General features: G+C 40.3%; 3 protein-coding genes across 5 annotated transcripts; 1 reads left to right on the top strand and 2 right to left on the bottom strand.

Moving 5' to 3' along the window:
• Positions 1 to 2751: 2751 nt before the first annotated feature.
• On the bottom strand, positions 2752 to 25689 carry SRPX2 (sushi repeat containing protein X-linked 2). Its single transcript, XM_014829972.2, has 11 exons — positions 25383 to 25689; positions 23489 to 23705; positions 18964 to 19044; positions 11343 to 11534; positions 9087 to 9263; positions 8660 to 8786; positions 8379 to 8500; positions 6879 to 7058; positions 6415 to 6548; positions 4398 to 4519; positions 2752 to 3278 (listed from the first exon to the last, which is right to left on the bottom strand). The coding sequence occupies exons 2-11, from the start codon at positions 23568 to 23570 to the stop codon at positions 3098 to 3100; spliced, it is 1398 nt and encodes a 465-aa protein (XP_014685458.1). The 5' UTR covers positions 23571 to 23705; positions 25383 to 25689; the 3' UTR covers positions 2752 to 3097.
• A 6784-nt stretch (positions 25690 to 32473) lies between these two features.
• On the top strand, positions 32474 to 39443 carry TSPAN6 (tetraspanin 6). 2 transcript variants are annotated; one of them, XM_014829975.3, is made up of 8 exons: positions 32474 to 32963; positions 33933 to 34121; positions 34408 to 34482; positions 35355 to 35453; positions 35952 to 36086; positions 36491 to 36574; positions 37824 to 37929; positions 38594 to 39443. In XM_014829975.3, exons 1-7 carry the CDS (start codon positions 32877 to 32879, stop codon positions 37890 to 37892), a joined length of 738 nt encoding a protein of 245 aa, XP_014685461.1. In that variant the 5' UTR covers positions 32474 to 32876; the 3' UTR covers positions 37893 to 37929; positions 38594 to 39443. The 2 variants fall into 2 exon arrangements, with proteins under 2 accessions (XP_014685461.1, XP_044618987.1); XM_044763052.2 differs by having other exon boundaries at positions 32800 to 33387.
• A 21988-nt stretch (positions 39444 to 61431) lies between these two features.
• Positions 61432 to 76374, bottom strand: TNMD (tenomodulin). Of its 2 annotated transcripts, XM_014829978.3 has the most exons (7): positions 76144 to 76374; positions 75848 to 75979; positions 67235 to 67375; positions 66922 to 67023; positions 63673 to 63826; positions 62121 to 62287; positions 61432 to 61813 (listed from the first exon to the last, which is right to left on the bottom strand). In XM_014829978.3, the coding sequence occupies exons 1-7, from the start codon at positions 76189 to 76191 to the stop codon at positions 61604 to 61606; spliced, it is 954 nt and encodes a 317-aa protein (XP_014685464.1). In that variant the 5' UTR covers positions 76192 to 76374; the 3' UTR covers positions 61432 to 61603. The 2 variants fall into 2 exon arrangements, with proteins under 2 accessions (XP_014685464.1, XP_070358405.1); XM_070502304.1 differs by lacking the exons at positions 75848 to 75979; positions 76144 to 76374 and adding an exon at positions 68409 to 68533.
• Positions 76375 to 106735: the final 30361 nt, after the last annotated feature.

Genomic DNA, 106735 nt, shown 5'->3' with positions numbered 1-106735 from the left:
CAGCGTTTCTTTCTGGATCCTTCAGTTTTTCTAGGAGGTAGGGCCTTTTTCCTTTACTCCTACTACCATTATTTAGTTTTGAGAGATATATAACACATATGCTAAGTGACCCGTCTCAGAAATAAGGCTCTGGGTTTCTAGATAGAGTCCAAGAGATTCTTGACTTCTTGTTCAAAAGGGCATTAATATATGTTGAATGCCTTTTGTGTATAAGGCTTTATGCTAGGCGTGTTATATATTATTTCCTTAATTTCTCCAGGCACCTTATGAACTAGGAAAATTTCCCTTTTCACAGGTGAGGAAAGTCAAGCCCACTGTCATGCAGCAGAGTTGGGATTTGAATCCAGGTGTGGCTCTACTGTACCATGCTGCCTCCTACGTGGGTGATGTGTGTGTTATGGGCAAAGATTTAAAGGAAGGGATGACTCCTCTTTTCTAAAATATCTCAAAGAAATAAGCTTAGTTTACAAAGTAGGACAATCAGAATGTTTTGGCTTGTGTGTGTATATGAGGGAGAGGGAGAGAGATGGGGGGCAGAAAGAGGAAAACAGAAACGGGGGTCTATAGAGGGGCTGCATCGGGCTGGCCCCTTTGGCTCTGGCTGTGGGCCTGATTCTGCTGCTGTCTCCTTCCCCTGCTTTAGGAGTTGGGATCTTTTGAATCATAATCCAGAGGAGGTTACAGAAGAACTTTACCTAAAGAACGCAAGATCGACTTGCCTTGACTACTCAAAAAAATGAAACAGAACAAGAGCTCCTCAATTATTTTAAGCTAGAGGAGCATTTATATGCGAGAGTCAGGCCCAGGTGGGAGCTCTGTTCAGGAGGCAGTGGGCCTCCTCATGTTATCATTTGGGCCTTTGACCTTCTAGCGTGCCCTGGCGTGCTGCTTGAAGTGTTGGTGATACAGACAAGGAAGGGCATTCATCTTGTCTGATGTGCAATCTTTTGCCTCTGGAACCACAGACCCTGTCAGACCGGAGATTTCCCACATTAACTCATTGTATTTTGCCTTCTACCCATAACTTGCCTCCTGCCTTTCCCCACTCCTGTATTTTCCTGGAGGGAAGAAGGAGACGGGATTTTGCTTCAAGTTTGATCATTCCTCCTTGTCCCATTCTCCTCAGCAACTGCCTGACTTTTTATTTTGCAGTTTAAAATTGAGATATCCACTAACCCTCCAGTGGAAACAGCTTCTCTCTGACTCCCTACTACCCCTGTATGTTCTGGGCTCATAATTTATGTCCCATCACTGTGGTTTGGAGAGTGAATTTTCTTGCATTGAGAGTCTTTCATTCCCCTCTTTCCTCCTGGGCCCACTCTGAGTCTTGTGTCTGAGGAGGATTGTATATGAAAGGTGAAACCTTTCTCCTTTCTTGGAGTTGCCAGCTGGCTTTAAATGAAAAGTAGAAAGAGGAGTAGAGGCAGGGTAGCATAATGTTAAAGAACATCGACTCTGGAGCCAGATTGCTGGTGTTTAATCCCGACTCTGCCACTTACTAGGTGTCTGATCTTAGGCAAGTTGTCTATTCTCTCATCTGTGAAATGAGACTAATAACAGTACCTACGTTTTAGGGTTCTCGTGAAGATTTGAGAGTCAATCAATAGAATATTTAGAGTGGCACCTGGCACATAGTGAGTGCTCAAGCATTCTTAGCTCTACCTCTCCACCCAGCCTGCTTCCTTCTCTCCTCTCATTTTCCACTGATGACTCCCTGGATAAAGCTGAAGGAGAAAGGCTGCTGAGTCTTCACTGGGACGCTGGGTTCCATGAGTGTAGAAAAGAAGGTTCTCAGAGCATGGGGAAGTATGCTTTCCTTCCAAACACTGACGCACTGTTGAGGGTGGCTGAAGCTAGGGCATGGGTCTGAGCGTGGCTCCACTTCACAGTGGCCTGGCCTCCAATTTACTTTCAGGCCTGGCTCTTAAGACTTGACTTTGTGCTGCTGTAGCTCCCACTGGCTCTGTGCTCATCTCTTAAAAGTGATTTCTGGGGCTGGCCTGGTGGCACAGCGGTTAAGTGTGCACGTTCCGCTTTGGCGGCCCAGGGTTCGCCCGTTGGGATCCCGGGTGCAGACATGGCACCGCTTGGCAAGCCATGCTGTGATAGGCGTCCCACATAGAAAGCAGAGGAAGATGGGCATGGATGTTAGCTCAGGGCCAGTCTTCCTCAGCAAAAAGAGGAGGATTGGCAGCAGATGTTAGCTCAAGGCTAATCTTCTTCTTCTTCTTCTTCAAAAAAAGTGATTTCTGAGTAAGTTAATTCATGAGGCTGAAACTGTCTTTTTTTCCCTTCTCTATTATTTAGTTTTACAGAGGCGTCCAGTGGTAGTTTTGAGCTTTCCCAGATCACGAGCTGGGGGCTGCTCTGAGGAAGGGACATCATTGGCTACCTTTTGCAATTGAACTGGAGGCTCAGTAAAAAGAGATTGTTGCCCATGAGCCAGCTGGAGGGGTCAGGAGAAAACATTCTGCTCTGGCCTGATTTTTCTTTCCAAGCTCCCTCCCACTGCAGCATTTTCCTAACTCTTAGATGAAGCCGTGGTTAACATAACATTTGTAGCCCAATGCCCTAAAAGGGAAAATGATAAACAAATTCAAGGAGGTTTTGAAGTTCCCTCCACCTCCAATGATGCAGTTAACCTGTAAGGAGAATCCAGCTACACTTGCTCAAGTGTCCTGGTTGTCTGTTGTGATGGTGCTGCCCTCTGCTGTCACTTCAGGGTAGAGGAACCATTTGAAACACGGCTGGTTAGTGAGTGAATTTAGGATTTACTTATCTGGAATACTTTGGAGAGCTGGGCAGAGGCCCAGGTTAGGCAAGGAAGACGTTTACCCCCAACCCACTGCCCAGGGCCTGTCCTCAGTCCCTCCTTAGCCTCTTAGGCTCCTCCAGTGCTATCTAAAGCAGAGACTTGCTTAGGGAAGCTATTACACAGCCCTAAAAAGGTGCCTGGAAACGTCCCAGGACTGGTGAAGCTCATCCACCTCAGAGTCCTGTCCCTAGATCCATGGGGAACCATTTCCTCCTTTTAGGCTCCAGTTCCAGCTCAGTAGGGGAGCTTTTCCCTTGACCTCAACCAAGCCCTGGCTTAAGTTCACTCGCACATGTCCCTTTGCTCCCGGCGCTGGATCAGCTCCTGGTTGCTCAGTAGATAGTCATCAATGAACGTGAAGATTTCCTCCGGGGTGACAGGTTCCATGTAGCGTTCCCGATCAATTCCCTGCTTGTCAATCAACACCATGTTGAAGTAGGAGCGAGTGAGGTGCTGAAATTGCCTAGAGAGAGGAGCCGGGGAGGTGTGAGACCTTGTCTGGGCTCCATCCCATCATGCTCTACTACCCTCTGACCTTTCACAGCTCCACTGATAGACTAATTCCTTCCCTACTTGATCTCTTGTTCCCATCCCCTCCACTACCTCTCTCAAACTCCTTTATTTTTCTCTGCTCAGACTGTAGTCTTGCTGCCCCTACGTGTCTAGCTCTGCTAGGCTGTCCCTTCCTCACCCCAGATGGAGCAGCTTTGTTATTACCAGGCCGTACTTCCCTCATAGGCCCCCTTAAGCAGGGCTTTCACATATAGCTATGCAGGCTGCACGGAATAACTCCAGGGAGCACCAGTCGCATGCACTATGAGGTGACTAGTGTTTTCTAGAGTTGGGGCTGGGCATAGCCTGCACAGCCACACGTGGCAGCCCTGAAGTTGATCAGTATCACCTGGTCAGCTCTTCTACCTCTAGCTGCAAGTCTGCAGTCTCCTTCTTCTGAGTGGTTCCCAGTCTCTCCCTTACCTGGGACTGAATCTTTCTGTCCCTACTGAGACTGAACCCTGGAGGCAGGTATTGTTTATACAACAGAGAGCAGTGAAGGCTATATTGGCTCTGAGTATATGTGGAGGCATTGGAAGGGTGATAATAGGTAGATAATGAGAAAAGTCAACTTCTACCACCTGTCACCTATAGTCTTCTCTCCCCCAGGGGCAGATGGGTATGATTCAGTTCTCAGTGCCTACAGATGCCTTTTGCTCCTTTGGAGACTGAAGGCAAAGAGGTGAGGCCATGAGGCAGCAGGATCAGAGGCTTATCTGAGTCATGTTTGGGTCTAGCTGTGTCTCAGCTCTGGCTGTGCTTCAGAGTCACCTAAGGTGCCTTATAAAAGCACAGTCCTGAGGTGATTTTGGGTGGGGCCTGGTCACCTGTATTTTAAGCCACCCCCGACCCTGCCACTTGATTCTGATGTCCTGCCACTCTCTGGTCTTACCTAATGCATCTGTAAGAGTTCACTCACAAGGAGTGCTCCGAGAGAGTAGTGTGTGCCATTTCTCCCACACCTCTCCTGTTGCCCGTGTCCTGCCTAGGATTTCTGCCCACCCCTTCCACGCAGGCTCCCAGCCTGGACCTGAGCTCCTCGATGATGTTGGCTGACAGCTGTTGTTCCCGGATGCGCCCCACCTCCTGAGGTGGCTGCCCCACCAGCTCAATGATGGTCACATGCCGTAGATCCAGTCCGCAGGTGGATTGCTGGAAGGGGAGAAGTTTCTGAAATAGGCTCTGAAACTCAAGCCTAAGGCTACTTAGTAGATTCCCCCTAGGACCACGTTGAGGCAGTATGGGAAAGGAGGGGCTTCTTCCCCAACCATCGCACAGCAGGGTCTACAGCCTCTTCCCTCTTCATTCCTGAAGCACTTGCCCTGACAGTGTTCCCTTGATTCTAATAAAGTGTAGAAACAGATTACACCATGTGGGGTAGAAAAGAGAAATGGATTGATAAATTGCAGAAACACAGTCTCTCCTGGCTTAGTTTTGCATAAGTTTTAAACTACATAGTTTCTTAACAGATGGCTATTGTGATATGATAATAATGGCTCTTGTTTATTTAACACACATACCTAGTGGGTTGTAGGAATAATCTAATTTAATCCTCACAACACCCCTAACAAGATAGGTGGTATCATTCTTATTCTGTAGAGGAGAAAGTAACTTGCCCCAATTTGCATGACAGTGAGATGCTGAGCCAAGATTCAGACTGAGGGCAGATGCTGCCTGCCCCAGTGTATGCTCTCTACCACTAGGCTACATGGCCAGGGCCTTCTCTCTGTCTCCAGGATTTCTGTAAAACAGTGCCCAGTGCTCTTTTCATTACCTTTTGTGCCTTCCTTGCACTGGGCAGGACGCCCAGTAACCCTACACTGGCTCTTTGTTTTGCCAGGTCCTGCAGGGTCACCTCTTTGCCAGTTGCCTGGGACAAGGTTTGAAGCAGCAGCGAACACTCCCTGGTACCCCAGCCCTTGTTTAAATCTTTGGGCTACTCCTAGTCCCAACTCTCAGAGTCGCTCTCCTCCCTGACTGATTCCTGTTCTTGTTCCTGCTTCCTGTTGCAGCTGAGGTGTTGGCTTTGTCCGCTTTTTTTGGATCCCTGGAGGAACTAGGTTCTTTTTGGTTTAGACACCCAGGATCATCCTTTTGATAAAGCTGCTTCCATCATGGGCCTCTGAATATTGACTTGGCAACTTCTAAGATTCAACCTTTAGAAACCCCTTAAATAGCTTCTTTTCTCACCCGGGTATCCAGCCCTTTGCAGCTCTTCAGAGCTGGTTCTCTTGGTCTTGTCAGCACACCCTGAGTTCTCTTCAAGAACCTAGTCTATTGTTTTTATACGTCCCAAAGGTCACATCTATTTTGCCCTATCCACCTCTCCCTCCCCCTGCAAGTGGCTTTGGCTAGATAACTTAGTGTGTTAGAAATCGTCATGCAACTCTCTCCTTCTACTTTGAAATATCACACCACTTTTCCTTCTGCTACTGGTTCTGGTTAAGAGCACAGATCTTGGAGTCAGACTGCCTGGGTTCAATCCCCGCTTGGCCACTTACTAGCTAGTAATCTTGGGCAAATCACTTAAACTCTCTATGCCTCAGTTTCCCCACCTATAAAATGGGGATAGTAATATCACCTACCTGAGCAGGGTTGTTGTGAGAATTGAATGACAATGTCTAAAGTGCATACTTGTATACCTGGTACTTATATAGCACTTACAGTCTAAGTGTTTGTTAGTGCTATTATTCCTTGAAAATATAAATATAATTAATTCCCAACATTTACTTTTGGTCCGACCTGTCTTACAAGTCTCTCCAGAGGGCTTTGCCACCCTCCCTTCCCATCCTTCACCAAGCCCCCTGCAAGTAACACCTGCCATTCCAATGGCCTCACTGCCTTTTCAGTAAAAGCATAGCAATTTTTAAAATGTGCTAAATTTGTGTATAGTGAAACTGATCAAATGTTGTCCACAAAAAGTTTGAGGAAGTAGGGTTTGTGCTACGGAAAGAGCAACTCTTTGATTTGGAGGCGGTAAGGGAGTAATGGGGTGGGGATGGGGGTGTGTAAAGGAGCTAAGCCCTGATTAGGGGAGTGGTTCTCACCTGCAGCATAGAGATCTGCATTTTATAATATCGGTTGGAGGGATCCGGAGCTGAGACAATGAGGAGTCGCCGTTTCTCATAGAACTGATCCAGAAGGCCAGCAGCCGAGTTGACATTGACATTGATCTTCATAGCTAGGGCAGAAGCAGATGGCCAGTCAGGGTATGGCCTTCTCTTTCATCCTAGCTTACATAACAACACTTTGAGGAGCTCCAGTCTTTCTGGTTAACCCTTTGTTGTTGTTTCTCCCTTCCCTTGGGGGAAATCCTGAAAGAACACTTGGAGATTTTTAAGCCTTCTTCTTGGAGTAGGAGCACATTGGCTCTTAAACACACCTCAGAACCTCACCCCCATTTCCACATCATACACATTGCTCTTGGACCACTGTGCCACACACATGGGGATATGCTCCAAAGTAGCCCTAATCACTGTGTCCACTCTCCCCATTCCCTGGTTTCACTTACGAGCACAGACGGGTGGTGATCCTGACCACTGGCGGCTGGACTGGCAGACCCGGGAGGGGGTCCCTTGGCGCTCATAACCTCCGTCACAGTGGTATTCACAGGTGGCACCATAGTTGTCCCCTGCTGAGGTGCAGGTGAGGTAGCCATGCTGCGGTGGTTTCAGAGTTGGGCAGCGTCTCACTGTCAGGGAGGAGTTCCAGTTAGAGACTGTGGTATCTCTGTTAGGAAAAAAAGGCTAAGAGGGTGCCCATGCTAGGTTTTCTAGATCAGGAGACTTAGGATGATCAGAATGAGTGATGTCTGTGTGTCTCTAATGGCCAGGGATAGAGCCAGAATTTCCCTTTCTAAGGGATTAAATCTGAAATGTAGACAAAGGTGTTCATAAAATCTGGAAGCACAGGTGAGTATACATATTGTCATCAAAAAACTATCAATCTGTAAAAAAAAATTGCCATTTTTATTTTCAGACTTTGTGGACAAACCCTGTATAATGATGACCACCTTACAAAATTACTTTTAGGGGGCCAGCCCCATGGCCTAGTGGTTAAGTTCGGCATGCTCCACTTCGGTGGCCCGGGTTTGGTTCCTGGGTGGGGACCTACACCACCACTTGTTGGTGGCCATGCTGTAGTGGCGACCCACATACAAAATAGAGGAAGATTGGCAACAGATGTTAGCTCAGGGTGAATATTCCTCAGCAAAAAAAAAGAAAATTACTTTTAATATCAAAAATAAATCAGAGGAGACTTAAATATCCACCAATGGGAAAAATGTTAAGCAAATTATGATATAGTCTTAGAAGCAGTTTTTATGCTGTCATTAAAAATATTTCTGAAGAATTTTTAAAGAACATAGGAAAACTACTTGTGTTATGATGAAAAGTGAAAAAAGCTGATCTAAGACTGGATATACAGTATGATATCAACTATATATATATTTTAAAGTATGTGTAGATAAAAGCCTGGAATGAAAATACCAAAAGATTAACAACAATTGCCTCTGGACAGTGGAGTAATCGATTTTTTTCCCTTTGTATATTTCTTTATTTCCCAAATGTTCAACAATGAGCATGAATCATTTTTATAATGAAAAAAGCAAAACAAAACAATACAACACAAAACAAAGATGAAGAATCAGGCAGCCAACACCACCAATTTCAGCAGAGGTGAAAGACTTAGAACAAAGGCTGATTAGATTTGACAATTAGAAGGCCAAGAAAAGAAATAGAGATGGAGTATCTTTGTGAATTTTATCTAGATTTAGGAGAATGAGAAAGTCTTGTTGAGGAGTCAGGGTTTCTGAAACATGTGTACGCAACGCACATGTGACGCAGGCTTCCTGAATGACCCTGTTTGGTGAACTTGTTTTTTCCCTCTCCCAATATAAGTGAGGTGTCTGTTTCAGACCTATCTAGATAGGGGAGGCTTGTGGTGGGCATCTAGAGGGTCAGGGTAGAGCAGGAATAATGAGCAATGTGGAAATGGAAGACTTCTTTCTGACCTTGCACTTTCACAATGAACTTGCAGCTGGCCCGGTTGTAGGCTCGGTCGTAGGCAGTGTAACGAATCACATGCTCTCCTTCGGGAAAGTGAGAGCCAGGCTCAGGGCCCCGAAGTGTCACTCTGCATGGGACAGGGTGAAAGAGCCACTGAGGAAAGAGACTCTTAGAATCAGGGTCTGGGACACATCATTGCTCTTGCCTTAGCCTGTGCAGTTCAGTGTGGGCAGCCTGAGAGCCTGGGAGAAGGTGCTGGGAGGCAAAAGGGGCAGCCGTTACTCACCTGGTGATGGTACCATCGGCAGAATCTTTCACCAAGGGTGGGTCCCAGTATACTCGAGCAGTCAGTTTCTCTGGCTCTGCCATCTTCTCACGTGAATGGGGACAACGGATCTTGGGGGGATCTATGTCTGCCAAGGTCAGAAATCAGGTGCTGACCCATGAGCCCCTGCTTACCCTGAAGGGAACCCATAGAAGCAATAGCACACCACTGGGTAGGTAAAAGACGCACTCTCAGTTCAAGATGCTCAATGCAACTAGGGAAGGAAGCCCCACTGCAGGGGAAGCGATCACTTTGTTAAGCATGTGCCCAGGGTGCCACCCTCATAGTGAGCAGGAATGCCGTCTGTGGTCAAAACTCCACATCCTTTGTGGACATAATGCCAGGGTGGCTCTTTGCAGCAGGACAACTGGGAGCAACCAGCATTTACCTACACACACAGGCTCGCCTCCACTCCATCGCCCATCTTCCATGCAGATTCGGCTGCGGTCACCTTCTAGGTAGTAGCCACTGGAACAGCTGTAGTCACAGCGGGAGTCAAGAAGCACCCCATTTGTACAGGTATAGGTGCCACTCGTGATGAATGGCAATGCGTGGCATCTCACCTCTAAGAGAGAACCAAGTGGCAAGCTCAGTGGCCTGTGGGACTATCTGGAGGTGATGCCTGGACATCTACACAAGGAGAACCATATCAGAGACAGCAGAAAATACACAAAACTCTACCCAAAACTGCCCTTACATTTTTATGCCTACTTGACTCTTCTTTCCTAATTGCCTTCTTTTTTTATATTATAAAGTATAAGTAGTACTCTGGGCGGGGTCAGGGCGGTGCGGCTCAAAGAAATAAATTACTTGTCCAAGTGCATGGACTAGAGAATCACACCTGAGTTTGGATCCCAGCTCCACCTCTAGCTCTGTGACTTGAGCAAATTCCCTCATCTCTCTGCTTTCATCACTAAAATGTACATACTTCATAGGATTATTGTGCAGATTAAAAAAGACAATACATATAAACCTCTGGGCTCATTTAGGACCTCAGCAGCGCTTAGGTTTTGTCTTTTGTTCCTCAAATGCTAGATGCCCTTCAAGAAATTCAAGGCTCCTTTTTGAGTATAATTTTGGTGTTACCACAAGCCCTCCTCAGCTGCGGCTCACTTAGTTGTGGAAGTAGGCTGGCCCTCTGTCCAGGTGAGAATACAAGTCAGGCCAGTGCCTGGAGGGCCAGCTTTGGCGGTATTTGACTAAAGAGGAATCCATGTGCTTTAGACACTACATGTGCCAGAAGCGGGGACTGCTACCACGAAATGATTATGAGCCTGTGCTTGCCAAAGTCTAGTTTGAGATGCCTGAGACTTGAAAGAGGTAGGCAAGCCATACATTCCTCTAGGTTGTCTAAGTTCTAACCCTGCATAAGTTCAATTATTGGCGCTTTGAATAAAGATGCTGTAAGCTATGTCCATTTTACTTCTTGGTCAAACCAGAATTGAAGATTATTGCCTTTTATGTTTTCCACTATCCTTTATGTAAAGACCTAAAATGACCTCCTTGAAATCAGGGCCAAGAAAAAAGATTTGTCTTTTCAGAAGAATTTGTTTTCTTAGTATTATATAACAGTGAAAATGATAGATCCAAAGTGTCCACCCTTTTGTCTCGTATGAGGAAGGGCAAAGCCAGATTCAGTGTTCAAATATAGTAATTAATTCATTCTGGTCACCTGGAAATATATACATCTCCATTCTTTTAACTGATGTTATGTTCGTTTATAGACATTTTAATTTTGTAGGGCTAATTGAAATTCATTTTGGAAATGATGGGGTCTAAATCCTAAAACAAATTAATTACAGTCCCTTAGAGGGGCGTGATGGCTTACCGTTCTCTGGCTATCAAGCTTCTCCTCTTCTCCATAGCCGTCTTCTCTGACCAACCCCATTTCTCTGTGAGTGCTGAGCTCTCTGTGTCCACTTACACTGCATTCATGTGCACACATTTGTGTTTGTATCCCATTCGTCTATAAGCAGCCTGGGAGTAACTGAGGAGTTGAGTATGCTCCTGAAGTGACCAATACAGGGCCCCACACATATGGGTGTCCTACAAATGGCATTCAGCAATGGACACACAAAGCTCAGTTGCTAAAAGGGGGTAAGCTGCAGAGCTTGAATAAAAGGTAGGGATTTGGGAGCTGAGGGGTGCACGATTTGGAATGTGTGTGTATTAGCATCCCCACATTCTAGCCTTAGGGATTCTTCTTGACTTGCAGAAGAAAATGAAGAATAGCACATGTCTCATAGCTTCACTGCCAAGGCCTTCTAAGGCCTTAGGCCAGGAAGTACAGCAGTTTACCACAAGTGGAAAGAGTCTGAGACCACACATTCCTCGAGAGCTCCAGAGGAAGGCCCAGGTCCACATCGAGCCCCAGGCCCCAGCCTTACATGTACTCCTGGGCCTTCTGAGCCCAAAGGGCTGGTTGCCACTTAAATGCCCATATTGCTTGGGCAATAACCACAGGGAGAGAAAATGAGCTAGAATGTTAGGATGGGAAAAGGCCCTGTTGAGCGCCTGTGGAAAATTCTCAATTTGTACTAGATAGAGGGCATAATAACACCTCCAGGCATATACCCTCAGTGGCTGGCTGGCTAGCTGGATTCTCTTACATACACATGTCAACATTTACGCACACACCACTTACGCCTGCAGTAGGCAGTTCCAGACCAACGGCGGCTTGGCAGGCATTGCACCGACCTACGTCCGATCAGTCGAAAGCCTCGGTCACAGGAGAGCTCACAACGAGTGCCCAGGCTGCTGTGATAAGTTCCTCCTCTTGGTGAGTAGCATGTAGCTTCTCCATCCTGGATATTTAATGTATAACACCATCGGGGGGCTGTAGCAATAGAAGAAAAGTAAGCTAAGAGTACAGTAATGAAGACAGTGTGGTATTGGTGAAATGATAGACGCTTGGATCAATGGAACAGAATAGAGAGCCCAGAAATAAACCCACACAAGTATGCTGAAATGATTTTTGACAAAGGTGCAAAAGCAGTTCAATGGAGGAAAGATAGCCTTTTCAATAAATGGTGCTGGAGCAATTGAACTTCCATAGACACACAAAAAAAGAACCTCGGTCTAAGTCTCACACCCTGCACAAAAATTAACTCAAGATGGATCATGGACTTAAATGTAAAAAGTAAAATCATAAAACTTTTAGAAAGAAGCATAGGAGAAAATCTCTGGGATCCGGGGCTAGGCAAAGAGGTCTTAGACATGACATCAAAAGCACAATTCATAAAAGAAAAAAATCAATAAATTGAACCTTGTCAACATTACAAACTTTTGTTCTGTGGAAAGCACTATTAATAGTCAAAAAGACAAACCACAAACTGGGAGAAAGTATTTGCAAACCACATATCCGACAGAGGACTAGTATCTAGAATATATAAAGAAGTCTCAAAACTCAACAGTAAACAAGCAAACAATCTAGTGAGAACCTGGGCAAAAGACATGAGCAGACATGTCACTGAAGAGGATACACTGATGGCAAATAAGCACATGAAAAGATGTTCAGCGTAATTAGTCATTAGAGAAATACAAATTAAAACCACAACAAGATACCATTATACACCCATTAGGGTGTCTAAAGTTAAAAAAATATGGCAATACCAAATGTTGGTGAGGATAGAGAGAACTAGAACTCTCATACATTGCTGAGGGAAATACAAAATGGTACAGCCACTTTGGAAAATATTTTGGTAGTTTCTTATAAAGGTAAATATACACTTGCCATGCAACTCTGCAATCCCACTTTGGGTATTTACCCAAGTGAAATGAAAACCTGTGTTCATAAAAAATCCTGTACACAAATGTTTGAAGTATCTCTCTTCAGAATTGCCGAAAGCTGGAAACAGCTCAAATGTCCTTCTATGGGTGAATGGTTAAACTAACTATGGTTTATCCCTACAAAAGCATGAAGTCCTAATACTTGCAGCAACATGGATGAATCTCCAATGCCGTTTGTGAAGTGAAAGAAGCTGGACTCAAAATGCTGCATACTGTAGGATTCCATTTATACGACATTCTGGATAAGGCAAAAATCTGGGGACAGGTCAGTGGTTGCCAGAGATCAGGGGTAGAGGTCAAGGATAACCTCAAGGGGCAGCCCTGTGGGAGTTTTTGAGGCAATGAAACGGTTTGGTACTGTGGTGGTGGTTACCTGACTATGCATTTGTCAAAACTCGTAGAACTGCACACCCAAAAGAGTGAATTTTATGGTATGTAAATTTAAAATAATTGAAAAGAAATAACACCAAGACGTAAGCTAGAGAGAGGAAGGGAATCCGATATCAAAGAAGGCTGCTTAGGCATGAAAGCTTGATCCCTGTTCAGTACTGAGCACAAAAGGTTATAGGGCCATTAAATTATAACGGCGTCATAAACACGCCTCATTGGCTACACAAAATAAATGACTCTTGAGTGGGTTCCAATTTTAAAGGGACAGATACAAACAGGCAGAAGGCCACGTGCCCAAGGAGGCACACACAGGATGGCACAGATCTGTTAGCCTGGGGTTGGGTAGGCTAAAGCCCCCTATGAGCTCATTGGCTCCCACATCCTAAGGGACAAGAAAAGGGGGCTTTGAAAAGAAGCACATTAGGAGCTAAAGGAACAAAGAAAGGCTAGGGCCTCTGCTTGAGGGCAGCTGGAGAATGAAGACAGATGACGGACGGTGAGAAAACTATCCTTGAAGCAACAACACGTTTGTGGCTTCCAGCGTTAGTTTTGAGCCTGTGGCTGTGACACACGGCTGCCATCTGGAGACACCATCTCCAAATTACAGCAAGTCTCTGAAGCACGACAGTTGCAGGGCTGCTGATTATACAGTCCCAACACATATCACCAACATTTTACACGGGAGGCTGGGACCTCAACGATCACCCCTGTCCTATTTCTCGCCCATATTCTGTCAAGGAAAATACACATCAGATTGGAATGAATAGGACAAGCAAGCATAGTAAAGGGAAATATGAAGCTCAGGGTAAATGCCGAGACAGGAAGAGAGGGTCTAACTATCCTAAGTAAGTGCAAATTTGCTACCCCAGAAGAATCCTGGCATAAAGGAAGCAGGTTGGAAGGCTGGGAAAGAGCAAAAGCACTATCCCAATTTTTTCCCCAGCTTTATTGAAGTAAAATCGACAAATCAAATTGTATATATTTAAGGTGTACAATGTGATGTTTTGACATACATTGTGAAATGATTACTGCAATCAAGTTAATTAACACATCCATCACTTTACATAGCGACCATTTTTTTTTTCTGGAGAGAATACATAAGATGAGAGAATACGTAAGATGCTCTCTCCTAGCAAATTTCAAGTATGCAACATAGTCTTATTAACTATAGTCACCATGCTGTGCATTAGATCCCCGGAAGGAAGAAGAAGGCAGCTTCTGGGAACTATAGCCTGGTGAGACTGACACCACTGATAGCAAAGTGTTCTAGAATATTTAAACACAGGCTTATGATCAGTTAGAAAGCGAAGTGGTGATCTCCAGGTACACTCAAGAACAAGTAATTCCAGAGTGACCTCATTTCCTTTTTGGGCACGGTCACCAGACGGGTAGAGCAGGGGAAATTGTGGGTACACTACGTGGACGTAAGTGAGGCATGTGCCAATGCCTTTCATGCCATTGATGTGGGTGAGATGAAGAAATACAGGAGAGGTGACAGTACAGTCATGGAGACTCATAACTGGCTGAACAACTGTACCCAAAGAATGCTGATGGGAAACTGAAACTAAGAATCTGACTCAATACTGCACTGTGAAAATGTCTCGTAGGAAATATGCTACTCATTACTGAGCAGCTATCGTGTGCTAGGCACCATGCTTTGTATTTTCATTTTCACATCCATCATCTCATATAGCTCTCCCCACAGCCCTGTGAGGTAGGTGGGTGTTTATCCCTATTTCGCAGATGAGGAAGTAACTTGCCCAGGGTCCCTCAGCAAGTATGGGGCAGAGCTAGGATTTGAACCCAAGCTGTGTCTGGCTCTAAACCCATATTTTTTTCTAACCACGATATCTGCCACTGCAGCATGTTAGGCTGCTATTTTGAAGTACACATTTACATTTTTGAATAGGTAATATAGCCACGTGGTTCAAACCCCCAAAAGTATAAAAAGTTACACGGTAAGAGGTCTCACTCCCACCCCTGCTCTGATGCCTACCTTCACTTAGTCCCCCGCAAAGAACCACTGGTAATAGTTTCTTTATGCATATAAAGCAAATCTTGCTATAGATTCTTATTTTCCCCTCCTTTTTAACACACAGAGTAGCATATTATGCCCACTGTTCCCACCAATGCTTTTAAAAATAATCTTAATGTGTTTGAGATCTTCCCATATCACTACATAGCAACCATGCAATTTATTTAAACAAAATAACATTTATAAAATACACAGCACAGTGACTGGCACATAACATGAGCTTGCTTGTCCAGGGTCAAAGAGCTGGAAGGTGGAGGAGCTGGACTCGAACTCAGGCCCATGGCCTCTGCTCTGTGAAGCTATTCACCGATGTCTTTTTAGGGATTATAAAGAAAACAAAGTTCTAACAACAGGATTGAAAAGGCCTTTTCTGTGATTATCTTCAGATAACCCAGGCAGAATACCAGCTTGCCCGGGGCTGAAGCCCTCTGCAGGAAAAGCGACGGCCCAGAGGAATGAGGGCATAGCTCAGAGAAGGGTTTCTGATCAAGCTAGGAGTCAGGATAAGGGAGTGAAAGTTCAAGATTAGTGAAAATGGCACCAGACTACATGGGCAGTTTGCTCTACAGTAATGATCTGGTTTTTACTGGTTAACTCTTCTTCTTTTCTTTTACCTGTTTTTTTTAAAAAATGGGGTACATTTTTGAGGCAAGAGATGGAATGAGCATGCTTTTGGAGTCAGACAGACCTGGGTTTAAATTCCCGCTCTGCCAGCTGCGAGCTCTGTGACTCTCTAAATTTACCTTCCCTGAGCTTAGTCTCCTGATCTGTAAAATGGGGATAATAAACCAGTTTCATAGGGCCGTTTTGAGAATCAAATGAAATGGCATGTGTAACAAGTATATCTAGCCCTGGGAATGAAATTCCCTAAAGCAGTGTCTGGGTTTGAGCTGCTGGCTCATCCGACTTCAAGCAGCAACTCGCTGCTGCCCCCTGGAGACGTCATCCCTAAATTACAGAAAGTCCCAGGCACTACACTGCCAGAGCTGTTGATTATGAGGTCACAAAGACCTTACAAGGGAGGCTGCGACCTCAGGTTGTACTGTCCTGTCCACCCCTACCCCCTCAACACTGACAACCTCACTCAATTAGTTTTATGCCCTGAGACTAAGTCCCAAAGAGAGCCGTGAGACACTTGACTCCAAGGCCACAGGCTGCCATGTGGCTTATATTTTCCTAAAGGGCTTTATGCACATTTAAAAATAACCAGCGAGGCAGGTTAATACTAATCCCTAGGGCTGCCAGACCCCTTGAAAGTACCTTCTGCATCTGTTGCTTTTTCCTATCCACTTCTCCCATTTACAGTCTCGTACAATCTGGTTTCTGCTCCCAGGATGCCAACCAGCCAGGAAACATTTCTTGAGCATCTACTTTTTACATAGCTCTGTGGGAGTGTCATACATGGCTCCTTCTGTTAAATCGGTAACTATTTTGTTGAGGGTAATAAAAAGTAAACCCAAGAGGCAGTACCTAATGAATGCAAATGAGTTGTCCAAATAATAAGCAGCTATTTCAGAAGAGGTACATAGCAGGTACTCAATAAATATTCATTGAATAAATGAATGAAAGAACGAATGGATGAGGGAAAGCTCAGTTTGGACTAAAGCAGTCAGGGAACAGAATAGAGTTCTACTAATCTGGCTGAAGCATAGATTTCATGGGGAGTAGGGGTAATGAGTTGGCAGCTAGACTGAGGCCTAATTCTGTTAGAACTGGTCACAGTGGGCCACTAGGTTTGGGGAAGGGACACACATGAGTCAGAGAATGCAGGAGGCAATTGCCATTATCCATGTGTGAGGTAATAAAAGTTTTAATCCCATGGGTTTATAAAGAAATGACAGTTCGTGGTGAATGACTGGTGAGAGGTGATGAGGAAAAGGGGGGCCATTAAAGGTGATGGGGGCTATTAGAGGTGCCATTGAGGCATTTTTAAGAGAATGATGGTGCCATTATCTAAAGTAGGGTGGTCAACTGTAGAGCCCCTTTCAGGGAAGATGAAAGAATTTAGTGTTAGATATCTCCAAATGGAAGTGTCCAGCAGCAGCTGGAGATGTGGTCCAGGAGCCCAGGAGACAGGTCAGGGTTACCCAAAGTTCAGATTTATGCCTCATTCTCTCTCTTGTCACCACTAGAAAGCCCATCTCCTTTCTTGGCTTCAGCTATGACCAGAATAGTGAAATGTCATGGAGCACCATGGAAGGCGGGCTGAGAAGAGAGAGATGTGCTCCCTGCTGCTGAGAACCTGGGGAGATTGAAGCTGAAGAAAGGGCCATATGATTCAGGCATTGGGAGAGAATTGTGATCTTCAAGGGATGTCGTTTCAGCATGGAGATTTGTGGGTGAGTGGGAATCAGACTGTATGGAGTTTAGGAGTTTGTGGGTGCTGAGACAGAGAGGCAGTGGGTGTGGACCATTTGGCAGTGAAAAGATAGGTAGAAGGTAATAGAAAGGAGCACAAAGGAACCCAAAGCTCTGATCATTTCTCTAGTGAAACTTTCCTCAAAGGTAACCATTTACCTTCTTCTTGCCGAATGTAATGTTTGCAATCCACTCAATTTGTCTCTTTGCAACATTTGACACAGTAGATCTCTTAGCCCTTCCCCTTCCTTAAAACTCTCTTCTCCTGTGGCTTCTGTAATATGATAGATACTACCCTGATCTCCTCCTACATGGCTGACCACTAACTATCTCTTTTTCCCTTGCTGGCTCTTCTTCTGCTACTCACATCTGTGGATGTCTTCTAAGGCTCTGACTTTGGCCCTCGTCTCTCTCACACAGCTCATCCATCTAAGCTGATGACTCACAAAACTCCATCTTTCTACTTCCCACTGCCTATACGGCACCTTCACCAAACCAATTTCCTTTTCTAACCTTGTCTTTCTGAGAGGGTTCTTACAGTTCTCCCAAGTATTCAGACTGGATGCTTTTAGATATCTGTTTGTTTCTTAGCCTCTTGGTACATCAAATTTGTACCAAGTCTTGCCATCTCGTTCTTTGAAACATTTCTTACGTGAAACGTACTCTCCATTTCTTTGCCACTACCCTCAATCATCTCTAATCAACATTACTGAATCCTGGAGAGTCTCCTTGACCCAGGCTCTACCTCTCCTGAACTCTTACTTTCTGTACACAATAACGAGGTTAATATTCTGAAATTACCATTTACCATGTCACTTCCCTGTGCAAAAACATAGGATGACTCCTTATAACTCCTAGCACAACAACTAAACTCTTCCACATGGCTGGCAAAGCATGGAAACAAGGACTCTTAGGAATGGAGGGGATATTAGATGTCACCTGGTCTGACTTTCCTTCTAAGGCAGGAATTGCTATTCAGCATTCTTCACAGAGAGTCCTCCTGCCTCTCCTTAGAAAAGTCCCTGGATCATGGAGCCTTTCTTAATTTGGTCTCATTCTTTATAGTCAACTTATTTTCTACTACTCCCTCCACATCCCATCTCCTCCAGTCAGGCTGGTTTTTTCCTAGCTCCTTCCTCTAACAGGTTTGTTCTTACCTCTATATCTGGCCATCTGCTTTACTGAATGCCCTCCCCTCCCCTTTCCAGTTCTCAAAGTCCACCCATCATTCAAGGCCTAGTCTAAATGTCATCTTTCATGGCTCCTTCCCTGACCTCTTTTTCTTACCTCCTATTGCATTTACTGCCACCACACAGTTTCACACTTACTTGTCCTATGTGTGCTAATTTTATTGCCCCTTCAGCCGTCCCCCCCAGCAGAATGTAAGCTCTTTGAGGGGGAGAGAAACCCTGTCTTAGATTTTGTATCACCCACAGGCTTACCTTGCACAGGATTAGGCATACAGTAGGTACTCAGTCAATACTTAATGATTAGTAATAGATGAGCAACCTTAGCGCTAGAGAGGTGAGGCCACCCCTCTAGTAACCAAGTTCATGATTGAAAATCACAGCCCCTGATTCCCTGAGCTGCAGTTTTAGCACATATAGTCAAGCTGGATGAGGATGCTTCAGGGAGGGCCTAGGTCTTAGGCCAGAAAATACCCTTCCTGAGCCTGAGAAGCAGTGAGGATTACCTCGGTAGTCTAGGGCAGGGCCCTGTGGGACCTCTTCAGCATATACTTCATTGTAGCTTTCATCTGGGTAGTAGCCTGACCCTAGAATGAAGAAGACAATATCAAGATGGCGTATTGATTTCTCATTCAAGTCCTTCCCAACCTTTCCCCTATCCAACTTGGTCCCTTCTTCAGGACATGGCACTCCATGGGTAGGGAGCCAGGGGGATATTTAGTGGGGAAAACTCTGTCTTGTAAAGCAGCAGAACTATTGTGGGCAGACCTCAACACCTCAGATGCGTAGAGAGCGAGCTCATGTTGTGGGCGAGGGCTTACAGGTAGCACTAGAAGCCTCCATTTAAAAGAAAAAAAAATCAGGGGCCGGCCCCGTGGCTGAGTGATTAAATTTGTGCGCTCTGCTTTGGCGGCCCAGGGTTTCCCTGTTTCGAGATCCTGGGCGCGGACATGGCACCGTTCGTCAGGCCACGCTGAGGCGGCGTCCCACATGCCACGAGAAAGACCCACAACTAAAATATACAGCTATGTACTGGGGGGATTTGGGGAGAAAAAGCAGAAAAAAAAAGAAGATTGGCAATAGTTGTTAGCTCAGTTGCCAATCTTTAAAAAAGAAAAAAAAATCAAACTTCTGGATCATCCATTAATCCCACCAATCTTGACTGTAAATGGCCCATTTCCTTGATGCAACACGCAAGTCTTGGTGAGACACTGATGACCAAGCTCTGAGGGTGGACTTTTGTCCCAGGTAGGAGGAAAAAACAGAGGCTGAGTAAGGGTCTTCCCACTAATGACAGTCCTGCTCACAGTCCTCGGAGGGAAACGATTCCCCAAGCTCCCATTAGCCTACAGGCCACCAGCCTTCTGGCCCCTGGTTGCCCTTGTTAGGAGTGGCATACCCAGGCAAAGAGGGAGGGCTCAAAAGGCAAGGGGGAAAGAGAATAGTTTCATGTCCCGAGCAGTTTGTCCTGGTTTGGAGAAAAAAGAAGGCAGGTTCCTTAGAGAAGTTTCTGGTTCCTCTAATCAGCAGGAGCTTTAGCAGGCATCTGCTGAACTAGAGGACATTCCCAGTCCACCCCCACTCCGTTAAGTGGCCCCGTCACTGGTGGAGGCAGGTCTGCGGCTGTCTGGGAGACTAAACAGTGTGTTCCACCAGACGGCAGGAAATTGGTCATGAATACAAACTAATTGGAATACAACTTGGTCCTTTCCGGAGCGAAGTTTCCGGAAGCCCTCCTTTCAGCCTCCCTGAGCCCTAATGCACGCACAGGAATAGAGCAGCCAGCCGTGCTGGAGTCAGAAGACAATTCCTCATTTCCAGGAGAGGGTGTGCTTCCAGGACAGGGCAGGGTTTTGGTGCTGGAGCCCTTTGGCCTGTGTAAACACTCAGACCACAAGCTTGCCTGCCTCCTCTCTGGGAAGAGGCACAGGGCCCCCTGCACTAAAGGGTGGAGCAGAGGGCTAGATGATGAATCTCCATTCCCCACAGAGCCAGACTGAAGGTGGGGGGTGTTGAGAAACCAGTCCAACTTGATGAACAAGGGAATGAATTAAATTGAAAGTTTGCCTTATGAAATCATGTCCTTTTTGGTTTGCCCTCATTCCAAAGGAAAGAGTTCATTTTTTCTATTTCCCTTTATTTTTTTCTGTTTTCCCATTTCGGTTTTTCTTCTGGCTTCCGTTTATTTCTCCTTAGGCCTCTTCTTCCTTACTTGCTCTTTTCCAACATGGGAGGTTTCTTGGGGTGGGGGGCGGGAACGGGCACAGAATTCTTGTCAGCTGTTTCAGTTTAGTATTAGCCTCAAAGCCTTACAGCTCCTATAAACAAGAGGCCAGATGTGTGTGATTCCCTAAAGGATTCAGTCCCCTCACTCTTGTTCCAGAGCTCGCTTGTGAAGAAATACCCAGCAGGGAACAAGCCTCTGTTTACCAGAAGGGCAAACAGGGGTGTCAGAGGCCTCTGGCTGGATAACAACAGAAACAACTTGACTGCTAACATCACTCAGCACGTACTCTGCGTTCAGCCCATTACATATGTTCTCTCCTTATGTCACCCTAACGTCTCAGTGAGGTAGACACCCTTATTACTCTCTAACGCACAAATGAGGAAGCAGGCTCAGAGGAACTGAGCGAGTAGCCCAAGGCCTCCTGGCCAGTGAGGAGCAGAGTGGGCATTCCAGCCCAGGGCTATTTGACCCTCTATACCAAACTCAGACACTCCACTAAAGATGCTAGTAGGGGAGAGCTTTCGACAATGTCCAGCAGGGATAAAAATCCGAAATTGTTCTTGCAATCCAGCTTTTTCAGTCTGTGTGTGTGGGATTGAAGGCCACCAAGCATTTTACATCATTCCAGAATTGCAGGAGATGTGGGAAAGTTGAGGCGAAGATTCAATCCGATAATTACAGTCTCCACCAGGGTGCAGAGGTAGCTGGACCACTGCTAAGTTTGCTTTGTGGTGGGAATGCACTTGAGCCGCCTTCCCATTTTAAGCCTTTCCATGTTCCCTCCTTGCCCGTCTTTGGGTATTTTTTGCGAATATTAGGATACTGAGATGAGACATAAGAAACTAAAGGGGCATCCTCCCCATATTGTTCTGTCTGCTTGCTCCTCTTCAGCCCTGGGGGGGTGGTTTGGGCAGCATTCCTCAGCTCCTTTAGATCAGCCAGTGGTTACTGTGTGGTCTGTTACCGGGTTCCTCCAGCTTCCTTAGTACAGTCAGACCCTCTAAGCACTGCCCTTCACAAAGGTATGGCTGGAAATGTAACCGATAGTTGAAGACTATTTTAAGATCCACACTAATGCTTGGCTTCTGATAACAAATACGGTCTGACTTCCTCAACTGCACAGATATGCCAATACACACTCCCAACTCACTGTTTTCTTTATTTATATTCTTAACCCTTCCCAACCCCTGCTGATTATTCCTGGACCCTTTTTCTGACTAGCCCTGGATTCACACTTGGCTGCTTTCCTTGTGCCATTCTCATCTGAGGACAAGACTATGGCCATGAACAAAACAGAGCTGGATGCATAGAGAGTGGTCAATAAATATTTGTCAAAGGAATGAAAGAACGGAGCAAGCTCAGGCAGCTGAACTAGCAATGTAAGGGAGGATTATTCAAAAATTCCCCAATTTCTCTCATCATGTAGCCTTCAGAGACTAGAAATGGGCAGAATGAGTGGGTTTGCCGGGCTGTCAGAGACCTCACCAGCCTGGGCTCCTCAGAAGGAGTGGTGACCCTGGTGATTCTTGTGGAAGGGGAGTGCCACCTTTGCAAACAGCACATTGAGAGCTTCAACAGAATCTAAGTTTTGAAAGAACTTCCCTGTCCTCAAGACTCCACCAGCTCGGGCTTCCAGCCTGGGTAAAGACCTTTGAACTCCATGAGGGTTCTTACAGGTGTTCAAAACTGGGGTTTGAGCCATCTAATCTCCACACCCTAGTCCGGTGGTCTTTGGTCTTGTGCACTTGAACTGGAGCTGGGAGGATGTTGGGGAGGACAGCTGCACATATTATCTCCTGGAGACTTGGGGCTCCTTTAACCCCAAACAGTGTGTACTCTGCCAAGGGCTTGACTTGAATTTCTTCATCTCAATGTCAGCCCTTGTTCTTCACCCCCTACAAAGCCAGGTTAAGCCAAAAAGGGGAAGAAGTTTGCATATTTGTTTGAAAGCTTAATGCAGCTGTTCCAGACAAACAGAGCTACTGCCAAAGGCCTCCACCAGGAGCTAAGGGCATGTGGAAAATTTTAGCTGCAATGACTGTGGCTGTGATGGAAGCAGTTTGTTATTTACTCATTGCTGGATATTTTCCTAACTCCATTGGTTGGGCCTGTCTCTTTCCCCTACTCCCCCGAGCCCCCATGAGGGCAGACACTGTAGGCCACAGAATATTCTTAGCACTTGGAATGCCAGCTGGGCCCCATCAAAAAACCTCTGTCTGCCACCTCATTATCCATCCTTCATTCCTCCCCCTCCCCTTTTCCCTCTCCTCACTGAGTCTGTTCTCTTCAACTCTCTATGTCTCCAAGGGCAAAGGATGAAACATTCAGGAATCCAGAAATCCCCATCCTTTCTGAAATAAGGAACAAGCCAGAAGAAACTGGGGAATTCCTGTTTAAGAGAATGTGATCTGTATTGTCATTAACATCCGTGGCAGAAAGAGGCTATAAAAATCTCATCCTATAAATAAGGTCTAGGGGAGAGAGAAAGAGAGAGGGAGGGAGGGATGGTGTGGGGGCAGGGAGGAAGCTAAGTGCATAAGCAGGTGAGACAATGGCCTCAAAAGCCATGTTGTCCAACCTTCTCATTTTTATGCTGGCGCAGCCTATTTTCAAATATCTCTTGTTAGTTTGCCTCAAAAGCCTCCTTTGGTAGCCTGTTGCTATGTTTAACCATCTTTGTTGTCAAGAAGAGTTCTTCTCTGTATCTAACTTAAGTGTTTCTTATTGAAGTCTAACTCTTTCATTCTCCAAGGCTTGGTCCAGGCCCTGCCTGGAAATAATGGGCAACAGCTTCTAAAACATACCTGCATACCATGTTGGTGTCACTGCTGGGGTGAGGAAGAGCAGCAGAGAGAGAGCTCCACTTTGAGTTAGTTGACTGGCCATCCTTGAAAGGGGGGTGGCAGTTAGGGAGATAAGAATAGAGGTATGTGGCCAGAAGTACCAGGGCAAGGGAAAATAACTTTCAGCAATCAGCCATCAATGAACTTCCAAAAGTGAGAGGAAGCAGAAATGCGGAATCTGCGAGGAAGAAGAGACATTTTTAAGTTAATGATTACCTGTTATATCATTCCCCTTGTAAGATCTTCCACTTTATAGAATAACAAGACTCTATTTGTTATTTATGGTCTCTTCTCCTCCCAGGAGGAGGAGGACATAAAACAATCAATTCTCAGTTGACTCTGGTGAGATCAGATGCAAATGTTCCATGGTCCAAGTTATAGAGGAACATTTAGGTCCCATGATCAGGAAAGGGCCAACATAAAGTCGTATAGAACCAAGAGGGAATCTTGTGATCTAAAGACTGCCAGTTGGTAATTTCATCCATTTAACTAGCATTTCCTAACCACTAATCTGGGAAAGCATTAGTGTGTATGGAACTAAGAACTTGAACCCTGGAGTTAGACAGATCTGGATGTGTATCCAATTCTGTCCCTATTAGATATGGGGCCTTAGGCAAATTCCTTAACTTCTCTGAGCCTCAGTTTCCTCATCTATAAAATGGGAATAATAATAGTATCTGCCTTATAGAACAGATTATTGCCTGGCACATAGGGAAGCAATCAGTATATATTAGATATTATTATTATCAACTTCGTATTGGACAGAACGAGATGTCTCCTTTCTCTAGTCTCTCAGGCAGTAACTATACCCTGGCTCTGTTCTTAGCTTTGGGTTTTGAGGCTTAGTGGTTTGTTAGTGGCTTCTGGCTTTCCAGTGCAGCTTAACCTTCTAGTTTTACCCTGCTGAGCCAGCAGGAAGTCAGTGAGGTTGGGGAGAACCTACTGAGGTACGTGAGGAGAGGGTGAGCAAGCTCCAATTGCCCTCTCACTTCCTGTCCTGTCCTCACTCTAATGAGATGAGAGTTTTGTGGTTCCCAGTAGGCAAATACTTCATAAATGACAGTATTAAAACTTGCAGCCCACTGGGATAAACCGGCCACTGGACTTTTCAGCAAGCACCCATTCACCCACATGCTTTCAATGAAATGCCATGCACAGGGGAGGAGTCAGTCCTAGAAATGGAGAAACAACAAGATGGCAGATCATAGGCAGAGTCCTTAAGTGACAGGAGAAGTCCAAGAATGCAAAAATTCATTTTCTAATTCATTGCTATTTGGCTTCAGGTTTTGTCTAGAGAGTGGCAAGGAAGCAGGATAGAGAAAAAGTGAGAGTAAGTGAGGGAGGCAAGGAAAGTGGAAAGATGTGGGAAGGAAGCTAGAAAGAAAAGAAAATTTGCCCAAGCTGAAGGAAAGAGATAAAAGCAGAAAAAGGGAACAAAAGGATAAGAAAGAGGAGATTAAAGAGAGATCCAGGAAAATGAACAGCTAGATAAACTAATCACTGGCCCCTCTGCCACATGCAGCCTCAGTCCAGTTCCTTGGTTCTGGAGCAGGGGCTTTCCTTTTCAGACCTGGTGCTCTGAGTCTGTGATGGCTTCCCTGCCCACCTCCTTCCCAATCTCAGACTGAAAACTTGACTCACCGGAGTCAGCCATCCCTCTGCTGCAGGCTGGGACGGTAGTGGGAACCTGTGCCTGCAGCCGGGTCACAGCTCAAATGGAAAGCAGCGTATGATCCAGTTTCATAAAAGAACGTCTCCTGGCCGCCCCCATGTTGCCCAAGTCCTGGGTCTCCTTACCCCCCACAGTTGTGAAATTGGGTCATATAGTGTGAAGGGGTTAAGCAGCAGATCTTACCTGTTGTATGGGTTTTTGTGCTCTTTCTCTCTCCTTCTTTATTTTTCTCCTTCCTCTCTGTTCCTCTCATCAGTTGGAAAAACTTCTACTTTAACATTCCTAGAACGAGTGGCTCCTGGTCTGTCCGGGGCCTCCGGGATTCTGTTAACACTGCCCAGATGTTAGGATATCCGCATCTGCCAAAAGTTTCCTTAAAGCTATATGACCCCCAAAACTATAGCTGTTCCTCCCTCAGAGAAGGGTTTTAGAGCCGTGGGGGAAGAAGGAGCACAAGGACTGGAGGAACTCAGTCCGTCTGCTGCAGAACAGGGGAAAGTGTGAATGGCGCTGGCCCCAAGCCCGTGAGTATAGTAATGACTAACAGAGGCTGGCTAAAGGGCCTCCAGAGATGTGGCGCACTGAAGAACACTGCTTTTTATGACTCAGCATGATGACAGGATTGAATGAAAAGGAATTTCACTAACTCCAAAGAGAGGGGAAGAGTGTAGCTGACTTTGACATTCCCTGGAGACTTCCCGGTAATGCCTTAGTACTCCCCAACTACAAGTTGCCTTGCCATCCATATGTACAGGGTCGGACACACTTTGAAACCCTCTCAGTGATGACCTAACTTCTATGGACTTCAGTTTCTGATAAGATTATGGTGTTTACAAAAAATATTATGTGCTTCTTGCCTGAAGAATCAAGACTAATTTCCTGGAATAAGAGTGGAGGAAGAGCGTGCTTAGAAAGGCTTTAGTGGGAGGCTGTTTAAAGGAATCTAGATGGTGTGTCCATGGCAAGGTTATAGCCATTGCCAAGCTGTTTCCCAGTGACCTCTGATGGAGGGATATGTTTCTCTTCACTAAACAAGCTTTCCTTTTAGTGTCTGGTATTGAGACTACTCTACCATAGTGCAGACCAGCTCCTTACGTTCTCCCTCCCCTTAGAGTTGACATTTCCATCCTTGAAAAGTCAGTGGTTGTAGAAGAAATTTTTCTAGCTGCCATAGAAAGGGTTTCTTCCCTGTGTTAGAAGCAAATTGGTAACGTTTTTTCAGTTATGAAAGGAAGAATTGTGCTTATGATAATAAAAAGTTCAGTAGCAAGCCTGTTTCATTTCCAATCCACCAAAAACAAGTACGTATTGAGTGTCTACCATGTGTTCAGCAGTGAGATAGTGATATAAAGAAGCTGAGGACATGATCTTGGCCTCATTCCTTCAATAAATTTATCAAGCATCTATTGTGTTAAAGATGATGGACACACAAAATCCCTGATATCCTAATTCATAATTAATTCAACAACTATTTATTGAGCACCTATTATGTACCACACACTCTTCTAGGTACTTGAGAGACATCAGTGAATAAAACAGACAGAAATCCTTGCTCTCATGGAGTGCAGGAGGCAGACATTCAGCAAGAATGTTCTTGTTTTTGTATTTATTTTTTATTGGAGTAACATTGGTTTATAACATTATATAAGAGAATGTTCTTGATTACAATTGTATGTGCTTAGAGAACTAGCCTTCTTGGGCATCTATTATAAGCTAAGAACCAGGGGACAGTGATGAGTAAGAACTGTGTGATCTTTGGTCTTATGGAGCTTTACTCTTCAGCTCCCAGAGGGTTTATGTTTAGTAGGGGAGGGAAGGGGGAAACAATCAGAAAACAGTAAAAGACCATATAAACTTCCAAAAGCTATGGTATAGATTGTGTGGACCCTGTGAGCACTGGGTAGGAAGAGGTGGGCCTTGGTCAGCTCTCAGGCAAGGGAAGTGACATAAACAAGTGCTTACTATTATGTCAGAGGGGGATGGGCTAACTGGTTAGAGGGTTCAGGGAAGCAGCAGGAAACAAAGTTGAATAAATAGGGTAGGACCAGATGATGGGGCCTTTGAAATAAGATATAGGAGTTTAGAGTAAACTCCTATGTTAGAAATAGTGAATCTATAAAATGGGTGTGTGTGTGTGTGTGGGAGAGAGCGAAAGAGAGAGAGACAAGAGAGGAGAGAGAGAGACAGAGAGATAGAGGGAGACAGAGAGACAGAGAGAGACATAAATTCTACCAGGGTTGTTTTCTTTCTTAAGACCCTCCTCACTAGCTCCCTCTGGGCAAAGGGTACAGTCTGAGGTCTTAGCAGGTCATCCCATCCCCTTCACAAGCAAACCCCACCTATGTCGTCAGCCTCGTTTTAAACATTCACCCCATGACTCCTCATTCTGGACATACTGAACTTCTTGCTCTTCCTTTCACCCCTTGGTGCCTTTTCACAGACATATTCACTCTACCCGCTATTCCTTTCCCTCATTTCCTGGCCTGTTGAAACCATATCCATCTTTGCTGCTGAGAAGCCTCCCTCAGCCCACCCCAGCCAGAGCTGGTTTACTTCGCCTTCCTTTTCTATCACATTACTTTGTACGTGTCTCAATTATAGGATTTATCACTTTTGCTGTCGTTCACATATGACAATCTCTGTCCCCTCCTATACTAGTCTGTTCATCTCAGGCTCATCTCTGTCCCCTACTAGACTATGTGTGCCTAGAGGGCAAGAACCTTGCCTTAGTCTTCTTCATTTTCCCAGCACCACACACAGAGCCTTGCATGTGCTAGGATGAAGATGCTGCATAAGGCCTCTCGTGCCACTTAGAGCTCGATGGAGCAGGACAGAAGGGTGGCAGAGAGAGGTTAAAGAAGAAAATGAAGCAGGAAAATATGGAAATCAGAGAGAGATCAAAGTAAGGAGATAAATCAGAGAAGAGGGACAGCATTCTTTAAAACACTGGGATGGTAATATGAAGAGCTTACCCAAAATTGTTGGGGTTAATTTAAAAAACCCAACATTTCTTCAGCAACTACTATGTGTGGATAACAGTGTTAGACACTGTGGGGATATACAGTTAAATAAAACACATCTCCATGTGATTTGGTTGGGAAGATAAGACAAGGACACACAAAGAGACTGACAACATTTATTCATACAAACATGTATTATTTAAAGTTCTTAATGTTTAGTAGGATTTCCAACTTCAAGACTCTTAATATGAAGCCCCTCAGCAGTCCATACTTTATTTGTTTTAAGAAATATTAGATGTGGAAACTGATTTGCCTGGCTGAGATCCGAGCAAAGCTTAACAAAGCTAGACTAGAAACCACTTTCTTAGAAAAGGGACTAAGGCAAATTGACATGGAATTGTGAATTTTAATAGCATTCAAGATTGTTTCTCACTTCTTTGTGTCCCAGATTGTATGCTATGAGCTTTTTTGAAGAAGGCAAGATCAGAGTTGGAAAGAGAGGAAAGGATTCATGGAGAATATGAAAGAAGTGGATGGAAAAAATGAAAGAAAAATAGACCCAGGAGAGAATTTCAGAGAAGGAATAATGAGAATACATAAGAGACAAGAAGAATAAAAAGATACTCCTATTCAGAAAACTAATCTTTAAAACTGTACATTTGAATTACCTGTTTAAATGATGTTTATCTGATAGCTGTAATGTAAAATATAAGGTTTTAAGAAAATAAGTAGGAGGTGCTTTTAAATTTTATGATAGGCACTTAGCCAAAGGTAATTGAAGGGATTCTAGAAAAGGTATTAGAAAATGAAAATAGTAAGGTCATTATGTGAATAAGAGATGAGATATATTCTGAGTGAAATGGTTGATATCTTTTTACTGGTTCCTAAGACAGGGAATAGTAATGTCCCAAGACATTATCCAGGGGTTCAACTTAATTTCTCTGTTCTATGACAATGTAATACTGGGATGGCTTAAACATTTAGTTTTTTATTTAATTTAATTAATCAAACCTTGAGTCACTACTAAGTAGTTAGCTTCAGAGACCAGCTATGACCAGCGAGCTCAACAGGGATTGGCTGAGCACCAAATGAGCTCATCAATTGAGCATTGTGTCCTAGGGTATTCAGGAGAGTATAAAAGGGGGTGCAGGAGCCCTGCCAACTAGCTCTTCAGTAGTTTCTGAACATGTAGACAGCAGGACATAGACAGGTAAGTAGAGAAGAAAGCAGGTACCGTAGTAATTGACTAAGGGTCTGAGTTAATGTGACTGGTTAGAGTATGAGCACTGACGTTAGAGAAAGAGGTGTGTGCGTGGTGGGTGCGGGGGGGGGGGAGTGAGGATGCTCTCATTGAGTTGGGGTTGAACTGAACCTTAAGGAGGGGGCAGGAATTTTGAGTGAGGGTGGAGAGTGGGAAGGGAGTAGGGAACAGATCTTGTTTATTGGGAAGATAATCATACTGGCCTATTGTGGAACAGAACATTCATGTTGGAAAAGCAGTAGGAAATAAGTTGGTATCATATTTGCTGGGGGAGGTACAGTTTAAATGCTAAAGAAAAACATTTAAACCTGATCTTGAAGGGTATAGGAAGTTAATAGGGAAGGGACAGAAATCCCTACGAAATAGTGAATGTAGAACAAGCAGTAGTGATACTTAAGGAAAGTATTTTCCTTTTTTTCTGCATTTTCAGCATCGAACGTGTGTTTTCATGCTCAGAAAGAGAGAGAAATTAAGGGGTTGAACCAGACAAAGTATTGAACTCTCTACCTTGCCACTCTGGGATGGGCAAGGTTACTTCCTAGATCTACTTCCTAGACGGAGTGAAGGGAAAAGTAAAACTCAACAAAAACCCCCAAGTACAAGGCAGAACTGGGGAAATTGAGGTTCTTGTGCTTTAGGGGGTCCGAAGAGCTCTTGCTTGTGGCTAACTGTCTGAGTACCCCAGTCTTTGCTCAGGTTATTCCCAGGGGAGAGAGACAGCTGTTTGTACAATGGCAGTCACGTCTCATCACGGAGTGGGCCCCATTTCTGATGAGGGAAACAGAATTTGGCAGGGCTTAGTCCTAAGCAAGTTACTGTGCCTCTCTGAACCTGTTTCCTCGTCTGTAAAATGTGGGTGGTAGTAGTCTCGACCTCACAATAAGGGCTTTTGTGATGTATGCATGAGGTAACATGTCTAGTGCTTAGCAACAGTCGTTGGTAAATAGTCAATACTCAATATTACAGGCATTATTAATACTTTAAAGAATAAATTTATCTTATTACCTAGAGAATTACTTCTTACATTGCTGTAGATGGGATTAGGTGCCCCTTTCGTCTGGGTTTGGACCCAGACCCAGGCCTAAATTTGAACTAAACTGAAGTTCTGGGTTTGGTGGCATGGCAAGGGGGTAAGGGAGGTGGAGCAGGGTGGGAGCAGTGGTGCAAGGTGTTGTGGCCATAGGAATATTAAATTCCATGTCAGCTTCTGGTTTAATTTGGCACTGAATGCTGTTCGAACAAAGCAGCGTTGTGAGTGGCAGAGGAAGGGAGAGGAGGAAAATCAACACATTCTTGGAAATAAGATGTAGCTTTTGCTTTGACTACTTTTTTTCCTTCAGCCACAGAAATATTTATTTGCTCTCAGGCTCACAATGAAAGTCCCTTACAGGGTATGGTAGAAACCCAAGCTTCAGAGGAAACTTCCATTTACAGATGACAAGGAGTTAACAAGACTTCCCTTGATACTTGCTTGTTTTTAATCCTAGAACCCCTAAGATAGTGTTACTGAGCCTAGGGAGAAAGCTTTGCATATACTTAGAGCCCTCCTCAGCCTCATTTTCTGTATCTATGGCATATGTGGTACATGAAAAGTTGATGTCTGCTATATTTCCTGACGGCCTTGCCTCAGTGTTTATAGGTGTATAGATGTCTCATTTACCCATTCGCTCTATGTATTTATGTGTTAGGCTTTTCTAGTTTTAGGATGAAATTTTAGTATAAAGCCTGGCAGTGCAATAATTCATTCCCTAGTAGTTGCTTCTCTTGGACCTCAGACACCTGGCATGATGCTATAGGAGCTGGTCCTAGGTCAATATTTGAAGCACAGGGAAGCTCTGTGTGACCAAGTCAATGGAACTTTCCTGTTTTCTGGTTCTGTGGTATATGTTTAAAGCACGATTTCAAGCAAAAATGTTTGGGCATCCACCTCTCCTTCACTATGCAGGACTTTTTCAACAGCAGTACAGTAAATGCCCCTTTGTGATGTTAAGCTTGTGTCAGTGATGATGTGATGGGTTGGAGGGGGAGCTGATATTGTCCTCTAATCCCATCCCTCTAGAAATAACACACACTCGACACTCAGTGTCTGCCCTCAAAGAACTTACGCTTTAGTTGAGAAACCAGATCTTAATACATACTCTGTGCTGTAACAATATAGACCAAACTGTTCACGATACACAACATGGAAACATGGAGCTACCTACATACATGATTTAATAGGAAAAAATACACTTCCATACTTTAAATGCCATCTATAATTTACTAGGAATGTCCAATTATAAACTTTCCTTAGAAAACACTGTCTTGGGTTCTAGGAGGATATAAGCAGCTGGGAGAATTTCCTGGGGATGGGCAGATACCCCTCACAACCAAATACCATATGCAGCTTGTATAGCAGAGGAGGGGGTTGGAAAGCACAGTAATCTCTAGCTTTGGCTTTGCTATTAGCTGTGAGATCTTAGATTTCAGCCTTTGTGATCAGCTGGTTCTTGATCTGAAGAACCAGGCGGCTGGAATATACAGCGCCTTTCAGTTTTAACATTTAAAAGGGGGTCACATTTGCCTGGCATTCTCCGTAGCACCTTCCCTTTCAAAAAGTTTGTAGCTAACTGAACTTAATTTCAGCCTTTATTATTTTGAAACACTTTTCCTCAACTTTCCAATTACTTAGAGGATAAGGGAGGAGCAGGATGATTGAGGTTTGCAAACTCCTATAGGGAAATTCTAAAATTCATTATCAACCTTTCATACTTGGAATTCTTTCAACAAGTGATTATTTCCCACAATCCATTCATTCTTATACCCCCTCCTCGCCATAGAAAACAATGTTCAAAAACTGAAAATCACAAAACAAGTTGAAAAAAAATCAGCCTAATTCCACCACTCAGGTAAATTTCACTTTTCAGTTTTTGTTTAAAAACATGTAACTGTACGTATCGTTTTGCAATCTGCTTTGTTTCTCTTTGCAAGTATATTTCTTGTGCGTCTTTGCCATGTAATAAAATAGTCTTAGTTCACTTTTAACCTCTTTTCATTCCTTTCCTTCTCTCTAGGGTACCAGGGGCCGGAGTGGCCGAATCTCACAGCGCTGCTGGCGCTGCTGGTGATAGAAACAATATGATAAAGTAATAAGGGAGGGGGAGGGGTGGGGGGGCAGGAAAGATTCTTTGAGAGAAAACATGAAAAAAGCTCCACTTGAAGATCTAAGAAATTTCCGACACTAGAACCTTTGTATATAGTTTTCGGTAACCCTCGGCAGGGGGCGCTCGGAAATTGTCGTCACTTTCCGGACGGCCTCCCAGACTTTACCCTCTAGAAAATTGTCCAGTGTTTCCGGCTCTTCTCAGTTGTATCCGCTCGTAAGTTTTCGGCAGTTTCCGGGGAGACTCGGGGCCTCCACGTCTCGCTCGCTCGGTTCCGATCGCCTGGTGCGGCGGGGCAGGGTCTGGGCTAGTCATGGCGTCCCCGTCTCGGAGGCTGCAGACTAAACCAGTCATCACTTGTTTCAAGAGCGTCCTTTTGATCTACACTTTCATCTTCTGGGTGAGAGATGGAGGCCCCTAGGGGCGGGAAGGGATCCCAGGCTGTAGTGAGGGGGTGTGACCCTGAGCCGGGGGAGCTCAGGTCGGGGTTGGGGAGGGAGGCACAGCTGGGTTTTGGGCGGCCGTCGCTGCTGGGACCCCGGCGCTGGCGACAAGTTGCTGGGGCCCGAGCTCGAGCTCGAGCTCAGGCGTTTCGCGCCGCCGGGGTCCGGGTGTTGTACGACGGCAGCCGATAGGCTGAGCTGGGACCCAGATGTGCCTAGCGTTCGAATTCGATGCGGGAGGCGAGGAAGGGAGTTAACCCCCCTGAGCACGCGGGGTGTCCCCAGACGTTGGAGAGGCGAAGCTTGCCGGCCCCTCTGAGGCCTCGCTTGCATAATAGTCTGTTTCTTTTCACTGCTTCATACGAGAGGAGTATTTCTCAGGTAAGTATGGTAGTGGCTCCACTCCCGCCAATCTGTCCTAGGGCTTGCTTTTGTGTACCATTCCCTTTGTACCCTGTGCTCATTCTCAGAACTGGGGGGGGGGGGGGGGGGGCGAGTTTCTGCAACTCATAGAAATACTTTTTTTCCCCTCCAGGAAGGTTTTCTTCCTAAGGCGCGAGTAAAACAGTTAAGGAAGTTTTGATCCTAGGGCAAATATGCCATGGGCTTGTGTTTACACAAAAAACAGATGCAATTTAAGAACTTTGTTAAGATGCCTTCTCTGGCTGTCCCCGAGTTTTGCCCTGGCTCCCTGGGCTACCTAGTGATCCAGCGTGTGGCCTTATCGAGGCTTGTCCTTGTGTGCGGATCCCCTTCCTACCCTCCTTCTACTGCCCTCCCTTGTCTGCCTATCCCAGCCACAGCTCTGTGGCCACAGACTGTTAAATCAGTTCTCACATCTACTGTTTCTTAAATGCTTAGTGGTTTGTGGTTTGAATGTGCTGCTGTATACAGCGTATAACTTTCTCTTCTGATTTTCCACATAGATCACTGGTGTTATCCTTCTTGCCGTTGGCATTTGGGGCAAGGTGAGCCTGGAGAATTATTTTTCCCTTTTAAATGAGAAGGCCACCAATGTCCCCTTCGTGCTCGTTGGCACTGGCACTGTCATTATTCTTTTGGGCACCTTTGGCTGTTTTGCTACCTGCCGAGCTTCTGCATGGATGCTAAAACTGGTGAGTTATTGTTTTCCTTGGAATTGATTCTTGGTTTTTGAAAAGCCTTATATGTTGTAGGCTTTGTTCTTGGAACCGGCCGTGGCCCTTTACGATTTTTCCTGTGCCATATGAAAACTTACCAAGTAACAGTTCAGCTGCCAATTCCCACTTCTGTTGTGTTTTCCCTGCCCTTTTCAATAAAAACATGCTGAACTGATTGAGCAGACCATTTTTTTCTTTGACTCCCTTTGCAGCTGTGATGTATCTTATTTATGCTGACATGGACTTTCTTTTTATCCCGCAGTATGCAATGTTTCTGACTCTCATTTTTTTGGTTGAACTGGTCGCTGCCATCGTAGGATTTGTTTTCAGACATGAGGTAAGTCTGAGTTTGGGAACTTTGTTAAAATTTAGACTGTAAGAGATAAAAATGGATTAATTTAAGTAACAGAGTTAAAGACAACTTTTACTAGTTTAAAAATCACTTGACAGCTGTGTTTAAGGCTTACTTTTCAACCTGTAGCTGACAATAATGGCTTTCTGCTAAAAATTCTAGCCTACTTTTAATATAAAAGAAAGTTTAGAAAATTGTAAAGACTGACAAGCAACAGAAGAAAATTAAAGGTACCTGTAATTGTATGTATTTCCGGTCTTTTCCTGTGTATAAGTACGTATTAAAGTGGAGATAGTGCAGTGTATAACTTTACTAATAGGAAAATGTTTAAAGCACAAAATTGATACCTTCTCCACTTAATGCCATACATTTTGAAAAGATCGGATATACTTAATGCAAATCATCAAAGCCTTACTATTGAGGAAGAAATGAGGGTTCCATATGGGGTTAGGAAATCAGTAAGTAGTGAAGGCTCCTCAATGAGAGTGTTTTAAAAGTGGAAGTGCAGTCTCCTAAAGTCAGGTTTTGTAGCTTAAAAATTCCAGAGACATCAAATTCGTACTCAGTTTAAAGTGGGGGAATAGCAGTAGACAGCTGCCACTCGAATAAATACATGTTCCCATGACACCCTGAACTTGTAGTGGGTGTCATCTTTTACTGTAATGTTTTGCTTAGTAGTCCCCTCAGCTAAACTACATCCCTCTGAGGACAAGACTGGACCATAGAAGTTAATTACCATACATGTTGCTGCTGTCAAAGATTAGGACCATTGGTTAGAAGTGGGAATTTCTTCTTTGACCTAGAAGCCAAAAGAATCTAGGATCTTTGTTTACCGGCATTGTGTTTCTTTGCTGTAGATAAAGAACAGCTTTAAGAATAATTATGAGAAAGCTTTAAAACAATATAATGCTACGGGAGATTATAGAAGCGATGCAGTAGACAAGATTCAAAATACGGTAAGTGGTCATAGGTGGTGGCTTCTTAAGAGGGGAACACATTCCCTGTCACCTCAGAGAAGAGGATAGGGCCCTGGCTACTAGATGTTGTCCACTTGTATTATATTCTCATTATAATCTTAGATTAGGAGAAAATGGAGATATGTCCCTGGAAGGAAGTGTGGGATGATGCTAGGTGACATATTTCCATTTTCTCGATTAGGATGTACACCTCTTCTCTTCACTCCCCACTTACATCATGGACCAAGTACTGTTAGTACCGACTATAGCAGGAAAGTAAGGCCAGTCCAAAAATGTCACACTTGGTATTGGAAACAAGTGCTAATCTCTTGAATTATAGTGCCAATTGAGGACGGACACTTTAAAATATTAGGATAGAGATCATTGAGTATAATGAGTGTTCTTCTGAGCACAAATTGTAATCTAAGATGGTAAGTTAAATGTTTGACTACAAAGTTGTAATATGAACTATAAATGCTTTTGTTGGTTTTTTTCCAGTTGCACTGTTGTGGTGTCACCAACTTTAGAGATTGGGAGGATACTGGTTATTACTCAGAAAAAGGATTTCCCAAGAGCTGCTGTAAACTCGAAGATTGCTCTCCTCAGAGAGATGCAGATAAAGTCAACAATGAAGTAAGGGGCCTTTGGAATTTATTTGAAAATATTAAATGAATACAGAATGCACTCAATTTTTAATTTTTACTCACAATACACATAATCCTCAATAGGCAGGGCAGGTGTTATTCTCATTGAATAAATGAGGAGACTGAATCTCAGAAACTTTGTGACTTGAGTTCATACAACTAGCGGGTAACACCTTTAAAAGCGTAGTCTGAAAGGTGGAACTTCTGTTCCTCAAACTTCTGTTGAGAGCATCGTGCTTCAGAGGAGACAGGATTTGTTATATGAAAGAGCACATTTTAATAAAATGACAGTCAAAGGCTGTGGTAGCCCAAGCTCGTCTTTCTGCAGAGATGTATGATCAAAGTGTTTATTATTGCTTGTGCTGTGCTTAGATGTTTTTTTCCTCCCATTAGGGTTGTTTTATAAAGGTGATGACCATTATAGAGTCAGAAATGGGAGTCGTTGCAGGAATTTCCTTTGGAGTTGCTTGCTTCCAGGTACGTCCTTGTAGTTAGGAAGTGTTTCATCCCTCCTGTAGGTGTCAGCCAGAAGATTTCCACTTTGAAGGCCTCAGGTTTTTGCCTCAGGGACCTGGATAGCGAGGGCATTTTCAGAGAAGTCACATTTTCACCAAACCCTCAGCTGCTCATCACAGTGTAGAAATAGTTTTGTATATGAAACACATGTAGTCAATCGTTTGTGATTGGGTCTTTATTTAGCTTGCTTTCATTTGGGAGGAGGGGATATTTTGCTATTTTCATTCCAGTTTTTTGACGACTGCGGAGTTTAAATTTTTATTTCCATCATCCCTGCTCTTTTTGCCATGGCCAATAATGCCTTGAAACTACAAAAAGCAGGGCTTAGAATTAACTCCTAGCACTACATGTCTTTTGAAAGCACTTAATGGTGGAAAGGCCTAGTGCCCTCTTAAGTGTGGCACCTTTCCAACGTCATAGTTCATTAATTAAATAAAATGTGAGATAGATGGGAACCTTGTTTTGCTCTACAGTCAGTCAAGATTCCAAAACATTATTAGGATCTTTCTTTCCTGGGCTGCAACTGCCTGATGAGTTGCATGTAAGTTCCAACCTATTAAAATTGAGAGCGTACAACCCCGCAGTCAATATGTGCCTGTTATTTTGGGTAGATGCTGTGTTGTGGGTCACATATTATTTCCTGAGTTGTGCTGCTTCTCACTGTAGCGTGGAAAATTTGTATTGTGGCTCTAAATTTTTTGTAGGGAATGTGGGTTTTTCCTGTATTAAACGTTGTGGAGATAAGACCAAAAGCATCAACATACTTCATTTTGACCTGTGTAATTGATTTTGGAAGTCTAATCTTAATATATTTCTAAAGCAGCAGGCATGGCTATGTCTGAATCTACACTAATAAAATAGCCACTAGCCACCTTTGAAAGGTTCTAATTAGTAAATAAAATAAAAAATTGGGTTACTCTAGCCCCATCTGAAGTTCTCCAAAGCCACATGTGGCTGGTGGCTATTGTGTCGGACAGCACAGGTATTACACAGCATTTCCATTGTGAAATTCAGGGTCACAGTAGCAGTGCAACTTCACTTATATTTTTGGAAGGTGATCCAGGTGCTGCAGAGTATCAGACATAACTGTCTAGAAAAACCTAAGGAAGGAAATTATTAGTGAATTAGAAGTAAAAGGAGATTGTACTTCCATTCTGAGTTCTTTAAGCTCTTGTGTATGTATTTAATTTTGTCTGTATTTTATTTCCAGCTTATTGGAATCTTTCTAGCCTACTGCCTCTCTCGTGCCATAACAAATAACCAGTATGAGATAGTGTAACCATCAGGTCACGGGCTTACTCCTCTCCAACGTTAAGGTACGTTCATTGTGGTCCTCAGGTCTGTCAGTCCTGGTGTTTCCTCCAGCCTGTGTGTGTGAGAGATGGACTGAGTTTGCCAAGAAGGTCTTATCTAGCAGAGCATTCAAATCTTGTTGGTACTGTGTTAGCCCTGCATGGGCAGATCAGGTCTTTAAATACAAGGCATGGCCAAGAAGGACAGAAGAGGTTTTCTGGGTTTACCTACATATCAGCCTAAAGATCCTAACTGGTCCCCTTTCTAACAAATTTGGACCTAGAATGAGGAGAAATGAAGAAGCCCAATAGTGACCTTACTTGTGAGGTTCCCTGGCAAGTATACTCTGCTCTTGACCAATACTGGCATTTTCCCTAGTCTTTTCCCGAGTTCTCATTGACCATAGTCCTCTGGTGGACTGTTCATAGATCCATAAACTCATCTAGCCTAACCAGGAACCAGATTTTGGGGAAACGTGTTTTAATAACTTTAGTATTTGAATGGTCAAACGTGAAAACTGTTGCTGGCTGAATTAATCCCTAGGGCGCCTTTCACGTTTTAATTGAGCCACTGACTGGGAACACATGAAGGTTCTTCATTAGCAGAATAGATTAGAATGTGTGCAAGCGAATGCAGATACTGAAATTTGGGTTACAAGTAAATTAACTTTTTTTTCTTTAATTTTAGGACATTTACATTACCCCCTGTGAACTACAAGATTGCCTGGATGGAAGACTGCCTAACATTACTTACGGATAGATAAAAAAACTACACCAATAGTCTGATTCAATCAAGACATTTGTTCAATATGTTATAAGTCCACCTTCTGTCCCATTCACGTTAGATCATTGAAACCCCTGTATCACTCTCAAACACTGGAAGAGCTAGTAAATTGTAAATTAAGCAATATTGTGTTCCTTTTGACTTTTATTTCTCTCAATGTGGAGCTTTCAAAAGGCGCTGTGAATTTTCTATTTTGATGTAGTGTTATAAAACGGAAAATTGACCCCTCTGAATGTTGATATAGTGTGATAGAAAATTGACCCCAACCAAGATTATCTGGTTTGATTGTATAATTTGCATCAGGAAGTTAAAATGTTTTGATTAGTCTGTTCTCCTGGTAGGCAGAGTCACATTGTGTAGTTTAATTCTAGCCAGGAGTTGGATGGCCTCATCATTGGAGTTGCCAGATGGTGGTGACCGTCTCTGATCTAAGACACTACCAGTGTTCTGTGACACATCGGGTTGCAGCACACTTACATTTCTTTGCCTCCGAATTAAGTTGTTTATACTGATGTTTCTATTTCCTCTATAGTTTGAAAGGTTCTAGTTATTACTTAATGGTGTCGGAATTATTGTATTTTTCTTGGGAATTTAAAGTAACTCATCTTCATTAGCTTTAGCTGGTATTTCCTTACCAGGTTGATATGACTGACTTGTCAATATTATGGTCAACTTTAGTAGTCTTAGTTTTGGTTTGTGTCTGTGATTAATAACTCTAAATCTTTCATACAATAAATATTGTTTTCCTCTAAAATCGTTGTGTTTAAATTAACTTTTAGAACATCTAGTAGGATGGTTGTTTTCCACTGAGAAAACTAAGCCCCACATTTCTACTTGGAGTACAGTTTTAAATATGAAATGTAAAACTGAGGTCTTGACTCTTTGTGTCATAAAAAAAGAAAAGTCCCTGTTTACAACAACTAGTCCCTATGAAAGGATTACGTTCCTAGTTAGGAAATAGCATATTCTTAGCATTCTCCTAGAGGTCAGATTTGTTTGATTGTATAGTTTACATTAAGAAGATACATAGAGAGGTAACTTGTACCTTCTGGGTAATAAGGAAATTAATGATTAGTTGAAATTAGGAAATCCTTTCTCTGGTTTTGGATTTCTTTCCACATCCATCAGAACCTAGTTTCTGATTGCCACATATCCACACAGTCCTTGAATTTGATGGTAAGGGGGAGTCAATCACAGTCATAAAGTGAACAAACACTAGTTAAATAAGGTTAATAATGGCTTCTGGGTACGTGTTTTAAAATGCTTGGAGTTACTACAGAAAGGATATTCTCCGTTAAAACATTTGACGGGCGATTTTTGACATAAGAAGGTAGAGCGAGGAAACAGTTGAAAAACAGTGCCTTTCCAAGTACAGTAAATCAGATTTTTGGCTATTGGAATTAGTGAAGCTGAAGAAGCAAATATTTAAAGGATAGTCGGAGCAATTTTTAAATAGGTACTTTCCCCTAGGATGGCCTAGAAGAGACTTTCAAAGTTTTCCTTAAGTAGTTTCTAAGTTAAAAGTTTTGCCTCATTATTAAAAAGAAAAAAAAACCACCGGAAGATAAGAAAATTAGAAAGAAAAAACACCACACGTCACCCTTAAGGTGAGCTGTTGTATTTATTTTTAAAGTGGGTTTGTTTTAGGTGGCCAGTTACAAAAGGCCCTTATAGCTAAGATGTGTACGTGTGCCTGGACTGCAGACTCCACCTCCACCTTCGATGTGCCAAAGGTGTCCTGTGGGTTGTCTCCCTTCCAGGCACCAGGTTGCATACTGCAAGGAGGCTCAGAACTGCACTTTGAGAAGCAGAGCTCCGTGGGTATATTTTCTGAGAGTGTGGAAAGCTTGGCAGCTTTGGCCTATTCCTGTGGGGGTTGAGTTTGTGTTGTAGGCAACAAACTTTTACAGCAATAAATACTGAATACAAGGTATAAATGCCATTTCTGTTTCTCCTCAGAGCTCACACAGGATTTGAGACTTGATGTTTTTCAACCTCCTGTTAGAATCCAGGTTGGGACATTGCCAGTGATGCAGCCAACCAAACCGATTAAATTATGAGAGGCAAAGCGATGTATGCATTTATTTGTGAAACTGAGGAAACTTTGGTTCCTTCGGACTATTCTGTGTAAACTTTTGTTGGTATTTGTAGAAAAAAATCTCACACAAAGTATAAATACCATTTCTGCTTTTCCTCGCAGCGTACGTAAGATACATTGAGATTTGATTTTTTTAAGTTTGTTGTTCTTTGAGGCTGACGCTTTGCTGTGATGTGGTGACCAAAATTTTAATTCAAAAAGGAAAACACAAGGCTAATATTTCAGAAGAGAATGCATAAACTGAAACAGTTACAGAGAAATGAGACTTTCATTTTGAAGTCATTGGTCTAAAACTCTGCCCAGGTTCCTTGTGAGAGAGAAGCCATTATGATCTAATTATGGCTTTTCTATTAGATACCCATACCCCATGGAGCTTAGAGGAGGTAGGCACTTGTAAGAGCACAGAAAATGCTAATGAATTAAGTGAATGAGTGAGTGAATCTAATTATAACGGTTCTTTAATGTTCTGTGTGAAATAAGTTGATAGAAATATCTCATTCCATATAAGCCACTGTTTATATAATAGCAACCACCTGCCCAGTCAGAAACCAGTTAACCTCAGAAACCACTGCTAACTTCCTCCTGGTTAAATCACGTTCTGCTGCTTCTCTTTTTTGAATTCGTTGCTGTACTTGATGCCCCCGAAGTCTTGTTTTGTTTTCTGTTTTGACTTTGTAATATCCTGCTTTTCTTTCCTTTCACTGCTCTTTCTGGTTTACTTTGCTGCTTTAATTTCCTCCTACTTTTCAAGTGCGGCTGCCCCCAAAGGCTTGCATTTAGCTTTCTGCTCCTAGATTATGCTGACCTCAGAGGGATTAAACGGAGGTGATCATCAGGCCTAACTCCTTGCTCTCTGGTTGGACGCTTGAGTTGTGTGTTGGTCCTAGAAGCTTGCTTATGGCCCCCTCCCCCCTCCAACTCCCAAGAGCTCAGCATTCTGAACAGTTAAAAATTCAAAACTTCTATCATGTAGGCCATGGAGAGTAGGCACTCACTCATTTGATGTTGACTGAACTGGCAGCCTTCACCAGGAATAATGCAGTTTATGGGAATTGGAAGAAATGGACCAGTTGCTCTAAGAGTTCATTATCATTGGCTCTAACACATGCATTTATCAGGTGCACATGAATTCTTTGGGTGAGATTGTCATACTTGGTCTGATGGTGGTCTCATTATCACGCCCTCAAAAGTTTTTATGAAAAAAGGAATTGAAGTGGTGACTTGTAAAGACGACTCTCTTCCAACAAGTTTCTCACCACCTTTGCCAGGAAAACATAAGCCTAGCAGCAAAATCCTCAAAGCAAAGCAAACTGGCATGGTGCTTGTGTGGATATAGACAATCAATTCACAAATGGGTGCATACAGCATCTTAGTAGGTGATAGAACTGTTCAAAATCATCGCTGGAAAGGTAGAGTAGCTACGTTATGTACACAGGGCAACACGCCTGGAGTATAGTACAATAGATTTGGAGAGCTGAGGGACAGCATCCACACATTTTCACTCTGGCGTGTACTTCCTTAGCAGGAAAATGGCATATAAGGGAAGGTAGACCCTTTGCACAAAGAGGTTTTTTTCCTACTCAGTTTCTTCTCCCCCACAGGGGCGGCAAGAGAACTAATGTTTATTGAGCGCTTACTAATTGCCAGACATTGTGTAAGGTGCTCCAATCAACTACTCTGTGCAGGGAGGTGGCTATCCTCGTTTTTCAGAAAAACCACCAAAAAAGCTAAAGATTGCGTTAAATAACTTGCCCAAGGTCACACAGCTAATAAGCAGCAGATCTAGGATTTGAACTTAAATCTGTCTGACTCTGAAGCCCATGCTTCTTTCATTGAATTTTGCTGCATCTTACTAGCAAAAAGGCTCTGGGGATTATGTGACGCTAGTCCACAGCCAGAGAACAAAGTAAGAAAAGAAAAGATTCTCTTCCAAATATCTTTTAATCAGTCTTTATTGAATATGAAATCTTTCCAAAGGAAACCTTCATGAAAAAGAGTATTCTGTTTTCTCACAACATGCTCTTGTAGGGTGTTAGCATACAATAAGTATATATTAAAAACAAACAAACCCGGTTGTTATTCCCCAATGCCACAACATTATTGAACCAAAGAAATGATTACAAAGAGCCCATCACAGTCTAAACATTAACCCCTCCTATTTTCTTTTAACCATTTTATCACACAGTCGAATGCTCCCTAAAGTTTATAAGCTAATACTTCCTATGTTGGTAAAGATACTCCACAACGCTTAGCTGCTTTCATAACGTATTCCCTCATGAGTATCTTTAAACGTTAAGTGGAAAAAACACCCAACAAAAACAAACCTCTGCCGCACAGGCATACACATATGCTAGAGGCAGAATCACTCTCCCCCTGTAGGCACAAATCCAAACGTGTGCTCTCGTTAACTGGGTTTGTTTGCGCACGTGCACACACATGCAGATAATCTACCCCCCTCAGGACAGCAGCAATTTCCAAGTCCCCCAGCCCCCATGGTGCGCCCCAGGACATCGAGGGAGTTCAGAGCTGCGCACCACAGCTCAGTGCAGCCTTGAATCCAGCCCAATCACGGTCTGGCTCAAGCAGGAGAGCAAGCAACACAGGCCCTTCTTTCATCGTCTTCCTCAACCCCCACTCCGACCCCCCTTGGCCTCAACCCCATCCCAGGGTTCTGACACTGGCAGAACGAAATGTAACAGAAAATGTATCATGGTAATAATTTGAGAACTTGGCTCGAAGACGTACCCTGAAGAATTTAGAAAATATCAAAAAGTTTAGGGAAAATTAAAAATGTAAAAATCTGACAAATCAAAGCTAACTGATGTTTTGATTTAAAAATAGATGTTTCTTATCTACAAAATGAATACATGAATTATAAAATGCATTAAAAAATTCAGAGTTCAAAGTGGTATAAAGTAATAAATTCGTCTCCCTCTCCGGCCCACCCTCATTCCCACTTCCCAGAGGGAATTACTGATAAAAGTTCCTTGTGATTCCTTCCACATATTGCCATCTACAAGTACATCTGCAATTTTTTTCTCTTCCACAAGTGGAAGCTGTGGTTAAGATCACAAGTTGTGGAACCAGACTGACTGGGTTTGGTTCCCATCTCTACTAATTACTAGTTGAGTGCTCTTCAGCAAGTTACCTAATCTCTCTGTGCCTCAGTTTCCTAATTTATGAAACAAGGACAGATAATATTACCTACTTCCTAGGGCTGTTATGAGGATTAAATGAGTTGCTACATGCTAAGCATATGGTAGACGCTATGTGCTATATATACGTTAGCTATAACTTAAAAAATAACTGTATTGAGATATATTTTATGTATCATAAAATTCACCCATTGCAAGTGTACAATTCCATGTTTTAATCAGTTTTAGAACATTTTTATCCCCACGATGAGATCTCTCCTGCCCATTTACAGTTAATCCCTGTTCCCACCCCTAACCCTAGGCAACCATTAATCTACTTTCTGTCTCCATAGATTTGCCTTTTCTAGACATTTCATATAAATGGAATCATACAATATGTGGTCTCTTGTGTCTGGCTTCTTTCTTTTCACAAAATATTTTTGAGGTTCATTCATGACATAGCATGTGTCAGTAGTCCATTCCTTTTTATTGCTGAATAGTATTCCATCATATGGATTTACCATAATTGTCTATCCACTTGACAGTTAGTGGACATTTAAATTGTTTCCAATTTTTGGCTATTATGAATAATGCTGCTGTGAATATTTCCATGTGAGTCTTTGTGTGGACATGGGTTTTATCATTTCTTTCAAATAGACCTAGGAGTGGAATTGCTGGATTGTATGGTACTTTTATATATAACGCTTTGACAAACTCCCAAACTGCTGCCAAAGTAGCTGTGCCATTCTACATTCCCATCAGCATCCAATGAGAGTTCCCATTTCTGCATATTCTTGTCAACATTTGGTGTTGTCTGTCTGTCTTACACTCATTTAGTGAGCACAAAATGATATCTCACTGTAGTTTTAATTTACATTTCCCTAATGACTGATGACATTAAGCATCTTTTCATCTGCTTACTAGCCATTTGCCAATCTTCTTTGGTGAAAAGTCTGCTCATGTTTTTTGTCCATTTAAAAAACTGGGTTATTTGTCTTAACTTGTAAGAGTTCTTTACGCATTCTGGATACATGTCCTTTATCGGATATGTGTTTTATAAATATTTTCTCCTAGTTTTTTTGTCTTTTCATTTTCTTAATGGTGTCTTTTGAAGTACAAAAATTTTGAATTTTGATAAGGTCCAATTTGTCTTTTTTTTTTTTTCCTTTTATGGACCATGTTTTTGGTATCATATCCAAGAAAACTTTGCCTAACCTAAGCTCCCATGAATCCTCTTATGCTTTCTTCTAAAAGTGTAAGATGTCTGTAGCTCTTATATTTAAGTCTGAAAGATTTAAAGTCAATTTTTGTGTAAGGTGTGAGGTAAGGGTCTAAGATCATCTTTTCACACGTGCATATGCAGTCTTCCCAGCACCATTTGTTGAACATCCTTTCCTCGAATGAATTGCCTTGAGATCTCTGTCAAAAAATCAGTTGACTTTAAATATTAGGATTTGTTTCTGAACTCTTAATTCTGTTCCATTGGTCATTATGTCTATCCTTATGCCAGTACCACACTATCTTTCTTGATAACTATAGCTTTACGGTAACTTTTGAAATTGGGAAGTGAGGGTCCTCCAACTTTTTTTTTCAAGACTGTTTTAGCTATTCTGGATCCTTGCATTTCCATATAAACTTTGAGATCTCCTCGTCAATTTCTGCAAAAAGGCCTTCTGGAATTTTGTCAGGGATTGCATTGAATCTATAAATCAATTTGGGGAGAATTACTGTCTTAACAATATTGAGTCTTCCAATCCAAGAATATGGAATGGCTGTCCATTTATTTATATCTTCTTTAACTTCCCTGAGTAACGTTTTGTAATTATTAGTGTACAAGTCTTGTGCTTCGTTTACTTCTAAGTATTTTATTCTTTTGATGCTAGTGTAAATGAAATCGCATACTTAGTTTGATTTTTGGACTGTTTGTTGCTTGTATACAGAAATGCAGTTGATTTTCTACATTGATCTAGTGTCCTGTGGCCTTGCTGTACTTCTATTTTTCTGTTGTTTTGTTTTGTGGATTCCTTAGGATTTTCTATACACAAGATTATGTCATATGCAAATAGAAATAGTTGTGCTTCCACCTTTCCAGTCTAGATCTTTTGTCACTTTGTTTCTTTTTCTTGCATAACTTCCCTAGCTAGAACCTCCAGTACAATGTTGAACAAAAGTGATGAGAACAGATATTCTTGTCTGGTTCCTGATGTTAGGGGAAAGCTTTCAGTATTTTACAATTAAATATGATGTTACCTGTGGGGTTTTTTTTGGTAAATGCTCTTTATCAGGTTAAGGAAATTTCCTTCTATTCCTAGTTTGTTGAATATTTTTATCATGAAAGGGTGTTGAGTTCTGTCAAATGCTTTTTCTGTATCTATTGAGGTGATCATGTGGTTTTTGTCTTTTTTTTCAATTGAAATGACATTTGACATTGATTGGTTTTTGCATGTGGAACCAACCTTACATTCCTTGGATAAATCCCACTTGGTCATGGTGTATAAATCTTTTTATACACTGCTGGATTCGGTTTGCTGGTATTTTGTTGAGGATTTTTGTGCTTATATTCATAAAGGATATTGGTCTGTAGTTTTCTTGTAATGTCCTTGTCTGATTTGGGTAATACTGGCCTTGTAGTATTAGTTGTGAGGTGTTCCCTCCTATGAGTTTGTGAAAGATTGGTATTAATTCTTCTTCAAATGTTTAAAGAATTAACCAGTGAAGCCATCTGAACCTGGGCTTTTTCTTTGTGGAAAGTTTATTTGATGACAAATTCAATCTCTTTACTTGTTGTAAATCTATCTAGATTTTCTATTTCTTTTTAAGTCAGTTTTGGTAGTTTGTCTTTCTAGGAATTTGTCTATTTCATGTAGATTACCTAAGTTGATGCCATACAATTATTCATAGTATTCCTTTATAACACTTTTATTTCTCTAAAGCTGGTAGTGATATCCACCCTTTCATTCCCGGTTTTAGTAATTTGAATTGTCTCTCTTTTTTTCTTAGTCAGTCTAATCTTTCTTCTTTTTTTATTATGGTGCTTGAATGTATCAATTTCCCTTTAAGCACTACTTTAGCTGCATCCCATAAATTTTGACATGTGTGCTTTTATTTTAATTTAGATCAAAGTACTTCCTAGTTCCCTTGGAATTTCTTCTTTGACCCATAAAGTTTTTAGAAGCGTATTGCTTAATTTCCAAATACTTGTTGATTTTCCTAATTTCTTTCTTTTGTTTATTTCTAATTTAACTACATTTTGGTTACAGAACAGACTTTGCATGATTTCACTCCTTTTTAATTTGTTAATACTTGTTTTGTGACCTAGCATAAGTCTATCCTGTACAATATTCCATGTGCACTTGAAAAAATATGTTTTCTACTGCTGTTAGGTACAGTGTTCTGTAGATTTCTGTCAGGTTTATTGGTAGATAATGTTATTCATATCTTCTCTATCCTTGTTGGTCTTCTGCCTGTCTTTCTACCCATTATTGAAGGTGTGATAGTAAAGTATTGAACTATTATTGTTGCATTGTCTATTTCTCCCTTCAAGTACGTCAGTTTTAGTTTCATGTATTTTGGCGCTCTTTTGTTAAGTGCATGTAAGTTAAAAATTATTATCTCTTCCTGTTAAGTTGACCTTTTTGTCATAATAAAATATCCCTCTTTGATTCTAATAACAATTTTTGTCTTAAAAACTCTTTTGTCTGCTGTTAATATAGTTATTCCAGTCTTTTTTTGGTTACTGTTTGCATATCTTTTTGCATGTTCGATTTGTATATCTTTTTCTATCTTTTTATGTTTAATCTATTTGGGTCTTTGAATATAAGGTGTGTCTCTTCTACATAGTAGACAGTTTGTTTTTATTCATTCTGTCAATTTCTGTCTTTTAATTGGAGAGTTTATTTCATTTACATTTAATTTAATTACTGATAAGGAAGGACTGACTTGTGCCATTTTGCTATTTGTTGTCTGTATCTCTTTTCATGCATCTGCTTTGTGTCTTTTTAAATAAATAGGTATTTTCTAGTGTATCATTCAAATTACTTTGTTGTTTCTTTTACTATATATCTTTCAAGTTATTTTCTTAGTGGTAGCCCTGAGAATTACAATTACCATCTTAAAACAATCTAGTCCATATTAATACTAACAATTTCAATACTATACAATATCTTTGCTCCAATATAGCTCTATTCCCTTTCTATTCCTTTGAGCTATTATTGTCATAGAAACTAATTCTTTATACATTTCTAGTCCACCAACATAGTTTCATAAGTCTTTCTTTATGCAGTTTTACTTTAAATAAGGTAGAAGAGGACAAAAATTACAAAAAATACATTTATACTCTTTTATATTTACCTACATAGTTACATTTATTGGTGCTCTTTCTTTCTTTGTGTGGATTTGAGTTACTGCCTAATCCTTTCATTTCAGACTGAAAGACTGCCACTAGTCTTTCTTGCATGTCAGGTCCACTAGTAAAAAATTCTTTCAATTTTTGTTCATCTGGAAATTTAACAATTTTTCCTTCATTTTTTTTAAAGATTGGCACCTGAGCTAACATCTGATGCCAATCTTCCTTTTCTTCTTCTTCTTCTTCTTCTTCTCCCCAAAGCCACCCAGCACATAGTTGTACATTCATACATCATAGTTGTAGATCCTTCTGGTTGTGCTATGTGGGATGCTGCCTCAGCATGGCCTGATGAGCAGTGCCACGTCTGCACCCAGGATCTGAACTGGTGAAACCCTGGGCCATGGAAGCGGAGCACACGAACTTAATCACTTGGCCATGGGGTGGACCCTCTTCATTTTCGAGGAGTAGTTTTGTCAAATATAGAATTCTTGGTTGATGATATTTTCCTTTCAATGCTTCAAATATGTCATCCCTCTGCATTCTGGCTTCCACGGTTTCTGATGAGAAATCCACTGTTAATCTTACTGAGGATCACTTGTACATGATGAGTCACTTCCCTCTTGCTGCTTTCAAAAATCTTTGTCTTTGACTTTTCACAGTTTGACTGTGATGTGGCTGGGTGTGTATCTCCTTGGGTTTATCTTTCTTGGAGTTTGTTGAATTTCTTGGATTGGATGTGTAGATTAAAGTTTTTCATGAAATTTAGGGAGTTTTTGGCCATTATTTTTTCAAGTATTCTTTCTGTCCCCTTCTCTACACCCCCTTTCCTTGTTCTGGAACTCCCATTATGTGTATGTTGGTATACTTGATGTTCCTAAGGTCTGTGAGGCTATGTCCATTTTTCTTCATTGCTTTTACTTTCTGTTACTCAGACTGGATAATCTTAATTGACCTATCTTTGGGTTCTCTGATTCTTTCTACTGTCAGCTCAAATCTGCTGTTGAACACTTCTAGTGAATTTTTCATTTCAGTTATTGTACTTTTCAACTCCAAAATTTCTATTTGAATCTTTTTAAAAAATCTCTCTTTTCATTGATATTTGGTGAGGCACAATTGTCATACTTTTTCTTTAATTCTTTAGACATGATTTCATTTAGTTCTTTGAGCATATTTATAAAGGCTTCTTTGAAATCTTTGTCTAGTAAGTCCAATGTCTGAGCTTCCTTAGGGAGAGCTTCTATTGACTGCTTTTTTCCCCTGTATATGGGTCATGTTTTCCTATTTCTTTATGAGTCTTATAATTCTAGTTGAAAACTGGACATTTTTGATAACATAATTTGGCAACTCTAAATCACATCGTCCCCCTCCCCAGAGTTTATTGTTGTTACTACTTTGTTCTTTAGTTTGTTTTTGTTGTTCTTTTGTTTAGTGACTGTGTTGGACTAATTCTATTGTATTACCTGTAGTGTATGGCCTCTCATGTAAGTCTCTATTCAGTTCAGTGGTTAGATATTGTTTTATCAGATATTTCCTTAAACGTCTTGAATCAATAAGGCTTCCATCCTTTGCCTGGGTCGGGGCGCAGTATAGGGATGGGGCTATGTGCTGTTTGGGTCATGCCTTCAACACTTAGGCAGGTATTTTACAACTCTACCTTAGCCTTCACTTCTGGGTTGTGCAGAGCTTTAAGGTCAGCCAGAGATGAGAGATTGATGTCCTCTCAGGTCTTTCCTGGGCATGTACACAGCCCTGCATATACATTCAACCTTCTAGATCTCCAAGAATCTCAGTGTTCTTTCAATGCCACTATAGGATATCTCATTTGCTAGATCTTTCTTTAAGTTTTTGGCTAGACTTTTGCTTGCCCAAACTAGTATAGTCGCCTCAGGCAGCTGTGATGTTAAACCACTGTTGCTGATTGCTTTCAACAAATGCTCTACAGATAAGGCTTTTCTCATGGAGCAAACTCTGAGTTGGGTCAAATAGTGAAAACACCCTATGAATAGAACTTTCCAGGGAGCTATGAGACAGGTTAAATAGTGACAATGTTCTGGGGAATGGGACTTCTTGAGGAGCTCCAAATCCAGTCTTCTCCCTCCGGTGGTTGTAATGCTGCTGCTGCTGTTGCTGTTTTCTTTACAGCTACTATGGCTGTAAGTCTGCCTTTTTTCAAGGCTACTGTGGAACTGGGGAGAGGGAAACGGGAGTAGGCCAAGTTAAAATGCCATAAAATGTCCTCACAGAGTTTAAACAGTTTTTCTTGATTAAGTGCTCCTCAAATTGCTTCAGGCCTTTGGTTAATTCCAATATTTCTGGAAAAAGTTGGTTTTTATAATTTTGCCAGTATTCTTGTTGATTTTATGGAAGAGTGGATCTACAGAAGTCTTCACTCTGCCAGTCCAGAAGTCCCCCTGGTTAGCTATTATTTTATTTTATAAGCTGCTCCTTGGCTTATCTTTTTCCCCATTTAACAATGCCTCTTAGAGGTTTTTTTTTTTGAGGAGGAGGAGGATTAGCCCTGAGCTAACATCTGCTGCCAATCCTCCTCTTTTGCTGAGGAAGACTGGCCCTGAGCTAACATTCCTGCCCATCTTCCTCCACTTTATATGTGGGACGCCTGCCACAGCATGGCTTGACAAGTGGTGCCATGTCCGCACCCGGGATCTGAACTGGCGAATCCCGGGCCGCCGAAGCAGAATGTGCAAACTTAACAGCTGTGCCACCGGGCCGGCCCCTCTTAGAGATTTTTTTTATATCAGGTCATGCAGATCTTCTGTATTGTTCCAGAGTAGGGGTGAGACATAATTTATTTAACCAGGTCCTATCACTGGACCATTTAGTTTTTTTTTCCCTGGCACAATCAATGCAAGAAATACCATTTTGGATAATCTTATATGTATATTGCATGTATATCTTTAGGTTAAATTCCAAAGCAAGAAATAGCTAGTCAAAGAGTATGTGCAGTTCTCATTTTGATTGATAGTCCCAAATTGCCCTCAAAATAGCTACACTAATTATACTGTCTCTACTACTATATCAAAGTGCCTTCTTCACGTATACTTGCCAACACTGAGAATCTTCTTAATTTTTGCTAATTCAATAGTTCAGAAAATGGTGCCTCATTCCATTAATTCATTTATTTAGTTTTTACTTGGTTTTAATGCTGTCAATATGATTAAGAGCCCAGCATAAGGCCGACTAGTTGTTTACCTCACACACACAGTTTAAAAGGTCCTGTAGACCGAGGCTTTGTTATAATAAGCAAGAGGAGAGGAAAAAGCAGTTGCAGACATAGGAGCATCACAGAGCATGCCTTATTACCAAAATGGTTTTTTCAATAGTTTGCGAAAGCAGTTTGGGGATAAAGGCATCCATCAAAACCTGCTGTTGCTATTGTTTCATGGATTTGGATAACTTCACACTATTAAGACTCATGGTGATTGTTGGAAAAATGGAGTCCGACACCCTGGAATTTGGCATGATGACTCAGGATAGTGAGTGCAGCTGCCTCTTGTAAATTGCCCTGGGGCCCTGGTAAGCTCTAACTGGAAGTTTTTGCTAGAATATTTCAGCTGGCTACTAGTGATCTTTTCCTTTCACAGTTGCAATTAGAAAGAATTGGACATGCTTGGGGCTCACAAATTGTTTGTAGAGAGCATGAGAAGAATAGGATTGTGTTCAGGCTGCTTTAAAAGTATTTTATGAGAGGGGCTGGCCCCGTGGCCGAGTGGTTAAGTTCGCGCGCTCCGCTGCAGGCGTCCCAGTGTTTCGTTGGTTCGAATCCTGGGCGCGGACATGGCACTGCTCATCAAACCACGCTGAGGCAGCATCCCACATACCACAACTAGAAGGACCCACAACGAAGAATATACAACTATGTACCGGGGGGCTTTGGGGAGAAAAAGGAAAAAATAAAATCTTTAAAAAAAAAGCATTTTATGAGAGGGGTATAGAGAAGGAAATAGTGGTGTTTAAAGTGAGGTTAAAAAAGACACGGAAAAAAAATCAAAGGTCTGCCACTGAAGACTTGATATACCTAAATGCCAGGTAAAGTTCAGAGAGAGATTTATTATGACAACTATAAAGGAAACATCTTCCTTATCTAGGCTGATGTCTTCAATTACTTTTATTGTCTTTTAGGCACTAGCATGGTTTCCAAAAGCCACGCCAAGTTTGCTTAATACACAGCTTGTCCTTTTACATTCTCCATGCATGGTCATTCCTAGGCTATGGATACTGGGCTACTCAACTCAGGCCAGTATGGAGAGGAACTGAATGGGGAGCACGCTGAAATGGAGGGTGGAGAGGAAGATGAGCACAGTCAACTCCATGGTGATCTTGGAAAACTTGCTTAATGTCTCAGTTTTCAAATCTCTTAAGTGAGGCAATGAATTAGCAGGGAACACAGAAAGCATTATAAAAACATTATGGTGGATATTACTGTGATCATATACTATTCAGGGAAATTGAACTTGATCAAGTAAACCTCTGATAAAGGGCTATATTGTAAATCATTTTTTCTCCTCACAATAATTTTGCACGTTTGTGCTTTAGTGAGTAAAGTAAAAGTCATATAATCATAAAGAAAAAAAAGCTAGTACGTTCCCTTTTAAATGCAGACAGTTAGTATAACATAGTGGTTAAGTGGATGGGCTTTGGAGCCAGACTGCCTGCCTTCATATCCTGGCTCTGTTGCTTACAGGGTATGTAACCTTGGGCAATGTCTGGGTTTTGTCATCTGTAAAATAATAATAATAATAATTCCTACCTCTTCTATAGCATTAATATTAGGATTAAATTAGTTAATATAAGAAAAGCACATAGTACTGGGCAAGGAGAAGCACTCAATAAATGTTAGCTATTGTTGTAAATATTATGAATTAAAAATACTCTCCTTTTCCCAGACACATAACAGGAGCCAGGAAGACAGGTAGAGGCAGAGGGCTGGTGTGTGAGTGCAAGGAAACCAGAGGCTCTCCTCCAGTTCCTCCGGGGAGATCGTAGTTCTGATGATGGTGTTGCTGACAAAGATGTCAGTAATTATTGTGACCATACTATCAGGATGTTTTGTAAAGAATACATCAATGTTATTCAAAACAGAATATGAGCTACTTGCATCAGAATCACCAGGGGAAGGAAGAATTTATAAACTTGGGATTCCAGAGCTTCATCCCAAACCTGCAGAATCAGACTGTACATTTTTAACAGGCACCCCAGGAGCTTCTGATGCAGACTAAAGTTGGAGAACCACTGGATCGAGCTATACTTAGATATGGTTTGGTCAGAACACAGAAAGCAGCTAGTAACACTGACGGTAATGCCAAATGGTCCTCGTATAGGAATTCATATTCAACTTGGCCCAGGAGCTGCTCTGACTTCTGCTCTCAGGCTGATGAAAAATCTTTTCTTGTAATTTTCGAATTCAGGTGGCAAGCTATCCTATTTCTGGGCATAGTAAACAAAATTTTAATTCCTAGTTCTATAAGGCTTTTGTCAAATAAATTTTTGATGCGGGTTGTAGCTCTTGATTTTACCAGTAGGGAGCACAGTCTGTCTATTGATCTCAGGCTTTGTATAACAGAGAAGTCTGAGATGGTCTTTTCTCTATTTTAGTACGGAAATCTTTTCCTGGGGGTTGGATAATAAGAGACAAGGACCACTTCTGTGTAGGGTAAGCATGTGACCCTCAGGGTTTTTCAAAGATGAGACAGAATGGAACTCTTAAATCTAAAACTTTTATATCTGAAAAATATGGTTTCCTAGACATGCCCCTCTATAAAATGAAATAGAGCCCTTCTTTCATGAGCAACATGCATTCCATTTGAGCTCTTTGGGATTGGGTGTGAAATGCAGAGAAACGTGTAAGACAAATTATGAGCTGTTGAATTATTCTATTTTTGGAAACAACGTGCTTTGGCATGTGGAATTAGACACCTGGAGGGAAGTACTTGAATGCTTGATGAAAGATAAATTGGAATTTTCTGTGGTTTGAGAGGTTTTTTTCTCAGCTCCTACAGACCATTTAATTATAATCTAAAAGAAAACTGGAAGGGCAAGTGTTTTGGGGCTTTGGGGAAAAGCTAAAACACAGATCAGCTTTCGCTCCCCTTCTCCCAACCCCCCAAAGTCAAAGTACTTGAGACCATGATAGTAATACCCTCAGATGAAAACCTTTCTCAGTGTTTTCGGTACAACATTTCATAAACTCAAAGGAATGATTAGTTCATTAATAAAATGTAGACACTAGGAAAACAAGTTTTAGAAAAAAAATTGGACTGAATATCAAGACAAGTAGAATTTCTGTGAAGAAATCTCTCTGTACTTGAAGTAGGTTTCATTCTTAAGATGCCTAACTATAATAATACTAGGTCAAAACACTGGGGAATGTTGGTTAATATTTATTGAATGCCCACCACGAATGTGCTGCAGGGAATCAGTCTGTGATGGTTGGCCTGAAGACTGTGAATAAGTCTCAAACTAATAAATTTTTTTCTTTATTTTTTCTCTGGTGGCCTAAATAGTCATCGTAGTTTCTCTGAATATAAAGGCTTATGCTCTTGGGATTGGTCCATAAATTGGTTACAGCCTTTTATATCTCCAAAGTCATATTCATTGGGATGACAAATGGGATCCATCGATGGTGCAAAAAATGAAGATTTAGAAAAATAAGTGTGGATTATCAGCTGCTTGAAAGAAAAGGGAAATTTCCCCGGGTGGCAGTAAACTAGAACTTGTTTTTTTCTGGCCTTAGATTCTCACATCTGCTCTGTGTATGATGTGTCATGAAATTTACTCTGCTCTACTAGACACATTTTGATTCCCCAAAATACGTCTTCTACAGAAGATGAACTTTCTCTAGTCAATTTAAGTCTGTCAAAGCAAAACTTCTTTGATGAATCATATTTATTTCATAATGATCTCACTCCAAAAACTGATGAGGAATTTTAACAGGAAAACCTGTCTCCATACTTTTCTTCATAATGGTGCTCTATTTTGGTTCCAAAATAAGAGTTATAGTTATTTCAAAGTTTTTTTCTTGTCTCCTTTTTCCAACCAGTTCTAAATCTCCTGGTACCACTCTCCCTACCTTTGCTAGTAAAAATGAAAAACAAAAGCCTTGCAAAAGATAATAGTAAATGGAATTATTTGCTTTGTGATATAGAATCTTTGATATGATCTACAGATTATAGAAATTGCATCCCCTTGTATCAACCTAGATGTGTGGAGTTAGTCCTCAGTAAAACTGTGAAGTAAGCAAAATTGATTTCAGCTCTCTCCCCACCCACACCCTTACAACATGTAGTGCCTTGACTTCGCAGCGTCCTGTGGAAGCTTTCCCTTTGCATCCTTTATGTATTTCCCATTAGTGTTTTTGATTTCCTTTACTTATGATCACAGTCTTCACAGAAAAACTTAATCTCTTAAACTGGTTTGTTATCATATGAGAATGGGCCTTTGTTAATGTTTTACCACTTTCCAAGTAATATATTTGCATTTAACAGAGATTTTGAGAGACAGCAACTGAACAGAAAAGGGATGACTTTAATAATAGGGATTCTAGATCTTGTAACAAATTACTAGATGTGGCTGATATTAGCAATCGCCTCCCCCCAGCGTGACTTCTCACTTTCTTCCTCAGTAACAGAATCGTGATTTTGTTTGGTGTGATAATGCGCCTAGAACAAAGACTATTGCCAGCCTCCTTTGAAGCCACGTTTGGCCATGTGGCTAAGTTAAGCCTCATAACATGTAAGTGAAATTCTCCCTAAAACATAGAGGGTGGCCTTTTGTCCTGCCCAGCTTCTTTGTGAGGCCAATGCAGAATGTGAACATGATGGCTAGCACCAGAGCTCGCTCAAATTATGAGATGACCTTGAGGATGGAAACCACATACTGAGATTGGTAGAGCAGAAAGGTAGTTTGCATGGGTCAGTTGACTCGACCACCTGGACTACCTACTTCTACCTAGTTTAAATTCATGTCATTTTGGGATTTTCTGTTATATGCAGCAGAACTTGATTCTAAGGAGACAGAAGACGAATATCTTTGGGAAACCAGGGCTTTGCTGTATCTCTCAGCAAAATTGGTAGGCTAATTCTGAGAAAACTACCACTACTGGCTTTAAGAGAGAAGGTTTTTTTGTTGTTTTTTTTTTGAGGAAGATTAGCCCTGAGCTAATATCTGCTGCCAATCCTCCTCTTTTTGCTGAGGAAGACTGGCCCTGAGCTAACATCTGTGCCCATCTTCCTCTAATTTATAAGTGGAATGCCTGCCACAGCATGGCTTGATGAGCAGTGCATAGGTCCATGCCCTGGATCTGAACTGGTAAACCCCAGGCTGCTGAAGTGGAGTACTCAAACTTAACCACCACGCCACCGGGCCAGTCCCTAAGAGAGAAGTTTTTCATCTCTGAGAATGTATGGAGAATTCTTGCTTTCCTGAATTCTTCTGAAAAAATTCTGTCTCATACTTTCTAAATTGTTTAAAGGGCATAGATCTTATCATGCCAAATATATCATAAATGACTAGACAACAAAGAGGATAACCTATTTTCTATCTGCCATGCCACAGAGTCTAGCAGAGTGGAATGCTGGGTTCTTCATATCTTGTTGATCATATTAGTGTAACAGTTACCCTAGATTGACATGCCCTGGTAGAAAGACACTCTCAAAGAGAGAAGTAGTTTGGATGAACAGGAAATGTAAAAGGTCAACCACAAACCATTCTGACTTGAACATGACATGATTTAGTGTAACCAAAACATCAAAAGCTATTATAGGGAACATGGGGGATTTTCATCACAGGGTGCACTAGACAGATACACATGGCTAAAGGGACATTGCTGTGAAGTGGCAACCTCCACCCCAAGGAATGGATTTCAGCAGACATGGTGAATTTGTGAGTCAGCATGCCACATGGGCCCCTTTGCAAAATAAACAAGCTCAGATCCCTGTGTTATATTTGTAGCTAGTCACATTGCTGTCTTTTTACTCTCTACTTTAGCAACTCAACCATAGCTAGGGACTGTACCCAAAATCCCCTACCTTTGGCAAGTGTCTTGTTCTTGGCTCACTGGTGATTGATATGGGTTTGAGCCTGAATTGTGTTTCAGTAGCCAACATCTCTGTAAGTAAGACCCGCAGAAATACTGCTGTCAGTGGAAAATTCAGAATGCCAAATGATTGCATCAGCAGAGAAGGATAAATATAAACGATATATTCATATCACTGTTAGACAGAGATCAACTCAGCACTATGGAGTTGCTGGGTTTTATTTGTTTGTTTGTTTGTTTTGGTTGGGGGATTTATTGTGGCTCGGTCTGTTTCCCTTCGTTCAATCTGCCTCTCTCTTTCTGAGTCTTTTCAGCAAGGACAATAGGCCTGAGTGTCAAAGACATGAATGGAAGAAAAGATAGGCAAATGGAACCTAAATATCAAAGCAGTAAGTATACAAGTGACTATGCACTCATTAGGCTACAAATGCCGGGATTGACTATTGGCCTAAAGTATCGATGCGGCCCTTGGGTAAGTAGCTTTTGTGCAAATTAATTAAAGATACCAGAGGAGACTTAGGAGCAGGACTCTGCGATGAGCCACGAACAACATCTTTTGTGTATACGTTCATACCTGGTTTTTAATATGGAGCCACTTTTCTTTCTCGTTAGGGAACAGCATGTTGTCAGCAAAATTAAGCCCCAGAATGAAATTTCTTAAAAAATGAAAGCCAAAATGAAATCATTTTTTAAGGGTATAAATAAAATAGATCCACGCATTTCCTGACAGCCTGAATGAGAAGGTCCATATTTATCTCGGTAAGCTTTCAGCGTTAGACTTTAGGAGCCAAAGTGACAGTTTTGGACTCAGCCAGACAGTGAATCTTATATACAAAGACTCAAAATAGATTTCCTTTGCCCCTAGTCCTGCCAAAGAGCCATTTTAGGTGTGCAGGAAGGCGCTGAGCACACTAATGCATAGTGCCCTTATGCTGAGTGGGAGCAACGGATGGCTTCGCCTCACCTGACTTTTCTTGATTGGAATTTAGATCCCCCAAAGAATCTGAAAGGTAATAGGAGAGTTTTTGCGATTTCATTGCAAATGTGCTTTTTGCCTTTTTTATATGTAGAATCATTGAAAATTCAGAAGAAAATGCAAAAAGCCTGCTTTTGTATAATGGGAACAGATAATCAAGCTGCGGGCAATCATCGATGCTTTTGATCAATCTGGGATTAGAGGAATTCTTCATACTTTTAGAAACATACTGTGTTAAAAGATAAGGGATACAAGAATGGATTTAAGTAAGATAAGAACTTTCATCCCAAATTTCGACAGAGCTCAAGGCCAACTTTTTGTAATCATATTCTGAAGAGCCTTGTAGCTGTACTCTTTTACATCCTCCTCTTTTTCTCCTGCTTTCTTCCCTCTCTTCTTTCTCATTGCCTTCGATCAAAAAAAAAAAAACCCATTTAAAGGCCACTTGCGTGCTTTCAATACTATGCAAATTCTGGACAGTGCGAAATGGGAGAGAGTATGGGCCCTCTTTTAGAACTTGCAAATTAAACTCATATGTAAATGGTACGTGCATTGAGTGATATATTAAGTTATACAGGCACAGAATAAGTAGAGAGGATTTAGATTTCATGTTTAGGTAAGAGGAAAATGGGACTTTCTAATCTCTTCAAATTAGCGAGAGAAATTCTGTAAAGGAGATGGGAAGACTGCACGAATAAAGCATGAGGCTAATGCGCCCGAGACAAGCAAAGGGGGTGGGTAGGGTAGTGGGAGGAGACAAGGGATATCACATGGTGGTTAGGGGTGGTTTGAGGAAGGACTATTTGGATGCAAGTTAGGCTTGGTCCTTGGTGTAGTAAGAAGCTATCATAGACTTTCGGGAAAGGAAATGACATTCATAAAATCTGTAAGTGAAAAATAAACTTTGTGTAAAAGCATTTATTCTAGCTTCAGTCTACAGACTGGGAATTTCATGAGGGAGAAGGCTGTAATAGCTGTGCTAAGAAATAACCTGTGGCCTGAATCATAAGCATAACTGAGGCGGCGGGGTTGGGAGGACAAGCTGGAAGTATTTGGAGAGAGATTGGACTGGAGGACAGGGATACAGTAGAATCACTGCAGGGCCTCTGACTCGGGAGTTCAGAGTTACTTTGGTGTCACTCCTTTGTGATGGGGAGGCTGGGCTCAGCGGAGGGTGGTAGAAGGAAGAGAGGCAGCTCTAGCTTCAGTGGGGTTGTTCTGAGGGAAGTACAAGGCACGATGTAAGGAATCTGTACAGGACTCGAATGAGGGGCAAAAATCTACGCCAAGAGAGCAATATCATGCTTTCTTCTTTTCCAACCTGACCTGGGCCTATATGAAGTGACAGAGTAATGTATTCAGGTTTGTTTGTTTGTTTGCTGGTTTTTTCCTAAGCATGAAATGATTTGAATGCTTCTTTAAGCATGTCCTTGTATTTTTTGTGAACTCATATTCTGCCTCATTAAAGGGATCACACTTTCCCAATGCGAAATTATGTGGAGGCTGAGGGATCTCATTTGAACAGGACATGCTTCCAGAATTAAAATAATGTGAGTAGGAACTCTTAGCCCTAAAATGTGACATGGAACCTTCTATACCTCTTGTGTGTGTGTGTGTTCACACATGTATATAGCACGCCATATATAACTGTAGTTGCAGTTGTGTAGTTTCTGCACTTGGGCTCATATGTTTTAGGTGTTTTATTTTTCTTTGGAAATAAGGAATATATTTTCTATTTAATTTGTGTCGCCCACAGAGCATAGTGTATATAGTACCACATAGACTGCATAAAGTTGAATGTCTCAGGGATTTAAAATTATTGGTTGATCTTAAAAATGAATAATTTATTAAAAAACAATGATAGAGAACATCATAAAGTCCATACAACTGCAAGTAAATCTCATATCTTTTACATTTTTCTATTTCAACTGTAAATTAATGCCTGTTATGATAACGGAAGTACTCCAAAATTCTCAGATGTCTTCTAAATCATTAATAAAAAAAACATATTTTCAGTGATGTTGCATTGTTAGATACGTTTTATTGTGCTCTCATTCTGTGGAAATTGGTAATCCAAGTATGGCATGTATGCTAATTATCAATTAATGACTGGTTAATCTCAACTCAGCCTTGGGCAAATCCAGTTCTATTTGCTTCCTCAACTGTTAAATGGGGGAAAATGATTCCTGGCCTACAGGCATCTTGGTGAAGATTTTACTCTTTGAGAATACTTCTCTGATGAAAGTGCCAGACAGATATTTCCATGGCACAATAACTTTGAAGTTGAGCAATGAAGGGGCTACCTTCAAGTGAAACTAGAAGGGGTGATAGATTGGTAGAACAGGACTTTTGAAACTAGAACTGGCTGGGACATCAAAGTTAACATTACCCTCGAACCACTTCTTTTCCTCTTCCCTTTGCCCTTTTTCCCTTTCCCAAGCAAAGTATCAGGTGTTTGAAACTAGTCCTCACCCTTCCTTTAAGAAAGTGGCATACTGCTAGTTCTTTGTGGTTTTCTAGGGAAAAAATATCCCATTTGACTTCTCACTTCAGTGATTTCCTAAGATGCCTGTTTCTGCAAATGATATTTATGGGTCCCCTTGTTCCAGACAATTGCCTTGGAAAGTTATGTAGCCAGACACTGATCTAAAGAGAACTCAGACCTGAAGGTTGTGAAGTGTCGAATTTATCCAAAGTTGAGTTTCTGTTCACAGGAGGAGAGCCTGGGACCCTTTTTGCTAGGTTAGCTTTCTCCTTTGCTGAGTCTGAGCACTTGGAATATTTTAGTGTTGGCCTGCTGTGACTCACTGCCTGTCCAGCAGCTTAATAGATGCTTAAGCAAATCCACAATATGTCTCCCAGATAATTAAACATTGGGGCTATGCACAAAAGGACAAGTTTTTATGCATCCGTTATGGGGACACTTTAGCATCAGCCCCTCATTTCCACTTTCTCAATACAGCACAGTAAAATACGGTATCTGAGAATCCTTATACTTTGCCTTTTCCTACTTCCCAAACCTGATGAAATGCAAGCTTCCATCGTTGTCATCCATGTTAGATGCATGTGCTTCATTTCAGCTGGAGGAAATACTCTCAGCAAACACTTACCCAGTGTGTTCAGCAGCAATCAGGCCATTGAAGATGATGTAGAAGTTTATTAGAACATGAAGAGAGGAATTACCTACAAGTAATTCTGGAGTACTGGCTACCAGGAGCCAAATGCCTTATAGGGAGAAATTCATTGAATAGCATGCATTTATTATATGTTGGCTGCCAGAAGTTTAAGCTCTTGTGCTCGAACTTGCTACTAGACCCTCCCCAACATGCGGGCCACCCACCAGTTGCAAGGCATGATGACACGACAGATAACCCGCCCTCCTTGGTAGCAGTATGGATACGGGTAGTAACCTAGTAAAGGTTCACAGACGCGGCGGCAGTAGCGGTTGCCTCGACGGCAGTAAATACAACAATAACCTCTCTCATCCAGCATGGGGTCAAATTCTATTCCATTTTCAGTCTGAAAGAAGAAGAAGCCAGTGTTGGAGGGGAAGGGTCACTAGGTAGAGGTCCACCGAGCAAGGGAGGACTATAAGAACATATGAGTTGGGGACTGGTGAGAAATTAAGTTCCTTAGCCTGATCATGGAGATACATCAATAAAGATCAGGATGATTTTGAATCAGCCTCCTGGGGATTCCAAATTTCTTAAATATTTTTGTTAAAATAATGACCATTCTTCTTTCAATGACTTTGATCTGAGGGGCTGTGAGTTTTGTGAGGGCTCTTTGTTTTTGCTCTAACGAGAGTAATGTGAACAGAACTCACATAGTCATTAATTGGAAGTTCTTCTTCACTTGCTTGTCTGGCGCGACGGGTCTTCTCCACCTTCACTTGAGGGACCACCCACTGCTCGTTTTGTTCAATGCCTTTTTTGTCGTTGGTAGGGAAGTGAAGATCTTCACCATCCTCCTCAAAGTCTTGTAACTCTGAAACTAAGGCAATAAATACAAAGTTGTGTTGAAACTGCTTTATAAACATTTCTGAAAGATGTGCTTGGGGGAACAGCATTTGGGGATAGATTTTCCTTATGTCTTCTCACTATCATCATCTGGGCATGCATGAACCACTTTTCCAAGCTCCTTCAGCTGACATTTAAGGAGATTTTCCAAAACAAATCTGACTATTTCCGTGTACACAGACCTCTTCTTTGCTCGTTTGGAGTCAAACACTTACTGCTTTGCCCTATTAAAATACTAAATTAAAAACTGAGGACGAGGGACTTTTTTGTCTCCCACAATTTTTTCACCCACGGTAGGTGCTCAATAAATAATTTTTGATTGCCTGATCTGGTTTGGTGCTGTCTGTCCTCTTCCCTTTTCCCTTCTCTTTCCTGTCTTAAGTTTTTTTTTTTAACCTTCTGTTTTGAAATAATCTTAGATTTATGGAAGAACTGCAAAGATAGCACGGAGTTCTTGTATATCCTTCACCCAGTTTCCCCTAAGGTTAGTGTCTTACATAACCATGGTACAACCATCAAAACTAAGAAATAAGCATTGGTACAATACTATTAACTAAGCTACAGACTTTATTTGTATTTCATCGTTATTTCCAGTAATGTCCTTTAGAAAAAGGGTACTGAAGCAGAAGTTCTAGCATCCAATCCAGGGTATCATATTGAATTTAGTTGCCTTTTTGTAAGGTGAAAGATTACCAATAGATGCCTCCATCGGTGGGAACGGTCTCTCTTGGGTAATGTAGTAATCTATGCTGTCCAGAATGAGGGAGGCCAAATTAGATGTTAGCTGGATAGAATAAGACATCCAGGGACCTTTGCTTTCTCTATGGACTAACTGGAAGTTAAGACCTGAAGACTTCTGCTCTGGACCTCTAGCCCTCAATTTTATAGTGATTACTAGAACAGACAAAAGAAATTTGTATTGCAGTGACTGTCCTATCTTCTGGGGAGAATGCCACCATTTGCACAGAGAATCCTTCTTAAGGCAACAGAGTATTGTTTTTGCTCTTCTCTCCTCTGTGCTTGGGTTGGGCACTAGTGGTTTGAGCAATAGTCTGGTATCCTGGCTGCAATGAATATAGATGTGCAAAGAAAGACAGATTAGCCTTTTGCTATCACTAGTCACATTAGGGTGGTGTTACCTTTGCTGGGATATTTAAAAGCCTGTCAGCATTAATTTATCTGATTTATAACTTGGCTGTGAAAAATTCCTTCCTCACTGGCAGTCAGCATATACAGTTTCATCTAAGAAGATATAAGCTGATCATTTGTTTTCCTAGAAATGTACTCTCTGAATGCTGGAAACATTAACCTGTTACTGATTCTGGAAAGAGGAGGAGGAGGCGGAGGAGGAGGCCATACCTGCTATTAGAGTGGGATTGATCCAATACATGGTCACGTTATCACAAATCTCCAGAATTTTGGAATTTTTAAGAAAGTCTCGGTTTTCAATAGGCTTTTCTGCTGGGACCCAAATCACTGACTGTTCAAAGAAAGTTGTGGTAATTTCTTCATTCTGAGAGAAGAAAGTAGTTCAGGGTGGAGACAGGCAGAGAAATTAATACAATGAGATATTAAGCGATGCTGGAAAACACCAACTTTAAAGTCTGAATAACAATTCCAATCCCAGAGGTGCCACTAAACTAGTTCTGTGCCTTGCACACAGTAGGTGCCCTTGGCAGAGTTAACAATTGCTCCCCCTTCTCTGGTCTAACAATGAGGCCGCTCGCTCACTGAAACAGGAGGCTTCTCTGCTACCACTTCCCTTAAAGTCAGGACGGCTCTCCATCATTTTCCGGGCTCCCACTCGGCCAGGCCGGCCAGGCCGTGTATGCTTTAATTTGCGCTTCTGCCACCCTGAGTGATTTACATTTGTTTTCTCTCTTTCAAATGGATGTCGTGAGTGCCTGCCTTGTTTTAGGCTTGCAACTAAGGTGACAAGCAGGATTTGATTTCAAGCTGAAAAAACTCCTATAATCCAAACTGCTGAGATCAATTAAATAGCAACCAGACCTCATATTTTGGTTTTACAAGATTTTCCTGTTAATGGCAGCTAGTTGCAGTAAGATGTCTTTTTTTGTTTTAAAATCAAGTTTCCAGCTTGTGACTTCACTGGCCTTACCACTATTTTACTCCTTTCATTTCAGATGCTTAGCGGTTGTCTCAGAGTGCTTTTTCTTGAGGTAGCCTTTCTTGTATGTATTGTCAAGAACGCCGCCTTCTCTTCAGTTTATAATATTGGAAGTAGTTCTCTTGTTTACCTTGTTCTTACTCACTTGTCTTGCTCTTAAGGGCTTTTCCTTTTCTCTTTTATTTCTTTCTAGCTTTATGATTTCAGTGTTTTTATTTCTTCTCTGAAATATGGCCTTGTACAGTTTTTCCCCTAGTCATTTAAAACTCTCAAGTCTTAGCTCCTTTGCCCTTGAGTCTGTAAAGACCTTGGGATGCATTGAAAGGGATTCTAAAAAATGAGGTCGGTACGCTGACTAGCTTTGTTAGCAAAATCAGGGCTATTTATATATCTGCTCTGTATGTTTAACATGCACAAACAAACCAGAGATACAATGGTGAGGGAAGTACAGAATTAGAGGGGTTTTGTCATTCAGGACCACAAATTTGTCTCATTAAAAAAAAATCTGTAGCCTAAACATAAAAAGTAGGATTTTGTTGAGGATATAGTAATCTATCATGAGATGCATACTTGTGTTATTTAAAATATTCAGCAAAATTATCTGAAGAATAAATTAGGGTTAAAATGAGACATCATGGGCCTTTGCCTTTATCTTTTTCAGAAAAATAAATCCTGTTGTGTCAGTTCAGACTTTCATTGCTGGCTGGCCCTACTCAAAAGCTTACATTATTTTCTGTAAAAAGCAGTATATGATATTGAATATAGTAGCTTTTTATCCTATCGATTCTCCTTTCATCTTATCCTTGCCTCCAATAATAATTCCTAATATCTTGGAAGTTGTTCTACTCCTCAGATGCATCTAACTTATTCTTTTTTTTTTTTAAATCTCCAAAATTTTTCACTATCATAGACTTTGGGAGGAGAGCATTATCTTCAGGGGGATATTCTTGTATTTCTTGGAAATTCTGGTAACAATGGCCAGCTTCTCTGGCTATGAGGAGACCAGTAGCATGTCTGTGGGAGCCAATGACAGCTCTGAGACTTGGGTAAGGGAAAAGAAAAAGTGCTCCTCACTCCACCTCACCACCCGAAAAATGAGAAAAGGGAAAGAAAGAGATAATGGGTAGATGAGAATTAAGATGGAAAGAGTTGGGTAGGAGAAAAGTGAAAAAGAATGGGAGAGAGAGAGGGAGGAAAGAGAAAGAGGTATTTACAGTATACAGAGAGGCCACTGTGCCATTGCTACAATCTTATTTTAGATTTCCCAGCTAAACACTAAAACAAACAAAACAAGCCAAACAAACATTTGTTTCTTCCTGACGACAGTGTCACAATACAGCCTTAGCTAATGCTCCCCTTCTTCCTCCATTGATAGCAACATGTTGTAATTATAGACAAAATATCAGGGAAAAATTAAGAGGAGCCTCAAGGGCTTTATTTTTTTATTTTTTAATAACGTAGCTAAATTTTATCGAGGACTTAAGAAAGAACTTAAAGTGAATTCATTTATTCGAACTTTGAATCTTGACAACCGTGTTATGTGGTTACTATTATTATTCTCATTTTTGCAGATAAAGAAACAGAAATTCAAAGAGGCAATGCAATTTCCTCAAGAAGAAAAAGTTATTAAGTGATAAAGCCAAGTTTCTAGGTCAAGCTACATAGGATGTTAGGGTCCGTGTTCATAACCACTGAGCCGCACTCCTCTTAGTCAATGTAAACTGTGAGTCTATTCTCCAGTGTGATTTCAGTCATTCTCAAGCTGAAGGGCTTTACTTGAGCTTATGTTTTAGAATGGCTGTGTTTTAGGCACTAATCCTCATCTCTCACTAGGCTTTCAGGGGCCATTCAGCCATTGCACCAGGAGGCTAGGTTACCTCACCCTGGCCTAGTAGCGTGTTTTCAGAGAATTTGTATACCTTGTAATTCTCACCTTCTTTGCTTTTGCCTTTCCCAGTGAGGTTAAATGTGAATTATTCCATGAGCAGCCCAGCATAAAGTGGTAAGGTTAACGAACTGAAATCTTTAATAGGTGAATGTCACAGTGTGACACAAGTGGCAAGGATCCCAGGTGGCCTTGGGACTTTTCTTTTTAGGGCTTTATCTTAGGCAGGATTGATTTTGTTCCCCTGGCTCATCCCTCTTCCTAGAATCTTTGGTTTGGGAGCAAATGTCCATAATGCTAATGGTTACCCAGGTATAAACGTATAATGTTGCACCTAAAAACATGAACTTTAGTTTTTTGAAAGGCCTGAGTTCAAGATCCCAATCTGCTCCTCACTAGCTCTGTGAGCTTGAGGAAGTCACATTTTGGTTCTGAGTCTGAGTTTCCTCATCTGAAAATGGGGATAATAATAGTACCTATCTACAGGGCTGTTGTGAGAGTCAAATGAGAGTCAAGCATTTAATACAATCTCTGGCACATAGTTAGCACTCAATAAATGATGGCTTTTACTACCACTATGATTACTCTTACATACCTCATCTATTTCCTCCTCTGGTTCAGAAAATTCAGGAATCACTTTAATCTGAGTTTTGATGAAGCATTTTTGAAGACCTACAAAGTAGATGCCAGTATATCCCTATAAAAGAGAAAAAGAAAAATAACAAACTTCCTGAAATAGCCACAATTAATGAGTTCCATGATCTGTCAGGCCCCAGGCTGGCAAAATTTGAATTTGAAGGGAAAGCTTTGTCTTATAAATTAAATGAAAGCTAAAGGCTATTTTTAACTTGACTCAAATGTTCTAATATTTTAAGTGGGAAGCCTTAGGGGGAAAATATTCAACTTACATTTTTAAAGTCATGTACTTCCAATGTTTCATCAGTGCCATTTCCGCTTCTGAATATTTCAGTTCTGGTCACGGGATCAATTTCCATGTAAATCTTCCTCTTCTCTCCGTTGCTGTAGAAAGTGTGCTCCATGTCATATGTCTGGGAGAACAGAGGAAAACAAGCTCTAAGATATTCAGTGTGTCCTTTCATAAGACACTTTAACTGAGTAATATCTGGGGCACTTTCTCTTTCCAGAACCTTTGTAGTGAAGTGCCATCTCAGCAGCTTGCCATTGGGAATTCTCTGAGACTCGAGATTAAAGGGAGGTGCTTTTTGGCGCTGGAGCTGATATGGGGATCCCTTCAGAGCCAGTATTTTGTATTCAAGCCAAGTTGCTGAACTAATTACTAAGAATTCCAACAGTTTTCTTGGCAGCCTTGACTAAACAGCAAATGATATTTTGCAAACCAGTCTGTAAAGTATTTTCCCCTTGTGTTAAGCAGAGGGATCACCTAAAACCTACACTGCTGCTTTAAGCAAACACTTCCCTTTCCAAGTGCTCAGTGGCCAGCCCCTCACTGCCCAAGAAATCCACCAGGGCTGAGAAAGAGATTTGAACACATTTAGAAAATGCTTAGGTATTGCTGTTTATCTCCTTATCTATCCAGGGCTTTAATATCGCCTCCACAATCTTGGCTGTGTCCTTTTTAGAATCTGAAGACCATTCTCCTTGGGCAATATTACGTAATAGTCTTAACTTGACCTCAATTGCTTTCTTCTGCCCTTTAAACTTCAGGAAACATTTATTGCCTTCCACTAACCTTCTTTTTTATGAACTAACCAACTCCACTCAGCTTATTCCTGAGTTCTGTTTTCCAAACCTGACTCATTTGGCTTCAGGTTCTCCAGACCCTCCTGTATACAGAATTCAAGAACTGGATCAAGTGCCCTGCACTGAGTCACATGGAGTCTCACAAGCAGAGTGCCTTGGAGAGGCTGCTTATCAGGTCATTCCTGAGTGGTTGAAACCAAACCCCAGACTTTCTTTTGCCCTCTAAAAGAGCCAATTCTTCTTCTAAGGACCAAGAGGACCAGTCCCAAAGAGGGTCTCAGTTTAGGAGAAACCCATTACCTATAACCAAGGATATATTTATAGCCAGAAGCAAATAACAAGCTTAAAGGAATTTACTACCTGTCACAAACCAGGCTAGGCCCGATGGTGCCATGTGGAAGTCTATCTTATCTCTGTCGTTTCTTCATACTCATTTTTCCTTACAAAAACAATTTGGTAAATTAAAAAGCCTGAAAAATTAAGTCATCTACACAGCCAACACTACTTTCTAATGACATGGTTCCCAGTGACAGCCTTTAGAGCTTGCACTGGGTTGGACTGTTTTTTTAATGTCTGCTGAAGTCTGTGACTGAATGTTGGTTTAACCTGGTCAAATTTTCCCCACCTCAAGTAGAAAAACAAGTTGGAAGAGTTTGTAGAAACAATGTTACTTCAAGCATGAAAAGTTTATATAGTTGCTGAATAGGAAAACAAGAGACAGGGTTAGTGCTTAAGTATTTGTTGAATAAGTTTTTCCCACCAATGGCAAATTTGCATCTTCCTAAAGGGAGATTTTGAGCACTGGCAAGGTCTTTTAAGAGACCATATTTTAAAAGGGGGAAGGAAAACAGTATTTAGAACCTTCCAGCAACCGCAGAGTTAACTCAGGAAGTCTGGCCTGGTTTGTGACAGGTAGCAAATTCTTATAGGCTTGGTATTTGCTTCTAGTTATAAATATGTCCTTAGTTCCAGCTGTGCAGCCAGCTTGAGAAACTTCTACCTATGGCAACAAATTGAGCTCTCAGTTGGCCTGACCTAAGTAGAGGAGAGAGGCATCTACTTCAGATCCAGTCTTGTCAGATCTCCCAACAGGGGGGAATTTCTTTAGAAATACTATCCATTGTTGAGACAAATGTTGACGCCACTAGTCATTGGGGGTAGGGTGGGATGTTTGTTTCATCAGTAGCACCACTGATGGATTATTGCACGGAAAAATGAGGTTATAGACTAGGGGATGTTGGAACACTGCCTACCTGGGCAAAAGAGAAAATACAGGCTGTATTTTCAATCATTGGTAGAAGACTATGGAACCATACTGGTGACATTTAGAATTTCAGTGTACTTCTGTGGAATGAGTTTTCCTGCACCGTTGGCAATGCACTTCACTTGGACACCTTGCTAGATGAAAACTATTGGAAACTGCCAAGCTCAGCAGATCTTGATTATTTTCAACATTCCTTCAAAGAGTTGTTTTTTTTTTTTTTGTGGGGGAAAAGGGGTCCATTCTGATTGTATTCATTAACCAGCTTGTTGGCTTTTTGTTAGCAATGGTAGTGTGCTAAATAGAATGGGATCAGAATGACTTCATTTATATATGAATCCTTGGTGGGTGTGGGGAGCTATATATTCACTCAGATTGAATTACACTATCAAAGGTGTCCTTTTGGAACAAGCTGTCCTTTGTCTAGGAAGATGATGCTGGTGGCCCACTTTGGACTGTTTAGGGATGGGTCTGAGCAAATCCAGACATACTGTCTCGCCTGGGTCCCTGTGGAGCACATTGCCTGGGTAATGGCTATGCAAGCTTCACTGGCCCATATGAAGACTGAGCTCATGCCTTTGGCCTCAGAAGTACTTTTCTCTCTACTAAGCTCACTGGCTCAGGGGCTGGGGGTCTTTCTGAGATGAAGGAATAAATGGTTTTGTCCTCTCCAGGCCCAAACTAGAACAGAGACAGGATTATTGGCCTGAGAGAGGTGTGAGTGGGTTCCCAGTAGCTCATCTCAGACTGCCCCCAACTCAGCTTTATTCCAGGAAGGAGAGAGCAAGGACATAGTATGACAAGAAGTACACTTGTGCCAAATTGTCAAATAGGGAAAGTTAATCTTTGGTGCTTCTAGCTTCCCTTTTCTGTTCTTTCCACATCCTGTTTACTTTGTACCCTCCTAGCCCTTCCCCCTCTTTCCATCTCCCTCTATCTCCTTGTCTCCTCTCTAGACATCTAGGAATCTCATGTTGCTTCAGGTACCTCATGTCAAAGAAGAAATGAGTCTGACAAATGATTTCACACTAAGTTGTCAGTGATGGGTATTTGTCAAAAAAAAATTGAGTGCAATACTTAACTCAAAGAAATGAATTACTAATGGTGGATTTTAAGCACAATGGCACCAGGAATAAGAGATATTTGGGGGGCAATGGCATCTTTCCATCACCACACAAATGGGTTCCTACTCTACCCACAAATAAAGCTGGTCTTAACTACAAGGACCGGAACACTGGAGTGGGACAGGGAAGCCAGTGGAGGGGAATATGACTCACAAGTGAAATGAGGTAGATACATGGTTAAGCCCAGGAAGTGAGAGATGTAAGAAGACCACACTGACAAAACATGGAGAGAACACAAACTTATTTCTCTTCCCTGCCTAGGAAGTCTTTTCTCAGTCCAGTTAAATCCTCTACTCAGGTAGCAAATGAGCCCTAACATCCCCCTTTCACAGTTTGCCCTGTTTTCTCGCCTCAATTTGCGACAATCTCTGAGATCAGAAAAGAAAGCTTTTTATAAAGAATAAAGCTGCCTCAGACCTCAGCGTGATGGATCTGTTTCAGGTGCAAGTAGCTTTAGCCTGTCCTGGAAGGGATTTGAGGACATTTGGCTTAGGTTTGTTTTTTGAATCCCGTGATTAATCTAGCTGCTCTTCTCTCCACCTTCATCCTTTACTGTCTGTTTGTAAGGTACATTCTCCAAAGGTGAAGTACATGCTCGGAATAGCTGGCTAGCAGGTGTGAGGCTGGAAGGAAGGAAAGGAAATGCACTGTACCATATTATTACCGACCTAGCCTGTGGGAATTAAAGGGCCTCTGGGTAGTTCTTTACCCACACAGAGCAGACAGATTGTTTCTTATGCAAAGTTGGACTTCTGCATCTTCAATCACCAGTTCCCAGCCCTGAAAAAAATTGGCATAAGCAGCACAGACATTCTTCCTTTTCAACAAGAAAAAAACCCATTTCTTTCATCTACAGACTCAAGCTGGCTGGGAAGTTTTCCCTTACCCACTACCCCCACCATCCCTTATTCTTAAATGCAGCTGAAGAATAGTGGAAAGGATCCATAGACCAGGTTCTAGTCCTAGCCTCAACTCTGCCACTTACAAGCTGTATGACTTTGGGCAAGTCACCAAATGTCTCTGGAGGCTCAGTTCCCATCTTTATCTCCTACTGCTTGCCAGATGCAATGTTGAATAGTTGACAAAATCAGTTCTGACTTGACTTGATTTGGGCTGACACCTGTCGGGGTGACCATTGGACTGCTACTACCCGTTGATCACCTGGATGGCTTTCCTCCTACAGCCCCAGTCCCACTCTCAGCCACTGAAGGACTGCTCCCTTTGAAGACCCAGGCTTTTCTTACTAGTGCCACGTAAGTTGCTCAGCAAATGCTGCCTTAGGAGAATGAAGGGACTGAATAAGAATGTGCTCATAGTAGCCAGAGTCCTGCTCTACATATTTGGTGCTGCCCTTGAGTCGCCCAGAGTAAGAGCTGGCCCTGTGAGAGTTGCTGGACAAGGTTGGACTTCACTCCTGCAATGGTTTTGGAGAAAATAAAATGAAAAGAAGTCTTCTTTTTTAAAATGCCGGCGTGGCACCATCTGTTGAAGCTGAGTCTCCCTGCTAACGAGATTCCAGCTATAACTACAACTTTTTCCTTGAGGGTATGAATGCTTCTCCAGACCCACGTTTCATCCACCAAAATGCTGTGTAGGAAAGCCCAGAGAACTTGGGAAGGAGAGTTGTACCCTGTGCGCCCAGTAGAGGAGCGAAGAAAGTTGGTCTCTGACCAATGCTAGCATTAGAGAAATAAGCACAGGAAAGCTGGATCCAGGCTTAGCAGGAAAGTGGTATTTCTGAACAAAGGATTTTTAATCTAGATTGATATTGGGCTCACAATTCTGAGGGAGCCTGCTTTAATGGTCATCTGCAGTTGATGTGCAAGGAGGGGGCAAAAGGACACCCACCTATCCCTCCCACTTCTCATCTCATACTGGTAGCATGTAGAAGTTGAGGGGACATGTCCAGGAATCTGTTGATTGCTGTGTGAGCCTTAGGACTTACAGTTTCTAAACAGCCCTAAAGTCACCAGGCGGTTCCTACATATGGCAGGAAGGGCAGCATTTCATTTATTTATTATTTTTTCTTCTGCCTCATTCTACAAAGGATTGGAGGGGATAGGCTCCAAGCTCTGTGCTACATCTATAAATTGTTGGTTAAGGGCTGGGAATTTTTGGAATTGTTTTCTCTATGTTAGATTAATTAGCTGGGGAATTGGCTCTAATTGTTTCAAGTTAGATGTGTAATACAGGGAGCTTTAAGCAAGAATGTTTCTCTAGGGAATCTGCTTCAAAGATCCCTGGGCAATCACTGCCTGGAAGTGGAGTCTCATTGTGATATTCTCTGAAAATCTCTGGGACTGAATAGGTTCCCTCTGCTTGGTTAAGAAAGCTGCACACAGAGCTTGATGGACTGGCTTTCATTTAGCTCAAGTGCGTCCTGTATGTGGCTGTGGGTTAGGGGGATTGTAGCCTGCAAAGGAGTGCAGAAGGTCACCCAGAGTTAGTTCTCCTTATTTCACTTTATTTTGATTCCTTTCTCTTTCTGAGATGTGTGCATGTGTGTGTATATGTGCGCTCGTGCCTGAGGTGTGTGAGGAGGAATCAAGCCTGACTTGCTTCTTTGGGATCAAGAATCTGGATCTTTTGTGCATACCAAGGTGGGAGGTAATGGAAGGAGTGGGGAGGACTTACCAGCATGGAACTGTCAACACCAGATGTGGGATGTTAAATAAACACTGTTTATTACAAACATGTTGAAAAACAAAATCAAAAAGAGGAGGTGTGGTGGAGGCTAGAGGAGCAAACACTAAGAGCTCGGAGGAAACTGAAGGACAGCACACAAACCCCTGCCATCCACAAGCACAGCGGCCTCAATTATCCTCTCCACCAAGGGACCCCAGTCCCCACAGGTCCCACAGGCTTATAAAGGAAAGTCCGGAAGAGCCCGGGGTTTACTCTGCTAACTGTGGTTTCTTGCTAGGCCATACTCTTAAGGGGAGAGTCTTTAATTTGTGCAAGATGCCTGGATCCTTTTCCTCTGAAAATCTTCCTAGACTAATCTGACTACTCTTCTCTTCCCAGGATTGATAAGTCAGCTCTGAGGCAGGCTTACTGGCAGTCTCAGCCATTGGAAACACAGAGGGTCTCTTGGGCTCTTTGTCTGGGAAGTGAAGGTAGTAGTAGACTGAATGAAGCATCCACATCTCCTGCTGGTTCTTTAGTTTGCAATGGACCCAGCCTGGTCTTGTGGTGAAGGCCAAGACTTAGATATCAAAGACAATAAGTTGCAACTCCCCATTGGAATGGAGAGCAAACAACCTTTGTTCATGGTGGAACAACTTGCCCCAGGAGACAGTATTGTTTTTTACTGGATTACTTCATAATAACTTTGTTCATTTCTGAGAATCCCTTTGCTGAAAATTACATCCCAAGATGGATTACTTCACAAGGGATGTGATTCTTGATAAACTTTATTCGGTAGCATACCCCACCTATTCTGTGCCTGCACTGACTAGGTTTTACTTCTGGTTTGAGACATCACAGGATTGCTCCTTATAATCCATTAAAAAGAGAACTGGAGTGAGAAGCAAAGATGACATAATATGGAAGCAGAGGGGACCATGAGCCCTATTAGTGAGCTTGGCATCTTGCAAGATAAAAGCAAGGCCCCCACCTAGTCATTTATAGTTGCACTGAGGCAAATAGCATTGTAAGTTCAGAAAAACACATAAACCCTTTCAGAATAGTATTTGCTGTACCATTGGCTACAATAAAACAAGACAGGCCATCTGGCCCCATGTTTAAGCAGGCATGTATGAGTGGTCAAAAGGGCTAGCTAACTACCACACTCAGTTAAGTACATTATGGTCATGGAAAACAAAAGGGTTTATTGTACTCGTCTGTAACTGTCAAGAGAATCCAAGATTCAATTTTCAGGTCAGCATACCACCTTGGGAATTAGTTAAGTGGTAGCAGAATCGGATTGGAATGCATTTTGGCGCTCATTTATTTACTGTTTCCTTCCTGATCTCAATTGCTTTGCCCACCTTGCTAGCCCAAATATAAGTGGCTTCTCTAGAAAGACATGTGAATAGTAAGTAGTTCAGAATCCGGGAGCAGTGAGAGAGTTTGAGAGAGAGAGAGAAGGGACTAACTATAGGCATTGGGTGATGCCTTAAATCCTTTCTGGAACAAGATATAAATAAAAAGGCAAACAAAGTCAGCTGGTTTGCTCTTCATTCTCCCTGCTACTTAAGCTTGATAAGGTAGCTTCTGGGACTAAATGAAAGTGCATATGGCAGCAAAGCTTACGAACCCAAGGGTGGCTATGGCTTACTTTTCTGTTTTCTTCTGCACACTTATCCAGTTGATTTTCTATTTTCTCACCCTCTGCCTCTCCTTTCTCATCCATCAGTATTCTTTCCTCTGCACCTATTGCTCCTTTGGCTCCTAATGGCCCACATCAACCCATTTTCTTCTTGTCTCCCATCCTCTCTCCTGGATTTGTGCCTTTCCCTTCCTACATCCGTTATAAAATAGAAATAAGCATTTCATGACAACAAATTAATAAAAATAGTAACAACAACAACATCCCACATGCAGGGAGGAAAATGTGGCAAAGCCAGAAAGCCATCTTCATACCCTGTAACCTGTGCATTTATTAATTCTCTTTCAAATGGCAATTGTTAGCATGAAGAGACTATGATTTTCTTTGGGTCATCTCTAAACTTGCACATTGCGTGTGAGCCCGGGAGTAACAATAACACCAAAGTACACTAATACCAGCTACAATGGCCAAGCAAGCTTCACCAAATCACCCTAATATCAGAAGCTTTCTGATACCTGTGATAATGACTTGGAGTCACTTGTTTCTACCTTGTGGTATTACTATCTCAGTGGAACAGAGACAATTGTGGCTGGTGAAGAGCTAAAAAGCTCTAGTTTTTGTTTTTTTAAGTCATAAATAAATGTGAACTCAGGTATGAGGAGTGCTCTTTCTGAAAAGGAGTTTGCTGCCTGTCCTCACAGCAGATGCATTAAGTCAGAAACATAATCCCCGAAAATCCTTTGCTGCCATTTCTGGTGGTTTCTTCTTATGTGGTGGTATAATTACTTTTCCATCAGTTTCTGCCCAAATAATTGAAAGAAAGACGGAAAGTATTTTTTCTTACAGTAAAAATTTTGCTTCTAGGAGGACTTTTAACTCCTTAAAGCCAAGCATTATAAAAGAATGGGTAATTCTACATCCTATCCTTACCAACCGAAATACAGAAAACACATTTTTTCCCTTTCCAAAATAATTAGGGAAATAAAAAAGAGCAAAATCTTGATTCAGGTTTTCATATCATCAGAAAATAAACACAAAAGGGACTTAATGATTTTCATTTTCAGAGTAATATACAAGTCAATCACTAATTAAATTCAATCAAACTCAAAACAGAAGTATTGGATAATAATGTGCATTTACTTACTTTTTTGGGTGTCTCCGGCCAGAAGTGCTTGCCTCCCCAAAACAGGACAATTAGAGTTAGGGCCAGGATACCAAACACCAATCCACAAATTTTAAGTGATTTACATATCTTCTTGGATTTAAAAGCTTCTGCCTAAGCAAAGAACAGAGAGAATAAAACAATACACAAAAGCCCTTAGAATAGCAAGCCACAATTCAAAGTCACCTTTGATTTTACTTTCTAATGTTCATATTGCAATACGATAAATCTGTGAAACTGCTTCTGCTCAAAAAAGGAAAAAATATGAATCAACTTACATTTAAAATGTGACAGTCCTCACAGTTCTCTGGAGGATTCTTTGCCATGGTCTTTCAGCACACAGTACTCTTTCCCTGCTTTGAGAGGACTGAGAGACCACTGCTGAGGTGGAGTTGCAAGTGAGTCGGCTAACAGATGCCAGAGGAGAAGCTGAATTTATATGGCTCAAATATGTCATACCAGAGCCTGAGGGAGCCCAGGGGGCTCCTGTGCTGCGATTTGTTACATAGATATACCCATATATGTATATAACTTCTGTGCACAGAATTCCATCCAGAATGGCAAAGACAGAAGGTTATAATGAAAACTATTGTCCTGGGGGTTGGTTTGGGAGGGGACCAAGCCTAGGACACATTGAAATGATTTTTCGTTATGAACTTAAAATATCAGTGGCAATACATGCTGCACACTCAAGAAATAAGCAAACAAAACAAAAATGGAATGAAGTCCTAATTTCAATTCCATTTGATTTAACAAATATTTATTGCAGGGATATTAAATGTCAGGTACCGTGTTTTGTGTTGGAGATTCAGAAATGAATAAGGTATTGCTCTTCCACGGTGCCAAAGCTCTTTGAGGATGGAGATCAGTATGTACTCAACTAATTATAATTAAAAACAGGGTTAAAATGGTTAATTATATGTTTTCTCTCTCCCTTCATCTTCTCTCTTTATTTTCGTTTCCTAGGTTCTGTTCCTCAGTCTGTTCTTTAATGTCGATATTCCTTAGATTCTATCCTTGATGATCTTCTCACTCTATATACACTTACATGATTTCATCCACTCATAAAATTAATTAAAATATCACCTACATATCAATGATTTCCAAATCTGGGTCCATAACCCCGATTTATCTCTTGAATTTCAAAGCCATTTGAATATCTCTACCTGGATATACCTCAGGAATCTCAAACTCAACATGTCCACATCAGATTCTTCTTTCAATACCTCCTTCCTCCAACCTACTTTCATTCCCATATTCCTTATCTTGGTTGCTGGTGGCTATACTGGTTTTCTAGAACCTCCATAACAATGTGGCTTAAACAACAGAAATTTATATTCTTACAGCTCTGGATGCTAGAAGTCCAAGGTCAAAGTGTCAGCGGAGTTGGTTTCTTCCGAGGCCTCTTGCCTTACCTTGTAGATGGCCATCTTCATGTTCACCTGGCTTTCTCTCTCTATGCATGTCTATGTCCTAATCTCCTCTTCTCATAAGGACACTGGTCATATTGTATTAGGGCTCATCAAGACAAACCTTGTTTTTCCTTAATTATCTCTTTAAACGCTCCATCTCCAAATACAGTTATATTCTAAGATAATGGGTATTAGGGCTTCAACATATGAATGAGGGGGGCACACTTTAGTCCATAACAGTGGAACCATCACCCATCCAGGCTCCAAAGCCAGAAACCTGAGGTTTGTCATAGGCTCCCCTCTCACATTTACTTTATCCAATCAGTCACCAGATCTTATCGATTCTAAATTCTTACATCTTTCAAAGTTATTCTGTCTTCTCTATGTTGACTGCTAAAGTCTTAGTTTAGGTTGTCATCTTCTCTGACAAGTCTCAAATCCATATCTCTAACCCAGGCTACTCTCTTAGGGTTCCAGACCCATGTATCCATCTAACCTGCCAGACGCCTTCACTTGGATATCCCACAGGCACCTCAGATGCCGTGTGTTCTAAACTGAATGAATTATCTCGCCTTCCAAACATACCCTTCTTTCTGTATTATCTCTCTCACTAAATGACACAATGATCAGTTTCTAGAATAGGAGTCTCCCAATGATCCTTAATTTCTTCCTCTCTTGTTCACCTCTATGCCTAATCAATGATTGAGTCTAGTTAATTTTGCCTGTGAATTATCTCCCCAATTCTGTTCTCTCCATCTTCACTTGTCACTGCCTTAGTTGAGGTTCTCATAGATACTTTTACTGTTGCAGTAGAATTCTAACTCGTTTCCTCCAATCCATTGCCTTCAAGGTGATCTTTCTAAGACTCAGATCTGAGGATAATTTCTCCCTGGCTTAAAATCCTTTTGTGTCTATTCATTGCCCATAAAATCAAAGTTACTTTGGGTGACATCAAAGAAACTTCGTGGTCTGTACCCTGCCTATCTCTCCAGCCTTGATTTTGGACAATTTCCTCCATAGAAATGGAGCCAACTGGGGGTCTCAGAGCTCCATGGGCAGAGCCATGGAGCATATATATGTGACTTCATCCACATTCTAATGTCTCAACGGAAACACATTTTCTAATTATTGCAGACATGATCATACATGAATTAATTTACGAAATATAAGTCATAGTTCTATTTGTTTTTACAATTCTTTGGCCAAGCTTAAAAAAAAAAAAAGAATGTCATGAGAATAGTCTCATGGAGAAACCTGTGTTTACTGTGTTAGATGGTTCCCCTCAACAATGTTACTCACACTATGCCTCTTATGCCTTCTTTACATTTTACACTTTATTGATACTGAGCATCCTCTTCTTTTGCACACCATAGGGCATTTGCACATGCTATAGTCTTTGCTTGGATTTCCCTTCCTCCACTTTTCTACCCGGAAAACTCCCATTTAGCTTTCAAATTGCTGCCTAGATATTACTAGCTCCTGAAATCCTTCCCTGGTCTCATCTCTACTACTTCATTAAGTTCATCATCTTTTCCCTTGTTCTATTTTCGTATTTTGCTCATACTTCAAATGTTGCATTTATTATACTGTATCATAATTGTTTTTTATGTGTTTTTCTCCTGAACTGACTTTGAGATCCTTTAAAACATGCCTTATTTTTTAAAAGGATTGAATTAAAATAGAAGTCAAAGCAATATGCTGTGGAAGCATAGAGGGAAGAGTGATTAATTATGATCCAGGAGAGCAGGGAAAATGGCACAAAACACATGAACTTTCATTAGATTGTTCATTTATTAGCGTTATTTATTCAGTGTCCTCTATGTGGCATGCACTGTAATAGGGCCTGCATATATATTTAGTAGTGGACAAGACAATCACAGTCCTTGGCACTACAGATCTCAGAGTCTAGTTGGGGAGATGGAAGTTAAACTAAAAGGGAAAAAAATCCTGTAAATAAATTTAAAAATATAAATTATGAAACATGCTAAGAAGGAAAAATTCAGGGTGCTATGAAAGCACCTAATTTGGATTGCAGGGGTCAGGGAAGTCTATGCTGAAGAAATATCCCTTAAGCTCAGACCCGAATAATGAGCAGGAGTTAGCCAGTGAATACTGGGGAAAAGATGATTTCAGGCAGAAGGAACAGCACATGTAAAACTCTGAAGCAGAAAAGAGGTTGTGTGTGAAGAGTAAAAGGAAAGTCAATGTCGATGTAATAGAGCGAATGAGGAGGAAAGTTGCTCGAGATAAGGCCAAAGGGGTAGGCAGGGACCTTATCAGGCAAGATCGTATCTATTAGGACTGATTTTGGCTGCATTAACAGAAATCAAGTTATGGTGGTTTAACAAAATGAGGGGTTTACTTTTCTGACATAATGGAGCTTCAATGTCAGCAGTCCAGGGCTCATGCAAGTTCCACAACCCAAGCTTCCATCTTTTTGTTCTGTGATCTTTTGAGTGTGGCTTCCATCTTCATGCTTCCGAGATGACTGTTCCATGTCTGGGCAGGAAAAAGGAGAGAATGCAGAGGGCAAACGACATGTGGCAGTTGAGTCTGTCTTTTTCCATCAGGAAAGTAATAGTTGTCCTGGAAGCCTGATCTTGTAAGTTTCTGCTTATCTTATCGGCCAGAACTGGGTTGAATGGCCAACCTTAACTGTAGTGGAGGCTGGGGAGGTTTTCTTTTCAACTCAGCCTATTAGTACTCCTAACAAAATCCTGGTTTTGTTATAGAAGGGGGAAACATGTTGAGTACGCAACTTACAGTTTGTGTCAAAAGGGCCATGGTAAGGGGTTTGAAGTTTATTCTAGAGCAATGGGAATTCATTGAAGGGTTTTAAGCAAGGGAGATCCATAATTCCTTTTATATTTACAAATATCTCTCTGGCTGCTGTGAGAAGAATGAATTATAAGTGAGCAAGAATTTTAAATGGTTGACCAGTTAGGAAGTAATTGCAAGAGATGATGGTGGCTTGGACTAAGGAAGTGGTAGTGGGGATGGAGAGAAGGAGATTTGGGATATTTTACAGGTAGCATGTACTTGGTGACAATTTGGATAGACAGGGTGAGAGAAAGGAAGGAATAAACCATGATTCATGCATTTCTAGTTTGTACATTCGGGTGGAGAGTGGTGCCATTCACTGGGAATAGGAAGCATGAAGAAGGACCAGTTTAGGGTAACGAGTATGGTTTTGGACATGTTGCATTTGAGGTGTGTATGAAGCATACAAGAAGAGATGTCTAGTTGGCAGTTGGGCGTATGTGTCTGGAGCTCGGAAGACAGTCCCTGGAGTAGAAATATAGATTTGTGGGAAACACAGATTTGTGGATGGTATTCAAAGCTATGGGAGTTGACGACATGGTCTAGAGAAAGAGTGCAGAACAGAAAGAGAAAATGGCTCAAGACTGAACCCTGGGGAATCTTCACAGTTTTTATTTAAAAACATACTTTTAGAATGGCTTTCACATTTTTATTAAAAAAGATATGTAATCATTATAAAATAAGCAAGCAATATAGAAAATTGCAAACAAGAGCGAAAAAAATCTTTCCAAATCCGCACCAACTAGGAATAACCATTATTGTGCCTCAGTTGCCTAATCTGAATAAAAGAGGATAAAAATAGCACTTATTTATAAGATTGTTGTATTAATTTAATGAGATAATCCATTTAAAGTGCTTACTCTGCTACCTGGCAGATAATAAATCCTTCATAAACATTAGCTGCTAAGATCAATGAACATTACCCTGGGTATCACTTTTGTTATATAGGATTAATAAATGGATAGATAGAAAAATTTTGATAGAAATAGTATACTTGCTATTTTTTAAAGTATGAACGTTTTCAAAATGCTTGAATTGAACAAAAGGAAAATAAATCAAAGTGAAAGTAAGGGAATTGATAAACTTCAGATAAATGTTTCTTCCCCCTCAAGAAATAGTAGACGCTGAAAGACTATTTTAAAGTTAAACTCAAAGATTTGAAATATATAAAGAGGTTGTAGTCATTATATTTTTATATCCATGTTTCAATTTTTGATAGTGTGGACTGATTCCCTGGGTAGTTGGTTAAGAGCATGGGTTCTGGAAATAGCCTGCTTGGGTTCAAACAAGTTCTGCCACTTACTAGCTACAAGGTGGGCAAATTATTTAATTCTATGTGCCTCAGTTTCCTTATTTTTAGAATGAGGACTAAAGAGTGCCTACTTCATTGGGTTGTTGTGAGAAATAAAAGAGTTAATACATATAAAAGACTTGGCACAGTGCCTGGTACACAATAAACTATTGTTGTCAGTATGAGGCTATGGGATATCACTATGAAACATGACAAAATGAGCCCCCTTGCATTTCCCCTCCCATCTCCTGATTTTTGTTGACTATATTATTATTTTTACCTTCTCATAGTTTATAACATTTACATTCTGCTCTCCACCTAGAATTCTCCAAGTTGTTTGGTCTTGGTTCTGTTTAAATGAATTCAAAGCTTACCACTAGTCCTTTTATCACAGCTCTTTTATTCCTGAGTTCTTTGTTTTGATATATCTCTTGGTTGCCTAGATTTTATTTTCTATTAGTTTTTTAAAAAGAGGCACTTGTAAGTGTTGCATTTCTTGAACTTTTGCATACTTGAGAATAGCATGCAAAAAATAGCATGCTTGTCTGTTGAAGGACAAAACGATACGATATGAAATTCTTGAGTCACTTCTTTGGTTCCGTCAGGAGTTTGTCGATATTGCTCCACAGTCTTTTGGCGTTGTGGGTTGTACTGGTCCTTTAACTGTGGCCTCTCCATTCATTCTTTGGCTGGCTGGATTTCACTGTAGAAATTCCAGCATTAGAAGTCAGATGACGGAGGAGGAGGAGCTGCCAAATGAAATTGAAATAGAGTGGCCAGGAAAATGGGAGGAAAACACTGAGGTGTCACAAAAGCCAGAAGAAGCATGTGTTTGACAAAGAAAGCAGCAGTGAACTCTGTCAAAAGCTTCAGCAAGGTCGAAAGGCTGTGAAAACTAGGATTTGGGTGGAGGAAAATGTGGAGGAGCGTTCTGGGCTGCAAGAAGGACATGAGCAAAGTCATAAATGTGTATGTGTTTGGGGTGTGGGAGTAGCGAGTAGTCCATTGTGGACGGAATATGGATTGCACGGGAGGGATGAAGTTATGACAGATCAAGTTACCCAGATCTCTTTTTCTCATGGGCTGCCTTGTTTTTTCCTGCTGCCTCTCTACCTAGCTCTTCATCTGGATTAAAGAAAAAATATCTCTGGGTTATCTTTCTTTGGCTCCATCCTTAAATTTCTTCCATATTTCTCTATTTTTTCTTTCAAATAAAAGAAATTGGATTTTCAGTAATGTTCTATCCATAAAGCAACTAATAAATTCAATAAATATCGAATATTGATTGGGAATACTGCAGTACATAAAGCAGTGTAAGGAGGAGACGTGTAAACCAGTGATCACAGCCCAGTGTGTGGCGAGTGCTATCTGAGAGCAGTACGGGGTGCTTGGGAACACAGAGGGGGCCACTGAACCCAGCTTTGCAAGTCTATTGCGGGGGGGAGTGAGAGAGGGGTATTCAGGGCAGGCTTCCAGGAGAAGGTAATGAAGAAATTGAGAATTGCAAGATGAATAGCCAGGCAAAGGTGTCGGCAGAGACAGCGTTCCAAGCAGAGGGAAATCATGGACAAAATCTGGAAAATGTGGAAAACAATAAAATGTTTGAACAAGTGAAAGAATTTTAGTGTGGAAGGAATGCTTAAACTTTTTTTCAACACAAGAGAAGTACATCCTCACTGGCAAATATCTATCAAAAGTAGGAAGTAATATAATCAAAGTTTTTCCCCACCTCTGCAAATCCTCCGTGTTAACCACTGTTAACAATTTAATAAGTATTATTTCACATGCTTTACTATTCAAGTGAAAATACATACTCACATATACATGTATGTGTGTATGTATATAGTATTAATAGTTTTTAAAATATATGATCCTACAAAGCATTCATATGTTTTTCTGCTACTTGATCTTGCCATTAGAAATATATCGTAGACATCTTTCCTTAACAACACAAGAACTCATTCTTTTTTAAAAAAATATTTAATTGAGGTCATGTTGGTTTATAACATTGTGTAAATTTCAGGTGTACATTATTATATTTCAGCCTCTGTACAGAAGAACTCATTCTTTACAGCTGAATAACATTCCACATGTATTGGAATGTACTATAATTTATTTAACTGGTTACCTATTGATGGACATTTAGGACACTTTTAGTTCTTTGTGATTATAAAAAATGCTGCAATGAGTCCACTAGTACATTATAAATATCTTTGTCCACTTCTACAGGCATTTCTGCAGGATAGACTCTTAGTAGAGCGTATTAGTTTCCTAGGGCTACCATAAGTAACCACAAACTTCATCTTAAAACAACAGAAATTTATCCTCTCACAGGTCTTCCTTGCCTTTTCCTAGCTTCTCATGGCCCTGAGCAATCCTTGGCATTCTTTGGCTTGTAGCTGCATCACTGCAATCTCTGTCTTCACATGGCCTTCTTCCCTCTTGTGTGGATTTGTGTCTCTCCAAATCTTGCTCTCCTTATAAGGATGGCAGTCATTAGACTTAGGCTGAAAAAATCACATCTCATTTTCATTGTAGTCCTGTTAGTATTTCTTCTGTGAATTGCTTATTAATATCCCTGGACTAATTCTGCTGTTTTTGTAAATTTGATCTTTTTATTGAGATATAATTCACGCACCATAAAAATGCACCATTTAAAATTGCACAATTCAATGGTGTTTAGTATATTCAAGAGTTGTGCAACTAAAATCACTATCTAATTCCAGAACATCTTCATCACCCCCAAAAGAAACCCTATGTTAATTACAAAGCACTTCTCTCTTCTCCCCTTTCTGTCAGCCCCTGACAACCATTAATCTACTTTTTGTCTCTATGGATTTGCCTATTCTGGACACTTCATATAAATGGATTGTATGCTTTGTGACCTTTTATGTTTGACTTATTTTATTTAGCATAATGTTTTCAGGGTTCATCTATGTCGCAGCACCTATCAGCATTTCATTCTTCTTTATTGCCTAACAATACTCCTCTGCGTGAACAGACTACATTTTGTTTAATCATTCATCAGTAAATGGACATCTGGTTTGTTTTCACTTTTTGGTTATTATGAACAATGTAGCTATGAACATTCATGTAGAAGGGTTTTGTGTGAACATACATTTTTAAATTCTCTTGGGTATATACCTAGGAGTAGAATTGCTGGGTCATCTGGTAACTCTATGTTTAACTTCTTGAGGAACTACCAAACTGTTTTCCACAGTGGCTGCACCACTTACGTTCCCATCAGCAATGCATGAGGGTTCCAATTTCTCCACATACTTGCCAAGAATTGCTATTGTACTTATTTTTCATTACAGCCATCCTAGTGGGTGTAAAGTAGTATTTCATTGTGGTTTTGATTTGAATTTCCCTAATGACTAATGATGTTGAGCATTTTTTCATGTGCTTATTAGCGATTTGTAGATCCTTTTTAATATCTATTCAAATCCTTTTTCCATTTTTAATGCTTTTTTTTGTGATGAGGAAGATTGGCCCTGAGCTAACATCTGTTGCCAGTCTTCCTCTTTTTTTTCTCCCCAAAGCCACAGTGCATAGTTGTATATCCTAGTTGTAAGTCCTTCTAGTTATTCCATGTGGGATGCTGCCACAGCATGGCTTGAGTGGTCTGTAGGTCCACACCCAGGATCTGAAAGGGCTGCCAAAGAAGAGCATGCGAACTTAACCACTATGCCACCCAACCAGTTCCCCCTTTTTTAAATTGGGTTGTTTGTCTTTTTAATATTGAGTTGTAAGAGATTTTCTTATATATTCTGGATACAAATCCCTTGTTAGGCATATGATTTACATGTATTTTCTCTCATTCTACCAGAGGCCTTATTTCTTGATAATGTCCTTGATACACAAAAGTTTTCATCTTGATGAATTTCAACTTATATATTTTTTCTTTTGTTGCTTGCACTTTTGGTGTCATATCTAAGACTCCATTGCCAAATCCAAGGTCATGAAGATTTATCCCTATGTTTTCTTCCAAGAGTTTTATAGTTTTACCTTTTACGTTTAGGTCTTTGATCCATCTTGAGTTAGTTTTTACACAAAGTGTGAGGTAGGGATCCAAATTCATTCTTTTGCACATAGATATCCAGTTTTCACAGCACTGCTTCTTGAGAAGACTGTCCTTTCTAAGTGAATGGTCTTGGCATCCTTGTCAAAAATCAATTGACCAGGAAGGTTTGGGTTTTTTTCTGGACTTTCAATTCTATTCCATTAGTCTATATGTCTGTTCTTATGCCAGTATCATGTCATTTGATTACTGTAGCTTTGGAGTAAGTATTTAAAGGAGAAAGTGTGACTCCTCCAATTTTGTTCGTTTTCGAGATTGTTTTGGCTATTATGGGTCCCTTACATTTCCATACAGATTTTAGGATCATCCTTTCAATTTCTGCAAAAGAAGCAGTTGGAACTTTGATGGGGATTTCTTTGAATCTGTAGATTGATGTTGAGAGTATTGCATTCTTAACAATATTAAGTCTTCCAATTCATGAACATAGGATGACGTCTTTTCATTAATTTAGGTCTTCTTTAATGTCTTTCAATTACTTTTTCTAGTTTCCAGTGTACAGGTCTTGCACTTCTTTGGTTAAATTTATTCCTAAGATTTTATTCTTTTTGATGATATTGTAAATGGAATTGTTTTCTTAATTTCATTTTTGGGTCATTCATTGCTAATGTATAGAAATACAATTGGTTTTGCATATTGATCATGTGTCCTGAAAGCTTGCTGAACTTATTAGCTCCAATAATTTTTTTAGTGGATTCTTTATTTTTTCACTATAGGATCATGTCATCTGCAAATAGAGAAAGCTTTAATTCTTCCTTTCCAATTATGATGCCTTTTATTTCTTTCTTTGCCTAATTTTCCTGGCTAGATCTTCCAGTAGATCTATTGGGTTTTGCAATTTTAGTTTTGGACATGCTAAATTAGAGGTTCTTGGGCATTATTCAAGTGGAGAAGTCAAGTAGATGATTGACTATTCAGGTCAGGAGAGAGATCTGGTCTGGAGATTCAAATTTAGTAGATGTTAACATTGAGATGTTAGTTGAAGTTCCTTGAAGAGATGACCTTGCCCAATAAGAGTGTTTGGAATAAGAAGAGGGCCTAGAAGAGAGATCGATATCTCATGAAGAATGGGGATAGGAAGAAGAGATCACAAAGGAAACTGAGTAGTCACTACCAGACGATTAAGAGTTAAGTCTTGAGAATATGGTGCCATGAAAGTCAAGGGAAGAAAGAGTTGCAAAAAAGTGGGAGTGGTCATTAGTTTGAGAGATATGAAATGTATCAAATGCTGCTGAAAAGTTCAGTAAAATGCTATCTGGGGCCCCTTAAAGCATGTTAAAATACTCAAGGAACAAAACTAGTAAGGTGATGCTCAAGGAACAAAGCCAATAAAGATGATAGTGAAGATACTAAAGACTGAGGGGATAATCAGCAGTCTATATTTATTTCAGCCAGTAAATATTATCTTTGGGTTTGGATTATACCTGAGTTTTCTGTGTATTGCTTGTGGCTTTTGGATGTAGTGGAAAACTTACTAGGGAACTCTTTGCTTGGAAGACCTTGTTCTAAAAGGGCCATATATGAGCAGGTTCCTGGTAGAAGAGGCCTAATCTACTCTTTCTACCCCAGAGTTTCTCATAGTATGCTCTGATTTGCGTTAGTATCACCAGCATACTTTTAAAGATAGAGATTGGTTGGTGTAACTACAAACCTACTCAATCACAATCCCAGGAGTGGTACTCAGGAATCTTCACTTTTTTTCCAATTATTTTAGTGAGGTCAAAATGGTTTATAACATTGTGTAATTTCAGGTGGTATATTATTAGTTAACAGTTTTTGTATAGATTGCATTGTGCTTTCCACCAATAGTCTAATTTTATTTCAATTATTTTACTGATGTCATAATGGTTTATAATATTTCATAATTTCAGGTGTACCTTATTATTTATCAGTTTCTGTACAGACTGCAGCGTGGTCTCCACCAATAGTCTAATTTTTATCTGTCTCCATATATCCGTGCCCCTTTACTACTTTCACCTCCCCAAAACCCTCTTCCCCTCTGGTAATCACTAATCCGTTCTCTTTATCCATGTGTTTATCATCCACATATGAGTGAAATCATAAGTTGTTGGTCTTTCTCTGTCTGGTTTATTTTGCTTAACATAATACCCTCAAGGTCCATCCATGTTGTTGCAAATGGGATGATTTTGTCTTTTTTATGGCTGAGTAGTGTTCCATTGTATAAATATACCACATCTTCTTTATCCAATCATCAGTTGACAGGCACTTGAGCTGGTTCCACATCTTGGCTATTGTGAATCATGCTGCAATGAACATAAGGGTCATAAATTTCCTTGAATTGTTGATTTCAAGTTGTTTGGATAAATACCCAGTGGGATAGCTGTATCTTATGGTATTTCCATTTTTAATTTTTTGAGAAATCTCCATACTATTTTCTATGGTGGGAGCACCAGTTTGTATTCCCACCAGCAGTGTATGAGAGTTCCTTTTTCTCCACATCCTCTCTAACATTTTTGTCTTGGTAATTATGGCCATTCTGACAGGTGTAAGGTGATATCTCATTCTAGTTTTGATTTGCATTTCCCTAATAATTAGTGATGTTGAACATCTTTTCATGCGCCTGTTGGCCATGTGTATAGCTTCTTTGGAAAAATGTCTGTTCATATTCTCTGCCTATTTTTTTGATCGAGTTGTTTTTTTTTCTGTTGTTGAGTTGTATGAGTTCTTTACATAGTTTTGAAATTGACCCCTTGTCAGATACATGATTTTCAAATATTTTCTCCCAGTTGATGGGTTGTCTTTTCATTTTGTTCATGGTTTCCTTCACCTTGCAGAAGCTGTTTAGTCTGACACAGTCCCATTTGTTTACTTTTTCTTTTGTTTCCCATGCCTGAGTAGACATGGTGTTCAAAAAGATGCTGCTAAGACCGATGTCAAAGAGTGTACTGCTTATATTTTCTTCTAGGAATTTTATGATTTCAGGTCTTACATTCAAGTCTTTAATTCATTTTAATTTGCATCCTTGATCATTTCTTGTAACGGAAGTCTAGTGGCAATGAACTCCCTCAGCTTTAGTTTATCTGAGAAAGCTTTCATTTCTCCAACATATCTGAAAGATAGTTTCGCTGGGTAGAGTATTCATGGCTGAAAGTTTTTGTCTTTCAGTATTTTGAATGTATTATTCCATTCTCTCCTTGCCTGTAAGGTTTCTGCTGAGAAATCCACTGAAAGCCTGATAGGAGTTCCTTTGTAGGTTATTTTCTTCTGCCTTGCTGCCGTTAGTATTTTTTCTTTGTCATTGATTTTTGCCACTTTTACTATTATATGCCTTGGAGAAGGTCTTTTTGCATCAATGTAATTAGGAGTTCAATTGGCTTCATTTACTTGTAACTCCAGTTCTTTCCCCAGGTTTGGGAAGTTCTTTGCTATTATTTCTTTTAACAAGCACTCTGCTCCTTTCTCCCTCTCTTCTCCCTCTGGAATACTCATAATCCTTATGTTGCATTTCCCAATTGAGTTGGATATTTCTCAAAGAATTTCTTCATTTTCTTTAAGCCTTAGTTCTCTCTCCTCCTCTACCTGAAGCATTTTTATACTTCTATCCTCTAAATCACTAATTCAGTCCTCTATAATGTCAGCTCTGTTTTGTTCTTCATCTCCAGAATTTCTATTTTTTTTTTTTTAGAGCTTCAATTTCTTTGGTGATATATTCCTTCTGTTCATTAATTTTATTCCTGAGTTCATTAAACTGTCTTTCTTAATTTTCTTGTAACTCATTGAGTTTCTTTATGACAACTATTTTGAATTCTCTCTCATTTAGAATGTAAATTTCTGTGACTTCAGGATGGGTTTCTGGAGACCTGTCATTTTTATTCTGCTCTGAAGTATTACTGTATATTTTCATGGTGTTTCCTGAACTTATCCTTTGCCAAGGCATTTGTCATAGTATCAGGTCACAGATTCCACCTGCCACCTCTAGGGGTGCAGGAGCTGTGTTTTCTGAACACAGCATGGCTGTTCAAGTTGTGCCAATAGGGGTCGTCATCTGTGTTTGCCCACTGGCCACAGATGCTTGACAGGTCACACATGCATATGCAGGCAGTCTGATGTGGAACTGCTGCCTTGGTCAGGAACTGGCCATGCTGGTACACTACACAGGAGGGAAGGGGTGATTTCTTTTTTGCGTGTGAGCCTGCTCTGTGCTCATGGGAAGTCTTCCTGGGCTGCTGCACTTGATTGGGGCATACACACAGTGACTGATCCATGTCACTTGGTGTGGAGCCTTCTCATGGGCTGGGCTGCAACTCTGAAAGTGAAAGCATTCATGTGCAGGCTTGCCTGCCCCAAGCCTCCTCTCACAGTTGCAAGGCTGCTGTGTGAGGACCCATGACCTAAATTACTGCCAGTGGGGAGGGGGAGGGGATCCTCTCACCTCCTTCCACTGCTTCACAGGGATCCAGTACCCTCAACTTCAGATCTATGGTTATGTGGATCTCTCAGATGCCCTATTGTGCTTTGTAAAAAATCCTCTGTTGGTTTATGATTGCTCATTTGATTGTAACTTAGAGGGGAGAGACTAGGGGAGCAACTCACTCTGCCATGATGTTCTGTAATCTGCATTTTAAAAATTTCCCTCAGTTAATTCTTCTACATACCTAAATTTGAGAAGCATGGTTCTGGAAGAATCACTTTCTAAAAGTTAGTTAAGCTGACTCATGTACTCCAATGTAACAGAGAACAGATCTATCCCAAAGAGACACTGATTATAGCAACATGAGTTTATTTGGCTACTTTTGTGTACATGGGTACCCAGCCTAATAGAATGTTTGCCAAGTGTCAAATATTCTGTTATGTTACCAATGATGTCATTGGTGTTGGGCTGAAACAATGGCGTCCATCCTCTGTAGGTTACTGAATGATGCTAAGGTCTTTCATTGCTCAGATTCTGTCTTTCTATATTCTTCACCTCTCAAGGTTAAGACTCCTTGCTTTCAGCTCATCCTATATCCCCTTTGATCAGTAACTACATCAACCTACAAAAAAAGACAGCTTAAGCATGGAAATTGACCATCAAGTCCAAGTCTTCAGGTTCTCTGTAAAGTGACTGATCTATATCAAATGATATCTAAATCCATTCTTAGATTGCGAACAGCATCTTATACTTTTCAACTTCATGCCTCTTTGGATTATTCTTTGTGCGTTCTCTCCTGTCCTGACCAACCAGTTAGTCTCTTTTCTTACTTCCTTATTGATTTCATGTGTTTATTCACAGAGGGTGTTTTCTTTTATTGACCATAGCATCAAGGAAAGTTGGGACTGAAATGACCTTAGGAATTTTCAGCGCCAACCCTTATTTTTACAGATAGGAAAACTGAAGGCCAGAGTCATGAAAAATAACTTGCCCAAACTAACACAACTAGTTAGTGACTCAGCTAGGACCAGCACCTGGATCTCCTGAATCCATTTCTAGGGCTCTTCCCACTATAGTAGGGCTAGTTATCCCCAGAGAAGAAAAAATAATAATTTTCATATGTTCTTCAAGTAGGAGCAAGTCTGGGATGTAAAAGGAAGAATTGAAGGAAAATAGTGAGTTTCTTTTTAAGCTCAGTCTGTTAAAAAGATTTAACTTTCAACTAGTATATTAGTTTTCATTCCCCTCCTTTCTCTGCCAGAAACAATAAAATGACTGCTGTGGCACCGAGACCAAGGCAAGGTATTATACTTAAATCTGAGTTTAAATGATTTACTATTGAGTGGGAAGACTGTCTGGTGTACTGGGTTTACCAGGCTATTTCTGAATGCCACGGACCAGCCATGTGACCCTCATCAAATCACAACAAGGCTCCATCCCTCAGTTTCTTCATTTTACAGGGAGGACTCTACTCCAAACGCTTAGGCAGAGACCAATAAGAAAGCAGTGGCTTGAAAACAAAAAGAAGTTACTTGTATTCAATGGTTATCACTTCTGGGTAACTTAGTGACTGCCTTTTACAAAGGGTAAGATTCAGGCCTAAAAAGGTGAATGGACTCCTCACTGCCTCATACTGTGGCTTGATTAATATTCACTTTTGAAAAATTAAAGAAAAATCTCCAAGATGAATAGAATGTCATATTGTAAAATGGGAGAAAAATCTGGAGTAAGAGAAGATGTTTTTCTTCCTACTGATCTTTTTTCTTTCTAAATAAGCCTTTTGGATATTACCAAAAGAGTCATTAGAAGTGAGCTTGAAAGAGACAGACAGGAAAAGAAGGAGATCATTCAAAGAGAATTTGACAAAAGAGCAATGACTATAGGGAGAAAAAACCTCAGAGAGACGTGGTAAAGTCAAGCGATTTGGGTGAAAAGAAAATGTGGTGCTGTGCAGTAGTAGGTGCCAAGGAGGATAGGTGGAAAACAGCAGGTGCCTGGCCAAAGAGCTTTTTAAAAATTTTTTTACTGAGAACAGTAGGAGATAAACGAGCAGTCTCCAAGGTGCTCTGGAAAATCAATCACAAACATCATCTAGAAGCAGCTGACTTAATTCATTCTATTTCTATTACAATAAATCTGACTGGCATATAAAATTCGTGTGCCTGGAAATGCTAGCCTGAAAAATTACTTTTGGTCCCTTGCTTGAATTTTTATGTGAATAAAGAAAATTAGGAAACCACCAAAAAACACAGAGAACCCAACTATTTCCTTCTCTGGAGAATATTTCAAGGCCCAGATCCAGCCTAGTGTGTGGTTAGTAATTTACTACTGTATATAAAATAATTTGTAAATTTTGGTTATCCAAAATGAGGACGCTGCCTTTTATGTATTAAGATACAGAAGTTCCACCAGGATAGGTACTTGGAGTTTTTTTTTCTCATACTGGAGGTGGTTTTGTATTGACCCGTCTGTACTTTCTAACCCTGTCTCCCTCATGTTCAATGCTAAGAAGCTGGCCAGGCAACAGAATAAATTAAGTGGTCTACTCAGAGGTTGGGCCCTTGACTGGGGCTTCATTAGCACTTTGGCTCAGCCAACTGATTCTAATGAAAGCTCCACTAAGTAGCTACGATGGATTGCTAAGCCTTAAATTAGAGCTACTGAAAAAGAACAATATCTTTCATAATATAAGCTTACTACAGATCAACTCCCATTGATGATAAGCAAATCAATTCAGAGTGGTCAGTCTCTTTTTGTGCATTTTGCTAGATACTTGGTGAGCTCACCAAGTACTCTAGGAACTTGTATCCTTCAATTCTGAAAAATGTTTGTGCACTATTTATTTGATAATTTCATCCTCTTCGTTTTCTCTCTTTATAAACTCCAATTAGGTGAATATTAGACCCCTGAATTGAACCTAGAATTTTATCTTTTCTATCCCATTTTTTATATATTTACCTTTTGATTTTTCTTTTTAAAAAACATACATACTCTAATTTTTAGAGCAGTTTTAGGTTCACAGAAAAAGTGAGTGGAAGGTACAGTGATTACCCACATACCTCCTGCCCTCACATACACACAGCCTCCCCAACTCTCAAAATCCCACATCAGAGTGGTACATTTGTTACAATTGATGAACCTGCATGAACACATCATAATCACCCAAAGTCCATAGTTTACATTATCGTTCATGCTTATTGTAGTACATACTACGGGTTTGGACAAATGTGTAGTGACATATCCACCATTATAGTATCGTATAGAGTGGTTTCACTGCCCTAAAAATTCTCTCTATTGCACTTATTCACTTCACCCTCCCTGCTAAACTCTGGTAACCACTGATCTTTTAATGTCTCCACAGTTTTGCCTTTTCCAGAATGTCAGGTAGTTGGAATCGTATAATATGTAGCATTTTCAGATTGGCCTCTTTCGCTTAATAGTATGTATTTAAGATTCCTCCATGTCTTTTCATAGCTTAATGGCTTGTTTCTGTTTAGTGCTGAATACTATTTCATTGTCTGGTTGGACCACAGTGTACTTATACATTCATCTATTGAAGGACATCTTAATTTCTTCTAAGTTTTGGCAGTTATAGATAAAGCTGCTATAAACATCCATGTGCAGGTTTTTGTGTGAAAATAAGTTTTCACTTCCTTTGGGTAAATACCAAGGAGTGTGATTGGTAGATCATATGGTAAGAATATGTTTAGTTTTGTAAGAAACTGCCAAACTGTCTTTCAAAGTGGCTGTAATCATTTTGCATTCCCATCAGCAATGAAAGAGAGTTCTTGTTGCTCCACATCCTAGTTAGCATTTGGTGTTATCAGTGTTCTGGATTTTGGCCATTCTAATAGATGTGTAGTGGTTTCTCATTGTTGTTTTAATTTGCATTTTCCTGATGACATTTGGTGTAGAACATCTTTTCATATGCTTCTTTGCCATTTGTGTATCTTCTTTGGTGAGGTATCTCTCAAGGTCTTTGGTCCATTTTTAATGGTGTTGTTTGTTTTATTATTGTTGAATTTTAAGAGTTCTTTACGTATTTTGGATAACAGTCTTTTATCAGATATGTCTTTTGCAAATATTTTCTCCCAGTCTGTGGTTTATCTTCTCATTCTCGTGATAGTATCTTTTGCAGGGCAGAAGTTTTTCATTTTAATGAATTCCAGCTTATCAATAGTTCCTTTCATGAATTGTGCCTTTGGGGCTGTACCTAAAAAGGCATCACCATACCCAAGGACATCTGGATTTCTTCATATGTTATCTTCTAAGAGTTCTATAATTTTATATTTTACATTTAGTTCCATGATCCATTTTGAGTTAATTTTTGTGGAGCATGTAAGGTCTGTGTCTAGATTCACTTTATTTGTATGTGGATGTTTAGCTATTCCAGCACCATTTGTTGAAGAGAAGATCTTTGCTTCATTGTATTGCCTTTGCTCTTTTGTCAAAGATCAGTTGACTATCATCATATGGGTCTATTTATGGGCTCTCTATTCTATTCCACTGATCTATTGTCTATTCATTCACCAATAACACACTATCTTGATTACTGTAGCTTTATAGTAAGTCTTGAAGTTGGATAGAGTCAGCATTCCAACTTTGTTCTTCTCCTTCAATATTGTGTTGACCATTCTGGGTCTTTTGCCTCTCTGTATAAACTTTAGAATCAGTTTGTCAATATGCACAGAATAATGTCCTGGAATTTTAATTGGGGTTGCATTGAATCTATAGATCCATTTGGGAAGAAAAGATATCTTGAAAATTTTGAATCTTCCTATCCATAAACATGGAATATCTCTCCATTTATTTAGCTCTTCGTTGATTTGTTTTGTCAGAGCTTTTAGTTTTTCTCATATAGATCTTGTACATATTTCTTAGATTTATACCTAAGTATTTCATTTTTTGGATGCCACTACAAATGGTATTATGTTTTTAATTTCAAATTCCACTTGTTCATTGATGATATATAGGAAAGTGATTGACTTTTGTATATTAACCTTGCACCTTGCATCTTTGCTATGATTGCTTTTTAATTCCAGGCTTTTTTGGTAATTTTTTTGGGGTTGCTACATAGATCATCTGCCAGCAATGACAGTTTTAGTCCTTCCTTCCCAATCAGTATGCATTTTATATCCTTTTCTTGTCTTAATTTGTTAACTAGAATTTCCAGTACAATGTTGAAAAGGAGTGGTGAAAGAGAACATCCTTGCGCTGTTCCTGATCTTAGCAGCAAAGCTTCTAGTTTCTAACCATTAAATATGTTGGCTGTAGGTTTCTTGATGATGTTCTTGATCGAGTTACCCTTTATTTCTAGTTTGCTGAGAGTTTTTTTTATCGTGAATGGCTGTTGGATTTTGTCGAATGCTTTTTCTTCATCTATTGATATGATTTGATTTTTCTTTTTTATCATGTTGATGGGATGGATTACATTAATTGATTTTTGAATGTTGAATCAGCCTTGCACACCTGGAATAAATCTCACTTGGCTGTTTTGTAAAATGCTTTTTATACGTTGTTGGACTCAGTTTGCTAATATTTTGTTGAGGATTTTTGCATCTATGTTCATGAGAGATATTGACCTGTAGTTTTCTTTTCTTGTAATTTCTTTGTCTGGTATTTGTATTATAGTGTTACTGGCCTTATTAGGTTAAGAAGTATTTCTTCTGCTTCTATCTTCTGGAAGAGATTGTAGAGAATTGTTATAATTTCTTTCTTTAATGTTTGTTAGAATTCGCCAGTGAACCCCTTTGGGCCTGGTGCTCTCTGGTTTGAAAGGTTATTAATTAGTGATTAAATTTCTTTAATAGATATATGGCTATTCAAATCAGCTATTTATTTTTGTTTCACTTGTGGCTATTTTGCTTTTTAAAAGGGAGATTTCCTATATTTTATCTTCCAATGTTTTGATTAAATTTCTTATTTGGACTTTTTAAATTTTAAAAGTATCTTCTTATTCTTTATTCTTTTCCCATAGAATCCTGCTCTTGCTCTATGGATGCAATAATTTCATAATTCTGTGGGGATGTTAATTGTAGCTTTCAAAAAGACTCTTTTTTAATGGAAGAGAATCAATTGGCAAACTCTCTTTCTCTCTCTCTCCATCCACACACACGTATATAGAGTGAGAAAGAGAGAGAATGAGAATTCAGTAGAATGGTAGAATATAAAGTTAACTTACAGGAAACAATCAATATCTTTACTATGTACAAGGAATCCATTAGAAGATATAATAGAATAGAAGACTCTTGTTGCAACAGCAACCAAAAAGGTAAAACATTTAGCAAAAATGTGCAAAACATATGAGGAAAACAGTAGTGAAAGACAAAAGTATATCTGAACAAATGGAAAGACATGCTTTAGTCATGGACGGGCAAGATTCATGTTGTAAAGATATTAATTCTAAGTTAATTTGTAAATTTATTGCAGTCCCAATAAAATGTCAACTTTAAAAAAAGTACAATTCTAAAGTTCATATGGAAAGCAAAAATAACTTGGAATCTTTGAAAAAGAAAAAGAAAATATTATAGTATATTATAAAGCTCCAAAAGTTAAAGAATGTGGTATTGGTGAATGAATAGAGAGCCAGATGGAACAGAAATAGACCCCAAAAGATATAGAAATTTAGTATAGGGCATCTCAAACCAATGTGATAAAGATGGAGTTTTTAATAAATAGTGCTGGAAAAATGTAGAGTTGGATTCATAGCTCATGCCATATACCAGGTTAAACTTCAAGTGGATCAGTGATTTAAATTTAAAGAGAAATTAAACAACAAAAGTACTAGAAGAAAACATGAGTGAATTCTTTTGTAATTTTGGAATGGGAGAAGACCTTTTTAACTATGACTCAAAATTCAGAAAGCATTAAGAAAAAAGATTGACTAATTTGACTACATTCAAAAAAGAGAAAACATCATGGCAAGAAACATCGTAAGCATAGTAAAAAATAAGACAAACTGAGAAAATATTTGCAATTCATATCACAGAAAAAGAACTACTGTCTCATATAAATTGAGAAACAACGACCAACAACTCTATAAAAAATTTGGCATAGGACATGAACAGTTATTTCAAAGAAATGCAAAGATCCCTTAAAAATATAAAAAGATGCTCAACTTCATTCACAATTGGAGAAATCCAAATTAAAACTTTTCTGAAATACCAATTCTTACCAGCTTGGCAACAATCCGAGAGTTTGACAATATAGTCTGTTGATGAGGTTTTTGGGGAAAAGAGCACAACTCCCACAGAGGGGAATCTGGGACTATATACCATAATTACAGATCTATTTTCCCCTTGACCTAACAATCTCATTTTTGGGAATCTACCTTATAGACATCCTATAGATACATATATTAAAAATTATATAGGTACAATGACATGGATTTAAAGTGAACCCTTTCTGGCACATGGAAAAAGGCCAAAAACTAAACTACAATAAAAGCAGAGATCATCATGTGCCAATATTGAGAGATTTATAGGATACCTTTTTAGTAAAAAAACATTTAAGGTGAAAACCAGTATATAGTATACTATCTTTTGTGACATAAGCTGGGGAAAATAAAATATATACGTATGTTTCCTTATGTTTACCTAAAGAAATATTAAAAAGACACACAAGTAGCTAATAAATGATTTCCTATAGGAGACTGAGGATGGGAAAGAGGTGGATAGAGACAAGGGTGAGAGTCAGACCTCTCAGAGTACCCCTATTTATATTGTTTTGGCCTTTGAACCATGTAAATATATTATTTGTTGAAAAATAATAATAGAGATGAGTAATCTTTTACCTGCTTTGTCTCTAATTCCTCCTGTTTCCTTTTATTGTTTGCCTGTTTGGTCTTTTGGCCTGCTGGTATTATTGAGTGATCTCCAAATGACAGAATCTGAAGGATGTATTCTATAGGCTTTCCATCTCTCAAGAGAAAAATTCATCTTCTTAGGAGCCAGATGCTTGGTTGCTGGCATTCTGGAAGCAGAGGAGAGGGGACAGGCATTGAGGAGTTCTGCGTGTAGCTTGCAGACTTTCATTTCATCCACCAATTTTCAGCTCCACATCCACTCCTGACTTCTAGGTCTGCATTGGTTCAATTTCTCCATAGAATGAACCTTTGGTGATGGGCATAATTGCCTGGAATCTCAGGTGCTGGTTCAACCACTTCATATACAGACTTTCAACTAATTATTCTGTATTAACTCCATGCCTCACCCTAGTTTTAGGAGCTGTTTGGAATCTACAAGATCTGGTCCTGTAAAGGTTCTTCAGGGTGAATCAGTTCTCTTCTTCCACCTCCTCCCCCTCCTTTTTATTGTGGCAAATGTATATAACATAAAATTTACCATTTTAACCATTTGTAGGGGTACAATTTAGTGGCTTTTTAAGTGCATTCACGTTGTTGTGTATCCATCACCACCATCCATCTTCAGAACCTTTTCATCTTCCCCAAATGAAACTCCATATCCATTAAATAATAACTCCCTATTCCCCCTCCCTTAGCCTCTGGCAACCACCATTCTACTTTCTGTCTGTATGAATTTAACTACTCTAAGTTCCTCAATGTAAGTGGAATAATACAATATTACCTTTTGATGTCTGGCTTATTTCACTTAATATAATCTCTTCAAGTTTCATCCATATTGTAGCATGTGCCAGAGTGTCTTTTCTTTTTAAGACTGAATAATATTGCATTCTATGTATAGAGCACATTTTGTTTATCCATTTTTCAGTTGATGGACACTTGGGTTGTTTCCATCTTTCGGCTATTGTGAATAATGCTGCTATAAACATTGGTATATGAATATCTGTTCCAGTCCCTGCTTTCAATTATTTTGGGTATATTCCCAGTAGTGGAATTGCTGGATCTTGTGGTAATTCTATGTTTAAGTTTTTGAGGAACTGCGTTTAAGTTTTTGAGGAACTGCCATACTGTTTTCCACAGCAGCTGCATAAGTTTACATTCTTACCAACACCACACAAGGGTTCCAATTTCTCCACATCCTTGCCAACATTTTTCATTTTCTGTTTTTTTTTTTTTTGATAATAACCATCTTAAAGGGAAAGGAGTGGCATCTTGTGGTTTTGACTTGCATTTCTCTACTAATTAGTGATGTTAATCTTCTTTTTTGTGCTTGTTGGCTGTTTGTATACCATCTTTAGAGAAATGTCTATTCAAATCCATTGTTCATTTTTTAATTGGGTAGGTTTTTTTTGCTGTTGTTGAGTTGTAGGAGTTCTTTATATATTTGGGATATAAATTCCTTATCAGGGGCCGGCTCCGTGGCTGAGTGGTTAAGTTCGTGCGCCCGGCTGTGGTGGCCCAGGGTTCGGATCCTGGGTGCGGACATGGCACCGCTCGTCAGGCCACGTTGAGGCAGTGTCCCACATCCCACAACTAGAAGGACCTGCAACTAAGATATACAACTGTGTACAGGGGGGGTTGGGGAAATAAAAGCAGAAGAAAAAAAAAGATTGGCAACAGTTATTAGCCCAGGTGCCAATCCTTAAAAAGAAAAAAAAAATTCCTTATCAGATATATGATTTGTAAATATTTTTCTCCCATTCTGTGGGTTGCCTTTTTATTCTGTTGATAGTGTCCTCTGATGCACAGAAATTTTAAATTTTGTTAAAGTCCAATTTATCTATTTTTTCTTTTGTTGCCTGTGACTGTGGTGTCATATACAAGAAATCATTGTCAAATCCAATCTCATGAAGATTTTCCTCTGTTTTCTCCTAAGACTTTTATAGTTTTAGCTCCTATGTTTAGGTCTTTGGTCTATTTTGAGTTAATTTTTATGTATGGTGTAATGTAAGGGTACAATTTCATTCTTTTGCATGTGTATATCCAGTTTTCCCAGGATCATTTGTTGAAAAAACTGTCTTTTCCACACTGAATGATCTTGGTACCTTTGTACCAAGCTTTCAGGCAAAAAGGGTAAGAATAGGGCGGGGGTTGGTGGGTATGGTGTTCATAGAATAGAGAAAGATGCAGTGACACCCAAAGCGGGGAAGGTGGGGAATGAAAAAACATGTCCTTAATTATTTTTAACTATTTGTTCCTGGAGAGTTTTAAGTGTGTCTGAAGAGTTGTGACCTGTTCCACAATTATGATGTGAAAGGGCCTGTCCCATTACTAATGTGAGACTCTGTTGTCCTGCTCAACTCACGCTTGGCCACTGGATGTCATCTTTTCAAGGTGCCTAAAATTTGTGCCTGCTACTTTTATGTCAGCACATTTCTTCCTAAACTGGGGTCAATTGTGAGCCACTGTTGTAACTTTTGCTATATATGCCTACCATTTACACACAGGAGACGTATCATGATAAACAGTGGAAAAATAAAAGCTTTGATTGAGATTTTAGTTCAAAAATGAAACAAACAATTATGAAGGGAGGTTTATCTTACATTTAACTCAATTCAGGTTTGAATTCAACTACTTTCTAATTCTTAAAACAAAGAATGAATCATTGCTTTTGGGGGTATAATTTTCTGACAAACTTACGTGCTAGTCTGATTATAATACCCTTCACGTCACTTTTGACTTTCATTAGAGGGTCATTTTTGCAAAAATGTTTGAGAGCTGCATCATTTTTTCCAAGGACCTCTCTTAAGCTTTTATTATTCAAATAATTCTCTTTTGAAATGTCAGTGCTATCATCATCCTTGTCCATTTTCTCTTCAATTGTTAACTGATCTAACTTTGCCAGGTCATCATTTGCCAATGACTTTGTGAGTTATTTGAGCAGTTCGCCAACATCTTTTATCTACTTCATACTTCTACATCTTTTGAAAATTTTCAGTTTCACTTTGCAAATTTGCACTGTGCATTGGTAGATATTTACAGGAAAGAAAGACCATTGCTACAGTGGCCAAGGAATAGACAGTAGCATTAGTCAAGGAGGGATGTTTAAGTGGGGACTAATTTTCTTACAGTTACTTCATTGATGAATATTTTTTGTGTAATGCCAACTTTTGCTCCCTGCAGGAACTTACCATGTAGACTCTGATAATGAACACTTGGATAATAAGAACCTCTCTGTATGTCCCAATAAATTCCATCTTTATTTTGTTAGGAATCTTTTACCGTAGGCAACAGTGATTTCAGTGATTTATTCTTTAGCGTCCTAGTGGTAGTGATGACATTTTTAAACTAGTAGAAAGCAATATTGTAGGTTTTAATAATCTATGAAAAAGAAAACTTGTAATATCAGTGAACCAGATTGACCAAAAGATTTAGCTTAAACTGAATCAAACCATGTCCCCCTCAGAGCCGTTTCAAAATGGGCTTATATTGATTGATTAATAAAGAAAAGACACTCCGGAAAACACTGCAAGGTAGTTATATCAGCCTGACAATGTGTCAAGAATGGTGAAGGGTCTGAGACATTACTCTACCTGCATGCCAGTTTCATGAAACTCTTGGGTCAGAGTCAAAGGACTTCATTACTCATTGCACAGCAGTCAGCATGAGCTTCATGTTCATGTCAGGTCTCCTTGCCACGCCCACGCCCCCTTCCCACAGGTTGATGCTGAGGGGGCTGGGTGCAAGCTGTGTAAACAGTGGGTTTGCATCACCACTGAGGAACTTTGCACTTAGGGAACTCAAATCTTTTATAGTGGGCTGCACATTAACCTGTTCAGCCTTTACTCTAGAGAGAAACATTATCTTTATTATACTGGAAGTTTTAACCACCTCCTCTTCACTCCATTGGTGAGGAATGAATTCCCACCCTGGGGTTATGAGGATGGCCAAACACATGACACCCAATACTGTGCAGATGAGATTCACGGCAGTTTATTAGTCACATATATCCACAGCCCACGGGGGGGAGGACACTGCATGCCTTGCAGGGCACGCGGGGTTGCACACAGGAACAAAGTTAACAACCAGGGGCAGTGGGAGGCAAGACTTGTAGCATCAAGAGAGTGAGATGCCTCCTGGTTCCTGTGGGAAGATGTGATTGGCTTGTTGGAATAACTCTGCAGGATGGCAGGGAACTGAAACCCACCACTCAGGGATAAGCAGGAACTGGGCCTTGTCCTCCTGATAAGGAGGGTTGTTTGACTAGGGGACCTTATCTACAAGAGTAAAGTGGGAGGAAAACTTACACTATACTGGTCAATAAACAAATCTGCCCCTTACCCCAGAGGGGGGACACTATCTCTGTCTTTCATGGTATTTGTTATATAAACATCCTTGGCAACATAGTCAGTGTCTCTGCTGGCAAGACATCCAGAAAGCTGAGAGACCTACGGATAATTGTCTCCTAATACAATGCTGATAGAATGGAAGAACAAGCACATTTTGATTATGATAATAATAAGACTATAAAATTAAGATAGTAATAAGTTTAAGTAAAAATTTATCTGATCAGAGTCAATTTCGACAGTTCCTCATATGGTGGATGAGGTCAAATTATACAAATGGACCTTTTCAGTTGCTTAAAAAGCTGGAGGAGAATTACAGGGAAAGGCATGTCCAAATCTCTATATTCTGAATATGTGACCATCAACAGGTGCCTTTAATCACTCCATGTATGATACAGTAATCCTAACTTTCTAGTTAGATGAGTGAAATCTTAACACTAAGAAAAAACAAGAATAAGAAAAACAAATCAGAAACAGAATCAGAATGGATTTAAGAAATATCTCTTTTCTGTTTTGTTTGTTTGTTGTTTTTTTTTGAGGAAGATTAGCTCTGAGCTAACTTCTGATGCAAATGTTCCTCTTTTTTTGCTGAGGAGGATTTGCCCTGAGCTAACATCCGTGTCCATCTTCCTCCACTTTATATGTTGGACGCCTGCCACAGCATGGGTTCATAAGCATCACACATGTCCACAACTGGGATCCAAACAGGTGAACCCCGGTTGCCAAAGCAGAGTGTGCGTACTTAACCACTATGCAACTGGGCTGGCCAATAAACATCCCTTTTCAAAAATATCTTCTCAATGAGGCAAGACAACCCAACATCATAACCCTTGTAAAATTTCCATTCCTAGTTCAAATACTACCTCTTTTAAGGAGTCTTTTTCATTTCCCCATCTAAGATTTCCTCATCTTATGTAAATTAAGAGGATTTTGTTCATGACATTTATTATAGCAGCTGTCATATTCCCTTGCACTATAATAGCTTCTTATATACTTTACCAGATATGGTTTCTGCCTTCAAGAAGCTTACAATCTGGTCAGAAGATTTTCATTTCCAAATGGATTTTTTCCTTCACTTTTTAATTGATTTTTATTTTTTATTTCATTTTTGAATCTCTCATAGTTCTCTATAGGAAATAGGTGCTCATAAATTCTTGTTGAATATAATTGGACAAAATGAATGAAAATAATAATACCCTATATGTCTATATTATATACCCTACATGTAGCACTTTTAAAACTTGTTAAAGCTCTGTTGTATCAAGAATTTAATTTGATGCTCATAGCATCCTTGTAAATAAAGGAGGGCTAGCTTTGTTAACCTTATTTGACAGATGAGAAAGCTGAGGCACAGAGAAGATAACTGACTTGCTCCAAGTAACACACCTTGTTGGGAATCTAAATCGATACAGATTTTATGTAAAGTAATTTCAACACATATATATTCTTCCTTTCTGTCTGTCGATCTCTATCATCATCTTACAAATATTCTTACTTTTGACTGAGTGAGTCCACTGATAGGAATCTACACTAAGAAAATAATCTGAAATAGAGGAGTTTTTGTGGAAGGATGCTCATCACAATGTTACTTACAATATTGAAAATGCAGAATCAGCTTAAAATGCCCAAGAGGGAAGTAGTTAAATACATATGGTACAGCCTTACAATAGAATATTTTATTTTTAATAATTTGATCTATTTATTTTCAGATTATTTTTCTCTTCATATGTTTATATGTTTAAAAATAGTAACTCAGTGTTGTTCTGGCATAGGATAAAGATATAGATCAATGGAGTAGAATTACGAGTCCAGAAATACACCCTAATATTTACAATCAATTGATTTTTGACAAAGGCGTCGTGACAATTCACTGGGTAAAGAATAGTCTTTTCCACAAATAATGCTGAGACAGCTGGATATCCACAGACAAAAGAATGAATTTGGACTCCCTACATTACACCATACACAAAATTTAACTCATAATGGATCAATAGACCTAAATATAAGAATTAAAAGAACAAAACTCTTACAAGAAGCCACAGGAGTAAATCTTCATGACTTTCATTTAGGCAGTATTTTCTTAAATATGACACCAAGAGCACCAGCCATAAAAGAAAAAGCAACCCACACACTGGAAGAAAATATTTGCAAAGTTGTATATATAACAAGGAACTTGTATCCAGAACATAAAAAGAACTCTTAAAACTCAATGATAAAAAAGATAAACAATGCAATTTTTAAAAAATGGGCAAAGAACTTCAATATATATTTCTCAAAAGAAGATATACAAATGACTAATAAGCACATGAAAAGATGCTCAACATCATTAGTCGTGAAAGAAATGCAAATCAGAACCCAAAGTGACACCATTTAATACACAGTAGAATGGCTATAATAAAAAAGACAGATAACAACAAGTATTGGTGAGGATGTAGGGAAATTGAAACCCTCATACATTGCTGGTAAGTACGGAGAATGGTGCAGCCTCTATGGAAAACAGTTTGACAGCTTCTCAAAAAGTTAAACATAGTTTAACCATAGGATCTAGCAATTCCACTCCCAATTATCTACTCAAGAGAAATGAAAACACATGTCCACACAAAAATTTGCACATGACTATTCATAGCAGCATAATTCACAATAGGCAAGAAATGGAAAGAAGCCAAATGCCTATCAACTGATGACTGGATAAACAAAAGGTAGTATATCCATGCAATGGAATATTATTCAGTCATAAAAGGGATAAATTACTGATGATGAAAATGTTCTAAAGTTAGAATTTGGTGATGGTTTTACAATTCTTTAAATATACCAAAACGCAAGGAATTGTACTCTTTAAATGGGTGAATTTTATGGTATGTGAATTATATCTCATTAAAGGTGTTAAAATAACATCATACAATGCATGTTTTCTACAAATGACTGTATTCAATTATCAATTTATTGTTAATATATTTCGTGCTAATGAATATACTTCTATAACATTTTAAAATCTTTATTCCTTACTAATTATAGAAGTAATGCATGTTCATTGCAAAAGAAATCTCAAAGAATATTGAAATGTCTAACATAGAATATCAAAGTTTTCACATAATCTTATTTCCCTAGAATTCTATTAATACTTAATACAATATATTTAATGGCTGCTTAGTATTCTATGGTACTGCTGTATCATAATTTACCAAGTTAATTCCACATTATTTTTTACTTAGAAATAAATTGGAAACAATCTCTAATAAATCCCCCTGTTATGACCATCTTTGTGAGTACGTTGTAGTGTAATTACCCAATTATACTGTTAGAATAAATTCCTGCAAGTGTATTTGCTGGTTAAAGTGTATGTATATTTTTAAGGTTTTACAATTATATACTGCTATATTTTATCCAAAAAATTATAGTACTATGTACTCTAATCAGCAGTGCTTGTGGAGTATCTGTTCTCCCTTATCTTTTCCAACCTTGGTTATTATTATTTTTTAAACATCTTAACTAGTTTAGTAGGTGCAAATGGTGTCATTTTAATTTAAAATTATTTTTGATTGCTAGTTGAATACTTTTTTCATGAATTTTTGGCCATTTGTAGTCCTTTATGAATTGTCTGCTTAAGCCCTTTGCCATTTTTAAAATGGAAGTGTTATCTTTTTCTTCAAGACTATATTCAATAGAATAATATACAGTCAATAAAATGTTTTATGAAGAATTTTTAACGCATATTTTCAATGTTAATTGAAAAAAAACCAGGAAAGAATGTTTCATTTATCCTACCAGCTCAATTATAAAATACGTTATGCACTGTGAAATACTAAAAAGAAAAGTAATCATCTCTAGATGGTAGGTGTAGATACTTTTTATTTTCTTTAAACTTCATATTTTCCCTGTTTTCTATGGTGAGCTTATATTACTTTTATAATTAAGTGAAATGTTTTTCTTTTTTCTTTCAAAGCAGAGAGCTAGTTTGTGGCAGAAGCAGGACGAGACTCTTCATTGCCTTCCCCACCTCTGTGTTATGCATCTAGAAAGGTGTGGTCGGAGGTAGAAGGGGAGCCAAGGGAAGGAAGGGCAGCAAAGGGTTTCAAGAACAGTGTTGTAGGAGGATAATCTTATTGTTAGGAGATGCATGCCGAAGAATTTAGGGTTCAAGTGCAATGATATCTGCAACTTGGGAAATGTATGCTGAAGTATTTAGAGTGTCCTGATGTCTGGAGAGAGAAAGGGGAGAAGGGAGAGGGAGGGTGAGGAATGGAGGCGGAAGAAGGGATGGAGGAAGTGTGGCGAAATGTTAACTGGTGAAGCTAAGAGAAGGGTATGTGGTTGCTCATCGTAGTATTCTTTCAATTTTCGTAGGTTTGGATATTTTCAAAATAAAGAAGTTGGGAAAATTGTGAGAACAAAAGGAGGGGATAATCACCTTGTAAATATTTCAAGGAAATGAATTAGGACTATCCCTGAGAAGAGGCAGTTGTGTCTAGGAATGGGGAGACCACTGGAGATCTTAAATAATGTTTCAGAAGGGCCAGGTGGGAAGGGAGAAAAGTCAGATTGCAAAGCGTTGGCAAATGAGTGGGAGGTGAGGCAGTGGGGTCAATGGTGTGGACCGCAATTCTGAGAATTTGAGAAATGGGGAAAAGAGAGATGAGAAACTGGCTTGAGAAGCAATAGGATTTTGGAAACTTTTTATATTGTTATTAATTTTCACGGTATTATGGATTCCTATGTATAGGAAATTAATATTTGACATTCTATCTCTCCT

The sequence above is a fragment of the Equus asinus genome, chromosome X (genome assembly GCF_041296235.1).
Source record: "Equus asinus isolate D_3611 breed Donkey chromosome X, EquAss-T2T_v2, whole genome shotgun sequence".
In the NCBI taxonomy this organism is placed as follows: Eukaryota; Metazoa; Chordata; class Mammalia; order Perissodactyla; family Equidae; genus Equus; species Equus asinus.
The sequence above is the reverse complement of the archived record's forward strand: the minus strand, read 5'-3'. Positions and strand labels throughout refer to the sequence as shown.

Bases quoted from the DNA above. Each gene is read 5' to 3' on its own strand.
- SRPX2 (XM_014829972.2), bottom strand. From the start codon at position 23,570: ATGGCCAGTCAACTAACTCAAAGTGGAGCTCTCTCTCTGCTGCTCTTC. The intron at 19,045-23,488 runs GTATGTTTTAGA...TCTTCATTCTAG, and splicing joins GACACCAACATGGTATGCAG to GGTCAGGCTACTACCCAGAT. The intron at 3,279-4,397 runs GTCCAGGCTGGG...TCCTCTCTCTAG, and splicing joins AACATCATCGAGGAGCTCAG to GCAATTTCAGCACCTCACTC.
- TSPAN6 (XM_044763052.2), top strand. From the start codon at position 33,238: ATGCGGGAGGCGAGGAAGGGAGTTAACCCCCCTGAGCACGCGGGGTGT. The intron at 35,454-35,951 runs GTAAGTGGTCAT...GTTTTTTTCCAG, and splicing joins TAGACAAGATTCAAAATACG to TTGCACTGTTGTGGTGTCAC. The intron at 36,575-37,823 runs GTACGTCCTTGT...TTTTATTTCCAG, and splicing joins TTGGAGTTGCTTGCTTCCAG to CTTATTGGAATCTTTCTAGC.
- TNMD (XM_014829978.3), bottom strand. From the start codon at position 76,191: ATGGCAAAGAATCCTCCAGAGAACTGTGAGGACTGTCACATTTTAAAT. The intron at 67,376-75,847 runs GTAAGTAAATGC...CTGTTCTCCCAG, and splicing joins GGCCGGAGACACCCAAAAAA to ACATATGACATGGAGCACAC. The intron at 61,814-62,120 runs GTGAGTTCTGTT...TTCTTCTTTCAG, and splicing joins AACTTCCAATTAATGACTAT to ACTGAAAATGGAATAGAATT.